A 144,179-nucleotide genomic window follows, 5' to 3' on the forward strand; every position below is an offset into this window, starting at 1 on the left:
ATTTTGCACGCCATTTACCGTGCGAGATCAGTAATGTGATTAATTAATAGCTTGGGCGATTACGGACGCAGCGATAGCAAACATGTTTATTTATTTATTTATTTGTTTATTTTTATTTATAACATGGGAAAAGGAGGGTGATTCTGACTTTTATTAGGGGAGGGGGCTTTTTACTTATAACAATACTTTTATTTTTACTTTTACACATATACTAGAAGCCCCCCTGGGGGACTTCTAGTATATGCACTCAGATCTCTCATTGAGATCTTTGCTGTATAAGTATACAGAAGATCAATGAGATCGGTACTTGTTTGCCTTCGGCTGCTGCAGCAGCCGAAAACAAACGAGTGCCGAGTCGGGGATGGCGCCATCTTGGAGCGGTCCCCGGCCGGCAGCAGGTACAGAGATCGCTCCTCCGGGACAACTCTATACCAAGACCGATCATCTGCAGCCGGTAATCGGAGGCAGCTGTCATCTTTGACAGCTGCCTCCGATTACCTGATTAGCAGGCACCACGATCACACCGTGCCCGCTAATAGCCGCAATCCCGGGCTACATGCGGCACCCGGGATCGTGGCGTTTCAGAGCGCGGCAGCCGCGCAGCCCCGCTCTGAACGTGGGGAGGCGGCCCTGGACGTATGGGTACGTCCAGGGTCGCCTAAAGGGTAATAAAAACACTTTTTTAGTTGTTTTTTTTTACATTAACTAAAAGTCCCCCTGGGGTACTTGTATATACACAGCACTGATCTCTCATAGAGATCAATGCTGTGTATATACACAACAAAGATCCATTAGATCGGTGATACATTGCTTTGGCCTGCTGCAGGCCAAAGCAATGTATTGTCGAGTCGGGATCAGCGTCATTGCGACGCTGAGGCCTGGTCCGGCCAGAAGAACAGATCTCCCCTCCGCGATCTCATTGCGCGGGGGAGATCTGTCCCACTAGACACCAGGGAAATGTGGAGCAGGTTTGACAGCTGCATTTAGATGCTTAATTAGCTGGCGAGGCAACGGGACCTGCATTGGCTAATAGGGGCGCTCCCCGACTACAGATAGCAGTCGGGAGCGGTGCCGTTCAGAGTGGTGTCCGGCGGGACCCCTCTCTGAACTCCCCTTGGGCTGCCATGACGTACCAGGTATGTCATCATTGGCGAAGGGGTTAAACAGTACTAGAAATCGTCAAACATCACGCATCATCTGCCAATGGGTGACCAGAAAATAGCAATTCTGTGTGAACCTGCCAGAATGTGTGACAAGGAAGTCAGAAACTGACGATATTTGTTGGTAGATCAGCCGATGTTGTTGCAGTCCACTATTGTGTATCCAACACAATAGTGGACTGCAACAACATCGGCTGATCTACCATGTGCCAGTGCCATGGAATTCCTCCCTCCACAAATTGGATCGGCTGTACCAACAAATATCGTCAGTTTCTGACTTCCTTGTCACACATTCTGGCAGGTTCACACAGAATTGCTATTTTCTGGTCACCCATTGGCAGAGGGTGTTATGTCCCATAAATGAGAGGGTGAAAAGGGTGCAAAGTTTACTCACCATCTTCAGGACATCCTTCAGTCCTAAGAAAGACAGCCTGACATTTAATTAGTTATATTGGTTAACACTTTATAGTAATGTGTTTTTTATAGTAGTGCATATAGTTCATTAATATTTTATGGTTAATAGTAGTTAAAATTTTGGGGGAATATATTATAAATATAGATATTATAGGCTGTAAATAGTTAGGAATGAGTGTGGGGATGGATTGGTTTTACCCTTATCTTATGGTGTGTTTCATTATGTTTTGTTAATTTTTATGTTGTTAACCCCTTAATGATTGAGCCAATTTTAATTTTTGTAATTTCATTTTCACCTCCTTGTGTTTAAAGGGCCATATTGCTTCAATTTTTTCACCCACTTGAGCCCTTATTTTTTGCGACACCAATTATACTTTGCAATTACAAAGTGCTATATTACTCTAGGCTGCTGCAGTTCAGATCTACAGATTGCGATGCTAAGGCCTAGGCCGGTAAGGTAAAGGGATCTCCCCTCCGCACATCACCCCACTTGACACCAGGGATGGGGGACACCAACTATATAGATGTAACTGTCAGCTTTAACAGCTGCATTTAAATAGCTAATTAGCCGGTAGCTGCAATTCGCTATACCGACTAATACACACAGTCCCGGGCTGCACATAGCAGCCGGGGACTGTGCACTGCAGAGAAGGCCTTCACCATGAGCCCTTTCTGCCCTTTCGGCTTCCCGCAGGATGAGTGTGCTTGTCCTGCCGCCGTTAAGAGGGTAAGACATGGTATGTTTATTTTTGTATTTTTATATATTTAAAATTTGAATACAAGAAACACAGGTCAATCAACTTAGCCAGTTGTCCATTTAACATCTTTGCCGTAGGGTTGGTGGTGGCCTAGTGTTGTCTTGGCTTCCGACAGCAACTCTTTTCTTAGCAGTGGCAGTGTTTTCCTTCTGGTCCAGATGCAGAGGTAGATGTGAGAAATCAATTGCTTCCAACCAAGGCTGCGAAATCCTGACTGGTATGGTAGCTGCAGCTGTTGTTGTTTATAGACAAGAAGTATTGTTGGGGTTACGGTTCTTCCAGGCAATGCTAGACTGTTGTTAAGTCCTTCCACTACCTTGGGGTACCCCTTGAGTGCCTGTGCCTTCCTGGACACCAGTCTGGCAACAAGCTGATGCTGTACACCTCCTTTTTTACTTCTTGACTGAAAAGCTGTGGATGGAACCTGACGCTGGAGCAGTGAAGCAAATACGTCTTAATTCCGTGTTAATTATGATGAAGCGATCATTCCATGTGGGGTCTGCGACAATATTATCATAGTCTGAAACAAAGTTTTCCTCTCCTAAAATCTTCTTCCAGTGGCATGCGGTACTATCCCACACTTTGGTCATACGCTTCCTCTCCCTTGCTCTCATGACTGCTTTATTGCCTAGAACCCCCTGGAGTCTCAATGCTTCCTCCCAATCACTAACTGCCCTGACATTCCTCCAAAAGATCTTCAGAGTACAGCGACTGAGACTCTGGGGAAGAGTGCTAGGCTTGACAGAAGCTTTCTTGCTGGAGGTCCTCCAAAGCTGAACTAAGGCTGATGAAAAGTACTGCCCTTGGCACAGATTAGTGTTGGAACTGCTTTATAAGGTCCCTTCTAATGATTGCTGGCTCCGGGATTGACTACTGACTGCCATGGACCTTGAATTTTGAATGATTAACATTCCACAATAGCAGCCTGGCTGGTGTTCACCTGAACACTGGGTGCTACTTAGAGCTTCAACCTTTGCCCAAGCCTGTTAGGATCGCCACTGCTACTGGCCATACCCTGAAAGGGGCCAGGCTTTTTCGAACACTTTGACATCCTTACAGAGAATAATTCAACCAGAAGAACTTGTTTATTTTAATTAAACTAATGTCGGCAAGGCTGGCGGCATGACGTAATGCCGCACACTTTGACACTCATGAGGCACTCCGTGTGAGAAGTGGGATGTTCAGGGCGAGATACTTACTTCCCCCCCCCCCCCCTCCTTATCTCCCCTCCATTTTACAGAGACTGGATTTTTCTGCCCTGCAACCTGTTCAGAGCTCTGCAGATCAAACACTGGATATTGTTTGAGCTATCAGAGGGAAAGTGCCGGTATGTGTATTAATAATAACTAAACCACTTCATGGAGACTTTAAAGGGGTTGTCCAGCGAAAATCTTTTTCTTTCAAATGAACTGGTGGCTGAAAGTTATATAGATTTGTGATTTACTTCTATTAAAAAATCTCAAGTCTTCCCATACTTATTATTTTCTTTATGTCATGCAGGAAATGTTTTATTTTCAGCCTGACACTGTGCTCTCTGCTGACATCTCTGGCCGAGACAGGAACTGTCCAGGGCAGGGGTGGTTTCCTATGGGGATTCATAGAAAACCGAGACAGAGTCTCGGCCAGAGATGTCAGCAGAGAGCACTGTGTCAGACTGAAAACATTTCCTGCATGACATACAGGAGCTAATAAGTATAGGAAGACTTGAGGTTTTTTAATAGAAGTAAATTACAAATCTATATAACTTTTTGATACCAGTTGATTTGAAAGAAAAAGTTTTTCGCTTGACAATCCCTTTAAAATTTATATATTATTGTTATTATGCGCAAACTCTGGGAGTAGACGGAGGACTGTGAAATATTTTTTTTGTCTCTGATAATGTGACCAGGCATGGATGGACTACTATTACTATCTGCAAATCAAGGGAGCAGCAGGTTGAACTCTGATATCTATATTTATTATACTGACAATGCGGCCAAGCACTGATGGATTCCTGATGAACCTCTAACAGTTGATAATGATCCTGTAATGCTATGGAATGATGTAATATATATGATGTCACTTGAGGCACACCAAGTGAGAGGTGGGATATGTGGGCCGAGATACTTACTTGCTTCCCTTTCTTGTCTTCCTCCCCCACCCCTCCATATTACAGAGAGTAGATTTTTCTGTCCCGGCAACCTGTTCAGAACTCTGCAGACTAAACATTGAACACTGTTTGAGAAATTCATGGGAAAGTGCTGGTATGTGTATTAATAACAACTGAACCATCTTATGGAGACTTTAAAATGAGAAATATTAATTCTACTATGCGCAAATTCGAGGAGTGGCTGGATGATTATGAAATGTGTCTTTGCGTCTCTGAAAATGTGACCAGACGTGGATGGATTCCTATTGCCATTTGCAAATTTAGGGAGCTGCAGGTTGAACTGTGATATCTATATTTATTATACTGATAATGTGGCCAAGCACTGATGGTCTCTTGCTGAACTTCTTACAGAGAATAATTCAAATAGAAGTTTATTTTAATTAAATTAAAAGTGACACTTGTATTGTTGTTAAACTAACAAGGAAGGCTCACAAGGAGATGTTACAGGTACTTAAAGGGGGATTTGAACATGTTAAATGGTTTAGAAAGTTTATAGATACTATGCCACTGATTCACCAATGTCCACTGCTGTCCAGGGCGAAAATTGACATTTTTTAAAATATTTTTCACTATTGCAGCTACAATGGTTTGGCTCTTTTATTGACTTGAAAATAGAAGAATCTTGAGAGTGCACTCACCATAAAAAGCTTTTCTTTATTGATTCCTTAAAATCGCACACTTAGCAGACGACGGCGCAACACGCCAGCACCCTCCACTGATCGTTACAGCTGTTTCGTGCTAATCACAGCACTTCGAGCACTGCTGTGATTAGCACGAAACAGCTGTAACGATCAGTGGAGGGTGCTGGCGTGTTGCGCCGTCGTCTGCTAAGTGTGCGATTTTAAGGAATCAATAAAGAAAAGCTTTTTATGGTGAGTGCACTCTCAAGATTCTTCTATTTTCAAGTGTTTTATGGACCTATATTTCCGAGATGCTTGCACCTCCAGAGCAGTGTTCACTATCCGGTTCCCCTTAGCCTGCTATAACCCCGTCCCAGGTGTCTTGTAGTGCCAACCGCTTTAGCCTTCACATACACATTTTCTGCTCTTTTATTGAGATTCATTTTCATTCAGTCTGCTGTTGTCAGCACGTTCACTGCTTCTTCGCTGTGCTGCTCACAGTGGCCATCTTGGTCCAGCTCTGTCACTTTGAAGAACTTTGGAGGTCTCTGTGGACTCTTCTTCTTGTTCTTTTTGTTCCCCATTGTGATTTTCAACATCCAGGGGATATCAGGTACACGCTGGGGTATAAATTGTTGGGAATGGGTACTCAGATCAGCTGTAAGTGCCGGTTTTAGGCTGCTTTGCACAGGAGCTCCTTTCTCAAGCCTCCTTCTCCATCAGCAGCAGCTATTGAGATTCATTTTCATGAGATTTGCAAATAATCACAAATCTGACAAAATTTTTGACTACTTCGCTCATCTCTAGCCCAGAAAAGCCCAGAAGGCTTTGCACTGATGATATTAAATAAAAGAGTGTCAAATTTTCCAACAACCTTAAGTTGGAGAAGATTATCCCATTATAGTGGAAATAAATTATAGTGGAAATAATATGGGAGACTTATCAAAGGGTGTAAAAAATAGACTGGTGTTAACTGCCCACAGCAACCAATCACAGCTCAGCTTTCATTTTACCAGTGCTAAAGCTTGTGTTTGGCTGCTGTGGGCAGTTAACACCAGTCTATATTTTACACCCTTTGATAAATCTCCCCACATGTGTTCAAAAACCTTGCTGAATATGACCCTCAGGCTTTTTTCAAGACATGCATACATATCAATGATTTAACAAAGTGCGAGATGTAACCCATGCATGCATCTCTTGGAATGTTTAAGATGTTTTCAGATTAAATTAACAGGGAAGAGGGAAAAGGGATGATGGGGTATGAGAGTGATCCTCCCCCTCTTGCTTTGGTCACCCCCAAAACAACTAACCCTAACAGTGCATTCACAAGTCGCTCCAGGGCTGCTGCATAAAAACATCAGTGGATCATATGCCAGTCAGTACTATATAAACGTTGGGGAAGTTTTACTGTTGAATTGGAAATTTACACACTAAACTTTGTCGTATCCACTCACCCCATAGTACTGTAAGGTGGCTGAAATACATCTGTGCATCTGCTGAGGGTTTTAGGCAGCAGAAACCAAAAAGCAACCATATACGGATAAATGCACTAGAAACAAGGCTAGATAACCTACCTTTCAGCAACAGATAGCTGCTGGTAGCAGCTTTAGAGGTTTCTTATATCACATGTAGAGGAGCTTAGCAGTTGGGTCAGGGAACCTAATAATTAAACTTAGGTAGAGAGTTCCCACAGTCCTAGGCTTTTTTAGAATAAATAAACAAAGTGGAGGGACTGTGGTGAAAATGCTATAATACGTCTTATAGCATGTATTTATTAACCCTTTAAGGACATGGCCCATTTTCGTTTTTACGTTTTCGGTTTTTCCTCCTTGTGTTTAAAAGGTCATAGCACTTGCATTTTTCCACCTAGAAACCCACATGACCCCTTATTTTTTGCTTCACTAATTGTACTTTGCAATTACAGGCTGAATTTTTGCATAAAGTACACTGCGAAACCAGAAAAAAATTCAAAGTGTGGTGAAATTGAAAAAAAAAAACGCATTTCTTTTATTTGGGGGAAATGTGTTTTTACGCCATTCGCCCTGGGGTAAAACTGACTTGTTATGCATGTTCCTCAAGTCGTTACGATTAAAACGATATATAACATGTATACCTTATATTGTATCTGATGGCCTGTAAAAAATTCAAACCGTTGTTAACCAATATACGTTCCTTAAAATCGCTCCATTCCCAGGCTTATAGCGCTTTTATCCTTTGGTCTATGGGGCTTTGCGAGGTGTCATTTTTTGCGCCATGATTTGATCTTTCTATCGGTACCTTGATTGCCCATATACGTCTTTTTGATCGCTTTTTATTACATTTTTTCTGGATTTGATGCGACCAAAAATGCGCAATTTTGCACTTTGGGATTTTTTTGCGCTGACGCCGTTTACCGTACGAGATCAGGAATGTGATTAATTAATAGTTCGGGCGATTACGCACGCGGCGATAGCAAACATGTTTATTTATTTATTTATTTGTTTACTTTTATTTAAAACCTGGGAAAAGGGGGGTGATTCAGACTTTTATTAGGGGAGGGGGCTTTTTACTATTAACAACACTTTTTTTTATTTTTTTACACATAAACTAGAAGCCCCCATGGGGGACTTCTAGTATATACACTTGGATCTCTCATTGAGATCTCTGCAGCATAGATATGCTGCAGAGATCCATGAGATCGGCACTCGTTTGCTTTCGGCTGCTGCAGCCGAAAACGAACGAGTGCCGAGCCGAGGACGGCGCCATCTTGGACGCGTCCCCGGCCGGCATCAGTAACGGAGATCGCTCCTCCGGGACAAGGTCCCGGAGGAGTGATCTCCCCCACTAGACACCAGGGAAACGTTGCCTCCGGTAATCGGAGGCAGCTGTCAACTTTGACAGCTGCCTCCGATTAGCTAATTAGCGGGCACGGCGATCAGGCCGCGCGGCCCCGCTTTGAAGTGCAAGTGAGGACATAGAACGTACCGGTACGTCCTATGTCCTTAAGAGGTTAATATGTACATTAAACACAAACATGAAAAACAGGTTTTATAATAGGTGATTATAGGTAAAGGTATAAGGGGTAAGGGGTAAAGGTACGAGATGGGCAGGGCCGTTTCTAGCACCGTGCAGGCCGGGCCACTGCACAGGGCGATGACAGCTAGGGGGCGCCCTCCCCCTCCTCACTCAGCAGCAGTGACATTCTGCACACAGGCAGCAGGCTCGGACTTCAGAGCGCCCACACACACAGTACCTGGCTCCTGGGGGCTCCTTTGTGGCCTGTGTACAGGGAAGAGGATAGAGGAGGCAGCAGGGTCTTCCCCACGTTCCCCTGCGGCTCTACTGATCATCCAGCACACAGGCAGCAGCTACTGTGTGACAGCGTCTCCTCCCCCGACCCGGCCTGCACACAGCTGAAGAGAACGTCTGTGTAAGTGCTGCTGCTGCTGCTGCTGCAGGGGGAGAGGGGGGTCACTGAGGGGGATCAGCAGTGTTGGGGTGTATGTAATTGTGGGGTGGGGGGTGATGGGCAGCTTTATACCCACAGTCTATACTTTCTCATCTTCCTCATCCTTTCCACCTTAGCTCAGGACCCTTTGCAGCTTCAGTCAGGAGGAGGGGGTGGGGGAGGGTTATTAGTATAGGACCTCAGCCTGATGATTTAACCCTTCCTAGACTGCACCCAGCTACAAAAAGTTAAGAGTTCAATGTGAAAGGCATGTATATGTATGTATGGTATGTATAGTGTGATGTTAATATTCTATGTATGTGTGATGTCCTATGGTATGTATAGTGTGATGCTAATATTCTATGTATGTGTGATGTCCTATAGTATATATAGTGTGATGCTAATATTCTATGTATGTGTGATGTCCTATGGTATGTATAGTGTGATGTTAATATTCTATGTGTGATGTCCTATAGTATATATAGCGTGATGCTAATATTCTATGTATGTGTGATGTCCATACTGTGTAGTATACTAGTGTGTGTGTGTGTATATATATATATATATATATATATATATATATATATGTTAGTACTTATATATTGATCTGTCTGTATATATACTAGCTTCACATGTACCGGATTCGCAGCGGATTTCAGGCTGTGAGTTTGGTAGTGTGATTTTCAATAGGGTTACATATCCACAGCAGAATTTACATTCCGCTGCGAATATGTAACTCGGCCCCTTTAACCCCTACTGCCCGCAGCATACATTACCTCGGTCAGTCCCGCTCAGCCAATCAGTGCACAGCCGCGCTGCAGTCACTGATTGGCTGAGCAGGACTGATGGGAGCATCACATGCAGCCGCGGCACAGAGCGGGTAATGTATGCGGGGGGGGGGGGGGGGTTTAAAGGAGCCGGGTTACATACTTGCAGCATGTAAATTCTGCTGCGGATTTGTAACCCCATTGAAAATCATGCTACCAGGATTCGCAGCGGATTTTGCTGCTAACTCACAGCGTGAAATCCACTGTGAATGCAGTAAGTGTGCAGCTACCTTTACAGTAAGTGCCAGAACCAGACCCGCATGGTGCAGCTTTTGATTAAGGCAGCCTGGAAAAAAAAAAAGATACAGCTGCAACATCCGGTTCTGGTTCTGGAACTTACCATAGGTTTATAAGGGTACATCCACACACACCACATGTGCAGTAGGTTTCACAGTGAAATCTGCTGCAATACTGATTTCTATTACAGTGTATGGCGCTCCATTCTTGAGGCGGATTTTCATTCTGCTGGAAGAATGTATAGTGCCATAGACTTGTAAAAGATAAAGCAAACCATTAACTTAGATTTTCCCGGTAACGCTACTAGCGGTGCCCGGAAGATGCCAAAACGCTCCCTTGCTTTGTGTTCTCTGTCTTCTGTAGAACATTTAGCTGCTGAAATGAAGTCTATTATTTTGGCACATGAAACAAGCAGAGAGCCGGGAACTGGTCATCTGGGCTGTGACTAGTCACTGCTCTCTGCCTGTCAGGGAGCTCTGCAGGATGACTGACAGGAAAAGAGGTCACTTAGAAGCCTCTTTTCCTGTCAATCATCTCAGAACGCATCCTTTTTTTAACGTACACAAAAATTTAGTCTACCATGTTTTTGTGCATATTAAAAAAACAGATGCGTTTTTTTTAATAATGGAAGTCAATAGAAAAACAAATCAAAATAAATGCACACAAGTGCAAAAACGTAGTGTAAACCCAGCTTTAGTAAATTCAGTGTGAACTGTGCCCGCTCCAGAGGTGGTGTAGGGGGGGGCGCTTATTTTAGAATCGCCATGTTGCCAAAATGGCCTAGAAACTGCCCTGGAGATGGGTTACCCCTGGTTTAACCCTGCCTATTGCTGAAGTGGGGCCCCCTGGTTTAGGCGTCCCCAAACAACAGGAGGGACTGACCCTGTGCTAGGGTTGTGTAGGTCTTTCCCGTCACAGATGTCAGTTGTCACTGTGTCTGGTAATACGGTAATATACAAAGTGTGTAGCATATAAAAGGCAGGTGTCGATGTTTTTAGTCGTGGTTCTGATATCCCTTCTTCCGTTTATCCAACGTGTTTCCCTTATTCTATGGCGACAAGTTCCTCAGGGAGTAGGAAGAGTGTTGGAGTATCAATGGGATATGCCTTGATACATGTCTCAGTCTGATCCAGGAAAAATTTAATTTACAGATGAATATTGTGGGTGCTCCCAAGTCTGTTGTAGGGGATCACTGTTGTATGTATAGAGATACGTCTGGTGGACAAGTTGTGGTCACTTTATCGAGATTTGTGTCTGGTCTTGTGTGTTAGTTGTTTTCTGCCTTTACAGTATGATCAACTGTATAGTATTAATACGAGCTGTAGTAGATAAGTAACCAGCAATCTCAGTTCCCAGATGGTGTTAGTAAACAGATGTAGTTAGTTTGATACAGATAGTTTTTCTCCTGCAGAGTGATGCGCTGTGGAGCGTGCACTGAGTCTGCTGTGAGGTCTCAGAGATGCTGAGACATCTACCCTCTGTGCGAGGGTGCCTGATGGAGGCGCGTCCTCGTGTGCTGGCTACTGCTGGACTCCAGCACTCTTCCTACTCCCTGAGGAACTTGTCGCCATAGAACAAGGGAAACGCGTTGGATATACGGAAGAAGGGATATCAGAACCACGACTAAAAAACATCTACACCTGCCTTTTATATGCTACACACTTTGTATATTACCGTATTACCAGACACAGTGACAACTGACATCTGTGACGGGAAAGACCTACACAACCCTAGCACAGGGTCAGTCCCTCCTGTTGTTTGGGGATGCCTAAACCAGGGGGTCCCACTTCAGCAATAGGCAGGGTTAAACCAGGGGTAACCCATCTCGTACCTTTACCCCTTACCCCTTATACCTTTACCTATAATCACCTATTATAAAACCTGTTTTTCATGTTTGTGTTTAATGTACATATTAATAAATACATGCTATAAGACGTATTATAGCATTTTCACCACAGTCCCTCCACTTTGTTTATTTATCACATGTAGAGGAAATCATCCTCTGTGATATATACCCCATCAATAACCCTTCCTATAGCTTGAAACCACTTAACCCCTTCAAGACTAAGCCTATTTGGGCCTTAATGACCAGGCTCATTTTTCAGAATCTGACCTGTCTCACTTTTTGCGCTTATAGCTCAGTGATGCTTTAACGTATGCTAGCGATTCTGAGACCGTTTTCGTAATATATGGTACTTAATCAATGAAAAGGAGATCCAGCTCACCACACCTGCAATCCTTTCACCTGTCCTGTGCACGGCAGTGCAAGTTTCACCCAGAAATAGTTGTAGAAAGCCAGCAATCCAGGATATCATCCACAAAAATTTTATTGAAGGCTTCACATAAAAACTGATTTAACAGCAGTAGCTGACATGTTTCGCCCACCAGGCCTTACTCATAGCTAAATAAACACATGCAGAGCAAATCTTTTATACACGCCCCTCCAGAAGCCAATATATAGGCATGTACAGAATAAATTACGTCACATATGTAAATATTTACAAGGTTACCCATTACAAAAATTTGTACAAAAAAGTCACAATAAATATATACAAAAGCACACAGATAAATGTCATAAATTAGACTGGTGTGTACACTGTCACATGGAGAAGGATTGCTGAAGAAAACACTACACCGTCACTGCACCACCAGTATCTATAATGGATATACATATGTAATCATGTTCATAAAGTTATGTGGTTGCATATGTATATGTATACATACACATATCTACACACATACATACACATACATATATACAAATATATATATACATATACGTACATATGTACACACACATGCATACAAATACGTAAGGGAGGGAAGACTAGAAATGCTACAAGCTAGTACTGGTACATTAAATCCTGCCTTAAATTCAGGCCATCCAGAGCACGAGTCCCAAGTCTGAATATTCAATACGCCTCCCAACTTAGGAGGAGGCTCCTTCTGTCTCCTCCCCTGGTGGGATTGCTTACTTGTTCTATGCCCATACACTTGTGGCTAGACAGATTCCCTTGGTGGCATGTGCGGAAGTGTTTCGAGACGGCTGAAATGTTCACCGCATGACTGTTCACACTGTCCGATAAATGTCGTCGGATCCGGACCTTCAAAGGGCAGGTGGTGCAACCTACGTATTGGATTGGACTAAATCACATTACCAATATGTCCTCTTTATTCTGGCATAATTTAGGAAACATATTTAACTTTTTTAGGCTTAGAAATTTATTAGCAAATTATCACATTTTGTAAAAGTTTCCAGAACTGATTTTTTTAGGGACCAGTTCTTTTTTTAAATGGATTTAGAAGTCTGGTATCCTGAAAACCCTCATAAGTGACCCCATTTAGGAAAATAGACACCTTAACCCTTTGAGGACCAGGCCCAAAATGACCCAGTGGACCGCGCAAATTTTGATCTTAGTGTTTCCGTTTTTCCCTCCTCCCCTTCTAAGAGCTCCAGCACTTTCAGTTTTTTATCTACAGGCCATGTAAGGGCTTATTTGTTACAGGAATAGTTGTACTGTGTAATGGCGTCATTCATTTTACCATAACATGTATGATGGAATCCCAAATATATTATTTATGAAGATATAAATAGGTGAAATCGCAAAAAAGAATGCAATATGGTAACGTTTGGGGGGTTCCTGTGTCTACGTAATGCACTATATGGTAACAGCGACATGATACAATTATTCTATAGGTCAGTCTGAACACAACCATATGCAGGTTACACAGATTCTCTAATGTTATATATTTTTTTTTAATGAAATCCTTTTTTTTGGCAATTAATTATAAATAAAATGGGCCTATTGTGACGCTTAAAACGTTTTTATTTTTTCACCTATGGGGCTGTATGGGGTGTCATTTTTTCCGCCATGATCTCTAGTTTTTATTAATACCATTTTTGTGAAGATCAGACGTTTTGATCACTTTTTATTAATTTTTTTATATATATAATGTAACATAAAATCGGTAATCCGCGCATTTTTTCCCTCTTTTCGTGTACGCCGTTTACCATTCGCAATGACGCTTGTTATATTTTAATATATCGGACAATTACGCACGCTACGGTATATTATATGTTTATCTATTTATTTATTTTTATATGTTTTATTTATATAATGGGAAAGGGGGGTGATTTCAACTTTTATTGGGGGAGGGGTTTTGGGGTTGTGTGTTAGTGTTTTTAACTTTTTTTTTTTTACACATTTGAAGTCCCTTTGGGGGACTTGTACATACATTAGTCTGATTTCTACACTGATGATTGCTATGCCATAGGCATAGCATTGATCAGTGTTATCGGCGATCTGCTCATTGAGCCTGCCTGTGCAGGCTTAGAGTAGCAGATCGCCGATCGGACCGCATGGAGGCAGGTGAGAGACCTCCTGCAGTCCGTTTTACCGATCGGGACCCCCGCAGTCACACTGCGGGGGTCCCGATCGGTAAGTGACAGGGGAATCCCCCTGACACTTACACTTAAACGCCGCGGTCGCGCCGCGATCGCGGCGTTTAAGGGGTTAATGACACGCGGCAGCGCGATCGCTGCAGCGTGTCATTTCCGGTGAGGTCCCGGCTGCTCACTGCAGCCGGCCCCCATCTGCTATGAAGCGCGCTTTGCTCCGGAGCACGCTTCATAGCGGGAGAAACACCCAGGGCGTACAGTTACGCCCTAGGTCGTCTGGGGACAGACTTCCATGGCGTAACTATACGCCCTGGGTCGTCTAGGGGTTAAAGAATTAATCTAGGGTTATAATGAGCATTTTAACCCTACAGGGGCTGGAGGAAAGTTTTCACAATTAGGCCGTAAAAAAAAATCGAAAATTTAAATTTTCAAATAATATATACGTTAAGTTTCTCATTTTCAAAAGGAACATGAGAAAAAAAGCATGCCAAAATCTGTAACGCAGGTTCTCCTGAATACAATGGTACCCCATATGTGGGTGTAAACCACTGTATGGGCACAGAGCCGGACTCAGAAGGGAAGGAGCGCCAATTAGCTTTTTTAATGCAGATTTTGCTGAAGAAATTTCTGAACCCCAGGTGCGTTTGCAGAGCTCCTGTAGTGTCCGCAGAACAGAATCCCCCCAAAAGTCACCCCATTTTCGAAAGTACACCCCTCAAAGAATTCATCTTTGGGTAGGATGAGCATTTTGACCCCACAGGTATTAGAGTAAGTATTCAAAATTAGACAGTAAAAATGAAAAACACAAATTTTTCCAATAATATAATTTCTCAATTTCACGAGGAACAAGAGAAAAAAAGTACTGCAAAATTTGTAATGCAGGTTCTCCTGAATACAACGGTACCCCATATGTGGGCATAAACCACTGTATGGGCACACAGCAGGGCTCAGTGTAGCGTAGTGTCCGCAGAAGAGAACTCCCCCAAACGTCACCCCATTTTGGAAAGTGCTCCCCTCAAAGAATTCATCTTGGGGTGTGGTGACCATTTTGACCCCACAGGTATTAGAGGAAAGTATTTAAAATTAGACAGTAAAAATGAAAAACTCAAATTTTTCCAATAATATGTTCGTTTAGTTTGAAATTTCTCAATTTCACAAGGAACATGAGAGAATCAGCCCCCCAAAATTTGAGTACAACGGTACCCAATATGTGGGCATAAACCACTGTATGGGCACACAGCCGGGCTGAGAAGGAAGGAAGCGCCAATTTGCTGGAGCAAAACCGCAGCTAGTAATAGTTATTAGAATAGCGCAGTTACTAAAATACAATAAAAAATGAGATTACAGGTAATGTGGGGTGGTCATGGGCAACCTGGGGTGGTCACGGGCAACCTGGGGTGGTTACGGGCAACCTGGGGTGGTTACGGGTAACTTGGGGTGGTTACAGACCATCTGGGATAGTTACAGGCAACGTGGGGTGGTAACGGGCCACGTGGGGTGGTTACGGATAAACTGAAGTGCTTATAGGTAATCTGGGATGGGTACCTGTAATTTGGGGTGGTTACAGGCAATCTGGCATGGTTACGGGCAATCTGGAGAGGGTCACTGGCAATTTGGGGTGGTCGGAGGCAACGTGCGGTGGTCGGGGGCAATGTGCGGTGGTCGGGGGCAACGTGTGGTGGTCAGAGGCAATCTGGGGGGAATTACGTGTGATTAGGGGCAACCTGGGGGGGTACAGACAATCTGCGGTGGTTACGGGCAACATGGGGTGGTTACAGACAATCTGTGGTGGTTATGGGCAACATGGGGTGGTTACAGACAATCTGTGGTGGTTATGGGCAACATGGGGTGGTTACAGACAATCTGGGGTGGTTACGGATAAACTGAAGTGCTTATAGGTAATCAGGGGTGGGTACATGTAATTTTGGGTGGTAACGGCAATCTGGTGTGGTTACGGGCAATCTGGAGGGGGTCACTGGCAACGTGTGTGAGTTAGAGGCAACATGCGGTGGTTAGAGGCAGCCAGCAATCTGGGGGGTTACGGGCAAACGGGGCTGATTACAGATCATCTGGATGGGGTCACTGGCAGTTCGGGGTGGTTACGGTCAACATGTGGTGGTTACAGGCAACGTGCGGTGGTTACGGGCAATGTGCGGTGGTTATAGGCAACGTGCGGTGGTTATGGCCAATGTGCGGTGGTTATAGGTAACGTGCGGTGGTTATGGGCAAGGTGCGGTGGTTTTGGGCAACGTGCGGAGGTTATAGGCAAAGTGCGGTGGTTATGGGCAACGTGCGGTGGTTATGGGCAAAGTGCGGTGGTTATGGGCAACGTGCGGTGGTTATGGGCAACGTGCGGTGGTTATGGGTAATGTGTGGTGTTATAGGCAACGTGCGGTGGTTATGGGCAACGTGCGGTGGTTATGGGCAATGTGCGGGGGTTATGGGCAACTTGCGGTAGTTATGGGAAACGTGCGGTGGTTATGGGCAACGTGCGGTGGTTATGGGCAGCGTGCAGTGGTTATGGGCAACGTGCGGTGGTTATGGGCAACGTGCAGTGGTTATGGGCAACGTGCAGTGATTACGTGCGATCTGGCGTGATTACGGGCAACCTGAGGCGGATAAAGGCAACCTGCGGTTGTTACGGGCAACCTGGGGGGGTTAGGGGTAATCTGGGAGTAAACTGCAATTATTACTATAATAAAAAGTGTGTGTTTTATTTTTTTGTATGTTTTTCACTTTTTGTACTTTATACATTCATTTTCACTATATTACTATGATTAATGTGATATTTTCTATCACAGTAATCATAGTTCAGTGACAGAGACCAAATTGGTCTCTGTCATTTTAAATTTTCCGAGATAACTGATTCTGGAGCGCATGCGCACCAGGATCAGGTAATGTATATGGGGAAGGGGGGTGACTGGGGGACGGGGGTGACTGGGGGGTTGGGGGGCGACTTGGGGGGGCGACACTGTATCACTTTTTATCCCCTGTCACCAATGATTTATGGTGACAGGGGATAAAAAGTGCTTTTTTGCACTGGGAACAGGAGATCAGCGGTATATAGTATATACCACTGATCGCCTGCTCCGGGACCACACGGGGGGGGTCCCCGATCACTGCCCCATGCATGGCGGAGGGCATGGGGCTTTGAACATTTATTCATTTCCATCCCTGCGAACAAACATCGTTAGTTCGCAGGGATGGGGGCGGCCATCTTGGATGTGATGGCCGCCTGGGGAGGGATAGTGATCGCCCACTAGGGGGGCTGATCTGGGGTCTGGGGGATCGCCGCTATAACGGTAATGGTAATAGCGGCGATCCGGCGGTATCGGAGGACGAGGGGAGGGGGTCGGGGGACACACGGGGGCAACGTTCTGCAGCCTCCCCCCGCCGCCCGATCGGCGGGAGGCCACGGGATTTCCCCATAGACGCTGCGGTCGCATTGACGTGGCGTTTATGGGGTTAACTGCCCGGGGGGATCACGGCTCCCCTCCGGGCAGAGGCAGCAGGAGGAGGCTGTGTCACACAGCTCTCTTGTTGCTCGATCTTAGATAGGGTCAGCGGGGGAAGGCAGGGAAGCCATGACGCCAGGGACGTCATGATGCGTTCTGCCACTGCTTTTCATGACGTCCCTGGACGTCATATAGGGGAAAGGGGCTAGACACAACTATTCAAGGGTCATAATTTCCTCTATATAAGCCTCATGCTAATTCTGGGCCATTTCTTTAATGCTTCAACCAGTTTTAGTTTTTGTGCTTTCATTTTTTCCCCTTCTCGTCTTTAAAAGGCCATAGCACTTGCATTTTTTCACCTACAGACCCACATCAAACCTTATATTTTGCAACATCAATTGTACTTTGCAAAGCTTAATTTTTCCATAAAACATGCAGAAAAAAAATGTGCAAAATGAGATGTTATCTATGTTCAGCATGATTACAACAATAGGCAACTTATATTTTATTTGACTGCTTTTAAAAAATTAAAAGCTTTTTTTTTAAATAAAAAGTATTCTTAAAATTCTAAAAAATCTTTGTAACATGTGTATCTTATGGTCTATGGGGCTGTGTGAAGTGTAATTTTTTGTGACTATATGTAGCTTTTGATAGCTTTTTATTACAATTTTCTGTATTTGATGTATCACTCGTGGCAAATATATATATATATATATATATATATATATATATATATATATATATATATTTATTTATTTTTTTCTTTTTCATTTATTTTTATTTATAAAATGGGAAAAGTGTAGCCCTTCTCCCATAGACTTCTACAATATATATAGACTTCTACAATAACTTCAATGATCTTTACATATGTACTGCATTGATCAATGAGATCAGTGCTTGATTACTATGGGCTGCGGATCAGCGTCATTGCTGTGCTGAGGTCCTTCCCGTGCATTGGCATCGTATTGTATGCCAATACACATGTATAGCATGTGTGTTAATTCAGATCAATTACTTATACAGACATAAGAAAAACACATTTCTACCACCTTGTTGTTGCAGTAAGCAGCACAGAAGGAAAGGTAGTTGAACGCTAATTTTGCACCTATTTTGGATGCACAAATAATTTGTACGCCATAAGACAGTTGTTAGAAATGACCTTCTGTTACCTCTTTCCTATTACATAGGTTTGTAAAAAGGTTCTGTAAGAGGTCCTGAGCATTCTTTTCTGGGTAGAACAGTGTGGAGAGAGAAGAGGGGAGTAAAAAATTAAGAAATATCTTCCTTTGTAATAATTTTCCATGCGTACCTTCCTTGGTCAATAACCCCTTTAAGGACACAGGGGGACATTCACTTACAAGGACAAGGTTACAGTATATATCATTGTCAATTAATAAAGTATAAGAACACATTGCATCACCAGCAAAAAGAGAAAAAAAAAATCTCTTTTTATGTATGATCAATATATGTAACTGTGTATGCAGAGAATACTAGCTTTCAGTCACAGATTGGGCAACAGATATTACGGTAATTCTAATGTATTACGGCAATCTGACAAAATGACTTCGAAATTCTCCCCCATATTGCATTAGCAAAGAATAGCTCAGTGAGTTTCCTCTTTGTGATATATCTGGATTTCCATAGCCTGCAGATTGTTAAATGGTTTCCGACTAAGAACAGAGAAAATGGAAGAGCACTATGTGAAGAATGTCAGTAAATGTAATGGCTGCCTAATAATAAATCATCCCATGTGCTAGGATAACATGAGCCATTACCAGGGTGTAGCTAAAGGCTCATGGGCCTGGTACAAAGGCTTAGCTTACATGTCACCACCAAATCTGTTATACCAAGGCCAATATTACAAGTAATACCAGCAGACAAGAGATAAACACAAAAACCTTATAATTCCACTACATAATGTAAGAATACTGTCATACTTAACAAATCCTAGTACGCCAAGAAAAATATTACCTACAATACCAGCATGCAAAGGACAAATAATACTCCATACTGTTACTTAAAGGGGTACTCCAGCAAAAAATGAACTGGTGTCAGAAACTTACATGCATTTGTAACTTACTTTTATTTAAAAAAAAAAAATCTTCCAGTACTTATCAGCTGCCATATGTCCTGCAGGAAGTGGTGTATTCTTTCCAGTCTGACACGGTGCTCCCTGCTGCCACCTCTGTCTGTATCAGGAATTGTCCAAAGCAGTAAAAAATTCCCATAGAAAACCTTTCCTGTTTTGGACAGATGGATAAGCAGAGAGAACTGTGTAAGATTAGAAAGAATACATTACTTCCTGCAGGGACATACAGCAGCTGGTAAGTACTGGAAGACTTAAGATTTTTAAATTGAAGTAAATTACAATTCTATAATACTTTCTGATACCAGTTGATTTGAAATATATATATATATTTTTTTGTTTGATTTTAGTTAAAGAAAAAAATAATTTAGAGACTAAATTAATCTCATACACTGTCCTCAAAGTGGTAGATACAAATTCTCTAAAGGTGCTGCAGACCATATGAGTATATGTTTAAATACAAGTAACAAATAAAGGTCTGTAACACACTGCAATGTGCGCATCAAAACAACACTTTCAGACAGGCCGCTTCAAAGCTGCAGTGCACGGCTCTGGGACACAGACAAATCACAGGAGAAGACCAGGAGTGCAAACGGGTAAAGTATTAACTGTTTGGGTAATTGTCCGCCATCGGCCGTGCTTCGCTATTACACGTAGTGATGAGCAGTCGGCAGCCGATGGTTTTAGGTCTGGGCCTAAAGAAATGATCAGCCAATTATTGTCTCTATTACATGGAGCAATTATCGGCTAAATTGGATTATTGCTCCATGTAATAGGGCCCGACATGGGGAATTGGAAGCTTATGGTGCGTTTATACAGGCAGATTTATCTGACAGATTTTTTAAGCCAAAGCCAGAAACAGACCTTAAACTGGGAACGGGTCATAAAAGATATACTGAGATTTCTTCTCTTTTCAAATCCATTCCAGGTTTTGGCTTCCAAAATCTGTCAGATAAATCTGCCTGTGTAAACGCACCATTAGGAAAAGATTTATTAAAGCGTGTAAAATCTATGCTGCCCAGAGCAACCAATCACAGCACAGCTTTTTGTTAATTTTTATACTTTACACATTTTGATAAACCTGGCATTAGCGGCTAGACCTTTTTTTTTTTTTTATTTGATGAAGCTTGTCAGGGAAGGAGGCTGGTATTATAATGTCCAGGTTACAGAACAGTAACCCAAGTAAGAGATATTACATATTTAAAAGGGTTAGCGAGCAAAAATCTTTTTCTTTCAAATCAATGGTTTCAGAAGGTTATATAGATTTGTAATTTACTTCTATTTAAAAATCTCCATTCTTTCGATACTTATCAGCTGCTGTATGTCCTGCAGGAAATGTTTTCTTTTTAACCTGACACAGTGCTCTCTGCTGACATCTCTGTCCAAGACAGGAACTGTCAAGAGCAGTAGTAAATCCACATAGAAAACCTCTCCTGCTCTGGACAGTTCCTGTCTTGGATAGAGATGTCAGCAGAGAGCAAAGTGTCAGATTGAAAAGAAAACATTTCCTGCAGGACATATAGCAGCTGATAAGTATGGGAAGATTTGAGATTTTCAAACAGAATGAAATTAAAGATCTATATAACTTTCTGACACCAGTGGATTTGAAAGAAAAATATTCTCACCGGACAACCCCTCTAATAACTAATATAAACCTTGTTTTTTAATCCAAAAAGAAAAAAATTAAGCTGTCTTAAAATAGAGTAATAAATGGTAACATAATAGGTAACGCATATTATTGATTAATTAAATGCAATCATTTTTAGAAATGCATTAGTGTTTCAAAAGTGTAGCTTTCTTTAGAGCCATGCTTCTCAAACCTTTTCTACTGGAGCCTCACCCAACAGAGCAAAGTGATGCCTGGGAATCACCAGACTGACCAAGAGGATGCCGGGGCCTTACCATCTGTGGTGGAAGTCCATGTAAAAATAAAAATTATTGCTCAGTTTACCCTTTATGTGTAACATAAAAATAGGAACAATATTGAGTCAATAATGTTTGTAAACTAGAGATTATTGCAGCCAGTGAAAGGACTGTGCAGGTTATAGGCACTTATGTTAAAACTTCCTGCTCAGCTGTGCCTCACCAGAAAGCAGAGGACACCCAGGGCCATATTTCCCACTAGGCACCTGTGGTCCGTTGCCTAGGACAGCACCTTGCAGGGGGATATCACCCGGGAGCGGGGGGGAGGAAAAAACTTTTTTTTTTTTAGTCTCCCACTTCCAATTCAGACTTGCCAGTAAATCAAGTTTTTTTTTGTTTTTTTTTTGAGGAGGGGTGTGTGTGTGGTGGTATTGGTCAGGTCTGGTGTGGTGGGGTTATCAGGTTGCAGTGTGGTGGTATTGGTCAGGTCTGGCAGTGTTATCTAATCGCAGTTTGGTGTTATTGGTCAGTTCTGTTGTGGCGGTTTTATCCAGTCACAATATGGTGGTATTGGTAAGGTCTGGTGTGGAGGTGTTATTCAGTCACAGTATGGTGTTATTGTTAAGGTCTGTTATGGTGGTGTTATCCAGTCACAGTGTGGTGGTATTGGTCAGGTCTGATGTGGCTGGGTTATCCAGTCGCAGTATGGTGGTATTGGTCAGGTCTGGCGGTGTTATCCAATCGCAGTATGGTGTTTTTGGTCAGGTCTGTTGTGGCGGTTTTATCCAGTCACAGTTTGGTGGTATTGGTAAGGTCTGGTGTGGAGGTGTTATCCAGTCACAGTATGGTGTTATTGGTAAGTTCTGGTGTGGAGGTGTTATCCAGTCACAGTATGGCGGTATTGGTAAGGTCTGGTGTGGAGGTGTTATCCAATTGCAGTATGGTGTTATTGGTGAGGTCTGGTATGGCGGTGTTATCCAGTCACAGTATGGTGGTATAGCTCAGGCCTGGTGTGGCGGTGGTAAATGTGACGCCTGGAGCTATTACCTACCAATCTACCAATCCTGTGGTGAGAATTCCCTCAGAAACTAGAAAATCATGATGATAATTGGTGAGTGAAGATGGGGCGGCTTCAGGTTTAGTGCCTAGGGCAGCAGCAGTTCTTAATACAGCCCTGGGGACACCTCAACGTTTGAGAAGCACTGCTTTAGAGAATGCTTGTTCTCTACCTTTTATCCCTCTTTTTTGTGTATTCTGCATCAACTATGGTTACAGCCACTCTAGCCACCATTGTTAGACCAATAATTACACGTGTAATATGTAAAATAGTTCTTGGATTAAGTTCACACTTTCAATATCTCTGCAATGGCTTTTATTTATTTTGCAGGATCTGAGCAGACATAAAATGCTGCAAGCAGTAATTTTTTTGTCCACTGAAATCCTGCAAAATAAAGAAACCACACTGAAACACAATTGAAGTCAGTGGAATCTCTGTTTGCATTAGTTTACATGTGTGGTTAAACTGATGCTGTGGCTCAGTTTTGATGCTCTGAATGGACCCTATGATGGAGGCTTTAAGCGGAGCCCCAGTGGAAGTGTGTGTGAACCTAGCCTTAATGACATAAGCTGCATGGTTGGGCTCTTTGTCCTGATACAGATCCAATTACATGCCTTCCTCAAGATCTATACAAAAAGTTTTACACAAAAATGTTTGTGCAGTAGTGTGCCTCTCCCGGTCCCTCTATACACATGTGTTCTGAATGGAAGGAGGAGTATTCCTGATATTCCTCCCCCCAGACATCATCTGTTGAGCATAGTTGAGAAGCCTCCACACACAATAAACTGTGGTCCATTAAAACAAGTTAGTCACAACATCATATGGATGACCTGTGACACTAGAGGGAACATATTGCCCACAATTCATGTACGCACAGAAAACAAGAAGCAACTAAGAGAAGGTTGGAAACTCATAACTAGAAGTCTAATAGTGCACTTAAGCACAGACGGGCAAAAATATAAAAGAAGCCTGAGATGACAACAACCCATTAATTACAAGAGAGTCGATTCTTGTTATGCATTGAAATTTTATTTGTCATCCTACTGCTATTATATATTTCTGCTAGCTATAATGCTGTTTAAATTTCAGTTCAAGCTATTTAAAAATAAAAAGTCAGATGCCAAGGCCTTTCCTTGCCCCCTACCCCCCACCCCCTTGGTTACTATCACATTGGAACAGCCGCAAATGTGCTGAAGCATCTTTAACACTGTTCTTAAAAATAGGTCATTTAGCAATGAGCAGAAATGCTTATATCAATTACAACCTCTATAAGTGTTCAGAAATGGAAAAAGCATAGCATTTCAACATTAAAAGAATGACTTAGAGGCTATTTACATGGAGCGTAAAAAATGCATTCAGCCTTGAACTTGTCATAATTAGCTGTGCCAATTCATCAAGCCAGACCGTTCCAGCTTGTGAAAGTTGGTGAGGATCTGTGAAACATTTTGTATTTTAATTTTTTACATGGAGGATAAATAAGAATGTTTAACTCATGAGCTATATGGACATATTTTTGCATTTGTAAGAGGGATGCAGGTTCCAGCCTGACCGTAAGTTTCTTCATCCAGACTGAGCCTGTATTATTTCAGCAGGAATCGGTTTAAAGTGAAACGTTTCCTCCCCTAGTCACTATGTTTCCTCCCCTAGTCGCTATGTTACTTGTATATGACATTTTGTATCCCCTTTGTATTCCCTTTGTGTTATAACTTTCAAAATCTAAATAAACAGGGGGCATAAAATAAATCAAGTTTGCAATTAACATTAATTAATGTATTTTAGTCTTGTGGTGGTTGAAAAAAAGAGACTAAACACAGCAAGTCCTGGTCGTTTGCGCTCACAGAGAAGGCAGTCATGTGAGTGATGGACGCATTGAGCCCTGACACTCTGTACTGTTATAACTTCCTGTGTTTTGTCTCTTTTTTTCAACTTGCACAAGACTAAAAAGCTGCCTTCAGGGGACTGCACCTGGAACAAGTAGGTATAGCTTTTGTTTTAAAGCATGCTAACTAAAAAAAAATAAAAAATAAATGAATATTGCAAACATGCTTTATATCGTATCCCATGTTGATTTAGAAAATTATGACAGTGACACCTTAATGTGCATGTAGAAATATAGATTCTATTCACTCATCCCTTCCCATGATTCAACCCCTCTAGTTTGAACTTGAAATATATTTTTTTAAACCTTATTATGTAACTTAGAATTTATACTACTCAATAATCCATATCCATGGTAATAGCTTATGAGCCCTGATGCAAAAGTTCAACCTGCACCCCCCCCCCCCTACACACACACACACACACACAGTCCCACCCCATAAAGTGTCAAATTATCAAATGGATATAACTACTAAATTTGAGTAAACGGCACTGGGGATATCCAAGAGCTTTACCTTTGTCTAGAGTTGTCTAACATGCTGAAAGTTTCCCTTAAAAGTAAAAGTTATCTAACATGCTGCTGCAGTGAATCATAGATGGATGTAATTTGGGAGCCTGCCCCTGGTTCGGAAAGCATGAAGCTGATGAAATGTTCTAGTGAAGGGGTAAAGCAGTTGTTCCACAATCATTTTTCACCTGTCTACAGAATAAATAAAGGGTGAGGAACCTTTTTACCATCAGGGGCCATTTTGATATTCAGGCTGTTCAAAAGGTACATTCATCAATGTAGGAAGCGTTTAGAAAGCCTCACACAGCCTTACAACCCCCACAATGCAATGAAATTTAATGCAGCATGATGAGGGTTGTAACACATATGAGACAGTACATAATAGTGTACCTTTTGAATAGTCTCACATGGATTACAACCCCTAACATGCTGCATTAAATTTATACATGATGGGGTTTATAATTTATGCATACTAACTGGGAAACTCTCCTGTGTGTCTGCATCCCCCTCCATATCATCGCTGCACCAAAGGATCACAGGCCATACCTTCCCCTCTGCTGGAATAGATAATATATGTATGGTCATGGGGGCCCATAGATTTAATGTGAGTCCTGCTGCAACTGAATCTATGGGACAGATGGAGATAGCGCACATTTGTGACACATGAGCCCTGTGTCTATGATTCAAACTCTGGATCTGGGGCTCAGAAGGACAATTCTAGTGACTGTGGGGGTCCCTTCCTAGTGCCTCCTACGTACTGTGTCTCTCATTGACTTTGCAATAACTGCATACAGCACATCTCTCACAGCAGCACCTGACCATGTAATCTGTCTTGCAGGTATATGAAATTTAGTGCATCATGACTCCAGTGTATCCAGTAACTTTCATATACCTGCAGGGCATAACAGTATACTTTCAAACTATAGTTTGAAATTATACTAATATGATACTTGTACTGTCTTCTCTGTGTGGGTAGTCTGACGTCATAACACAGGTGGGAACTGCGTGGGTGATGCCCCCTGGCCTTAGGGGAGCTTCGACTTCAATGCGATAGCCATGATTAAGGGTGCTTGCTGCACTTGAAACACGTTGGTGTTCTGTGGGGACCAGGTTGTACAGTATGCACTTTGTTGGTGAGCTACAATAAACTTTGGATTTTATTTCACTGCACGCTGGACTCAAGTCTACTTTCCTGTTACATGACAGCTGCAGGCAGAAGAATGGACCTTTGCTCTGTCATTCCCCTGTTATTACTTTTGAACGCTATCAATTACTTGCTGATAAAAACTTCCTTTTCAAAACCATGAATTAAATAGAAAATTTCCAAAATAAAACAGCACACAATATAAATGTAAAGTATTAAACTGACAACATGTTCATTGGTTTCTGATAATCTCATTCAAGGATTACTAAAAAAAAAAAAAAGTCAATGTGAACATATAGTAGTTTTAATATTTCATGCCGATTTCCAGTATGGCCTAAAGAAATATTTTATCAAAGGATCTTTTAAAAAGACTTTTTTTTGTGAAAGTCTTTACAACTGGCATTTCCGCTATATGGAAATTACATGGAAAAAAAAACTGTACTTTAGAAATGAGTGCTGCAGTATTCCCATTCATGCATGAATTATGGCTTGGCATAGAGTGATATCAAAATGAGCATCCATTTTCCTAATTGTTCTCTTCTTCCTTCTGACCGTGCAGTCATTTAAAAAGTTAGTTCTGTTGCATCTGACCAATACATTAGCAGAAATAGAAGAAGGAGACAAAATTGCTGATTATTGTAACAGGAAAAAGCTTGAGAGCGTAAAATACCATATAATAAGACATGTATTTGTATTATAATCACTGAATTAACTAGATGGTTTGTTCAGCACAATAAAGAAGCTAAGTGCATTTGATCTCGCAGGAACCACTATAGACTGTGTTCCCGCAATTGGAAAATTGCACTAGACTTTTGTATGTTTCAGGAGACAAAAATGTCAGGCCTAAAAGCACCAGCTCTGAATTAAGGTATTCATCTTCCTTCTGAATAAAATAGAAATATGTTGAATTGTGTAGTAATAATCAAAATAATTCATATCCACAAAGACAGCCAATATCCTACGTAAGTCATGTCCTGTGCAACAGAGAGTTTTGTTCCATTCATGTAAAATGGAGAAATTAAAAATAGAGAAACTTAAAAAAAAGGTTGTGTATAAAACAATATATTCTCCTGTAGATATTGATTAAATGAAAAATTAAACAACAATTTATCATAAAGAGATGTCAATATTCTGCCTGAACAAATACTGCACTTTGTGTTTCTGAACATGTTAATCATCATATTTTGGTATTGTGCTTATTCAAAATCCAATTTTATAAATATAGAAAAGAAAAATAGTGAAGCAGCACTACTCCCTGAGTAGGTTGGTGCCTGCAGATTGCTCCTGCCACGAGCCTCCTTCAATATATATACAAAAGTCCGCAGCACTCGTAGATACGTGGAAAAAACTCAGTAATTTATTCAATCACAACTCCATGTGAACAAGTGGGTAACAGGTGCGGCAAAAAAACATGTGAATGCGACGTTTCGATAGCCTCCCGCTATCTTTTTCAAGCATAGTGAAGTGAAACACAATCAAGCTTTATATACAATGTGAAAATTCAACAAACACATATCATTGGTGGTCAAATTCGGGGTTAATTAATCAACACTTGTGCCGAGGTTGCACGTGATTTAACCCTGTGAATGTCTCTGCTGTTAGAATCAGCTGTGCATCAGATCCTCTGTATTCAGAAGAAAATTTTCCAAGTGTGAGTGTCCAGTGATAGAAACTTGAAAAAGTCCCAGGATGACTAATCCAGAGTCATCATACGTACATTCCACTCAATATATGTAGATACAAATAAACATATAAATAATCGCTTCATATTCCAGACCTTAGAACCCACCGCTGTGAGAGGTTCGCTGTTAATATAAGACTTGCAGAATAATGTACGGAGTGTTATCTCCAAGTGTTGTCATTTAGCTGGCAGCTGCCCGACCTGTGAAACTAAATATGTATTGCTCCGGCTCGGGGGGACAAGGAGTTACCGCTCACCGTACGGATCATTGCCTAGCTCCTACCCCGGGTTCCAGACGTCCCGATACCTTCTGATAGTACCGATCTGTATGTCCCCGGTTGTGGCAATCTCCCGTCTCCGCCGGATGGCCACTCCAGGCCGTGTTTATAGTATGCAATGTGCTGTTCCTTCCAGGTTTCATGATCTCCATGTAAGTCAGTAGCGCCTCTCTCATTGCTGGTGAGTTCTTGATCTGTACATACTAGAATAAAGTAAAAAACAATTGTAAGTCATAGGAATAAAGAAGATGCAAAAAATTTTGTTTCACTCATTCATCATCAATGCTGTTGTCGTACACCATCACAACTACATAAAGGAGCCGCCGCTATCTATACATACCCCTGCTGGTCTTATACTCCACATTTAAACCATTTGGAGTTAATGTATTTAATTTATATATCCATTGGAGCTCTCTTCTTTTTAGAACTACCTGTCTATCCCCACCATATTTTAATGGAGGGATTCTGTCGATTACCATAAATTTAAGGTCTTTTTCCTTGTGGCCAGCCTCTGAGAAGTGTTTGGGAATCGGTAAATCGGGTTTATTTGCTCTTATTGTATATCTGTGTTGATTAATTCTTGTACGAATATCATATGTCGTTTCCCCCACGTAAAGTTTTTTACAGGGACACCATAATGTGTAAACGACCCAATCTGAGTCACAGGTAAGTAAATGTGTAGGGTGAATAAAGTGTGTTCCTTTACACATGTACTTGCAATTTACACATCTACAGCAGGGAAAGGATCCTTTTTTAGGTGTTGCAAGATACGTTTGTGTGTCGGTAACAGGACGTGCTATATCCGTCTTTACTATTTTATCTCTCAGATTGTAACTGCGTCTATAGGAGAGAAGCGGTGGTACCTGAAATTCTGGGATATCCCTGATGGTATTCCCAATTACATGCCAGTGTTTTCTAATCGCCCGTCCTATCTTATCTGAGTGATGTGTGTATGTGGTAACGAATGGTATCCTTTCTGTACTAAATGCTTTAGTGCGTCAAATTAACAAGTCTGACCGTTGGATGCTTTTAATATGTTGCTCACAGTCTTTAGCAATTTGGGGGGATAACCCCGATCCATGAAGTCCCTACTTTATATATATAAATAGATATATAATCTATCTTAAAAACAGAAAAGACGAGACAACAACAACAACAAAAAAATACGGGAGCAGAACACCCACCATTTTGACAGATGTTCTGCTTCTTACAGTATGCAGCATCTGTACGGATATCTGCTCATAGTCTGACACCCAAGGGGTCAACCCTCTCGGGGTCAGTCTGTGATCAATAGACTGTGCTGAGAGAACTGCACCTGTCCCAGCAAAGTAAAGTAACTTAATTCCTTACTTGCTGGGGTGGGCATGGATAGCCCAGTCCAGCAAGTAGAGAACAGTATGGCTCTAAGGCTGTTGGGTGAGGATACTATGCCTCTCCACTTAACTCCCTGGAGGAAAGACTGATCTCGCACTGCACCCGCATCAGCAAGGAAGCCCATCAGTGCACTAAACTTGTTGTGTGCTGGGCTCCAGCTCCTGCAGTGTTTGAAGCCATTGATTGGCTTAGCAGACACTGCATGAGAGCCAACCCGGCACACAGCAAGCTCAGTGTGCCGGATCTGATGAAGACATCAAATGGTGATATGAAAATTGAAACCCCCCTCCCCCCGCATTGTGCTTGTTCCAGCAAAGATGGGGGTCACCCCTCCCCCCCTTTGCTGGCACTGGTGTGTTCTGGTCCAAATGCCAACCCAAAAATGGACAGTGATGAAGTCCCTGTTTGGGTCTGGGGACACAGGCATTCCGGGGACAAAGGCATTGGGGCACAGACCCAAACTTTGCAGTTCTGGTCCACAAATCTTTAATTGCAATTAATCTCTTTTCAGTTTAGTGGAACTGAGCTGCAAAACCAAACTCAAAGGCGTTAACCAGTGTTACAAAAACATGGCCACTTTCTTTCACAGACAACACAACTCTTGTCTACAGCTCAGGTTGCATCCGCAACCCAGAGTCCTCTTTCATGTCCTTGTGCCTTTAGTCTGCTCAGAAAATTACTGACTGAGGCTCCGGCTGGGATCTCATAGAACAAGAGGCAATGTTCCACACTGCATAAAGTACGGCTGTTGTTGCCAATGGCAACAACGGCCGTACTTTTACGTAGTATGAACATAGCCTTAGTGTGGTTTGCTAAAGTTCAGTTAAAAAAATTTATGCTATACTAAGGTTCAGTTAAAAAATTTATGCTATACATTTGCGAACCTGGCAAATGAAATTTTTCAAAACTTTTCTCATCTATAATTATAATTTTAAGTACTTTCACTACCTCATTTATTGCAGAACAGTTGTCCTGATTTAGCCCTCAATTTCCCTTCCATTTTTGGCCCTCTACCCCACCCTACATACATTTTACAGCCTTTTTGGGGCCCATGAATTCAGGTCCTCAATCATTTCTATTTGGTTTGGTTTCAAGTCCAGGTCTCCAACTTTTTTTGTTTTTCAAGTTCGGCTGTACTTGGCGAACCTGAATTTCAAAGGGTCTGTTCAACACTTTTGTGTACACCACAAAGTCACCGCAGGATGAGTCTTTATTGCCTCTCTCTCCAATATGCCACTCCTTTTTAGAACTCCTTTTTATTAATGTACATAGAATAGCATGAATATCTTCTTTTAGATGATGATCTTTCTTTTATTATCAGCTTTTAAGCAGTTAAAATGGTGATTACGTTTTCCTCCAACTGCTAGTGTCAAAATATATCTCATCAGTACATACTAGAAATGAATTCCCACTGAGAACATGACACCAAATTACCCCCTGCTTGGCAATCCATTTATTAAACTACTCCCAGAATGCTTTGTTTTCAAGCTAGCATTTTCACTTCTGTTAAAAATTTAGAAAAACAATTGTAACAGTAGCTGTGATTACTGAATTTTAACATTTATCTTCTTTCCGGAGTCATTTATTATCAGGCTCCGTCTAATCCAAAAATTTACAGTAATTATCAAATCGAATCTTTCAGATCTTGTAAGTTCTCCTGTCACAAATTTTTTTTCATCGTTCTCTTTTTCATGATAGAACTGTCTAATTAATCTAAAAGAATTCATGTAAACTTATTCTGGCAAAAAAAAAAAAAAAAAAAAAGAGACTTAATTGTTAATTGTTCGGACAGGGAGTATAACCTAAATACATCTCAACATAAATAAACTATAGCCACAAAAAAAAAAAAAAAAAAAAAAAGACCATGTTGTAGACTACAATAAACAAAAAATGTAATATAGATAGATAGATAGATTTAATATATAGAAAGACAATACATTAGATGTAAAATTGCGCTTTGCACCAAGCATTACTAAAGCCCAAGTGGTTTTATTATCAGAATCTTTACTGAGCTGACACATAACTCCAACACCAGCACCTTGTGGCTATCTTCACAGACAGTAAAATAAGAGCAAATACAACAGTAAAATAGGTACGTGGCAATATTTTAAATCTAATAATATGCTTCATTAAAGGGGTTATCCAGTAAAGGGGTATACAAAAACATGGCCACTTTTCCCCCTACTGTTGTCTCCAGTTCAGGTGCAGTTTGCAATTAAGCTCCATTTACTTCAATGGAACTGAGTTTTAAAACCCCACCCAAACTGTAGACAACAGTAGGGGGAAAGTGGCCATGTTTTTGTAGAGCTGGAAAACCCCTTTAAAGTCTATAGTAAAATGTCAGTCAGTGTACACATTAAAGAAAAATAAAATAAACTACATTGTGAAGTAGCCTGCACTGTTAGGCCCTGTTCAAAAAATGTATTATTTCAATAACGAATGGCCGTTGTTGCAGTTTGCAACACCGGCCTCTATTTATTGAAAGTGTCAAATGACATTGTGTTCTATGGAATCCTGGCCAGAATGTATACACTCTGTATACACTCCGGCCAGGATTCCATGCGGCTGCACTAAAAACTGACATGTCAATTTTGTGTGGTCGCTATTCATTGTCGCTCCGGCCGTACTCTACATTGTCTGCCATGGTTAAATGGAACTTGGGCACACCCAAATGTGCCTGCATTCCAAGTCGAAAGAAATTATGTTCATCTGGCCATTACTGACATAAGTGTCAGCCGGGGTGAACTTCACAGACATCAGCCGTTCTGTGACATGGCTGCATCACACAACAGTGTGTAGATGAGGCTTTATATTGCAATACATTATAAGTAAAGAAGAAGTTATTGGTATTGGCAGTAGGCATGTTAAAATTTAGACCACCCAAAGTCTCAGTCATGAAATGCATCACAAAATGTTCAACATCTCTAAAGTTTGAACATTTTGTAAAATTTGGGCCAAAAAAATGGGTTATATTTCAGGTGCTATAGGAGGACCCACTCATCTTCATCTTCCCAAGCCGAACCAATAGAATGAAAAGCCAAAAGCTTCTTGTGTTTTTTTTAAGCCTAAGACGACCCATGAGTTACATCATGAATGTCTGTCACCTGACGACCCTTGAGGTAACTGTACATCATGGGTCTCTAAAGTGCTATATAGCACGCTCCGGATGACCGATCATGCTGCAGCCTGTCATTAACCCCTTAAACACTGCAATAGTTTAAGTGTAAGTGTAAGAGCAGCTCCTGTCAATTAGCGATCGGGGCAAACCCAGTGTGACTGCGGATGTCCTGATTGCTTTAACAGACCACCGGAGGTCTCTTACCTTCCTCAGTGTGGTCTGATCTGCTGATCTGCGCTCTGCTTATTGAGTCTGCCACAGGCAGACTCAATGAGCAGAGCACCTATTACACTAATCAATGCTATGCCTATGGCATAGATGAAACCCCCCCCTATTCCATTAACCCCTAGGCAACCCTGGACTTACCCGTATGCGTAGCCTGGGACTGCGGCTATTAGCGGGCATGGTCCGATCGCTGTGCCTGCTAATAAAGTAATCAGATGCAGCTGTCAAAGTAGACAGCTGCATCCGATTACTTGATGCAGCCAATCCGCCATTCGCCCTGGGGTAAAACTGACTTGTTATGCATGTTCCTCAAGGTGTTATGATTACAACGATATGTAACATGTATAACTTTCATTGTGTCTGATGGCCTGCAAAAATTCAAACCATTGTTAACAAATATATGTTCCAAAAAATCGCTCCATTCCCAGGCTTATAGCGCTTTTATCCTTCGGTCTATGGGGTTGTGTCAGGTGTCATTTTTTTGCGTAATGATATGTTCTTTCTATCGGTACCTTGATTGCACATATGCAACTTTTTGATCGCTTTTAAGTACAATTTTTCTGGATTTGATGCAACCAAAAATGCGCAATCTTGCACTTTGGTTTTTTTTTCCGCTTACGCCATTTACCGTGCTTGATCAGGAATGGGATAAATTAATAGTTCGGGCGATTACGCACGCGATGATACCAAACATGTTTGTTCATTTATTTATTTGTTCATTTTTATTTATAACATGGGAAAAGGGGGGTGATTCTGACTTTTATTAGGGGAAGGGGCTTTTTTTATTATTAATGACACTTTTATTTGTACTTTTATACTTATACTGGAAGCCCCCCTGCCGCTGTGCCAGGACTTTATATTCAAATTATGATTTCTGTAGATGAGAACAGTATTTTCTGTAATATATAGGACTTGTGTGTGTATGTATGTATATATATATATATATATATATATATATATATATATATATATATATATTGTGGGAGGATTTGCTCGGTAGAGTGCAGGATTGCAGTGTAAACAGCAGTCAACAGGCTCAAACAAATAAGTCCAAGTACAGGCTTTGCCTGCGTTTATTATCCCATGCAAGAAAGCAAATAAACAGTCTTGGCTTTAGGCATAACACAAAATAAACTCTGCTTCTCCAGCACTAACTAAACAGAAGACGGCCCTGTCTATACGCTACGACTAGCTGCAGTCGCACGAACATAACATATTATATACAGTCCAGTGTTTTACCTTGGGCAGGTAGTGAGACATGAACTTCCCTCAGTCCTAGTAGGTGTAATAGCTGAATACAGGTGAAACATAGCGACCATCCAGGATTAACCCCTTCAGTGTCTCACAATATATATATATATATATATATATATATATATATATGTATATATGACTTTTAATATATAGGACAGCTATAGAAATTGTCTATATACATATATATATATATATATATATATATATATATATATACACATCATTTTTTTAAGATATAATGCTATACTCCTGAACCAGGTATTTTAGTTTCTCAGGATAAGACGGAAGTGATATACACACTTTCAATCAGAAGGGTCCAAGTATAGAAAGTGGATATAAAGCACTTTTTTTTAAGATACAATGCTATACACCTGAACCAGGTATTTTTGTCTCTCAGGATAAGACAGATGTGATATAAACACTATCAGAAGTATAGGACTTGTATATCTGTACTGCACGTTTTGGTCCTGTGCACCCTTTTCTGTCCAATGCCTAATCTATCTATATTTTCACCCTCTCTATATTTCTCTCTCAATCACTAGATGTTTCTCCTCTCCGCTTTCCTAATCTTTCCTTTCCTTTCCCACAATATCTTCTCAGTAGTTTGTAGTACACAACAGCAGCTTACTTCCTCTCTCTCTCCCTCTCTCTCTCTCTCTCTCTCTCTCCCTCTACACACTGTGTGCTGTGGTCATGTGACCGCTCCTTTAAAAGCAATACCGATGTCACACAGGGGGTGGGCTAGTACAAGCTCCCTGCTGATTGGATGTGTTCCGGGCATCATGGGAAAGCACTTTTCCCGCCCGAAACACTTCCTGCTTTCTAGAATGGCGGGGGGGGGGGGGGGGGGGGGGGGGGGGGGGGGGGGGGGGGGGGAATGGAAAGAAAAAAAAAATCTGAGCGGATTTCCAAAAATCCGAATCCGATGGGACTCGGATTTTTGGGAAAAACCGAACCGGATCCCATACCGGGCGAACCGGTTTGCTCATCTCTAGTCATTACAAACTACACCTATTCCTGAAAAAAAAATAAACAAGCCCTTGCATTGGTCTGTTGAAAGAAAAGTGAGAGTGCTAGAGCTCTTAGAAGGGCAGGAGGAAAAAAACGAAATTGCAAAAGTGAAAATTGGTGCAGTCCACTGGGTTATTTGGGGATTGGTCCTCAAAGGGCTACAACCAGTGAATGATCCTTTATGAGATATTTTCTTTGCAATTTACAATGGACCATGGTAAGGTGGCGATTATTGTTTCATACCTCTCTGGTAAGGCCTTGGCCTGACCAATGCCTTTATATCAGTGATAATTTTAAGTCTCCAGGCCTTGCTCACTTTCTGTGCAAGTATTTGAATAATACTTTCCATTATGGCTGCACCAGGGTACCAGCACAATGTGTCATTCACCTCGGCATCCGTGTTAACCTGGAATAATGAAGTTCTGTCAGCTACCTCTCAGTTTGCATCAAGGATGAGCTCACTGACCCACCTCTCTGAATACATCCATGTAATTGGACAAACTAAGGGTATGTTCGCACAATGCAAAACAAAGGTAAAATATGGCTGTAATGTTGAGGCAAAAATACAGCTGTATTCTCATTATAATAATGTGCTCAGTTGGAAACTGGACAGCAGTGGACCGACACCTCAGTAGTAACTCATCAGTCGTAAGTAGAAAACACTGTGAGTCTTATCTCTCTTATCAGAGACATTGATCACATGATCTCTGTCCTGATAAAGGGCCTTGGTGACCGGGAGACATTTGATGAATTTGTGAATATTTTAAATACCAATGAGATAGGGATGCTATTTACCTCGGAGTTTCAGGAGAAATGTATTAATTTTTTGGACCTTACCATTAGGATAGATGATGACCTGACTGTTCAGACTGACATCTTTCGTAAGCCCACATCGACCAACAGTCTCCTTCATTGGGAAAGCTGGCACCCGACACCTCTGTGGAGAAGTATCCCTATTGGACAATACTTAAGGGGCAAACGAAATTGTTCCAATATGTCAGATTTTAAAAAAGAATGTGACAATCTCCAATGTAGATTCCGTGAACGAGGATATCCCAACAAGCCCCTTAAAAAATCTTACAAACGGGCACGCGAAAGCGATCGGAATACACTTCTTTGTGAGAGTGACAAAATAGGGAATAACATTGATTCCCAAATACGATGTATAGGTACATATGATGTACAAAGTGAAGCTGTGAGAAGTATCCTACAAAGACACTGGAGACTGATAACTATGGATGAGGACATCAGAGAAGCTGTGGGACCACGTCCTGCGATAACCTTTCGCAGGGGCCCGAATTTAAAGGACCTCTTGGTGCACAGCCATCAACCCCACATATTGAGACAGGAGACCACTATACAGAATGAGTGTGGCTCGTTTCCATGTGGAAATTGCTCCTTCTGTAAACTATTACCCCCAACCACGGAGTTTAATAACCCGGTGGATGGAAAAATATATCAGATTAGACAAAGAATAACATGTAGAACTAAAAGCATCATTTACTGTATACTAAATTGTATGTAGGAAAAACATCACAGGAATTCAGGAGGAGAATATCCAAACATTTAAGTGCAATTCGCACAGGACAGGAGACCCCAATAGCACGTCACATTAGGTATGAGCATGCAGGCGCATGGGAACACTTACGTTTCTGAGGCATTTGCCACATGAGTCTAGGTGAACGGAAGGGAGATATAGATAAGAAGCTGCTACGTGAGGAAGCTAGATGGATATTTAGACTTTCTACATTGAGCCCTAAGGGCTTAAATGAAGGTTTCTCCTTCGCAGCATTCTTATAATACTTGATTTCGCTAATTTGACTGTCAGCTCTTCTTATATCTACTTTATCTTACATTCTCTATAGATATATGTTAGGGCTATGCTGCTATGGTCTGTATTAGCAACTTACCTGTATGGAGCTGGGGAGAGCCAGTCTTTGGGGATTTGTGATGTGCCCGGGTGGTTGGGATTGGACCCACTAAAGCCGAAATAGAGTATAAGCCTGTACAGTCAGTTTGAGATATTATTTATAGCACAATTGGGCTTTACTTACCTGTGTGGAGAGGACGTACGATTCCTTGATGCCCGGTGGTGATGGAGACACTGAAAGAGTGATATAATTTGACAATATAATGGAGTTCTGACAATACTGAGTCAAACAATTAGAGATATGTCCTGCCACTGTAATATACTGTACTACATTAGATGGGTAGTGAATAAGAGCTCTCTGGGACTGCAGCCTCTACACATGCGCTACTCTGTTTATATGACGGCACCTGTAGAGAACATGGGCCCATAACACATTCATGTAATATTTATATTAGTAGAGAGAACGTAGGATCTAGTGTAGTGTGTAAGTGTGACACAGATTAGAGCTCACCAAACCACCTTTTTAAACTGGCAGCTAGTGATTGCGCTATTTGGGTGCTTATGTGCAGTGTAGGATTGATGGTATGAGATATCCTATGTCAGTATTGTCATATGAGCACTGTAGTGAGTACGAACTTCAGGGCATGATAGCGTCTGCGCATGTACCACTCCATTTGCGCAAGACATCCGGAGAGTACGTAAGTGTAGAAATGGGATATAAGAGACATTCACGCCATAGTACTCACACACGCGCACTTGTATTAACAAGCGCTCACTGAATTGCATCCACGTGTCTACCGGAGGCGGGACACTATTTGTAAACAAAGAGAGATCCAAGTGCCACACAGGTATACGTATATATTATGATGTTTAGCAGTGATCGCTTTGTCCGTACAATTACATAGTTTGGTTGTGACCCGATCTATGGTGTCACATGGAGGACTATATATTGACACACATAATAAATATATTAAGTAGAATCCTAATTGATGTAAGATCGTTTGGCCCGCCCAGTGGATGACGTACAGACTTATGATTGGTTGATAATCGGCACACCTTCCCCGTGCCGTAGCGTACTGACCATATAAAACAGCTAGCTCACGCAGGACACACCGCCACTTGCCCTGTGCCTGAAGACGCCCGTGTTAGGGCGAAACTAGTCGCGGCGGCAGAGTGTGTCAGTTTTTTAACCACAGTGACTGTAGTGACTTATAGCATTAACTTGATACATGGTCTCTGTTGGGTGAGCTCTAGCCTCCTTTGTGCGTGTCTCAGTTCAACAGCGATATTGGGTAGTGACCCCAGGAGGCCTGCGGGCCCCACAGTCACTCCAGATTAGCTGGGTTTCTATCGCTGTTGATATCAGCTGTGAACGTTGAGGACATAATAGGCTACCCACAGAGTGTATGCGGAAATTTAAATACAGTAAATACTGAATAGTTACTACTAGTCGCTGTGTTTTTAAAAATCACATATATTTTTGGAGTTATTATTATTCATCATTAAAAGTTAAATTTTAAGATTACTCAATATTATTGGCAACCCCATCAACAGGAGGGGACACTATAAGATAGAGGGGGCCCTTTTGGGCTTATGTCCTATGTGTGTTTGGATTTTATCTCTCTTATCAGAGACATTGATCACATGATCTCTGTCCTGATAAAGGGCCTTGGCTCAATTTTACAACTCCATGTGACAAAGAGCACATATTACACAGCAATAAAACAGGGATAAAGGTGTTTGTGTCACTGCCTAGGACCACACCATCTAGGGACCCTTCTTTAAATTGTTGATAACTAACAGGAATGTCTGTCTTTGGTTTTGATTTCAGTACAGAGTAACTGGCCATTCTACATTATCATGCAGCCATTTTCTTAGGTTGACCTGCAGAACACAAAAGACCAAGCTAACTGTGGGAAACTGTTAGTACAATTTAATTATCCGAAGTTCTAAAATGGTAAAAAGGTGGTTACAAAAGAACGCTCATTTACTGTGGTGAAAAATTAAACTGATTAATTAATATGATGAATAATTTGTTAGATTCCATTCTCTGTCTTTATTTCTAACAGTCTGTAATTGTGAACTTGTTGCCCTGCTTTACTATTAGAAACAGTAGGAATTAGTAATCACTTTATTGTTAATGAGTTAATTTGCCTCTTAACAGTTTCTTACTGGGATGTATTTTAATCTAACAAAAAAGAACCTTGCACAATACACACATGGTAATGATGGTTTTTAGTTTCATTGAAAATACATGTTGTTATTTTGCTGAACAAATATATAAAGTAGTGTGGAAATTATTATTGCTGGGCTAAAGTAGATGCTGCATATGAACTATGAAAGATATTAAAGAAGTAATGTCTAATAAAGTGAGTGCATTTTTTTGTCTGCAATCATTCCAGCCTGTCCACATTTTGAGGTAAATATACAGGGAGCCAAAGGCCTCAGGACATCCTTGAAATGAAAGGGAAAATAACATATTTAAATTCTCCGGCAAGTAATGGATGAGGGGACCTATCTTTTTGGCCATGTCCAGAAGATGGCTTCCATCTTGAAAGTTGTCATATTGAGTCAAGAGCAAGTTTTTCCAATGAGAAGGTGATCATGTAGCATATTAGAGAGGACCAGAATTTTCTGAGAAATTGATTGCAATCAGATTTGCAATATTTCTTTTGGTATCAATACAGAAAAATGCAACAACAACTTGAAATGTTACCTTCGATGCACAGCAGTGTGCTCAATGTGTTGTCCATGGTAACAGAGAACACAAAATAAAAGGTGTAGCTAACCAGTAAGGGATAAGTATGCCAGGGTTAACCTGCCCCACACGTTGCACAATGTTTCAAAAGAAAAAAGGAGGAAAAATTATCAGTAGGAAAAATCTAAGGTATAAAAGTTTTAATGTAAAGTTTAAAATAATAAAAGTAAAACACAATGACAAATCAGTAAAATATGTAAAAATATAAAACTGGTGAAACAGAGGGTAATAAATGAATGACATAAAACCATAAGACACAATAATCACTGAGCTCAGGGAGATCAGTGGAAAAAAAAATACAATTGAGAACTTAAGAGTCTCCACTGATTGCCCCCTACAAAATTTGAATATGCAAAGAAGGAGTCTGTGGAGCCTCAGTTGCGAGTCTCAAAGCACGGGAATAGCCAGATATCCCTCTTTTCAGAGAAGGAAGCCTGTTAGGTCCCCGTAGGTCCCGATCAGTGCACAGCCCCGATACAGTCACTGATTGGCTGGGTTGGACCTAAGGTAGCTGGGAGCCTTAGATGCAGCCAGAGTGGCAACGGAAGAAAAAGGGGGCCGGCATTTACATACTTGCAATTGAAAATGACAATTGAAAATGAGAGTTTGGGATCTTTAGTGGATTTCTCTGCGAGATCGCAGCATGAAATCTGCTGTGGATCCATTGTGTGTGAATCTAGCCTAAAGCTCTTTTAATCTTTTAGGCCAGGGTCACACTTAGTATGAAACCAGTCATTCTGTGACACAGCCATGTCACAAAACGGCCGGTGTCAGTGAAGTTTATCCCGGCCAGTACTGCAGTAACGGCCGGATGAACATCATTTATCTTTCATTGGCATGTGTGCGCATGCGGGTGTACATTTCAATTTACATTGTCTGCACTGTCAGGTTTCGGTGCAGCCGCAAGGAGACCCAACCAGAGTGTTTACAGAGTGTATACACTCCGGACGGCATTCCATAGTAAATAAGGCAATCTACAATTTCAATAAATAATGGTCGTTGTTGTAAACCTGCAACTATGGCCGTTGTTTAATGAAGTTATACGTAGTGTGAACTTAACCTTAGACGGCTTTCACACGTACCGCATTCTCAGCAAAATTCGCTGCGATATACGGTACAGTTATGCACTATGGGTTTACATTCTCACAGCAGATTTTTAATACACTGTGAGAATATAGCTACAACGTACTTAACAAATCATCTACAGGCAGGTAAAGCATTATCTTGTTTAAAGGCCCTGAAGATTAGTTAAATATATAAGTGGCCCCTACAAGAAATATTGGGAAAAGATGTTCCAGGTAAAACCCCCTCAAAGGACTAGGGGGCATTGCCTCCGCCTGGAGAAAAAAAGGTTCAACGTCCGGAGGCGACAAGCCTTCTTTACAATGAGAACTGTAAATCTGTGGAACAGTCTACCACAGGATCTGGTCACAGCAAAAACAGTAGAGGGCTTCAAAACCGGCCTAGACAAGTTCTTAGACCAAAATAATATAAATGCATATGTATAGAACCTATCACCCCTCCCCCTTCCCTGTATCCATCCCCTCCTTGGTTGAACTTGATGGACATGTGTCTTTTTTCAACCGTATTAACTATGTAACTATGTAAGTAGGACGTGGCTACATTCTCGCAGCGTATTGAAAATCCGCTGCAAGAATGTAGAGCCATAGGGCATAACTGTACAGCATATTGCAGCATGAAATACCCTGTGAATGCGATTCATGTGAATACAGCCTTAATATCAATTATATAAGTATAAGTTAAAATAATAAATATAATACAATACACAAAAATACACATTTGAAATTCATAATTCCAAAACATTTACATGTACCAGTGCTGAAAGAGTTAATATACCTGAAAAATTCTACTTAATATAAAAAAAGTTTTATATTTGTACCTACAGTAAAGGTGTTTTAGAAAGCAGAACACGTTATTCATCTAGAAAGTACAGAACAGTGGTTACATCAGAATAACTTTACATCAGACACTTCTAGTGCCCAGAACATGACAACACTACCTAGTGCCAGAGGGGAAAGCAATGCATGAGGGCACTCTCAAAGTGCAATAAATTATGCAACATAATTACTCTATATTCATAGAGAGAAGACATTTTTCTAAAACATTGCTGGCACATTTTTTGTAATGGGGACTTACTATTTTAGTAGTCAGATGTGTTTCAGGAAAATAACTAAAAAAATTAACAATAAAATAATCATTGAAGGTGAAAGTTAACGTGTATTTTCAGTTTTGTTGTTGTTCTTTTTGTTTTAAAATTGTGCTTTAACCCATAGCTGCACCAGGATGTTACTAAACATCCTGGTGCTGCCAGGGGAGTTCAGAGGGGGTTTGCACGGTGACCCTGCCCTGAACGGCCATGATCCTGGGTGCTATATGCAGCCCGGGACCGTGGCTATAAACGAGCATGGTCCGATTGCTGTGCCCGCTAATTAAGTATTTAGATGCAGCTGCATCTAAATACATACTGTCCCCCTTCCCTGGTGGTCTAGTGGGGGATCCGCCCGCGATGCGATCGCGGAGCGGCGATCCCCGCATCTGGTCCCGGCCAGGGTCTGCTCCGTAATGGCGTTGATCCCGACTCGGCACTCTATTGCTTTCGGCTGCAGCAGCCGAAAGCAATAGAGTGCCTATCTCATGGATCTATGCAGTATATCTATACTGCATAGATCTCTATGAGAGATCAGAGCAAAAAAGTAAATAGTAAAGTCAGAGCTAGGTCATTATTGCGCGACCTAGCTACACTGGATCCGGACCGCCGCATGGTCTCTCCCTGGTTCCATTGTCCGGCCCTCACCATCCCCGACTCTGCTCGGACCTCAGCCACCCCCGGACCTCCTGTTACCAATGAGCTGACCTCCATTACTCCGCTACCCACATACTGCAACAACTAACACAGACCCCTGATAAAGGTGTCACCACCAAAACATCGGAATTAATGTCTGTGACTACACTTTATGCCAAAATAAAATTGTGCACAAGAGCACTTGCATCAAACATCACGATCACTTCTTCTATGATCATTGTCTACTCAGTGGATAATTTTCTGAGAAGAATACCTCTACTTTCCACTTGGTATAATCAGACTGAGTGTTACTCCTTACGCCTATACTATAGAAAAAAGATAGCATGTCAGTTTTACTGTAAAGTGCATTATGTAAACAGGGACTCCCACACACACACACTCATACACATACACACACACTCACACACACACACACACACACACACACACACACACACACACACACACACTTTGCAGAATTGTATATTCTTTCCAAATTTCACCCCATAAATGAAATTTTGGGGGTTCGATCTTACATGGTATGGTAGATCAAAAGGCGCCTTTACAAAGTACACCTGTTCCTGAAAAAAACAAGTCCTTACATGGCTCTGTAGATGGAAAAATAAAAGAGTTATAGCTCTTAGAAGGCAAGGAGGAAAAAATGAAAACGCTAACTTGAAAATTGCCCCGGTCCTTAAGGCCATTTTGGGCTGTGTCCTTAAAGGGTCAATAATGTCCAGTCTACTAAAGGAAGCTGTTTAGTCCTGTGCTGGTAAAAAAAAAAAGAGACCAAACATAGGAATTCCATTTTTTTATTCTAATTTGTGTATATTTTGTTTCTTTAAGGGATGTTTAACCCCTTAACAGCATCGGCGTAAGCCTGGTACTTAACGCACCAGGGCGTAAATTTACGCCCGATGTTTCCCCGCTCGCTGTGTGTTCACACACAGCGATCGGGGAAGATGGCCTGCTATAATGTATAGCAGGCCATCTCTGCTCATCGGCACGGGGGGTGATTACCCCCCCCCCCCGTGCCGACGATCGCTGCTTTCAGCTGATCAATACAGTTTAGCCGATAGCAGCTGAATACAGCTTTCCAGGTCATTGGTGACCCGGTGACCCAGAAAGCAATGGCGATTGGTGCTGTCCGGGACAACACCAATCGCCATTAGTGTCCCCAACAAAGATGGCGCCGGTGCCACCCCCACGATCGCCGTGATAGGCCGGCCAGTACCGGCCGGCCCATCACGGCGATCTAACAGTTAAAAAGTGTCCGGCCGAGTTCTGCACCCCTCAGCTAGGTAGCTGAGGGGTGCAGAACAGGTGTGTGTGGTGCAGGTGTACCATACTCACCTGATCCTGGCCTCTGGAACGAAGATTTGCGGTCCCGCGCGTCCTCGTCGCCGCCACTTCCGGGTTCGTTCAGTCTTCGTTCGGTCTTCGTCGGGAATCTTCGGCTCTTCGGGCTTTTCCGTCGCCCCCATCTTCGGCCATCTCCGCCAGCTCCATTCTACTGCCCCCTAGCGGCTGATCAGTGTATATTATACACTAATCATTTGCTTTGGGGTAAAAAGGTTTTTTTTTTCCAATTTTTTTTTTTCTTTTGATTCGCCCTAACGCCGCTGAGTGCTGATCAGCATCGCACGTAAGTGCGCCGCTGATCAGCAACTCCTCCTTTTTGGCGTAGGGGCGTTTTTCCCCCCTATATCCTACCGCCACTGTCTGCTGATAACTGCCGCACATAAGTGCGGCATTTATCAGCAGCTTCTTTTTTGGCGTAGGTATATTTTTTCTTACTGTAAAAAAAAACGTAAAAAAACACTACATTACACCACACTACACAAAATAAAGTTTTACACTACACCAGAACACATTTACATACCCCATATACCAATCCCCTTATAAAGATGGCCCCCAGGGTGTTTTCGGAGTCAGAGGCATACGTTATTATTGCCTCAGATACCGAAACAGCCAGTGAGGATGAAATGGGGGGATCCTTTGTTCCTCCATTCATCCTCATCATCATCCAGTGACGTGTCTGGGGGGTAGCGTAGCGTACGCTGCCCCCCAGACACGTCTTTTCCGCCAGTACCGTCCCAATAAGAGATGACGGTATGGCGTGAAATTCTACACACTCTGTGAGAGTACCTCAGGGTACACTTACAGATTTAGGGTATGTGCACACTGCGGAATGGCGAAGGATAACCCTTTGTGCATTCCGCAGCTGGCACCCACCGGCAGACCGATGCAGACGTGTGTCTCCACCCATGTCATAGACTCCATTCTATGCACGGGCGGATTCCATCGTCCATCCGCCCGTGCATAGAATGAAGTCCATGACACGGACGGAGACGCACGCCTGCATCAGTCTGCCGGTGGGTGCCAGCTGCGGAATGCGTGAAGGGATATATGACGCGATTCCGCAGTGTGCACGTACCCTTAGAGTGTATGTAGGAAGAGACACCCGAATCCTGCATACCCCCCCCATCCTCGGAGTAAGTGGGAAGATCGTTTGGGAACTGATCTTCCCACTGCTGGATAAAGGTCACCACCTGTACGGGGATAACTCTTATACCAGCATCCCCCCCCCCCCCTCTTCCGTTCCCTCGCTGCCTGAGCTACTGTAGCTTGCGGCACGATCCGAAAATATCAAAGGCAGTAATTAGAGCCCTAATATTTAGCAGCAATGGAGCGGACCCAGCGCTTCTGGATATGAAGGACCCCGTATCGCACCAGGAAAACATTTTCCAGGTGACGTCCCCCACACTGGAGAACGGGAGACCCCAGAAGAAGTGCAGAGTGTGGCGTAACAGGGGGATCAGGAAGGACACCATTTTCCAGTGTGACACCTGTCCTGATCACCCCGGCCTCTGCATACTGGATCGCTTCAAGGCGTACCACACGTCATTGGGGTTCTACATTATCTAAATTCTGTCCCTTATTCCTATTTTAGGGGTCACGTTGATCCGGGGATTATTCTGATCGCCATTATGGAGTCGGGAAGGAATTTTTTCCCAGTGATGAGGCTACTGTTGTCTACCTCACAAGGGTTTTTTGCCTTCCTCTGGATCAACACAGGTTGAATTTGATGGACACCTGTCATTTTCAACCTTATAAACTAATAATTGGCCTAATACCCCCAAATAAATTAGAATTGTCCCTTTTCCCCAGCTAAATAGGTATGGCCGCCATTCCAATTAGAGGATGCCATGATGCAATTACAAAGCCTCTGTGGGACCAGGACAGTAGAAACCCCCCACAAGTGTCCCCATTCTGGAAACTACACCCCATAAGTAATCTAACAAGGGGGCAGCAGGGATATGGCCCCCTGGTGACGGCCACATTTGTGCCGTAAAAATGAAAAAAAAAATGGTATTTTTTATTTTCCTGGCACAAATTTGCCCATCACCAGTGGGGTCCATATGCTCACTGCACTCCTAGTTAGATTCCTTATGGGGTGTAGTTTCCAGAATGGGGTCACTTGTGGGGGGTTTCTACTGTTTTGGCAGCACAGGAGCTTTGTAATTGCGACATGGCCTCCATCCTCCATTCCAGCCTCTAAATGGCGCTCTGTCCCTTTGGTGACTTGCCCTGTGCCCATATGGCACATTATGCCCACATGTGGGGTATTTTCGCACTCAGGGGAAATTACTCTACACGTTTTGTGTTCATTTTCTTTTTTAACTTCTTGTGGAAATGGGAAAAATCAAGGCTAGACCAACATTTAGAGGAAAAAATGCTTAATTTTTACACTAAATCATTGATCTTGTCTTGATTTTTTCATTTTCACAAGGGATTAAAAGATGAAAAAAAACACAAAATGTGTAGAGCAATTTTCCCTGAGTACGAAAATACCCCACATGTGGACATAAAGCGCCATGCGGGTGCAGGGTAAGCCTCCAAAGGGAAGGAGCACCATTTGGTTTTTGGAGGCTGGATTTGGAATGGAATGGATTTCGAGGGCCATGTTGCATTTAAAAGGCCCATGTGTTGCCAAGACCATTGAAACACCCCACAAGTGACCCCATTATGGAAACTACACCCCTTAGGTAATGTAACAAGGGGTGTAGTGAGCATATGGACAATGTGGCGTGAAAATGAAATATTACATTTTTTACAATATAATGTTGGTTTAGCCTTAAATTTTTCATTTTCACTAGGGGTTAAAAGAGAAAAAAAAACACACAAAATGTGTAGAGCAATTTCCCCAGAGTCCGTAAATACCCCACATATGGACATAAAGCGCAATGTGGGTGCAGGGCAAGCCTCCGAAGGGAAGGAGCGCCATTTGGATTTTGGAGGCTGGATTAGGCCCGAATGGATGATGAACGCCATGTCACATTTACTGAGCCCTCGTGCTGCCAAAACACTGGAAACCCCCCACAAGTGACCCCATTCTGGAAACTTCACCCCTCAAGGAATATAACAAGGTGTGCAGTGAGGATATGGACCCCTTGATGACGGCCACATTTGTGCCGTGAAAGTGAAAAAATGAAAGATTTCCCTTTTTACGTAACATTGTTCCACATTTGTGCCTGTCACCAGTGGGGTTCATATGCTCACTGCACCCCTTGTTAGATTCCTTAATGGGTGTAGTTTCCAGAATGGGGTCACTTGTGGGGGGTTTCAAGTGTCTTGGTAGCACGAGGGCTCTGTAAATGCGACATGGCCCTTTCCAGTAAAATCCAGCTTGCAAAGGCCAATTGGCGCTCCTTCCCTTTGGAGGCTCGTCCTGCGCCCGCTTGGCACTTTATGTCCACATGTGGGGTATTTCTGTACTCGGGAGAGACTGCGCTACATGCTTTGTGTTTTTTTTTTTCTTTTTATCCCATTGTGAAAATGAAAAATTGAAGGCTAGAACAACGTTATAGTGTAAAAAATACATTTTTCTTTTTTCATGCCACATTGTTCTGAAAATCTGTGAAGCACCTGTGGGGTCCAGATACTCACTGCACTCCTTGTTACATTCCTTGAGGGGTCTAGTTTTCTAAATGGTGTCCCTTTAGGGATGCTTTTTAGGTTTTGGCACCCCAGAGCCTCTGCCAACCTGAAGTGGTACAGTCAGAAATGACCAAATATAACGGAGCCATTGAAATTCACTAGGCGCTCCTTTGTATCTGAGGCTTGTGGTTGTGTCAAACAGCGCAATAGGGCCACATATGGGGTATTTCTATAAACTGCAGAAAGGGGTCAATCAATATTGGGGGGAATTTCTCTGGTAATACGTTTATAAATATGAAAAATATTGGATTACAATAAAATCTCTGCACAGAAAATTAAAATTTTCAAATTTCTTACACACTTAGCTTTTATTTCTTTGACTCCCCTAAAGGGTTAAAACACTTTCTGGATGTGCTTTTGCAGAGTTTGGGGGCTGCAGTTTCTGAAATGGGGTGCTTTGTGTGGCTTTCTAACATACAGGCCCCTCAAATACACTTTAAACCTGAATAGGTCCCTAAAAATATCTGATTTTGAAATTTTACTGAAAATTTGGAAAATTGCTGCTAATGTTTTAAGCTTTCTATTGTCTAAAAAAAATGAAAGATTGTTTAATAAATGCCTCCACCATAAAGTAGACATGTTGCTAATGCTATTTAATATATAATTTATGTGGTATATCCACTTTCTGTATAAGCAAAAAAGTTTCAAAGTTGGAAAAATGCATTTTTTCAAAATTTTTCACGTTATTTGGGTTTTTTCATAAATATTCATTATAAATATCGACTCCAATTTACCAGAAATGTAACGTACAATATGTCACGAGAAAACAATCTCAGAATCAGGCGGATAGGTAAAAGCATCCCGAAGTTATTAATGACTAAACTGACACAGGTCATTTTCATAAAATTTGTCTCTGTCATTAAGGCCATTTCAGGCTCTGTCCTTAAGGGGTTAAACAGAAATAAAAAACAAACAAAAAATGCACTGTTGGAGGCAGATGCAACCAGTGGGGAAGCTGGGGCAGCTAGAGCAGGTAAGCATTGGCTCATTTTCATTTTTGTTTTCATTTTCATTACGAACTTTGCAAAAATTTTGATCTGGGAGCTAATCATTTTTTTTTTTTTTTTAAGTTTGTATTAACCCAATCCAAAGTGGAAGCCATACATTACATTACAGCAATAATCTGCAAGTGTACAGCCATATTCCCCCCCCACACACACACACACCGTTTGCCTGGGCATAACATCACACAGGAAAAGAGAATGAGAGAATGCGAGGATGGTTTTTGCTGGTTTCCATCTGTCAAGCTCAGGACCTCAAGCGTGTCAACCAGGGATTATTTTGATGCAGGGGATATTCTTCGCCCCCACTCTCTGACTGCAGTGGGACAGAAGAAGTCTCCCTTGGCAACACACTCAGCCAGGTGATTGCCACAGCCCACCATCTTCACGGCACTTGCATGGAGGTATATTCCACTTCCTCACTGAGTTCAAGATTATGCATGAACTCAGGGAGGTAGTCCCTTTTTATGGAGCTCCTGTTCACAAACAAGGTATGACTATGAAGGATGTCCTTAAGAAAGCCATAACCTTTCATCTTGTCAAATTCCCATATGGTTGTCTTTCTGCACTCAAGACATGCTTTACCTCGGTCAGGATGCTCAAGACATCTTCTGACATACCACTCATGGGGTCTCCTGTCCTGGTACAATTTCCCATAATACAAAAAGGGTGATAATGCTGGGGCAGGATCACCTCCCCTCTAAGAGTTCTCTGAGGGGGCTCAAGTCGTCATGACAGCCTTAGGAGTATTTTTCCACTCTGAGGAAAACCTGATGGTCTCAGTGGTAATGCTTCACCTTGGTTACCAAAAATTGCTCCAAGAAGAAGGCGTTTCTCCGATTGAAATCGATAGGACATTAAAAATCATTTTTGCCTTGAAAAAGTGTGTGTTGTGTGAGTGTTCTCTTTTTACTGCAAAGAGCCCTAATAGTCCCACTAGTGTATCTGCCATAGATTAGCTGTTTTAGAGCAGTTTGTTTAAGGTTCGGTTAAAACTAACCCACATTTTACAACTAAATTTGTCGAACCTGCCAATCTGAACTTTTGAAAAGTCTGCTCATCTCTAGTTAAAAGGGGTTGTCCATCAGAGGGGTCTTTTTGAAATATGCAAGGGGATGGGTTGCTTGACAAAAATAAAGTACACTGACCTCAATAGCTCCTGTGCCATAGCTGGTATCTTACCGCTCTGCTCCCACTGTGTGGCCACTTTTGGGTTCTGGGGTCATCAGGTTGCAGACCCGCCCATCCAATTAGCAACTGCCTCTGAAAATACAGTATATAATGCATAGTCACTTGTAGTGTTTATTATTGGAAGTTTGTTGATAAATTTATGATACTATGGGGTAGATTTATTAAGATGTAAGAGACTGGTATAAACTGCCCATAGCAGCCAATGTCAGATCAGCTTTCAGCTCTGGTAAAATTACAGAGGAGCTGTGATTAGTTTGCTGTGGGCAGTTTAAATCAGTGTTTATTTTACACCCTTTGATAAATCATGGCCTATGTAGTAAACTGGCACATATGCTGTGTCCCACCTTTATTATACAAAGTGTATTGTATTGTTACACTTTGTAGAAGAATAACAGGAATAATGATAAATGGAATTGATACAGCACAGATCCCTGGCTCACATAATATAGCTATATTATATGTATGTTGCTGTATTGTCATGTTAAAGCATCAAAATATCCTAAAGAGGCTTATGCATAGTGTATGATTAAAATGACATTTTTGGCCTTTCTATTTTCTGTCTTCTACACAATATATAGCAATGCTTCTGAAACCAATGATTAATATGAGCACAGAAGATCAGTTTTTTTTTTTTGCTGTTGATTATTCATGTTTGAGAGATTTATGTTCAAAATACTTGTTTCTTTTATTAAGGCAAACTTGCAATTCTATGCAGAAATCTGAATTGATTGGTAAATGTAACAAAGTAATGTTTGGCTCTGACAGCTTTTAAATTAAGGTAGCAAGAAAGACTTTAATTCATGTTCTTCTGAGACAGATAATCTGAGTGTAAAAGAAATAGCATGACTGTCTTTCTGGCTTTCTAGTAAAACATTTGCAACATCAGTTATATTAACAAGTAAAAAGCGCTGTATTTGACCAGTTAATTAAGACCTGTGATAACTTTTTGCAATTGTGAATTGTCGAGTCATGTACAGTCCCTATGGGTCTGTACTATGTAGTTGTAGGCTTTCTATGCATGCCTATATATTGGTTTCCATAAAATGTTTACAGATCAGTCTCCCTTTGAAGCAATGCTAGGGAAGAATTACTTTGTAATATGGCATCCAACAAACCTTTTTTTGCCATATAAAATCTCCATACCATGCAAGTGCCAGCTGTAATTTAAAAGCAGAACCTTATTCAGGTATGTTCACAAATACTTAGTGAATGTACCATCAAGTATATTGCAGCTGGTTTTTTTTTTTTTTTTTGCTTTAATCGAACAGCACCAGTGTGGGGATAGTGAATGGTTTGGTCCTTTTTTTTAATTGCCACCTGGATCCCGTACTCGGTGGTGCCCCCCCCCCCCCCCCCAGTGTGGCAATGCAAACTTACAAACTTTGATTCTAATGAAGCTGCATTACAGAGGTTAGGGGGTTTCATCACACTCGGGGGTGGCGGGTCTGCCCCCAGTGCTCTGGGGTGAGCCGGTGCTTGGAAAAAAATCAGAGCCGAGAATTGGAATGGTGAAGCAATTCAAAAAATGGACCACGCCACCCCCATCCTGACTCCCATCTCCATGGGTACATAGTTACATATTTTCTGGTTAGTATGATTTATAAAAGAAATATATCCATATATTCAGCCAAGGAGGAGTTGGATGAAGGGAAGGAGGATGGATGATGGGTACATTCTATACATATGAATTAATGTCTATGCCTGTTTTGAAGCCCTTTACTATTTTTGCTGTGACCAGATCCTGGGGTAGACTGTTCAACTATAATAACTGTTCTCATGAGTCTATCATGTATAAAAGCTGTTTAGGTCCTTCCAGAGGAAATACCGGAAAAGCTGCTAGTAGGCATAAGCCTGGATTCATACACTGGGGCACATTTACTATAGATACACTCCTTGGTGTACACCACAGAGAAGGCACAGATTCTGGCCTTCTGTGGCGTACGCCTGCCGTAACCCTCGCTCACCTGATGGATGGGCAGGAACAAATTGGCAAGGTGAGGCCTCCACCCACACCTCACTTATTTAGTTACATAGTTACATAGATAGCACAGTTTAAAAAAGACACATGTCCATCAAGTTCAACCAAGGGATGGAGGGAAGAGGATATTTATGCCTGCTATGCCTCTGGAGCACGAGTAAGTTTTCATGCAATTCCTGTGCGAAGTGCAGATCCCGCTAGACTTGCTAAGAGGCATGTGCCTCCTGGTGAATCAAGCATAGTAATTAGGGCCTAATTTAAGACCAACGTACTTACACTCACCGGCCACTTTATTAGATACACCTGTCCAACTGCACGTTACCACTTAATTTCTAATCAGCCAATCACATGGCGGCAACTAAGTGCATGTAGGCATGTAGACATGGTCAAGACAATCTCCTGCAGTTCAAACCGAGCATCAGTATGGGGAAGAAAGGTGATTTGAGTGCCTTTGAACGTGGCATGGTTGTTGGTGCCAGAAGGGCTGGTCTGAGTATTTCAGAAACTGCTGATCTACTGGGATTTTCACGCACAACCATCTCTAGGGTTTACAGAGAATGGTCCGAAAAAGAAAAAACATCCAGTGAGCGGCAGTTCTGTGGGCGGAAATGCCTTGTTGATGCCAGAGGTCAGAGGAGAATGGGCAGACTGGTTCGAGCTGATAGAAAGGCAACAGTGACTCAAATAGCCAACCGTTACAACCAAGGTAGGCAGAAGAGCATCTCTGAACGCACAGTACGTCGAACTTTGAGGCAGATGGGCTACAGCAGCAGAAGACCACACCGGGTGCCACTCCTTTCAGCTAAGAACAGGAAACTGAGGCTACAATTTGCACAAGCTCATCGAAATTGGACAGTAGAAGATTGGAAAAATGTTGCCTGGTCTGATGAGCCTCGATTTCTGCTGCAACATTCGGATGGTAGGGTCAGAATTTGGCGTCAACAACATGATAGCATGGATCCATCCTGCCCAGGCTGGTGGTGGTGGTGTCATGGTGTGGGGAATATTTTCTTGCCACTCTTTGGGCCCCTTGGTACCAATTGAGCATCGTTGCAACGCCACAGCCTACCTGAGTATTGTTGCTGACCATGTCCATCCCTTTATGACCACAATGTACCCAACATCTGATGGCTACTTTTTTGGGGGGATGTGGTGGAACGGGAGATTTGCATCATGGATGTGCAGCCGACAAATCTGCGGCAACTGTGTGATGCCATCATGTCAATATGGACCAAAATCTCTGAGGAATGCTTCCAGCACCTTGTTGAATCTCTGCCACGAAGAATTGAGGCAGTTCTGAAGGCAAAAGGGGGTCCAACCCGTTACTAGCATGGTGTACCTAATAAAGTGGCCGGTGAGTGTATATTCTTAATAAATCCCCCCCCCCCCCCCCCTAGTATTTTGTTCTGTATTTGTTCTTTATTTTACAGTGCATTTTGCACAGCATTTTAGCCAAAAGACAGAAAAAATTATATATATTTCAATATTTTTTTTCTTTCTGTGTTTGAAATGTCCACTTCAGCCTCACATTGATAGGCATAGAAAATTATAATACAAACATATTGAAATGTATTTTAAAAGTGATCAAATCATTTCAGGATCCAGTTTTTATAGTGTGAAAAGAAGCTTAAAAAAAAAAAAAAAAGCTCAATAAAACTAATCATCCTTAATGGACTTGTCCTCTCCCTTTTCCATAAATGATGTCATGTGGGCCAGCCATATGTAGCTTTTTTTTTGGTGGCACATACAATGTGGGAGAAAAAGCCACCCATCTATGTATGTGCTTTCATTGTCAAATTGTCCTATATGACTGACATGGGGTTATTTTTAAACATATAAAATAAAAGTTATATTTTAATGCTGACAACCCTTTTCTGAATCTATATATAAGTATAAGAGATGAGCGAGTACTACTCGATCGAGTAGGTTTTCGATCGAATAGTACACTATTTAGAATATGCAATGGAGAGAAAGGAATCCGCACTCACCGGTCAGCAGAAACAGGGGTTTATTGATCCATACACTGGAGGCTGGAGCTGGGAGGGGGAAGGTGTTACGCAGGTGTGCTCTTAGCAGCTACAATTGTTTCTCGCCTGCTAGGCGCTTCGTCTGGCTGTGAGCAACGTCAGAGGAAGGGGGAGGTGCATTATATACAAATACAGATACAGGTGAAAACATAAATGTGAATCAACACAGGATCTAAATTATAACAATGTATTCATGTCATTACGCTCGTTCAGACCACAAGGGCCTGTAGCGTCTAACTTTAAGATCCACTGGGTCTCGCGTTTCAAAAGGAGCTTAAGCCTATCGGAGCCGTCCGTGGTAGGGTTAACCCTTTCCAAACCAAAAAATTGCAAGAGCTTGGTGTTAGACTGGTGTGTAGTCCTAACATGCTCAATTAATCGTGGTACACCTTTGCCCGTGCGCACAGAATAAAGGTGCTCTTTGAATCGCGTCCAGAGAGGGCGCTTAGTTTTACCGATGTAAAATCTGTGGCAGGGGCAGAGGATGGCATAAACCACGTGGGTTGTACGACATGTGATTAAATCACGGACTAGGCAGTCATGGCCTGCCAAATTAAGAAAAGACGTGTTGTACATTTGTGAGCAGTAGGAGCAAGACCCGCAGCGTTTGTTGCCTTCCGGTCTGCCCTGTTGGAGCCAATTCAGATTACGTTTGGGTGTACCGCTGTTAAGTGAGTCGCCTATAGTAACATTTTTTCTAAAAGTGATAAGAGGTTTTCTGTCGGCTATTACGGCTAAATCTGAGTCTTGTTGTAGGAGGAACCAATGTTTTTTAATAATGTTACAGAGAGTATTATTGATCTGAGTGTTTTGAAGCACGAACGAGAATCTTTTAAGATCTGAACCATAAGAAGAGTAAGTATTGGATTTTTGCTTGGGACAGTGTAATGTAGCCTTGTCTATCATAGAGGCTCTATTATAAGCGCTGTCTATGATCGATTGGGGATATCCCCTATCAAAGAGACGTGACTTTAATTCATTAGCTTGTCGCTGGAACCCGATTTCAGTGTCATTAATGCGTTTGATACGCAACATCTGTCCATAAGGGATAGAGTCACGTACCTGACACTGAAATCGGGTTCCAGCGACAAGCTAATGAATTAAAGTCACGTCTCCTTGATAGGGGATATCCCCAATCGATCATAGACAGCGCTTATATTAGAGCCTCTATGATAGACAAGGCTACATTACACTGTCCCAAGCAAAAATCCAATACTTACTCTTCTTATGGTTCAGATCTTAAAAGATTCTCGTTCGTGCTTCAAAACACTCAGATCAATAATACTCTCTGTAACATTATTAAAAAACATTGGTTCCTCCTACAACAAGACTCAGATTTAGCCGTAATAGCCGACAGAAAACCTCTTATCACTTTTAGAAAAAATGTTACTATAGGCGACTCACTTAACAGCGGTACACCCAAACGTAATCTGAATTGGCTCCAACAGGGCAGACCGGAAGGCAACAAACGCTGCGGGTCTTGCTCCTACTGCTCACAAATGTACAACACGTCTTTTCTTAATTTGGCAGGCCATGACTGCCTAGTCCGTGATTTAATCACATGTCGTACAACCCACGTGGTTTATGCCATCCTCTGCCCCTGCCACAGATTTTACATCGGTAAAACTAAGCGCCCTCTCTGGACGCGATTCAAAGAGCACCTTTATTCTGTGCGCACGGGCAAAGGTGTACCACGATTAATTGAGCATGTTAGGACTACACACCAGTCTAACACCAAGCTCTTGCAATTTTTTGGTTTGGAAAGGGTTAACCCTACCACGGACGGCTCCGATAGGCTTAAGCTCCTTTTGAAACGCGAGACCCAGTGGATCTTAAAGTTAGACGCTACAGGCCCTTGTGGTCTGAACGAGCGTAATGACATGAATACATTGTTATAATTTAGATCCTGTGTTGATTCACATTTATGTTTTCACCTGTATCTGTATTTGTATATAATGCACCTCCCCCTTCCTCTGACGTTGCTCACAGCCAGACGAAGCGCCTAGCAGGCGAGAAACAATTGTAGCTGCTAAGAGCACACCTGCGTAACACCTTCCCCCTCCCAGCTCCAGCCTCCAGTGTATGGATCAATAAACCCCTGTTTCTGCTGACCGGTGAGTGCGGATTCCTTTCTCTCCATTGCATATTACATTGTCTCGCCTGTTTCCTGCACCCGGATCATTTGTGGTTTACCTGCACTGAACTTTGCTGTGTACTTCCCAGCCCTCGGTCCCATAGTTGTGTTGCCATCGGCTGGTGCCGGCTGAATCTCTCTCACCCGTATTACACTATTTAGAATACTCGATTGCAAACCCCAGTAAAAATGTGATTCCCCTCCCACCTTCTCTGGCATTTTTTTTAAACCAATAACTATGCAGGGGGTGTGGGACAGGCACTAGGAGCCCACAGGAAGTGAAAAAATTCACCTACATTTATTGGCTGGCTAAACCATGTGACCTTCACAATAATCGAATAATGGATTTAAAATTCGTTTTCAGATGAGACTTGGAACTAGACAGAGAGACAGTGTGTAGCAGAAACAGTCAGGTATTAGGTGATTTAGGCAGGAGAGACCCCCAAAAGACCTTGTTAGGGCTAAAACTATAAAAGAAACACATTTATCTATAGATAAACAGCTAATAAACCGGCTAGCAGCACATAGGTCACAGAGGTGTGTTCAGACAGGCAGCTGGAGTGTATTCACTGCGAGGAATAGGCTGCAGTGAATCTGTCTGTGTAGGGTATACGGCTGTATACTCCCTGTGTGCCAAGGCCAAAAATATAAGAGTGGTGCTACTGTTCTGCATGCTGTGCGCCCCATTATAAAGTTGAATGCCTGTTGCCTGCTTTAAAACATTCTTATTATACATCAGAGAGGGTATACGGCTGTATACTCCTTATGTGCCAAGGCAAAAAATAAAAGCCTGGTAATAATCTTCTACGTGCATTCTATTATGTCATAGAAAGGGTATGAGGCTGTATACTCCTTGTGTGCCATGAGACCCACACTTTCTTATCTGTAATAAGGGCATATGGAAGTGGCAGATGACTTTGAAAATTTAAAGAGAACGTGTCTGATCGCATCACACACACAAACACAGTGAAATGTGGCTTTCTGCCCATACTACTGTAAAGGAAAGAAGGTTTCCATGTATTTTTTCCACTTTACAAAGGTTATCTTGTGTTTGGAGTCTATAGTTGATAGGCTCTGATAGTGGCGTAATAATGCAACTTTGGCGTGTTAGATACACCCAGGCATGCTTCCCCTGCTGTCCCATATGCATTCCAGTGGTGTTGGTATAATGTCACCTCCAAGTGGTCGAATTTTGATTTCAAAGTGTCATGTCATTTTTTCCTATAGACTTTAATGGGATTTGATATTTGATCGAATAGTCGAGTATTGGGGTCTACTCGACTCGATATTAGAAAATTCTAATATTTCACTACTCGCTCATCTCTCTATATAAGTATAGGTGGTAATCCTGTCTCAATATTAAAATCCTAGGAACTGTGAATACTTGCCAGTAGCAACCAACTGCATGCTACTGCTCTGCAGCTGCATTAAGCCAGTTCCACACCTGTGTGACTACCATAGTACAGACTCCTATTGACTGCAGCAAGCAGAGATCTTAAAAGCAAGTAATTGTTACAGTACATATGTTGAAACATGTTGTAAAAATCTGAACATAAAAAGGCATAAAATTAAAAAAAGCAACCCTTGCAAAGAAGGAGCACACAATACAACTGTCACTATGTACAATTGTTTCCACTAGACAATACTGTGTTATACCTTTAAAGGGGTACTCCAGCAAAAAGCTTTTTCCCTGTAAATGAAACACATTACAAAGTTATATAGCTTTGTAATATGCTTCAATCACCTATCTGCCCCCCTTCCCTATCCCCCTCCAACCCCCCACCAGGAAGTGAAGTAAACTCATTCTTACCTAATGACTGTTGACACCAGGCTGCTCTGTGGAAGCCATTTTGTGGCAATGACATTATCAAAAGGGAGGCGGGTCTAAGCCCTGTTAAGCCAGCCTCCCTTTGTCAGATGACTCAGCTCTGATTGGCTGAAAAAGATGTAAGCCATCTAACAGTTTTACAGAGTCAGTTAGACATCGCAGGAGACAAAGTGCATCATGGGAAACCCCAAACCAGGAAGTAAAAGAAAAATGAAGCCACCAACTGGAGCTTCAGGGACCTGCAGACAGGGAGAAGTTCAAATGGAGACAGACTAAGGAGGGAAGGTTAATGTAAAAACTATGTTTATGATTAATTGTTTTTTTTTTTTTTTTTTTTTTATCAGCGCCGGAGTATCCCTTTAAGCATTTCATATCATCAACCTTACTTCATTCATTAGTTTTCCTTAACAGCAAGACTACAATATGTAAGTAGAGTACAGTGTTATATCTGTTTCTAATCTAATCCTTTTACTAGTATTTTGCTTCAGCACTCAACATAAATGAAAGCTTCATGCAATCTAGTCACCACACAATATAGGGGGAGAAAATCCCACTTAACAATGATAAGTAATACAATAAAAAGCAAAGGTCCTACTGAAAATAAGCTGTTGAATGGAAGCACATTATTGATACCAGCAACATTTTATTTCTTAGTACAGATAATCTCAACACAAATACAATAGGGAATATAGATGTTGTATTAGAAAAAAAAATATTTATATAACAGGTGATGTCTTGTGTGATGTCTAAAGTGCTAATAAAGACCATTTTGTATATGTTATATACCTTTCTGGGTTCACACTACGTATATTTCAGTCAGTATTGTGGTCCTCCTATTGCAACCAAAACCAGGAGTGGATTAAAAACACAGAAAGGCTCTGTTCACACAATGTTGAAATTGAGTGGATGGCCGCCATTTAATGGCAAATATTTGCTGTTATTTTAAAACAACGGCTGTTATATTGAAATAATGGCAATTATTTACTGTTATATGGCGGCCATCCACTCAATTTCAACATTGTGTGAACAGATCCTTTCTGTGTTTTTAATCCATTTCTGGTTTTGGTTGCAATATGATGACCACAATACTGACTGAAATATACGTAGTGTGAACCCAGCCTTAGTAATAATGTAACCAGATGAGAAAGAATATCCTGCCTCCCCCCAAAAAAACATATAGCATACCTTACACAGTATCATACAGTATATAGTAATGTATATGTTTAGCTTCATATGAAGCACAGAATATTATGAGCTAGGATAGTGTACCAGAGCTGCTCTTTCTCTTATAGCAGTCGAGAGGAAGTTGCAATCTAAGATGGCCTCTTCAGAAGCTGAAATGTCATCAAACAGTTATTCAGTCTGTGTGTCTCGACCTTGTGTATTGTACTTCTGGGGTAGACGACAATGGTCGGATTAGTATACAGGCCTCTCGCTGGGAAGGAAGGAAGGATTAAATATGAACACACACTGCAATGTCAAGTATAATTATTCTCTCATCTGAATAGGTTGTACAATAGAGGTTCACAATAGATTGTACCCTATGCCACAACTATATAGTGCACCAGGAACACACGTTACCATTACACATTGACACATAAACCACACTATTAGTGAACATAACACATTGGGAAAATACAACAAAGCTTGTTAAGAAATTAATGTTTGCTGTGATTGGCTACTACAGGGAAATAATAATAAGGTTTTATTTCCCCATTGGGCCTTGTTTATTAAAACTGTCTAACAGTAAAACAGCAGCTCTGCACAGGCTCTGATGGCCACAGCCGGCATTACTGCACCGGAACAAAGGAGCAGGTAAAGTATAAGATACAGACTGCATTTGCAGTCTGTATCTTCATAAATAGACAAAATAGACATCTTGATGACGGCACGCTGGAACGCACCGCTGGAACACACGTGACGTCATCAAGATGGCGGAGGCCGACATTCAGCATCGGAACAAAAGAGCAGGTAAAGTATAAGACACACTGTACAGGCTGGGTTCACACTATGTATATTTCAGTCAGTATTGTGGTCCTCATACTGCAACCAAAACCAGAAGTGGATTGAAAACACAGAAAGGCTCTGTTCACACAATGTTGAAATTTAGTGGATGGCCACCATATAACAGTAAATAACTGCCATTATTTCAATACAACAGCCGTTGTTTTAAAATAACAGCAAATATTTGCCATTAAATGGCGGCCATCCACTCAATTTCAACATTGTGTGAACAGATCCTTTCTGTGTTTTCAATCCACTTCTGGTTTTGGTTGCAATATGAGGACCACAATACTGACTGAAATATACGTAGTGTGAAATGCAAATGCAGTCTGTATCTTCATAAATAAACTTCATAAAGATACAGGCTGCAAAGGCAGTCTGTATCTTATACTTTACCTGCTCCTTTGTTCCGGTGCATTAATACCGGCCGCCGCCATCTTGATGACGTCACTTGCGTTCCAGCGGTGCGTTCCAGCGTGATGTCATCAAGATGGCGGTGTAATGCCTGGAGTAGTGGATCCACTGGACCATCACCAGCGATGGCACTAACCTCACCAGGGAGCGGAGTCTAAGGGGCCGCTGGTTTTCACCAGAGCCCACCGCAAGGCGGGATGGACTTGCTGCGGCAGGCGACCCCAAGGTCGCTACCGCTGGCTTGGTTGCTAGTGACGGCAGGCGAGGCGTGGCAGGAGCAGTAGGCAGGAGATAGTGCAGTCTGAGGATAGTATACGTGCTTGCAAGTGGCGGACAGGACTCAGAAACAAAGGGAAGGCAGCGGGCAAGGACTAGGGACTAGGACTGAAGACAGGAACAAGGGACAAGGACTAAGGTCAAGGAAAACAGGGAGCTGGGCCAAACACTATGGGAAGCATATAGAGGCTCCAACACCTGTAGTGGGGCAGGGCTGGAATTTATAGGGAGTGATTGACACATGGACCAATTAGGTCCTAGGAGGCGGGGACGCGCACGCCGGCCGGCACAGTGAGAGACAGGAGCGGAGGAGAGGTGAGGCGCCCCCAGGGGCCGAACTAGCAGCAGCGCCGGGTCCTTGCACAAGGACCCCGGCGGCTGCATGGGGCAGGAGGAGGAGGTCGCGGCGGCGGCCCTGAACAAGGGACGCCACCGCGGCCGTGACAGTACCCCCCCCCACCCCTTTGGCCTCCCCCTCTTTCTTGCCTGCAGATGGAGGCATCAGGCAAGTCTTGGTATTCCGCCGGTAGGCCGGACAAAGGCTTGGCGGGCTCGGGTGACAACATAGAGTACTTGGGCTGAGGTGACCTCAGACACTGGTTGGAACAGTCCTGATCCCAACTAAGAATCTTCCCGGTTCTCCAGTCCAGCTTAGGGGCATGTAATTGCAGCCAAGGGAGTCCCAGGAGGATGGTGGAAGAAGAATGGGGCAGGACGTAGAAGGAGATCTTTTCCAGATGTGAAGTGCCCACCTGGAGGACTAGAGGTGCAGTCTGGTAGTGCACATGGTCGGTAAGAATCTCGCCCGTGACCGAGGAGATAGTCAGGGGTCTGGCTAGTGGGGTCACGGGTAGCCGCCATCTCTGGACCAATGTAGCTGCAATAAAATTGCCTGCTGACCCAGTATCGAGAAAGGCAGTAGTCTGGTGAGTTTGTCCTGAGGGTGTCTGGATGGAGACTGGCACATACAACTTTGGAGAGGTGGCATTCACACTTAGGGAGACCTCTCCCACCAGACCTAGGTGCTGGCGTTTCCTGGACGCTTGAGGACGTTGGGGACATCTCAGCCGAAAGTGATCCGAACCACCGCAGTAGAGGCAGAGATTCAGCTCCAGACAACGAATTCTTTCATCAGGCGTCAGGTGAGCCCGTTCCACCTGCATAGGAATCTCAGGAGTCGACTGGGAGGACACTGTAACGTCAGGATTCTGGAAGACCAGCGCCAGCTGGTGATGGCGACGGGACAGGCCTAGTCGCCGTTCATGCCAGACCTCCTCCTCTCTCTCAGAAAAACGAGTATCGACCCTGGTGGCCAGTAGGATGAGTTTGTTCAAAGAGGTAGGCAGGTCTTGGGCAGCGAGCACATCCTTCACTTGACTGGACAGGCCCTTTTTAAAGGTGGCAATTAGAGCAGCCTCATTCCAGTCTAGTTCCGCAGCCAGGGTGCGGAACTGGATGGCGTAATCACCCACGGAGGAAGTTCCTTGGGATAAATTGAGGAGAGCAGTCTCAGCCGAAGACGCACGGGCAGGTTCCTCAAAGACAGAGCGGAACTCGTCCAGGAAGATTCGGAGATTGGCAGCAACCGGATCATTACGGTCCCATAGTGGTGTGGCCCAGGCCAGAGCTCTACCCTCCAATAGGCTGATAATAAAAGCCACTTTAGAGCGCTCGGTGGCAAACTGACTGCTTAGAAGTTCGATATACATAGTGCATTGGGTCAGGAATCCTCTGCACAACTTGGGGTCACCTCCATATTTACTTGGGAGAGCCAGTCGTAGTTTTGAAGAGGCTGCAGGAGGTGATGACTGCTGAGCTGTGGTATGCTGCTGTATGGCTGCAGTCAGTTGTTGGATCTGCTGTGACTGTTGCTGGATCTGTTGAGCCTGTAGGGCGACCACTCGGGCTACTTCGCGGATATCAGGCACCTCGCCGGGATCCATGGTTGGAGCCTACTGTAACGCCTGGAGTAGTGGATCCACTGGACCGTCACCAGCGATGGCACTAACCTCACCAGGGAGCGGAGTCTAAGGGGCCGCTGGTTTTCACCAGAGCCCGCCGCAAGGCGGGATGGACTTGCTGCGGCAGGCGACCCCCAGGTCGCTACCCCTGGCTTGGTTGCTAGTGATGGCAGGCGAGGCGTGGAAGGAGCAGTAGGCAGGAGATAGTGCAGGCTGAGGATAGTATACGTGCTTGCAGGTGGCGGACAGGACTCAGGAACAAAGGGAAGGCAGCGGGCAAGGACTAGGGACTAGGACTGAAGACAGGAACAAGGGACAAGGACTAAGGTCAAGGACAACAGGGAGCTGGGCCAAACGCTATGGGAAGCATATAGAGGCTCCAACAACTGTAGTGGGGCAGGGCTGGAATTTATAGGGAGTGATTGACACATGGACCAATTAGGAGCGCACTGCCCCTTTAAATCTGAGACAGCCGGCGCGCGCGCCCTAGGAGGCGGGGATGCGCGCGCCGGCCGGAACAGTGAGAGACAGGAGCGGAGGAGAGGTGAGGCGCCCCCAGGGGCCGAACTAGCAGCAGCGCCGGGTCCCTGCACAAGGCCCCCGGCGGCTGCATGGGGCAGGAGGAGGAGGTCGCGGCGGCGGCCCGGAACACGGGACGCCGCCGCACCCGTGACAGGAGGCACCCGACCTTCCAGCACCGAATAAGAGGAATTAGGTAAAGAATAAGATACAGGCTGCAAAGGCAGTCTGTATCTTCATAGATAGACTTAGGGAGAGATTACCTTTGATAATAGGGATAGTGAATTTTAGGTAATAGGTTCTCTTTAAGGAGAAAGATATTGCCGCAACCTTTGGACAATTTTCAGAGTTGTGTATCACAGAGCTTCATCTTTCCAGAATGAGCAAAACACTGTGCAGTATTTGTTACGATTTTGTAATAAATTTGTGATAAATGTGCTCAGACTCAGGGAAGGGTCCAGAAAAGAGTTCCTGGGAGCATAGTGGTGGTGGTGGTGGATCTGAATCCCTTCTTTCCCTGGAGGGACCAGGCTGTGGGGAAGGAGGCTGAGCTGCTGGAGCAAGGGTTCCACTTCCTTGGGTAGCATGGGTGGACTGCGTGGAAGACTGGGTGGTGGATAAGTTACTGCACACATTATCTGCTATCCACGTGATCACCTGTTCACACTGGTGCGGTTTCAATGGCCAACATCTGCGGTTTGCCACTGCTCCCTCCATAACAGTTGCTGCTGTGTCACCCTGCTCTGATCCTCGCCCTCTGCCAACTGCATCACTTGGAACCCCACGCCCACTTCCTCGTCCTCGACCCTTACCCCTGGGGTTCACCATTTTATGGACACTGCACAGTATGGAGCTTAGATAGACCTTGTGTATGAAATACAGAAATCAGGAAAAATACTTGTGGTCCCACTAGTTTTGGGGGTCTGTGGGATACAATCCAGTAGTGGCTGCACCTATACACACTCTGTGACACCACCTTTAGGCTGGGTTCACACTACGTATATTTCAGTCAGTATTGTGGTCCTCATATTGCAACCAAAACCAAGAGTGGATTAAAAACACAGAAAGGATCTGTTCACACAATGGTGAAATTGAGTGGATGGCCGCCAATATATTTCAATATAACAGCCGTTGTTTTAAAATAACAGCAAATATTTGCCATTAAATGGCGGCCATCCACTCAATTTCAACATTGTGTGAACAAATCCTTTCTGTGTTTTTAATCCACTCCTGGTTTTGGTTGAAATATGAGGACCACAATACTGACTGAAATATACGTAGTGTGAACCCAGGCTAGGCTGCGTTCACACTACGTATATTTCAGTCAGTATATGTATATTTCAGTCAGTATTGCAACCAAAACCAGGAGTGGATTAAAAACACAGAAAGGATCTGTTCACACAATGTTGAAATTGAGTGGATGGCCGCCATATAACAGTAAATAACTGCCATTATTTCAATATAACAGCCATTATAAAATATTTGCCATTAAATGGCGGCCATCCACTCAATTTCAATATTGTGTGAACAGATTCTTTCTGTTTTTTTAATCCACTCCTGGTTTTGGTTGCAATACTGACTGAAATATACTGACTGAAATAAACATATACTGACTGAAATATACATAGTGTGAACGCAGCCTTACTCTGTGCAAGCAGTTGTGAACTTAGATAGGCCTTGCATATGAAATACAGAAATCAGTAAAAATACTTGTGGTCCCACTAGTTTTGGGGGGCTATGGGATATAATCCGGTAGTGGCTGCACCTATACACACTCTGTGACACACCCTTACAATGAGCAGTTAAGTTCTATGCAGGTGTACTACAAATCTCAGCAATACAATATAGTACAGCAGCAACACCATCCACAAAAACCTAAAAGACTACTAAGTACTTCTTAGGGGTCTTTATGCAACACCTAATGTTCCCTTTCTGCCAGCAGCCGATCACCACAGTGTGCTGCTGAAATCGTGGTAGCAGCACTGCAAGTCCCAGCCAGCAGTCTGTAGTAATACTATTAAAAGAGATTTGAAGCCCTAAAAGGGCTGTTTGTATTGCTAGTATTCCCTGCCTACTGGAACTCTAAATCCTACACTGACACTCTCCCTGACCAGCAGCAGCTCTGTCCCTAATCTCTTCCAGCACACGTCTGAAGTGAGCACTACCGGCCGCGCTTTTTATATGGCAGTGTCATCTGATCTGGCCAACCAATCACTGCTATCGACATGTATGGGTCCCACGTGATCGCAGGATGTACCAAAGAGTCTCCTGCATGTTTATTGGCTGAGAAATAACGCCCAAACTTACAGGAAACGGATTATGAGATTTTCTCGAGTATCGCAAGATGCTTGTCCGAGTAAGGAGTACCATCGAGTACCCTAATACTCGATCAAGTACCAAGCTCGGACGGGCATGCTCGCTCATCACTAGTCACAGTCCATACTTCTGGCATGTGTATTGGGACAGCTTATGTTATAATGAGAGTAATATCTAATTTGTTGTGGTTTTGGATACTTTAACTGCTTTTATGCAGCTTTCTCATATATCTCTCATATAAGAGAAGGAACATAAACTAAAATACATTGTTACATGGGAGAAAAGCTTAATTTTTCATTTACCATTTGAATAAATACATTCCAGCGAACTCTCTAAATTCACACAAACCCAGGTAAGTTAATTTCAGTTTTTGTCAATATATTCCAAAACTCCACAAATGTTGTTTAAAATGGGTCTGTATGAGTCTGTTATCGCTGGATGTATGCTGAAGGTCAGGGAAACAGCATATCTTTAGGACTTTTCCTTTAACAACCCATCTCTGAGTAACTGTATAGGAAAAAAATTGAAGAAATATACAGTTCTGCCTATGTAGTTAACCATGGCGTACAAAACATCACCATTCGTTGTCCCCAAGTCTAAAATAAACTAAACATGTCAAAAGGAAGAATAGGTGAACTGAGCATCTAAAATAAAATAAAAATAGGATATAAGAAAATATAAGCAAATAAGAATAAAAATAAGATTTAAGAAAGTGTTGTTTCAGTGTCCAAGAATCCATGTGTAAGCTGCTGTATCAATATTTATGTGCAGGGCGGCACTAGCATAAAGTTTATTCAAAAGCCTAAGAGTAATATTCACTGTATTCCAAGCACATGCTGAAGGTACACTATAGGTTGTGTACAGGGGCGTAACTAGAAATGGCTGGGCCCCATAGCAAACTTTTGATTGGGGCCCCCCCCGCCCCACCCCCTCTCGATCGACCACTATGCCATCAACACACTCAGCTCTACACAGGTTCTGTACACCATATAAATTACAGTACAGTTACATCAGGTGACTTACAGGAGACGTCTTCTCTGATCGGAGTTCTTCCCTTTTCATTTTCTTTTCCATCTGCCCTGGGCCGTTATGAGAACTTCTCTGGGCCACGAATCCACAGAATCTGCCAGACAGACATATTAGGCTCCACACTCTGTCACCATCCTCATCTCTACCAACTGCACATCTGTATTGGCCCCTTTACATCCACATTTAGCGGGTAGGCTGACTCTATGTGATCCCATTTTAGTATATGGCCCTCCTCTCTGTCACCCCTCCTTATAGATAGCTTCCTTATGTTGTCCCCCCCCCGCTGCCCCCCTTATAGATGCCCCCCCATGTTGTCCCCTTATAGATGGTCCCCTATGTTGCCCCCCCTATAGATGGCCCCCTCTTCCCTTATATTGTCCCCTTATAGATGGCCCCCTTTCCCCCAATGTTGTACGTTTATATCCCCCTCTCCCCCTATGGTGTCCCCCCTTATAGATGGCCCTCCCCCCCCCTTATAGATGCCCCCTTCCTTATAGATGGTCCCTCTCTCCCCCCTCCCTTATAGATGCCCCCCTCATCCCCCCTTCCTTATAGATGTCCCCCTCCCCCCCTTCCTTATAGATGCCCCCCTTCTCTTCTCCCCCCATTCCTTATAGATGCCCCCTTCTCTTCTCCCCCCTTCCTTATAGATGCCCCCTTCTCTTCCCCCCCTTCCTTATAGATGCCCCCTTCTCCCCCCCCCTTTCCTTATAGATGCCCCCCTCTCTTCCCCCTTCCTTATAGATGCCCCCTTCTCTTCTCCCCCCCTTCCTTATAGATGCCCCCTTCTCTTCTCCCCCCCTTCCTTATAGATGCCCCCTTCTCTTCCCCCCCTTCCTTATAGATGCCCCTTCTCTTCCCCCCCTTCCTTATAGATGCCCCCTTCTCTTCCCCCCCTTCCTTATAGATGCCCCATTCTCTTCCCCCCCTTCCTTATAGATGCCCCCTTCCTTATAGATGCCCCCTTCTCCCCCCTTCCTTATAGATGCCCGCTTCCCCCCCTTCCTTATAGATGCCCCCTTCTCCCCCCCTTCCTTATAGATGCCCCTTCTCTTCCCCCCCTTCCTTATAGATGCCCCTTCTCTTCCCCCCCTTCCTTATAGATGCCCCCTTCTCTTCCCCCCCTTCCTTATAGATGCCCCATTCTCTTCCCCCCTTTCTTATAGATACCCCCTTCCTTATAGATGCCCCCTTCTCCCCCCTTCCTTATAGATGCCCCCTTCCCCCCTTCCTTATAGATGCCCCCTTCTCCCCCCCTTCCTTATAGATACCCCCTTCTCTTCCCCCCTTTCCTTATAGATGCCCCCTTCTCCCCCCCTTCCTTATAGATGCCCCCTTCTCCCCCCCCTTCCTTATAGATGCCCCCTTCTCTTCCCCCCCTTCCTTATAGATGCCCCCTTCTCTTCTCCCCCCCTTCCTTATAGATGCCCCCTTCTCCCCCCCTTCCTTATAGATGCCCCCTTCTCTTCTCCCCCCCTTCTCCCCCCCCCTTCCTTATAGATGCCCCCTTCTCCCCCCCCTTCCTTATAGATGCCTCCTTCTCCCCCCCCTTCCTTATAGATGCCCCCCTATAGATGCCCCCTTCTCCCCCCTATAGATGCCCCCTTCTCCCCCCTATAGATGCCCCCTTCTCCCCCCCCCTTCCTTATAGATGCCCCCCTATAGATGCCCCCTTCCCCCCCTTCCTTATAGATGCCCCCCTATAGATGCCCCCTTCTCCCCCCCTTCCTTAAAGATGCCCCCCCTATAGATGCCCCCTTCTCCCCACCCGACCCCCCAACGAGGAAAGCAAGTTTAAAAAAAAGAAAGAAAACTCACCTAACAACACGCTCCCCCATCGAGCCTTTTTCCTGTCACCCCGTCTGATGCGCGGCTGCCGTCTGATGCCGCGTCCTAGCCCCGGCAGCGCGCGTATCATAGAGTTCTGTGTGGGCCTGTGGCCGCAGCACAAGCCCACACAGAACTCTATGATACGTGCGCTGCCGGGGCTAGGACGCGGCATCAGACGGCAGCCACGCATCAGACGGTGGGTGACAGGAGCGCTGTGGACCGGTCCCGTGCTCCTCCTGGCCCAGTGACTCCTTTTCCCTATGGTTGGGGAAAGGAGTCTCAGTGCTGCAGGATATGTCAGCTCCAGGGGTCCGCGTCACGGGCTGCTACGGCGGTAGTTCCGCCAGTGGTTGTGTATGTGACTAACAGCATATTTTCTTTATCTGAAACCTCCCCTGGGCCTATCACAGTCCTCCTAAAAATCTCCTCATCTCTTCTGTCCAATCCCATGTCAAGTTACCTCAGGCTCCTCTCCCCTGGAGTCTGTAAGTAAGGGTGAAGAAGGGGTCATCTTCTACAAGTGATCCAAGGCAATGCGATCTGAGTATTTCAGTTTCCAGGCAGAGGTTGGAGTAGTGCTTCTAACCTGTGTGCCTCTGCGTACCACTCTGCACAGCCCCACCGGACATGGGTAGGAGTCAGCTCCTACCAGTGTTCCACCTAATGTCTGTACTCCCGGATGTGCCATTCTGCAAACTTATCTCAGTTTGATTGATCTCTCTACTGTGAGTAGTGGTTCCTTCTCAAGTTGTCTAAGTAAGGGCCCTATTCCATTCTGCCCGATTCGGCCGATTATCGCTCGGTGAAATAGAGAGAGCGATCAGCCGATGATCGTGTCATCGGCTGATCGTTCATTTAGGGCCAGAGCTAAAATCATTGTTCCCCCACCGCGCATCGCTGCGGTTAAATAGCGGTGCACGGCAGACGACCGACGTTTTGAGAAGCAGCAGCAGCATACATTACCTGTCAGGTCTTCTCCTCCGCTCTGTCTTCCTCCCCGGGTCCCGCGCGCTCTAGCTTCAGAATGGCTGTCAGCTGACGGAGCGCTCAGCCAATCACAGGCCGGGACCCTCACAGCCTGTGATTGGCTGAGTGGCCTGTCAAACACGAACTGGAGAGAGTGGAACGGCTGCACATCCCATCTATGGCTAATACTAATGCCGCTAGGCCTATATTAAAAATCAACACCAGAGTGTCTGTATATGAATTGATCAAGCCATATTGCCCCGTGTACCACCGCGCAGGTCCTCTGGTCCACACAGCCTGTCAGCTGACAGCCATTCTGAAGCTAGAGCGCGCGGGACCCAGGGAAGAAGAGGGAGCGGAGCAGAAGACCTGACAGGTAAGGTATGCTGCAAGGGCTGCAAGGACATCGGTAACGGTGTCCCTGCAGCCCTCACTCAACGATCATCGGGCCGTGGAATAGGCCCAGTAAACGAGCGGCGATCATTGATCGGGCCCTCCTCGGCCCGGGAAATAGTACCCTAACAGCTAGGGATGAGCAAAGTGAATCTGGCAAAACCAGATTCACAGCGAGTCCGGGGATAAATTTGATTTTGATGTCAATAAAAATTATGTTTCCTCAGTACTAGAGATGAGTGAACTTTTGAAAAGTATGAACCGAACCTTAAACGAATAGTGGGAGTCTAATAGGGCAGTGATTTTCAACCTTTTTTGAGCCACGGCACACTTTTTATACTTAAAAAATCACCACAAACCAAAATGGCACAAAATGACAATAAAACAGTACATATTATACATATAGTTCACGGAGTTCACTCTTGGGGGGTTTAAATCAGCTTATCACCACAAGAGCTGCTTTTTAAGCCCTTAAGAGTAAAATATGCCTGGCAGAGGTCCTTTCAATAAATTATTTATTTTAAAAAAGTGAAATAAAAAAGGATAACCCCCTCATATATACAATCCCATGTAACCTCATACATACAGTCCCATGTATTCCCAAATATATATATGTATATATATATATATATATATATATATATATATATATATATATATATATATATGTGTGTGTACAGTCCCATGTAAACTCTTACATACAGTCCCACGTATATGAACACATAATTATCACCACCATATACTGTGGTGATGTGCACTGTATAGCGCCACAGTATATGGTGCTGATAATTATGTGGCTCATATACTGCAATATAAAGGGGTACAATGAGAAGTACTATGGCCATGAGGCCAGAGTACAAGTGCCCCCTGCTTTTCCCTCATACAGTTATATATATACACTTGCAGTATGCCCCCCCTATAATAATAATGCCCCATGCAGTATGCCCCCATATAATATAATGCCCCCTGCAGTATGTCCCCATATAAAAATAATGACCCCTGCAGTATGGCCCCATATAATAATAATGCCCCCTTCAGTATGCCCCCATATAATAATAATAATGCCCCCTGCAGTATGCCCCCATATATTTAATGCCCCCTGCAGCATGCCCCCATATATTAATAATGCCCCCTGCAGTATGCCCCCATATATTAATAATGCCCCCTGCAGTATGCCCCCATATATTAATAATGCCCCCTGCAGTATGCCCCCATATAATAATAATGCCCCTGCAGTATACCCCCATATAATAATCATGCCCCTTGAAGTATGCCCCCATATAATAATCATGCCCCCTGCAGTATGCCCCCATAAGATAATAATGCCCCCTGCAGTATGCCCCCATATATTAATGCCCCCTGCAATATGCCCCCATATAATAATAATGCCCCCTGCAGTATGCCCTCATATATTAATAATACTCCCTGCAGTATGCCCCATATAATAATAATGCCCCCTGCAGTATGCCCCCATATAATAATAATGCCCCTGCATTATGCCCCCATATAATAATAATGCCCCCTGCAGTATGCCCCCATAAAATAATAATGCCCCCTGCAGTATGCCCCCATATATTAATGCCCCCTGCAATATGCCCCCATATAATAATAATTCCCCCTGCAGTATGCCCTCATATATTAATAATACTCCCTGCAGTATGCCCCCATATAATAATAATGCCCCCTGCAGTATGCCCCCATATAATAATAATGCCCCCTGCAGTATGCCCCCATATAATAATAATGCCCCCCGCAGTATGACCAATATATTAATGCCCCCTGCAGTATGCCCCCATATATTAATAATGCCCCATGCAGTATACCAATATGCACCAATAGTTTAAAAAAAAATCATACTCACCTAATCCGCGCTGTGTGGCTGCAGGCCGCAGCTCTCCCTCCTCTTCAGGCTCCATCCTGTGAGCCGCGGGGACTGAACCTCTGGCAGACGTGATGACGTCACTACATCACGCCTGCCGGAGAGGTCACGTCTCGGCGTCCCATAGGCTGCTGGCATGAAGTGCCACGGCCTATTTGAGTGAATGTCAGAGCAGGACGCTGACAGGTCCTGCTCCGACATTCTGCTTGATTGAATGTTTCGCCCGCTCACTGTGTGAGTGGGTGGAACATCAAACCGATCGGCATATCCCTAGAAGCTGCGCGGCCGCAGCTTCTAGGGATATTTAAGGGACAGTGTTGCATTTCCCACCGGGATCCCGCGGCACCCCTGGCGGGTTCTCACGGCACACCAGTGTGTCGCGGCACCCCTGGTTGGGAAACGCTGTGATAGGGTATAGTTTTGTTTAGTTGCAGTTGCTATTACAATGAAAAAAGTGGAAAAAATGAAAAAAAAAAAAACTTAGCCAAGGTGTAAGTGATAACACGGGACATAGGACACATAGTTCCTTGGATCCAGTAGGGTGGAAAACAGACATTTTACAGTGGAACCAGTAGCAGTTATAGTACTTTAATGAACCCAGTGTGGTGGAGAACAGACAATTGACGGAGGAGGAGGAGGCGGCACCACTTGATTGCATCCAGCCCAGTATCATTGAGAACAGACTATTTGAGGAGGAGCAGGAGGCAGTACCTGATTGCACCCAGGCCGGTATGACTGAGAACAGGCTATTCATGGAGGAGGAGGAGGATGTTCAGCCTTGGAGAGGTGGCCTGGGAATCCTCGCTGATGATGTTGTTCACCGCACTTGGGTTTATCACATGTGCCATACAAGGTGTATGACTCAGCCCTCCTTGCTGCACTGCAGAGAAAAGGTTCCTCCCTTTGTGGGCTACAACACTTCCCACCGTTAGTTGACCTTGGGTCAGCCATTCATATATCTCCTTCCTGATGGTCCGGAGGAGCTCCTGCCCACTGTGGCTCCGTTCACCTAGGCTCACAAAATGGAGGACAGCCGGAGAGCGCCGGGCCTGACATCGTTGATAAGACACCAGGGCATGTTGGACTGCAGTCAAAGTGGTGAATGGTAGCAAGCTGGTGGAGGAAGAACTTTTGCAGAACTGGCCCCCTAAAGCACTGGGGAGGTGACAGTGGTAAGAAAGGGCTAACTTTTTGGTGGTCTTCTGGGGGAATGTTGACCCAATGGGCAGTAACAGACATGTACTGCCCTTACCCATAATTAAAGGACCAGACATCAGCACTGGAGTGCACGGTCTTGGACACCAAGAATCCCAATGAGTCGCCAACATTTTTCTTCAAAACTGTGCAGTGATGGGACAGCTGATGGGACTTTTTTTTTCTGGGCCAGTGATGGGACTTTTTAAAAAAAAAAAATTTTTGTTGCTGCTAAACAGGGTTCTCCTATTTTTTTGAACCAGAGTTGTAAAGATATGAACTGAGATTTTCCCTTAATAAATTCCATAAGCTTGAACACTGAAGTTGCTTTCATGTGTCTTGGTTGATACTCAAAGACAGCTGTCATATTACATTTTTGATTAGGCAGCACCCAGGAATATCTGAGGAGACTAATTTAAGGTCTCACCCTAACAGGGGTGACGGCACACATCTTGATATTCACAGAAAACCAGGATACAAGGGATTATAGGAGTAATAATCCCTTGTATCCTGGTCTATTCTGTAAAAAAAAATACAATTTTGCATTGCCGTTGTTATTTTTACCAGATTCAGAACAAACGTTCTCAAAGTTCGTAACAAATCTGGTTGGTAATGGTTCGGTTCGCTAATCCCTACTCAGTACATCCACATAAAAGTTAGGCTTTCTTTGTGCAATAAAGTAGTTAGGTCCCTATGTGCTTCCATATAGTAGTTATGCCTGTCAGTCTCTTTATATTATACTTTTGCCTGTGCCTCCAAATAGTACAGATGCACACTACACATGCTAAGATATATGCATACTATTATTTTTCTTATAAGACAACCCCTGAGTTTTAAGAAGAGTTCACCTTATACGCCAGAAAATGTTAACCCCTGCCTGACCGCAGCCCTGCTGCGGTCAGGCAGGCATAAACTGCAGCTAAGTTAAAAAAATCAAACAAACATTTAACTCACCTGGGGCCCGTTCCTGGCATCAGCGCGCCTCCCGTACCATTCCCGGAACAGGCAGCATGACATACACTGCCTCCCCAAACCTCTCCCGGGCAGCCGAGCATCTCATTGGAGAAACTCTGAGACACTCGACTGCAGGGAGAGCTTCAGGAGAATGTGAGAGGCTTTGGGAACTTCCATTGCCTCTCTCATTCTCCCAAGCCTCTCCTGGCAGCGTCTCCAAGCCTCTCCGATGAGACACTTGGATGCCCGGGAGAGTTTCCAGGTCAACGTCTCCAGAGCAGGCAGTGTACGTCACACTACCTGCGTCGGGAACGGTATGGGAGGAGCACCAATGCCGTGAACGGGCCCCAGGTGAGTTAAATATTTTTTTTTATTTTTTTTTTATAGTGGTCACCTCATATGGTGGGGATGAAGACATTTTTTAGCCCCCCACCGTATGGGGTGACCATACCCGATGTATAAGACGACCCCTGACTTCTAAGAAGAATTTTCGGGGTTAAAGAGTCGTCTTATGCGCCAGAAAATACAATATTTATTGTCCTAATAGGGCACCTTAATAAGTAATCTATTTATATACAGTGTTTTATATGTTTTAATGTTGCATGTTACATAGACATAGCTGATCAGACTCTGATTCATGCCACAGCAGGCAGACTGGAGGGACCTCTTGTATATATAATTAGCCAAATATATACAAACTCCAGCCTTATATATTGGATCTTTTTTAGTGGATTCTTTAATATGCTGAAGACTTATATGATATTATAAGTTGATATATTTATTTCTGGTTGGTGAAAATACTTTTTTTTCTTTCGAGAATAAAATTGAAGGAATAACTGTTTAGCAGAACAATTTTGACTATAAGGAGTGGTATCAGAACACAGTCAAAAAGTGTTCAAACTATGTGCTACATCTGTCTTTGGCTATTCACAATAAATGTTTCCTTTCTGAAGGTGGCATGAAATAGTTAATATTTATAGTGGAGAATAATCTCAAATGTGTTCTGATTTTCTCCACATTAAGATTTGGAGAGATGATTTCCTCATTAGAACTTCCTGATGTTAACAGAATCATCAAATGCAAACCTGCCTTTTCTTCTCTGTGTGACATCTATGTTTATAAAATAACCTTATCTTTATATCAGACTGGTTTTAGCTGTATTTTAGGTATAATAAGAGAAAAAACTAATAATGCTGCTAATGTCTATTTATCTATTAGAAAAACTAATTATTTCTTGTTTTTATTCATATTTATATTTTTCCAATAATATTCCTCTATAGCCCTCATCTTATTTGAAGACTCACATAATGTTATTAAAATCAAGCTTACAGCTCTTTATATTGAATTTATGGTTAATAATTAACACCATACTGATTTGCAGCGGAAAAATCATAGTAGAAGTTGTAGTTAACAGTATGCAGCTTCTTACACAACCTTTTAATAGCCCTTTTTTCAGAAAAAGAAAGCAACTGTGGAAAATGAAAGGGATAGTGGAAAAGCAATAGAGATGAGCGAACCTCGAGCATGCTCGAGTCCATCCGAACCCGAACTTTCGTTATTTGATTAGCGGTGGCTGCTGAACTTGGATAAAGCTCTAAGGCTATGTGGATACATGGATATAGTCATTGGCTGTATCCATGTTTTCCAGACAACCTTAGAGCTTTATCCAAGTTCAGCAGCCCTAGCTAATCAAATGCCAATCGTTCAGGTTCAGATGGACTCGAACCCGAATCCATTTTGCTTATTTTTAAAAAGCAATTAAACTTAAGACCCTGAGGAGCCATGAAGAGCAAAACTGGACTCTTTGAACCTCCCTAGCTTGTTTCCAGGTAAGCATAGGGCTTTCCTGATATTCCAATATTCAACCTGTTTTTGCCTGATGATTTGGACTTTACATTGTGCTCCTGATAATGACCCAGCCTGTATGACCTACTTTCTGTCTCTTTTTGGTTTTGACCATTTTGCATGTTTTTCAGGGTTTTTTTTTTTATGTTGTGAACTTGGCTGTCTGACGTCTCTCCCAATCCTTTCAACGTATTCCAGTGTAGGTGCCATACCAGTTGGGAGAAGCCTTTAAAGGTAGGGTCAATGGCATAGGTGACAGCATGGCAACATTGATCCCTTTAATCTGTTCATCCCCCAAGCAACACTTACATGATCAGGGGTAAAGAAAAAACTATTATAATATCTATGATGAACAAAATGTCAACAATAAAAACTATTATTAGACTATACTGTTGATTAAATTACACAAACAAAACAATCCCTCACTGTCACCCTCCATAAAACACATTTATTTGCCTAAAAGAATGGATTAAGGGACCACACACAGTAGATGGCTATGATTATAATTGTATCTTGCACTAGATTATAACATCCTTATCCTCCAGTAGTACTATATCCTTATTTAGTCCACACTCCATTATTTCATCCTTGCATGGTTTGGTATCAAATCACCTGGGGGAATGGCAATTATTGTGCGAAGCCCAGGATCCCCCTGCCCAACGACCCGCAAATGCAAGAAATTTGCAAGCATACCTGTCATCAGTTGCGTAGCTACAGCAGTCGCAGTTACGACTACCAGAACAAACTTATAAGGGCCAAAAGCCCAAATCACATCCAGTAAAACCTACCACTGAATAAAACATAACTTTTAATGGCCTTCAAATAAAAAATAATAAGTATAAAGTTGTGCTCATTAAAATCACAGAGCTTCCATAGCCTTCCAGAGTGGATTATATCTATATTTGTATAGTCATAGTAGCTGCAGACTACTGACTTACTAGTAGTAATACGATCTAACTGGGCTATGAGAGCAATGAACTTAAAATCAACCGCACAGCCCCTCAACTAGTTTCACCCATACATGGGCTTCATCGCATAAGCCCTACTCCTGATGAAGCCCATGTATGGGTGAAACTAGTTGAGGGGCTGTGTGGTTGATTTTAAGTTCATTGCTCTCATAGCCCAGTTAGATCGTATTACTACTAGTTAGTCAGTAGTCTGCAGCTACTATGACTATACAAATATAGATATAATCCACTCTGGAAGGCTATGGAAGCTCTGTGATTTTAACCCCTTCAAGACCAAGCCTATTTGCACCTAAAAGACCAGGCTCATTTTTCAAAATCTGACCTGTCTCACTTTATGCTCTTATAGCTCAGTGATGCTTTAACGTATGCTAGCTATTCTGAGATAGTTTTTTTGTCACATATGGCACTTTATATTAGTGGCAAAATTTGGTCAATACTTTGTGTGTTTTTTGTGAAAAACATCAAAATATCATGAAAAATTGAAAAAATTTGCATTTTATGAACTTTGAAATTCTCTGCTTCTAAAAAAAGAAAAGTCGTATCACATAAATTAGTTACTAAGTCACATTACCGATATGTCCTCTTTATTCTGGCTTCATTTCATAAACATATTTTACTTTTTTAGGGTGTTACGGGGCTTAAAAAATTTATCAGCAAATTACCACATTTTCGTGAAAGTTTCCAAAACTGATTTTTTTAGGGACCAGTTCTTTTTTTAAGTTGATTTAGGAGGTTTGTATACTGGAAACCCCCATAAGTGACCCCATTTTGGAAACTAGACACCTTAAAGAATTAATCTAGGGGAATAATGAGCATTTTAACCCTACAGGGGCGGGAGGAAAGTATTCACCATTAGGCCATAAAAAAATGAAAAATTAAAATTTTCCAATAATATATACGTTTAGATTAAAGTTTCTCATTTTCAAAAGGAAGATGAGAGAAAAAGTACCCCAAAATTTGTAACGCAGGTTCTCTTGAGTACTACGGAACCCCATATGTGGACGTAAACCACTGTATGGGCACACAGCGGGGCTCAGAAGGAAGGGAGTGCCAATTAGCTTTTCCATTGCAGATTTTGCTGAAGAAGTTTCCGAGCGCCAGGTGCATTTGCAGAGCCCCTGTAGTGTCAGCAGAGAGAAAAAAAACCATAAGTCACCTCATTTTGGAAAGTACACCCCTCAAAGAATTCATCTTGGGGTAGGATGAGCATTTTGACCCCACAGGTGTAAGAGGAAAGTATTCAAAATTAGACAGTAAAAATGAAAAACTCGAATTTTTCCAATAATATGTTTGTTTAGTGTGAAATTTCTCAAATTCACGAGGAACAAGAGAAGAAAAGTACCCCAAAATTTGTATCACAGGTTCTCCTGAGTAGAACGGTACCTCATATGTGGGCATAAACCACTGCATGGGCACACAGCAGGGCTCAGAAGGAAAGGATATGTTGGTTTAGTTTGAAATTTATAAATTTCACAAGGAACAGGAGAAAAAATGTACCCCAAAATCTGTATCGCAGGTTCTCCTGAGTACAACTGTACCCCATATGTGGGCATAAACCACTGTATGGGCACACAGCAGGGCTCAGAAGGGAAGGAGCGCCAATTATCTGGAGCAAAACCGATGCTAGTAATAGTTATTAGAATAGCGCAGTTACTTCAATAAAATAAAAAATTAGATTACAGGTAATGTGGGTTGGTTACGGACAGTCTGGGGTGGTTCCGGGTAATCTGGAGGTGGTTACGGGCAGTCTGAGGTGGTAACGGGTAATCTGTGTTGGTTACGGGTAATCTAGGGTGGTTATGGGTAATCTGGGGTGGATACGGTCAACATTGGGTGGATACGGACAACCTGCTGTGGTTACAGACAATCTGGGGTGGTTACAAGCAACCTGCTGTGGTTAGAGGCAACGTGGGGTGGTTACAGACGATCTGGGGCGGTTACAGACAATCTGGGGTGGTTACAGGCAAACTGCTGTGGTTTCGGCAACCTGGGGTGGTTACAGGCAACCTGGGGTGGTTACAGGCAACCTGGGGTGGTTACGGGCAACATGGGGTGAATACGGACAACCTGCTGTGGTTACAGACAATCTAGGGTGGTTACAGGCAACCTGCTGTGGTTACGGGCAATGTGGGGTGGTTACAGACAATCTGGGGTGGTTACGGACAATCTGGGGTGGTTACGGACAATCTGGGGTGGTTGCAGACAATCTGGGGTGGTTACAGACAATCTGGGGTGGTTATAGACAATCTGGGGTGGTTACAGGCAACCTGCTGTAGTTGCGGATAAACTGAAGTGCTAATAGGTAATCTGAGGTGAGTACCTGTAATCTGGCGTGGTTATGGGCAATCTGGAGGGGGTCACTGGCAATTTGGGGTGGTTAGAGGCAAGGTGCAGATCATGGCAGAAGTGTAGCCAGGAGACAGTATTATAATCCACTACTGCTAGTGATGATTATATTTCTATTTTTGTTCCTCGGCTTACAAAGTTCTGACAAACTAAATCTACTTACTCCTACAAAGCAGGTTCACTGGCCATGATACAATTGCATCTAGGGGGTCACATGATTCTTTTGAGAAACAAAATAACAAATGTATCATTTTTTTTGTTCCTGTGTGTATATGCCAAGGTTATTTCTGCATTTTGTGTATGTTCACATCTGAAGAGTGAAAGGAATTCACTCAATTACCTTATTTAGAACTGTGAAGGCAAATCGATGGAGGCAGATATGGTTATCGATAAATCACTCATCGACATTTATGGACTAATCTTAGAAGTGAGTATTTGATAACGCCTTGCCATTAATGAGTTAATAAATGTTGACATAGGTGGAGTTCTAACAGCTTACCGCTTTTTGGCTTATCATTGTGAGTCTGAGAAGCGAAGTGTGTGACAGTCACTTGATGTATTTTTTAGAGTTAGTGTCAAAATTAAATGTACAGGTCTGGTCTTCGAATATATCAGATATCTGTTCTCAATAATGCTTACATTCTGTCCCGGTACTTTACATTGCTTCATTTTATATATGTGTTGTTAAAGGCTCTTTCCTTCCTAATTTCTCAATTACAAGTTAGTCATAAATGATCTTTATTTATGACGAAGCTAAATGTTTATTATGGATTTTTGCCCCCACCCATTGCCCTGTGTGACTACATTGGTCACCATACATTGCTGATAGTAGTTCACGTCCCTACTAATGTGTGTATTTCCTATGGCTTGCCCATAAGGGTTAGCTCTAAATCGCACTATACATTTATATTTGTTAGGGTACAAACACACACACCGTATACTCAGCAGATACGCAGCAAATACGCAGCAGATCTGCAGCAGATTTGGTGCAGATTTGATGCTGTGTTCAGTTATTTAGATCTAATCTGCTGCGTATTTGTTGCGTATTTGCTGTGTATCGCAGTAGTAAATAGGCTGCATATACGGTGTGTGTGTGTTTGTACCCTTAGGCTATGTGTCTGTGTGAAACATAATGCAATGTATTTCCAATGGTAGCCAATGTGCCGCTAATTATGTTTGATTCGCTATGTTTGTGTAATATCTCTTCCAGGAATTTTCTTTGTTTGATCACATGTTGCTGAGAAACGAGGGTGTGACTTATGGTTTGTGTTAGCGAGCTGCCCGTGCTGCTAACTCACTCCCCCCTCCCCATCCCCCCTCCGGATTGTGGTGTCGAATTCACTATTACGTTATGTTTGAAATATTTGAGGCTTACACTATGACCACATGATGGGAGTAGTTGTGTACTGTGTATATGATATGGGCCGGCAGCAGACATCATGGAGGGAGAGGGAGGAGGGAGGGAGTTAGCAGCACGGGAAGCTCCATAACCCACCCCCATAAGTGACGTCATATTTAGTCAGCAACATTGCCTCTAAGGGTACAAACACACGCACCGTATACGCAGCCTATTTACTGCTGCGATACGCAGCAAATCTGCTGCAGATCTGCTGCGTATTTGCTGCGTATCTGCTGTGTATACGGTGTGTGTGTTTGTACCCTAACAAGGAAAAAGCCTCAACTAGCTATTACCTTACCAAGCAAGCATTGTTTGCAAGAGGTTTATATTATTTATTTATCTTTTTATTAAGGTCCATGCTCGGCCACTGCTATGGGACGGCCCTGCGCCTGGGTACACAAGCCGGCTAAGGCGGAGTGCCGCATGGAGGGAGGTTGCCCGGATTGTGTACCCAGATTGTGACAAGCATAGTAGATTACAGAAGTTGATCATTGGTAAGTTATTTACCCACTATGTCAAACAAGAAACTCTACTGTTATGGTCACCTGACGCTCATATATTACTAATTTCTGTACGTTTTTTGCTTTCAGCCAAACATGTGGAGACCAGGTGGTCCAGTGTGAGGGACAGATTCATCAGGGAGCGACGGCAGCTGATGAGGCGTGGGGCCTCACAAGAAGAACTCGGCTCTTTGCGTTTTGCCCCAATGCTGTGTTTCATTTTGAATGCCAGCAGACGGCGCCAGTAAGTGTGTGTCTTAATTGCATCTGTCCATGCTAGGATCAGATGATGTCAGTATTAGTTCAGTCTGTTATGTGTGCAGACATGTAGACATGTGTTACGTAGACAGAGATTATATACATCGAGCTTCCTGCAGGGGGACCTATATATTTCTGGAACTGGATAATAATAAAGTTACTAACAATAATGCTCCCCCTGCTGTACACTCAATATTCTTTATAAATGCAGCGTGCCCTAACTGGATATAAAAAATTGTTTAATAAGTCGATGATGTAAGACCTAACTGGAGTTCGATTTAGCTACAGAGCACGGACAGGATAAATGGCGACAAATGTGCCCCAATGATTACATATGACTTAACAATGTCCCACTCATTTCTCAAGTGAAATTTTTAGGGAGCCAAGGGCTAATTAGCGCAAGATGTGAGAATAAATTACTATTTCTTTGCATCATTGCTGGGGAGCAGTGTGAGAATGTTGATCAAGTCTAGATTATGCGCAAAGGTAAGGCTAACACCAGGGGCGTAACTAGACATGGCTAGGCCCCATAGCAAACTTTTGATTGGGCCCCCCCCCCCCCCCCCCGACTGACCACTAAACGGTCAAGTGAAGTCATAACTACATAACTGCTAGCTCTGGTCAGGAGTGCTTGCAGTTAAAGGGACATTTGCAAAACCAAAACCCAGGAGACGAGCAGGGCCACCCAGTGCTGCAAATGATGACGGCTCAAGCGGCCCAGTGTATTGCAGGGGCAGGCCATGGGGCCCCCTGATGCGGCGGGCCCCATAGCAGCCGCTATGGCTGCTATAGTGGTAGTTACGCCCCTGGCACATTGGACATACTGGATAAAAAAGGACACAAAAAGCCTAAGTAAAACCCTGCATTGGATGCATATTGGTTCTTGAGAATTGTTACAATGTTGCTAACATGTTTGTAATAACAGATTTTGTCCACTGTTCATTTGTCAGCAGAGATGAAGAAGCTCAACAAACAGCAGAGGCCTCATCGGATGAAGAGAATGAAGAACCTCATCTGACGGAGGCACGCACCATGACTCCACCACCAAGAGGCCAAGAGGGCCCTGTTGAGCCTGGGCAGGGAGACAAACATCTGGCTTGACGTTAAAGAATAAATTGTGGGCGTCCTGCTTTCCCTCTTATACTAAGGTTGTTGTTGGCATAAATGATTGTGATTAGTGGTCACACAGCCTCTGCCCCCCCCCCCCCTCAACCACTATCCTGTGCTTTATACTATTTCGAGCAGGTAATAAAGATATTTTGTGATATATCGGTGTTTGACTATTTTCTGGATATCACAAATTTTTTACTTCCTATCTCTGCCTATCTCTCCCTCTCTCTACCTCCCTGTAAATATCTACTTGTTTGCCTATCTATGTGCTTTCCCTCCCTAACTAGCACGAAGCTTCTCTCTCTCTGCAGTCTATACACACAATGAGAAAGAGCATGGACGCTCATTTGTGGTGACAGGGGATAAAAAGTGCCTGGAGCACAAGGTACAAGCTATCAGCGGTATATAGTATATACCGCTGATCGCTTGTACCGGGACCCCACAGGGGGGTCACCGATCACTGCCCCATGCTCTCTGCTACCTCCAGTGGCGGAGAGCATAGGTGTTTCATTCATTTTTACATAAAGATCACTGTGAACAGATATACACTGTTCACAGTGATGGCGGCGGCCATCTTGGATCTGATGGCCGCCGCGGGGAGGGGAGTTAGTGATCGGGGCACTAGGGGGGCTGATCTGGGGTCTGATTTTACTTATTTTATCTCCCCCCACCGTGGATTCACGGTGGGGGGGGGGGATGAAATACAGCGGCGGCATAGGCCCATTAGTGACCACCGTTTCGGCGGTCACTAAGGGGTTAATGGGGGTCAGCTGCAGGATCGCAGCTGATTCTCATTATCTCCGGTGCTGTACACAGATGAGAGCGGGATCGCATCACAAACCCCCGTCAAAGCAGGAACGTATATATACATTCCTACTGAACGTGGCATGTGTAATAGGAACGTATATATACAGATTGATGACGTGAAGGGGTTAATGAGCACAACTTTATACTTATTCTTTTCTATTTGAAGGCCATTAAAAGTTACGTTTTATTCAGTGGTAGGTTTTACTGGATGTGATTTGGGCTTTTTGCCCTTATAAGTTTGTTCTGGTATTGATACCATCCAGATTACCTACCTTTAAGGCACATTATTTTTGTTTGTAGTTACGACTAGGCCCCCCCAGTATATTATGCGGAGAGGAGACTTGTTATTGGAGATTTGCTATTTTACACCAGTACTGTGAGTATCGAGTACCTCCAAACACTCCAATGCATTCCTAAATAAGTACCCTGGTAGAGATGCTAAAATACAGTTTAAGGCTCGGTTCACACGTTGTAAGAGTGCGGCTGTATGTGCGGCTGTAATTGTGCGGCGGTATTTTTGATGGTTCGTGTGTATGCTGGGAAGTATAGGATATGCGGCTGCACAGTGCACACTATCTCTGAATCTACGGCCCTATCGTAAACGGACCCGTAAAAAATGAACAAGACCATTGTTTGCGGCTGAACATGCGGCCGTGGATTGACAGGCGGTCCGTACGGAGTACTTCAAAAATAGCCGGCAATGATGCCGAATGCCGATGCCTCTAATAGTTAATATATTAAATTAATCAAAGACATTTTATTTGTAATGAAGACACTTTCGTTGATCAATAATTTATTTCTAACGAATCCATCATTTTGCAATTAAATATACTGTTAAATAAATAGATATATAAATAAATGTATATTTATCTATATATTTATTTTTTGACAGTATATTGAATTGCACAATGATGGATTCGTTAGAATTAAATTATTGACCAACGAAACTGAATTTATTTCCAAGAAAATGTGTTTTATTCATTAAATATTAATTAGTACAGGAAGCTCTATAAGCCGTGAATTCATATGCCGGCAATAGAGCATTCTGTACTAATAATCACTTTACTTTAATGAAAACATCAAATGTTTCTTCTAATTATGTTATGACAATAACATTATTAGAAGAAACATTTAGAATTATATGTGCGCTCAGCTGATTGGCTGTTCGGCTGAGCGCACATATAATAAGCCGGTCCGCAGTACAGTCACTTCATTGTGCTGCGGACCAGCGAAGAGGACACATCGGGGTGAGTATAGAGCTCTCCCCACCCCCTCCCCAGCACTGCACCCCTCCCAGCAAGGAAGGGGGGGTCAGTTAACCCCTTCCTTGCTGGGATGGGTGCAGTCTGACATCAGTCTGGCCCCCCGGGGGTTAAGGGGGATGCAATACATCCTCCCTTAACCCCTTGGGGGCCAGACTGTAAGCAGCGATCTGTAAAGATGCTGCATACTGTAAGGAGCACAACACCGCTCACAATGATGGGTGTTGTGCTCCTGTTTGTGTTTTTTTTTGTGTGTTTCTCCCTTTTTGTTTTTCAGATATCGGTATCCTGGGGATTACGTCGGATTCCATGGACTACGTCGATGACCAGCGGTTGTTCTTTGAATTTTTTAAATAAAATGGTCAATGAGGGGTGTGGGGGTGTTTTTCTTTGAATAAAAATTTTTTTAAACTTGTGTCTTGTCTTTATTTCTTTACTTTTTAGACTTAGTAGTGGAAGCCGTCTAATAGACGGAATCCATTACTAAGTTGGGGCCTAGTGTTAGCCGGTATAAAATGGCTAACACTAACCCCCCTATTATTACCCCAGTACCCAATGCCACCAGGGGTACTGGGAAGAGCCGGGTGCCAGTGGTCCCGGAGCGTCAAAATTGGCGCTCCTGGACCGGGCGGCAGCAGGCTGGTAAGATTTAGGCTGGGGAGGGCCTAAAACAATGGCTCTTCCCACCCTGGTGTTACCAGGCTGCTGTCGTTTGGTTTTTAACCCGGCTGGTTATAAAAATAGGGGGGACCCTATGCGTTTTTTTTTAATTATTTATTTATTTTAAAAAAAAAAAACGCATAGGGTCCCCCCTATTTTTATAACCAGCCGGGTTAAAAACCAAATGACAGCAGCCTGGTAACACCAGGGTGGGAAGAGCCATTGTTTTAGGCCCTCCCCAGCCTAAATCTTACCAGCCTGCTGCCGCCCGTTCCAGGAGCGCCAATTTTGACGCTCCGGGACCACTGGCACCCGGCTCTTCCCAGTACCCCTGGTGGCATTGGGTACTGGGGTAATAATAGGGGGTTAGTGTTAGCCATTTTATACCGGCTAACACTAGGCCCCAACTTAGTAATGGATTCCGTCTATTAGACGGCTTCCACTACTAAGTCTAAAAAGTAAAGAAATAAAGACAAGACACAAGTTTAAAATTTTTTTTATTCAAATAAAAACACCCCACACCCCTCATTGACCATTTTATTTAAAAAATTCAAAGAACAACCGCTGGTCATCGACGTAGTCCACGGAATCCGACGTAATCCCCAGGATACCGATATCTGAAAAACAAAAAGGGAGAAACACACAAAAAACACACAAACAGGAGCACAACACCCATCATTGTGAGCGGTGTTGTGCTCCTTACAGTATGCAGCATCTTTACAGATCGCTGCTTACAGTCTGACCCCCAAGGGGTTAAGGGAGGATGTATTGCATCCCCCTTAACCCCCGGGGGGCCAGACTGATGTCAGACTGCACCCATCCCAGCGAGGAAGGGGTTAACTGACCCCCCCTTCCTTGCTGGGAGGGGTGCAGTGCCGGGGAGGGGGTGGGGAGAGCTCTATACTCACCCCGATGTGTCCTCTTCGCTGGTCCGCAGCACAATGAAGTGACTGTACTGCGGACCGGCTTATTATCAGCCGAACAGCCAATCAGCTGAGCGCACATATAATTCTAAATGTTTCTTCTAATAATGTTATTGTCATAACATAATTAGAAGAAACATTTGATGTTTTCATTAAAGTAAAGTGATGATTAGTACAGAATGCTCTATTGCCGGCATATGAATTCACGGCTTATAGAGCTTCCTGTACTAATTAATATTTAATGAATAAAATTCAGTTTCGTTGGTCAATAATTTAATTCTAACGAATCCATCATTGTGCAATTCAATATACTGTCAAAAAATAAATATATAGATAAATATACATTTATTTATATATCTATTTTTTTTAACAGTATATTTAATTGCAAAATGATGGATTCGTTAGAAATAAATTATTGATCAACGAAAGTGTCTTGATTACAAATAAAATGTCTTTGATTAATTTAATATATTAACTATTAGAGGCATCGGCATTCGGCATCATTGCCGGCTATTTTTGAAGTACTCCGTACGGACCGCCTGTCAATCCACGGCCGCATGTCCAGCCGCAAACAATGGTCTTGTTCATTTTTTACGGGTCCGTTTACGATAGGGCCGTAGATTCAGAGATAGTGTGCACTGTGCAGCGGCATATCCTATACTTCCCAGCATACACACGAACCATCAAAAATACCGCCGCACAATTACAGCCGCACATACAGCCGCACTCTTACAACGTGTGAACCGAGCCCCCGGCTATGTTCACACTACGCACTTTATGTGCCTGTGAACACTGCCTATTGATCTATAGAATCCCGGACGGAGGGTATATACACATGGTATACACTCCGGCCGGGATCTCGTACGCCGCCGCAAATAACTGTAATGTGAACATATTCTCACAATAATTATTATTGTATTTTTTAAAAGGGGTAATCACATCTGAAACATTTATAGCATACCTATTGGGTGTGCTGTAAAACCTCATGTGTGGACCCACATCTGTTAGGGAAAAAAGAGACTGCATGTTACTATACCACCAATCTGATAACAGGTGACAGCAGTTGTATCCAGTTGCAGTCTGAATAGAATACACAACTCTCTCCATTGGAGAATTGATGAATTATGCAGAGGTGTAGCTAGGCTCTCCTGCACCCGCTGCAAAGATTCAATTACCCCCCCCCCCCCCGCAGTAAGCACAGGGGGGGCCATGTTGTCCTTTCACTGCTGGTATATAACATATTCATATAAATATATATATATATATATATATATTTTTTTTTTTATGAAGTTTAGATAAGCGATTGTTCAGATGAGCGATCCGCTCATCTTTACTGGCAGTACTAGTGTGGTTTTCACAATATGGGATACATAATGTCATATTTACTGTGTACCTGAAATGTTTTTATGAAGATTGATTATCAGGCAGCTCTGGGCTCAATCATCATTTTTTAAATACTTTTTTAAATCCATTTTTCCCATTTAAAATTTGGTCCCTAAGTAACTTAACGGAGGTGACGTTGTCTCCGCTCCCTGCTGTCTGTACCTGTGAATTAGGAAGCAAAGCTTCCTGATCTATCTCCAGTGTGACACCCAGTGTAATGTGATTTTATGGGGCCGTCTCCTAATGCACAGGTACGCTCAGCAGTAGAGTTGATCGAACCTCTGGAAATCCTAGGTTCGATAGAATTTGAACATTCATGAACCTGCCGCATTTGATTGCTGATGCCTTACCGGTCCGTGGGGAAGGAGGAGAGTGCCCGGGTACAGCTTGCAAGGCCGGATTAAGGAGGGGGCACCAGGGGCACGTGCCCCGGGGCCCCCACCACAGGGGGCCTCCACCAGCCCGAACCCGGAAGCAGGTTTCCGGGTTCAGACTGGTTTATCTATAGCAGGGTTTCTCAACCTGCGGAACGCGTACCCCGGGGGGTACACGCCGCAGGTTGAGGGGGTACGCAGGGAGGTTGGGGCGGGAATAAACTTTTTCCTTGGGTGTCGCCGTGACGGGACCAATCACGGCGGCAGTCCTCTCCTTCCTTCCCTCAACAGCGTTCTGTGGGGGAATTGGCTTGGTGAGGCTGCTGGGGGAAGGATGGAGTCACAGGACACTGAGCAACAGCTGCAGCTTCACATGCACGCTCTTCCCCCGCGTGGTTAGACAGAGAAGAGATGCAGCGGCAGGCTGATGTTCGCGCAGGTGGCGGCGGCGAGGGGGTCGCGGTGCACGGGGCTTCTGAAGCTTTGAGTTGTGGACCGGGAGATGTGGCGCCTCCCCTCGTGTTCACCAACTGCCATCGCCGCTTCTCCTCTCTTCCTGCGCGGGTCATGCTGGGGAAGAGCGTGCACCGGAAGCTGCTGCTGCTTTGTGTCACGCCTCTCAGCATCCCCGAGAAGAGGCGGCGGCAGCCGGTGGGCGTGGGGGCCCCATCTCCCGGTCCACAATACACTGCTGCAGGTAGCCCCGTGCACCACAACCTTCTCGCTGATGTGGTTTCCTATCCGGGAGCTGGTCAGACCCCCCCCCCCCAAATAGCACATGTTTCTCCCACATCGCCTGCTCTCTCCCACCTCCACCTCCTCTCTGCCATCATCTCCTCTCTATCACCTCCTCTCTGCCCCCTCCACCTCCTCTCTGCCATCACCTCCTCCTCTCTGCCATCACCTCCTCCTCTCTGCCATCACTTCCTCCTCTCTGCCCCCTCCACCTCCTCTCTGCCATCATCTCCTCTCTATCACCTCCTCTCTGCCCCCTCCACCTCTCTGCCATCACCTCCTCCTCTCTGCCATCACCTCCTCCTCTCTGCCCCCTCCACCTCCTCTCTGCCATCACCTCCTCCTCTCTGCCATCACTTCCTCCTCTCTGCCCCCTCCACCTCCTCTCTGCCATCATCTCCTCTCTATCACCTCCTCTCTGCCCCCTCCACCTCTCTGCCATCACCTCCTCCTCTCTGCCCCCTCCACCTCCTCTCTGCCATCACCTCCTCCTCTCTGCCCCCTCCACCTCCTCTCTGCCATAACCTCCTCCTCTCTGCCCCCTCCACATCTCTCTTCCTCTCCCCCCTCACCTCCTCTCTCTTCATCTCCCCCTTACCTACCCTCTCTCCATCACCTCTTTTCCTCCTCCTCTCTCCCCCCTTTACCTCCCCTCTCTTCACCCTCACCCCTCTCTCCTCCTCTCTCTCCCCCATGACCTCATCTATCCCTCTCTCCTCCTCTCTCTTCCTCTCACCTCTCTTGTGTCCTCTCTACCATCACCTCCTATTTCACTCTTCCCTCTCCCCCTCACCCTCTCTCTTGTCCTCTCCCCATCACCTCCTCTTTCCCTCCTCTCCCCCCTCACCCCCTAAACCTCTTTTCTCTTCATCTCCCCTTTACATCCTCTCACCCCCTTTACCTCCTCTCTCTTCCTCTCCCCCTTACCCCCTCTCTCCTCCTTTCCCCTATTACCTTCTCTTTCCTACCCCCCTTTTTACCTCCTCTCTCTTCCTTTCCCCCTTCACTTCCTCTCCCCCCCCCTCTTCCCCCCTCTTCCCCCCTCTTTCCTTCTCTGCCCCCTCTGTCCCCCTCTGACCTCACTCTGCAGCGCCTTGCTTGGACGTGATTTTTCCTGTGGCTCAGAGGCTAGAGAAGAGAGGAAGACCTGCTCCATGCCCAGATTAGGTGAGTATGACTTTTCTTTGTGTTTGAGTGGGGGGAGTGGAATGGTGGGCTTTGCTATGGGGCATAGGGGGGCAGTATTATGGGGGCACAGCAGAGCAGGGGGCATTTACTATGGGAACATAGCAGGTGAGAGCAGAGCAGGGGTCATTATTACTATATGGAGGCAAAGTAGGGGGTATTACTACTATATGGGTTATATGGGGGCTCTCTGACGGCCTGCTCAGTGAACTGTCCTCCTGCAGCCATTGATTGGATGAGCAGGCTGTCAATGACCCGCGAGACTGAGAAGCAGGTAGGAGTGCGGACTGGTAAGCATGAGCTGTTCAAGGCCTGGCAGCTAACTAGTTAAATAGGCAGTGGCCATAACAGTACAGAGTGTCACAGTGGATTTCGTTATCCAGAGTGCCATCTGAAATTGTGTTTACTGACTTTACTAGACATAACACCAAAAAGTTAAATTACTACTATTTGGAACCTTATGGGTGGGAAAAAGGAAAGGAAGTTGCTGAAAATTTGTGGAGCCTAAAATGTTTGTCTGGCAGGTTCCGTAGAGATGAATTGTAGCTGCAAGAAATCATCACAGTGGTCTGGGCCCAAGGAAGATAAAAAGGAAAGTGATGCTTCAGACCAAAAAAGACGTCCCCTGTGAGTCACTGAATGACGTTTTTTTTTTTATTTTGTAGGTAGGGGTGTATTATTTGGTAGGGGTGCCCCAAGGTAAAAAAAAAAAAAAAAAAAAAGGTTTGCCAATACTGCTCTAAGCCATAATACTGTACACCCACTGCTTCTTCCTAGCAAAATCCATTCCCCCCTAGATGCACAGGCTGAGTAAGGGTCCATTTACAAAGAAAGATTATCTGCCAAAGGTTTGAAGCCAAAGCCAGGAATGGATTTAAAAAGAGGAGAAATCTCAGGCTTTCCTTTATGACCTGATCTCTGTTTATAGTCTGTTCCTGGCTTTGGCTTTAAATCTTTGGCAGATAATCTGTCAGATAATCTTTATGTTTAAATGGACCCTTAGGGTCTTATTACATGGGCCGATGATGGCCCGATCAATAATGTAAACGAGTGCTAATTTGCTAGATTGGCACTCATTTACTGAGCCTATAAGGGTCCATTTACACAGAAATATTATCTGACAGATTATCTGCCAAAGATTAAAAGCCAAAGCCAGGAATGGATTTGAAAAGAGGAGAAATTTCAGGCTTTCCTTTTAGTACCTGATCTCTGTTTATAGTTTGTTCCTGGCTTTGGCTTCAAATCTTTGGTAGATAATCTGTCAGATAATCTTTCTGTGTAAATGGACCCTTACACAGCTTGATAATCGTTTAGCAAGGGCTGGATTTTACACAGCCTTTAAGTACTCTGTGGGTGCTCTTTCCTGCTTCAGCTAGTGTATATGGTTAGTAACTGCAGATGGGACCTAGAATAGCAAGTCTAGATTCAGCCTGCGATTTAAAACTGCATATGCTAGCTGTAGTGGCTAAGGGCCCTTTTATATGGAGCCATTATCTGCTGATTTTGGCAGATATCGCTCTGTGTAGTAAAGACAACAATCAGCCAAGAAACTGATGTCTTTCAATGTGTTCAAAATTCATTGGCCACCGGCCGTGCATCGCTACGTGTAATAGTGATGTGCGACCGCTGGCTGATGTCTGTGCAGCAAGATAATCATGTCTTATAATAGGCTCTGTAAGCGAGCGCCAATCTAGCAGAATGACGCCACTTACCCAGGATATCAGGCTGTGTAATATGGCCCAAATACAGTGGGTAAGAGCACACAGAAAGTGCTATGTTCTCACATAGAGTTAATAACACAAACACAATGTGAGAACACACTCTTATACTCAGACCTTCCAGCTCCTGTCTCTAAGCTTGGCATCTTCCTCCAGTGACCATCACATGCAGAACAGAGGAGGATGCTGAGCCATATAGCCAGGAGCGAGGAGGGCTACCTACTGTACGCAATCATTTTTATAGATCGCTGTATACACCTTGTCGCCCAGGGCCTCCGCCAACCTTAATCCGGCCCTGACCGCTTGGAATTCCGGGATACAGCCTATTACCTAGGCTATTACCTAGGATGAATCCCAGAATTCCAGGCAGTACTCGGGCATTCTCCTCCTTCACCACAGACCAGGCAGGCATCAGCAACCAAATGCGGCAGGTTCATGAATGTTCAAGTTCGATTGAACCTAGGATTTCCCAAGGTTCGATCAACTCGACTCAGCAGCGGAGACAACAACAGCAATACCTACAGTAAGGTATTCCATCACCAAATTCAAAATAGAAATAATTTTAAAAAATTACACTTGTATTATGGTCGCTGTATATACAGATACAGGTGCTTTATAGATTGGCGTAGGGAACCTTGCCTCCCCAGCTGTTGCAAAACTACAACTCCCATCATACATGGACAGTCAAAGCTAAAACTTTGGCTGTCCAGACATGATGGGAGTTGTAGTTCTGCAACAACTCGAGAGCCAAGGTTCCCTATGCCTGCAGATAGTAGGTGAGGTTTATATAAATGTGATATATATTTGGAGAGGGCAGTTATTAAGGGGTTAAGTATATAATAATGTACAACCAGACCAGACCCCTAAATAGACACTGGACACTCTCTTGTGTGTCTCCCCCCATCCCAGACTGGTGTCACCCTGTACCCCCTGCCCACCTCCCCACTTCAGACTGGGCACCCCTCACCCCCCTCCCCAGACTGTGCACCCCTAATTGTCCTCCCCTTCCCACACCCCTGTATCTTCTTTCTTCCTCCTCCATAGTGCAGTGTACATACAGGACCTGCGGTAACATCATAGTCACATGTCAAGGTCCTTCACCATCTACAGTAACTTTGCTGTACTGTCTCCTGACTGCTGTTTAGCCCTGATTTGTGCAAAATCTCGGTAAAAATGCAGCAATTTTGCGCAAATTATAGCTAAACAGCAGCCAGGAGACAGTACAGTATGGGAAATACCTATTTTGATCAAGTTAAAATCGTCTCCTGTCTCCCAACACTGACAGAGGGCAGGACACTTCCAGGCTGCCTCATCCAATGTGATCCTTCTCTCTCTGCTCCCTGTGATGGTGCCCCCCCCCCCTGGTCTCTGCGCCTGGGGCAGATGCCCCCCGTGCCCCTCCCCCTCCCTACAGCCCTGAATTATGATGGTTATAGTAGTCGAGCCATAAGTGAAGCTCCCAGAAAGATATTTATGAGTTATTCTGTGTAATTATTTATAATACAGACACACAAAGATAGATAGATAGATAGATAGATAGATAGATAGATAGATAGATAGATAGATCTACTTAATGGATTTGCTGAAGGTGTTTTGCTTAGGATATGATAATAAATTAGAGTGCACTCTTAAATACAGTCATTTAACAGCATATTTTACTTCTACAGTAGTTTCACATTCCTAAACTATCTTGGTTATTTTAAAATATCACTTCAGCTATTATAATTATCTTTCAACCCACTGAGCATGACTGTAAGAAATTATGCATAATATAGAGACAAGAAAAGAGGTTCACAGGGTGTAATCTGCATCCCTGACTGCCAGATGACAGATGATTATCCTGTAACGCAGGCCATGTAAAAGATGCAGATGTCATGCCTTAATAAAACAAGCACTGCACAAAGAAACCACCTGGTGTTTATGAACTGGGAATAAAAGTGGTATTTATGACATCTTTCCAGCATGATCCTGGCTGAGACTTGCTGGTCAGTAATTTCCTGTCATAAAAGTGACATCACAGACCTGTGCCTTATATATTAATGGCCCTTTTCTCCAATCAATGTCATAAATGGACAAAAACTAGTATAAGTGTATAATTTATGGAGCAATCACATGCAAGCACATCCAGTTTGAGCTTGGAAAATATCTTCAATGCAGGAAAAAGTCTACAGCTTAAGTTCCTGTACCTTTAAAGAAATAATACCTATTGTCAATTTTAATCAGGGTAAAAGGAAGCTTAATATGGGCTTTTACTGAGTTTCAAGTGTGTCAGAACTGATATTACTTGTTATCATTCACATCAAAGATAGTGCATGTCTAGACAGCTAAATTGTATACTATATCTAGAGCTTTTGAGTTCAGATCAAGTAACTGTATCCAATAGTATACATATTTGCTATTGAGCTAATTATGATTGAATGCCTAGGTATTTTATGTTATTTCATTGTACAAAAACATTTTCAATTTGTATGGAAACTGGTGCATTAAGAAAATATAGAATGGCAATAATTTTGAAATGGACATGAATCCTAAAAAAATCTGTAACACAGATTGTTCTCTGGTATACTTAAAATAACGGACGTCATTTGGCAGCCTGGCCTCCCCTTAGTGCAATGACTGGTGTTTGTACATTATTCTAGCTTGGGGTTACTAATAGGACTTTGGGTGTGGCTTAATTGAAAAGTCCATTCAGTTTAATAGTAAAAACGGAGAAAGAACAGTGACAAAAGAAAAACTGTGTGAACAACTAATAAAAAAAAGTCAGCTGTTGGCAAAAGACGTCAGAAAATAATGATCATTTTCATTATTTTGACGTTCACAGTAAAAACGTCCATTATTCAATGCATTGTGTGCATTGGACGTCCGTCTTCCCATTGACTTCAATGCATTGCCATTGCAGTCAGTTAAATCGTGGCAAAAATGGACGTTCTTTTAAATATCAAAATCGGGCACTCAATTTTTGACGTTGTGTGAACATAGCCATACAATAAATGAAAGATTAGGCTATGAACAGTTGATCAATGGATTATTAAATCTGTTGTGGATCTGCTGTGGATCATGTAGGTGGTTAAGTCACATACTCACAGCGGGATGTCAATCCTGTTGCGAGTATGTGCTCTCATAGGCATGAATGGCACTAGATCTGCAGCGGATGTCGCTGCGAATCCGCAGCATGAAGGCACCCTTAAAGTAAATGTATCATCTATACCTTTTTACCACATGTATCATCCGGCGAACGGATGATTTTTGGCGGAAAGTGCCGATTTGCGTATTTTTTAAAACGCAAATGGCCGATTTGCGAATAAAATATTCGCAAATCGGCACTCTCCGCCGAGTACGCCAGGGGGCGGAAAGGGGGCGGAAAAGGGGCGGAAAGTGGGCGGAACGGAGGGCGCGGACTCAGAGTCCGCGCGATTTATCATCCGTTCCGCCAAAATGTACGCCGAAAACCTACTCCAGTCCTCAGCTGGCGTAGGTTTTCGGCGGTGTGCAGCGGCGCGCACAGGATTTATGTAGAGGCAGTCCGCCTCTACATAAATCTCCGTAGCGCCGGAGTTGTGGGGGCATTTTTACGTCTGGCGTAAAAAATGCTGGACTTAATAAATGCCTCCCAATCTATTTTCTTTTAGCAGTATTTACATATATGCTTTATAGCAAGTCCAGACAGTATTAATCTCTTTAAGAGAGGTTTCTGGGTATGCTCGGTGATCTGTGCAGATGTTATTTTATAGGAAAGGGGAGGTTTAACCCTGAGCTTCAGCTATTGCAAATGGTATCTTATCTATGTACTATTATTCCCATTACTGTAATCCCACCCATGATGAAAATTGATCTCTACAAAACTGGTAAATTTCAGGAATATTTTATCATAGACATAGTTTTGTGGAAATTTAAAAGGAAAAAAAATATATATATTTTTTTAACATACAAACTTAATTCAAGAAAAGGATCATTTTCTCTTAACACAGTCCCTTTCAAACAGCCCATCTTCTTAATGTTGTGCAGGGAAAACAAACATGTCTTATATATATCCCATTCACAGACCAGTTGAACATAACTGTCTCTCTTAGCCTGAGATGGATATTTACAAATATGTTTGTAAATGGTTCAACATGAATTTAGTTGGGGTTCGAACTTCCAAATGTATATAATGTTTGTAGCCCTAAGAAAGTCAACAGGCAAGGGATGTTTGAATTTGTGAGGTTTAACTTTACTGTATTTGACTTTTTAATATTTATTCTAATTATTATTCTTCCTTTTTTTTTTTTTCTTTTTTTCTTTAGTGATTTAGATGTTAAGGATTTATATCACCAATCCTGCAGAGTCTCTTAGAAGTTTTAGTACTACCATTATGATATGTGAATGTTGACCTTCTGCTAAAATTAGGAAACATAACTATAGCTGTTCTCATTGATTTATTTTTATTGACAAGTGCTTATACACACACACACACGCGTATACTACAGATCACAACCTCTCAATTGTTTAGAGCCATAAAACAGCACCATAAAGATCATACAGTATCACAAGTAATGCCTCGGGCTGCATGAGCTGCAGAAACGCAGTATTATTATACAACCTCTGTGAAAACAACACTGAACATGACATGTTATAATTCTTCTATGCCGTAATATCTTTATTTTCTCTAAAAGGGGTAAAATTATATTAATGTCAAGTAAAATAAAATTAATTACATTTTTAGATTTGATCAAGTCAAAGCTTAGGAATACAATACTATTTGTGGTTGATGTAGTTAACCCCTAGACGACCTAGGACGTACCAGTACGTCCTGAAAGTCTGTGCCCAGACGACCCTGGACGTACCAGTACGTCCTGAGCTATGAGGTTCGCTCCGGAGCGGAGCGCGCTTCATAGCAGGTGGGGGCCAGCTGCAATCAGCAGCCAACACCTCACCGTTAATAACACGCTGCAGCGATCGCGCTGCAGTGTGCCATTAACTTTTTAAACGGCGCGGCCGCAGCGTTTAGGTGTAAGTGGCAGGGAGAGTCCCCTGTCACTTACCGATCAGGACCCCCGCAGTGTGACTGCGGGGGTCCCGATCATTAAAACGGACCGCCGGAGGTCTCTCGCCTGCCTCCGTGTGGTCCGATCGGCGCTCTGGTCACTGAGCGTGCACAGGCAGGCTCAATGAGCAGAGCGCCGATAACACTGATCAATGCTATGCTTATGGCATAGCAAAGATCAGTGTAAAAAAGGAAAGTAATGAATGTACAAGTCCCCCAAAGGGACTTAAAATGTATAAAAAAAAAGTTAAAATCACTAACACACTACCCCAAAACCCCTCCCCCAATAAAAGTTTAAATCACCCCCCTTTCCCATTATATAAATAAAACATATAAAAATAAATAAATAAACATAATATCCTGTAGCGTGCATAATTGTCCGTTCTATTAAAATATATCAAGCATAATTGCGAACGGCGTAGATGAAAAGAGAGGGGGGGGGAGTGCGCGGATTACCGATTTAATGTTACATTATATATAAAAAAAATTAATAAAAAGTGACCAAAACGTCCGATCTTCACAAATATGATATTAATAAAAACTAGAGATCATGGCGGAAAAATGACACCCCATACAGCCCCAAAGGTGAAAAATTAAAACTGTTATAAGCGTCACAATAGGCCCATTTTATTAATAATTAATTGCCAAAAAAAGGATTTCATTAACAAAATATATATAACATTAGAGAATCTGTGTAAACCTGCATATGGTTGTGTTCGGACTGACCTATAGAGTAATAATATCATGGCACTTTTACCATATAGTGCATTACGTCGACACAGAAAACCCCCAAACGTTACCATATTGCATTCTTTTTTATGATTTCACCTATTTATATCCTCATCTATATCATAAAAATCAAAGTCTGTCTGTCTGTCTGTCCTTCTGTCTGTCTGTCTGTCCTCTATAGACTTCCAAACGCCTGAACCGTTTGACCCCAAATTTGGCACACAGATACATTGGGTGCCCGGGAAGGTTATTGAGAAGGTCCCGTCCCCGCCAGATGTACAGGAGGGGAGGGGGAGGGGAAAGAGAGGCGCCCCATAGAGATGAATGGGAAAATCTCCTCACTGCACACACAGGTGATATAATTAGCTGCAGCAGACACGGCAGTTGGAGCCTTAGCAACCAATAGGATTACTGCTTTCATTTTCACAGGGAGCAATGGTTGCTAGGGAAGCTGCCTCACAACATCCACAGTAATAACTGGTAGACCCCCTACTCCATCTATACAGTACATGTATATACAGGACCCCCTACTCCAACTATACAGTACATGTATATACAGGACCCCCTACTCCATCTATACAGTACATGTATATACAGGACCCCCTACTCCATCTATACAGTACATGTTTACAGCACCCCCTACTCCATCTATACAGTACATGTATACAGGACCCCCTACTCCATCTATACAGTACATGTATATACAGGACCCCCTACTCCATCTATACAGTACATGTATATACAGGGCCCCCTACTCCATCTATACAGTACATGTATATACAGGGCACAACAGGTATAACAAACTGTGACTGGGTAACACTGCTACACCAGACCTGACCAATACCGCCATACTGTGCTGGATAACACTGTCATACCAGACCTGACCAATACTGCCATACTGTAACTGGATAACACCTCCATACCAGACCTGACCAATACCGCCATACTGTGACTGGGTAACACCGCCACACCAGACCTGACCAATACCGCCATACTGTGACTGGATAACACTGCCACACCAGACCTGCCCAATACCGCTATACTGTGCTGGATAACACTGTCATACCAGACCTGACCAATACCGCCATACTGTGACTGGATAACACTGCCATACCAGACCTGACCAATACCGCCATACTGTGCTGGATAACACTGTCATACCAAACCTGACCAATACCGCCATACTGTGACTGGATAACACTGCCATACACAGACCTGACCAATACCGGCAAACTGTGACTGGGTAACACCGCCACACCAGTCCTGACCAATACCACCATACTGTGACTGGATAACACCATCATATCAGACCTGACCAATACTGCCATACTGTGACTGAATAACACCACTATACCAGACCTGACCAATACCACCATACCGTGACTGGATAACACCGCCACACCAGATCTGACCAATACCCCCATACTGTGACTGGATAACACCCCCATACCAGACATGACCAATACCGACACACTGTGACTGAGTAACACTGCCATATGGGTAAATACAACCCTGCAGGTATACAGGACACTACAGGTATACAGGACCCCAAAACTATACACTACAAGTGCACGGGACCTCCACAAAACTATATACTACAGGTATACAGAACCCCAAACTTTACACTACAGGTATACAGGACCCCAAAACTATATACTACAGGTATACAGGACCTCCACCAACTATATACTTCAGGTATACAGGACCTCCACCAACTATATACTACAGGTATACAGGACCCCAAACTATACACTACAGGTATACAGGACCCCAAAACTATACACTACAGGTATATAGGAACTCCACCAACTATATATTACAGGTATATAGGTTCCCAAACTATACACTACAGGTATACAGGACCTCAAAACCATACACTACAGGTATACAGGATCTACATCAACTCTATAATACAGGTATACAGCACCTTCACCAACTCTATACTACAAGTATACAGGACCCCAAATATACTACAGGTATACAGGAACTCCACCAGCTATATACTACAGGTATATAGGACCCCAAACTATACACTACAGGTATACAGGACCTCCACCAACTCTATACTATAGTTATACAGGACCCTTAAACTATTTACTACAGGTATATAGGACCCCCGAACTATATACTACAGGTATACAAGACCTCCACCAATTATACACTACAGGTATCCAGGACCCTCAAACTATAAACTACAGGTATACAAGACCTCCACCAACTATACATTACAGGTATATAGCACCAACTATATACTACAGGTATACAGGACCCCCAAACTATACAGTACAGGTATACAGGACCTTCACCAACTGTACACTGCAGGTATACAGGACCTCCCTCAACTATACACTATAGGTATACAGCCCCCCCAACTATGCACTACAGATATGCGAGACCCCTAAAAACTATACATTGTGGGTATACAGAACCCCTCCAACTATGCACTACAGGTATACACTAATTCCACTGATTAAATCAGATGAAACAATACCTTTAGCTTGGCCTCCTGGGCACCTTAGAACAAATCTAATTAACATACTGACACTTTATACCCGGGCAGTGCCGGGTACATTTTCTAGTAAATAATATATTTGGGGTTCTATCATACATGATATGGTAAAATGAAAGACGCCATTACAAAGTACAACTATTCCTGTAACAAACAAGCCATTACATGGCCTTATAGATAGAAAACTGAAAGTGCTAGAGCTCTTGGAAGGGGGGGAGGGAAAAACGAAAGCGGAAACATCAAAATTTGCCCGGTCCACTCGGTTATTTTGGGCCTGGTCCTAAAAGGGTTAAAGAGGACCAGTGACCTCTCCAGACTTGACTGTTTAGTACTTTTTAGTAACACTTGTATTCTTCATGAAATTTCAATTCTGTTACATCTTTTCTTACAAACTCTCTATTGTGCTCTGACTATGTAATTCCTTATAGAAACATAGGAATTAATTGACAATTTGGTGTTTATAAAAGTGAGAGTGTCTCACTGTTTAACTAATGGTGTCCACTGTGCAGGGACACTTGCAATGGTAATGGTATCATCAAGTTGACAATTATGCAGGGGAAATAAAAGGGGAACACACAATGAAGAAAAGATGATTAAGAATTTTTATTCCATGGAAAATACAGTTATTTATTTATTCCTTTTAAAGATATATTAGGAGTGGTGACCGGTCATCTGTAATTAGGGATGGTCAGAACCGAGTTCTGTACGATTCCGAACCCTCGGTAATGATTCCCGCTGTCTGCCCGCTCTGTGGAGCGGGCAGATCTAGCGGGAGGACCGCCTGGAAAACTGGGATACAGCCATAGTCATAGGCTGTATCCCAGTTTTCCAGGCGTTCCTCCCACTGTATCCGCCCTCTCCACGGAGCGGGCAGACAGCGGGAATCTGCTGCCGAGCGTTCGGGTTCATACAAACTCGAACCTTGGCAGGTTCGGACCATCCCTATCTGTAATCCCATTGCAATACTTCTGATCTGCTGCCAAACAGCAAAACCTGCAATATATGTAGAGCACAGGAATACAGCAGATTCAGGAACTCAACTAATTCCATCCACATTGTTAGCCAGCTACATATCACAACCGACACTTTGCTGTAACAGCTGTGTTAGAGATAACCCCTATCCCAACCATATAACCCCTAGATGTCACAGGCAAAAATAATGGAAGAGACTTCCTCATAAAATAAAATATTAACTCCTAAATGACTGAGCCAATTTTTATTTTTGTGCCTTAATTTTTTCCCTTTGTTTTAAAGGCCATAGCCATAGTGCATTTTTCCTCCTACAGACCCACATGAGCCCTATTTTTTTTTTTTTATGACACCAATTTCACCACATAGGTGAAAAAATTTAATTGTTATAGGAGTCACAATAGGGTCATTTTAATCATACGTATTTGGGGGGGGGGGGAAGTTTTACCGTTAAAAAAACAATAAAGTACTGGAAAAGCTCTATAAACTGCATATCACTGCATATTGCTGTCATAATAGGGCCATTATAATCTTATGTATTTGCAAAAAAAAAGTTTTACTGTTAAAAAAAAACAATAAAACATTGGAAAAGCTATCTAAACCGCATATCACTGTATTTACTTAACGACAGATGAATTTAGTGGGAGGCAGCACCGCCACACCGATCTGATTTGCCACCATCCCAACTGCTATCTGCACCCCGGGACCGCGGCTATTAGCGGGCATGGCCAATTGCCACTCCCGCTAATTAAAGAGAACCTATCATCTAAATTTCACTGTCCCTAATATTAAAGTATATCTTTCCCTAAGTCTATCTATGAAGATACAGACTGCCTTTGCAGTCTGTATCTCATGCCTTACCTACTCTTTCGTATCTGTGTAAGCAAGGCCGGGCGCCGCCATCTTGATGACGTCATTTGCGTTCCACCGTTGGAACGCAAGTTGCGTCATCAAGATGGCGGCGCCTGGCCTTGCTTGCACAGAAACAGAGGATTAGGTAAAGTAGAAGATACAGACTGTAAAGGCAGTCTGTATCTTCATGAAGTCTATTTATGAAGATACAGACTGCCTTTGCAGTCTGTATCTTATGCCTTACCTACTACTCTGTGCCGGTGCAGCAGGGCCAGCGCCGCCATCTTGATTACGTCTTTGCGTTCCACCGCTGGAACGCAAGTTACGTCAACAAGATGGCGGCGCCGGCCTTGCTGCACAGAACAGAGTAAGTAAAGTAGAAGATACAGACTGTAAAGGCAGTCTGTATCTTCATGAAGTCTATTTATGAAGATACAGACTGTCTTTACAGTCTGTATCTTCTACTTTACCTAATCCTCTGTTCTGTGCAGCAAGGCCGGCGCCGCCATCTTGATGACGTAACTTGCGTTCCAGCGGTGGAACGCAAAAACGTAATCAAGATGGCGGCGCCGGCCCTGCTGCACCGGCACAGAGTAGTAGGTAAGGCATAAGATACAGACTGCAAAGGCAGTCTTTAGCTTCATAAATAGACTTCATGAAGATACAGACTGCCTTTACAGTCTTATACTTTACCTAATCCGCTTGTTTGGTGTGGGCGCCATCTTGAAGACGTGACTTGCGTTCCAGCGGTGGAACGCAAGTGACGTCATCAAGATGGCGGGCCCCCACCGGCCTTGCTGCCGCTCTGCATGACGGGAGTTTCCTGTCTCGCGACGGCTCTTTTGAAAAGAGCCGGCGCGAGGCAGTAAAGTAAAACAGAAATATTTAAAAAACGCAGCTTTAAAATTAATTATATTTACAAATATTGTTAAAATTAGGATTTACCTCTTATTAGGGAATAAAAAAAATTCATTTTCGCCCGTGATTGGTTCTCTTTAAGACGGTTAAATGTGATGTGATCGCAGATGGGGATCCCTTCTGCTTATCGGCCTGGGACTCAGCATCGAAATGATGCTGATCCCGGCTCGGTATTCTATTGATCTGGTCTGCAGCAGATCAGACCAATAGAGCACCGATCTCATTGATTGGTGCTGTATAATGCATACTACACTGATCTCTATGAAAGATCAGTGTAGTTGTATTAGAAGTCCCCAAGGGGATATGTTAAGGTTTTTTTAACCCCTTAACAACAGATAGGGGAGTTCAGAGGGGGGGGGGGCCGTGACCCCACATTGAACTGCCGCAATCTCACCTGCAATCTGCAGCCCAGGACGGCAGCTGCATTTAAAAGTCATCATTGGTGGTCTAGTGCTGGATCCCCCCGTGCATGATGCGATTGCAGAGTTGGGATTCCTTAATCTTACCAGCCTTGGCCTCAACGTCAGAATAACGCTGATTCCTACTCGGTATTGCATTGATCTTGGCTGCTGTGTCTACGGGGTGGTGTGGCCCTGGCCCTGGGGGCTTGGTCCTGCGACATTGAGGTTGCTGGACCTTTGAGTTGCCCCCTGCCCCTGTCCCTGTGGGCACCATCCACTGTGCAACTGTTAGAGTAGAACGACAAGTCCCAGAAGCACCATAAAAAATGAAAAGTGGATGCTAATCTCAATGGACTGGACCCAGGTACGTTTATTAATCCAAAGAAGCAATATTGAGAGACCACATCTAAGGAACTTCACTTTTAATCACACCAGTGCAACATTTAGGTTCATAGGGGGACATTTATGAAGTCTGGTGTTTTTCACGCCAGGCTTACAAATGTCCCCGCAGCTCCAGAGCTCAGGGGATTTATGTATGCATAAATCCCGATCGCACGGAGCCCCTCCATGCAGAAATTTTGAAATATATGCCAGCTTAGAGCTGGTGTAGGTTTCAGTATAATTTTTCCACCGGAAAAATAATAAATGCAGCGCACGGAGGGTCCGCGCCCCCTCTGCATTCTACCGCACCCCCGTAACACCCCGTCTCCGCCCCACTGGCGAAGGTGGCACAGATGGGGAAGATACGAAAAAAAAATATTTGCAAAAATACCATTTGCAAATATTTCTACGCGATGTGCCCCATCTGTGCCTAAAAAGGCATTTACGCCTTTTCATACATGTCCCCAATAGTGTAGCCTTTCTTAAGCACTGCCTCAGATAAGCTACACTTTGAGACAAAATGTTGCACTGGTGTGATTAAAAGTGAAGTTCCTTGCATGTTATGTCTCATCATTGCATCTTTGTATTGTTAGAGTAGGAACTCATATATATCAGAAGACCTGCACGTGGTACATGAGGCAATATTGTTCGATCAAATTATATGCCAATTTCTGATGTTGGTTTTTAATGTAGCTAAGAAGCTGTAGTATCAAACATGTGTGAGAGGTGCAGCCATTTTCTTATTCTCCAAGCTTGATGATTTATGACAGTAATCTGCCGTAACTTAAAGGGGTACTCCAGGCAAAATGTATTTTTAAATATGTTATTACATAAAGAAAGTTATACAAATCTCAAATTTTCACTAATTATGGGAAATGCACATATAGTGCTATTTCCCTCAGATCAGTAGATCAGGCAGACTTACTTCCTCAAAAAAAAAAAAAAAAAGTGACGTCACATCTCAAGGTTATTCACCAGCAGGGGGCGCATGTAGAAGTACAGAAATAGATAAGACGTCTATTCTCCCTCTCTGTCCAACCCCCCCTGTCCAACCCCCCCTTTCTGGTCCTATTACAGCTGCTGCTGCAGCAGGGTGAGCGCTCCTTATCTGATGCTCACCCCAACTAGCCACCCGTCTATCCCCTACCCCGTCCCATGCAGAGCACTCACCCGCCGCCCGGCCCCATGCAGGGCACTCACCCGATCCTGGTGCGGTGAGTGCTCGTTCATCTTCTCCTTCTACGGTGAGTGCTCTGCATGGGGCCGGGCGGCGGGTGAGTGCTCTGCATGGGGCTGGGCGGCAGGTGAGAGCAAGAGCGCTCACCCCGCTGGGACGGGGCTGAAGGTGAGCACTCGTGCACAGAACCGGGCAGCCGGCTTACATCAGGGGCGGCAAGTTGGGGAGCGGTGCAGAAGCAATAACCCCTCTGGCACTGGACTGAGGGTGAGCGCTCCTACACGGGAGCGTTTTTTTTATTTTTAGGAAGTCTACCTGATCTACTGAATTGAGGGAAATAGCACTATATGTGCATTTCCCATAATTAATTTATATTAGGGATTTCTACAACTTTTTTTAAATGTAATAACATATTTAAAAATACATTTTGGCCGGAGTACACCTTTAACCCCTTAAGGACAGAGCCTGAAATGGCCTTAATGACAGAGACAAATTTTATGAATATGACCAGTGTCACTTTATTCATTAATAACTTCGGGATGCTTTTACCTATCCGGCTGATTCTGAGATTGTTTTCTCGTGACATATTGTACTTTACATTTCTGGTAAATTGGAGTCGATACTCATAACAAATCTTTATGAAAAAAACCCAAATAATGTGGAAAAAATGTGAAAAAATGCATTTTTCCAACTTTGAAACTTTTTTGCGTATACAGAAAGTGGTTATACCACATAAATTATATATTAAATAGCATTAGCAACATGTCTACTTTATGTTGGCGGCATTTATTAAACTATTTTTCATTTTTTTTAGACGATAGGAAGCTTAAAACATTAGCAGCAAATTTCCAAATTTTCAGTAAAATTTCAAAATCAGATTTTTTTAGGGACCTGTTCAGGTTTAAAGTGTATTTGAGGGGCCTGTATGTTAGAAAGCCCCACAAAGCACCCCATTTCAGAAACTGCACCCCCCAAACTCTGCAAAAGCATATCCAGAAAGTGTTTTAACCCTTTAGGGGAGTCACAGAAATAAAAGCTAAGTGTGTAAGGAATTTGAAAATTTTAATTTTCTGTGCAGAGATTTTATTGTAATCCAATATTTTTCATAATTATAAACCTATTACCAGAGAAATGCACCCCAATAATTATTGTCCCGTTTCTGCAGTTTATAGAAATACCCCATATGTGACCCTATTGCGCTATTTGACGCAACCACAAGCCTCAGATATAAAGGAGCGCCTAGTGAATTTCAACGCCTCCGTTATATTTGGTCATTTTTGACTGTACCACTTCAAGTTGGCAGAGGCTCTGGGGTGCCAAAACCTAAAAAACACCCCTAAAGGGACACCATTTAGAAAACTACACCCCTCAAGGAATGTAACAAGGGGTGCGGTGAGCATCTGGACCCCACAGGTGCCTCACAGATTTTCCGAACAATATGGCGTGAAAAAAGAAAAATTTATTTTTTACACTAAAACGTTGTTCTAGCCTTCATTTTCTTAAAGGGATAAGAGGCAAAAAAAGACAAAAAATGTGTAGCGCAGTTTCTCCCGAGTACGGAAATACCCCACATGTGGCGATAGAGTGCCAAGGGGGCGCAGGACGAGCCTCCAAAGGGAAGGAGCGCCAATTGGCTTTTGGAAGCTGAATTTCACTGAAAAGGATTTCAAGGGCCATGTCGCATTTACAGAGCCCTCGTGCTGCCAAGACACTGGAAACCCCCCACAAGTGACCCCATTCTGGAAACTACACCCCTCAAGGAATCTAACAAGCGGTTCAGTGAGCATATGGACCCCACTGGTGACGGGCACAAATGTGGAACAATGTGATGTGAAAGGGAAAAATTTCATTTTTTCACTTTCATGGCACAAATGTGCCCGTCATCAAGGGGTCCATATCCTCACTGCACCCCTTGTTAGATTCCTTAAGGGGTGCAGTTTCCAGAATGGGGTCACTTGTGGGGGGTTTCCAGTGTTTTGGCAGCACGAGGGCTCTGTAAATGCGACATGGCGTTTATCATCCATTCTAGCCAAATCCAACCTCCAAAATCCAAATGGCGCTCCTTCCCTTCGGAGGCTTGCCGCTTTATGTCCACATGTGGGGTATTTACGGACTCGGGGGAAATTGCTCTACACATATTGTGTGTTTTTTTTCTCTTTTAACCCCTTGTGAAAATGATAAATTCAAGGCTAAACCAACATTATAGTGTAAAAAATGTAATATTTCATTTTCACGCCACATTGTTCCACATTTGTGCCTGTCACCAGTGGGGTCCATATGCTCACTACACCCCTTGTTACATTCCTTGAGGGGTGCAGTTTCCATAATGGGGTCACTTGTGGGGGGTTTCAACTGTCTTGGCAACACAGGGGCCTTTTGAATGCACATGGCCCCTCGAAATCCATTCCATCCAAATCCAGCCTTCAAAAACCAAATGGCGCTCCTTCCCTTCGGAGGCTTACCCTGCACCCGCATGGCGCTTTATGTCCACATGTGGGGTATTTCCGTACTCAGGGGAAATTGCTCTACACATTAAATGTTTTTTTTTATCTTTTAACCCCTTGTGAAAATGAAAAAATCATGACAAGATTAATGATTTAGAGTAAAAATTTTACAAAAATTACACTAAATGTTGGTCTAGCCTTGATTTTTTTCCATTTCCACAAGGGGTTAAAAAAGAATGAACACAAAACGTGTAGGGTAGTATCTCCTGAGTACGAAAATACCCCACATGTGGGCATAATGTGCCATATGGGCACAGGGCAAGTCACCAAAGGGACAGAGCACCATTTAGAGGCTGGAATGGAGGATGGAGGCCTTGTCGCAATTACAAAGCTCCTGTGCTGCCAGGTCAGTAGAAAACCCCGACAAGTGACCCCATTCTGGAAACTACACCCCATAAGGAATCTAACAAGGGGTGCAATGAGCATATGGACCCCACTGGTGACGGCTACTTACGTAGAACATGTGCCGAGAAAATAAAAAATACAATTTTTTTCATTTTCACGTCCCAAATGTGGCCGTCACCAGGGGGCCATATCCCCGCTGCCCCCCTTGTTAGATTCCTTAAGGGGTGTAGTTTCCAGAATGGGGTCACTTGTGGGGGATTTCTACTGTCCTGGCCGCACAGAGGCTTTGTAATTGCATCATGGCATCCTCTAATGGGAATGGCGGCCATACCTATTTAGCTGGGAAAAAGGGACCATTCTAATTTATTTGGGGGTATTAGGCCAATTATTAGTTTATAAGGTTGAAAATGACAGGTGTCCATCAAACTCAACCTGTGTTGATCCAGAGGAAGGCAAAAACCCCTCGTGAGGCAGACGACAGTAGCCTCATCACTGGGAAAAATTCCTTCCCGACTCCATAATGGCGATCAGAATAATCCCCGGATCAACGTGACCCCTGAAATAGGAATAAGGGACAGAATTTAGATAATGTAGAACCCCAGTGACGTGTGGTGCGCCTTGAAGCGATCCAGTATGCAGAGGCCGGGGGGATCAGGACAGGCGTCACACTGGAAAATGGCGTCCTTCCTGATCCCCCTGTTACGCCACACTCTGCACTTCTGGGGTCTCCCGATCTCCAGTGTGGGGGACGTCACCTGGAAAATGTTGTCCTGGTGCGATACGGGGTCCTTCATATCCAGAAGCGCTGGGTCCGCTCCATGGCTGCTAAATATTAGGGCTCTATTACTACTTCTGATATGTTCGGATCGTGCCGCAAGCTAAAGGGCAGCGAGGGACCGGAAGAGGGGGTGCTGGTATAAAAGTTATCCCCGTACAGGTGGTGGTGACCTTTATCCAGCAGTGGGAAGATCAGTTCCCGGACGATCTCCCCACTAACTCGGAGGATTGGGGGGGAGGGGGCATCTGGGGCTGGATTCGGGTGTCCCTTCCTACATACACTCTAAGGGTACGTGCACACTGCGGAGTCGCGACAGATAACCCTTCGTGCATTCCACAGCTGGCACCCACCGGCAGAGTGATGCAGGCACACGTCTCCGTCCGTGTCATGGACTCCATTCTATGCACGGGCGGATTCCGCTCTCCGTCCTCCGTCATCTCTTATTGGGACGGTACTGGCGGAAAAGACGTGTCTGGGGGGCACTGTACGCTACGCTACCTCCAGACACGTCACTGGATGATGAGGATGAGGATGATGAGGATAAATGGAGGAAAGAAGGATCCCCCCCATTCATCCTCACTGGCTGTTTCGGTGTCGGAGGCAATAACGTATGCGTCCGACACCGAAAACACTCTGGGGGCCATCTTTATACGGGGATTGGTATATGGGGTATGTAGTGGTGTAGTGTCAAACTTTATTCAATGTAGTGTGGTGTAATGTAGTGTTTTTTACGTGTTTTTTTACAGTAAGTATAAAAAAAAAAACCTACGCCAACAAAGGAGTTGCTGATAAATGCCGCACTTATGTGCGGCACTTATCAGCAGACCGTGGCAGTAGAATATAGAAAAAAAACACCCTACGCCAAAAAGGAGGAGTTGCTGATTAGCAGCGCACTTTCGTGCGATGCTGATCAACACTCAGCGGCGATAGGGTGCGGAAAATAGAAAAAAAAAAATTTGAAAAAAAAAAAAAAAAAATTCTACATTCTGAACATCCCTGTAGCTGCTGATAAGTGTATTACACATATCAGCCGCTAGAGGGCAGCAGAGCACAAAATACGGAAAAAGCCGACGCTGGAGCCGAAAATAGCCGAGAGAAGCCGAACGTGACGTCACGGAAGAAGCCGAAGACCCGAACGAAGACGAGGACGCCGCGAACCCGGAAGACGCCGATCAGGAGCCCGGGACAAGTGAGTAATGTACAAATACCTGCTCTGGACCCCTCGGCTACCTAGCTGAGGGGTCCAGGGCAGGTATTTACTATTTTGGGGGACTCTGATCGCCGTGCCACCGGCCCGATCGCCGTGAACGACCGGCCGGCCGTTCAAGGCGATCGGGTCGGTGGCACGGCGATCACCATTACTTTTTACAGTAATGGCGGTCGGTGCCGTCCTCGGACAGCACCGACCGCCATTTTTTTCCGGGTCATCGGGTCACCGATGACCCGGAAAGGTTCCGATCGCCGCTATTGGCTGATCTGAATTGATCAGCCTATAGCGGCGATCGTAAGCACGGGGGGGTGTTAACCACCCCCCGTGCCGTGAAGCTAAGATGGCCTGCTATGATTTATAGCAGGCCATCTTCCCCGACCGCTGTGTGTGAACACGCAGCGATCGGGGAAACATCGGGCGTAAATTTACGCCCTGATGCGCCAAGTACCAGGGCGCAAGGGCGTAAGTTTACGCCCGATGTCGTTAAGGGGTTAAGGCCATGTTCACACAACCTATGTTTTGCATAACTCACGGCCACTGTTGCAATTTGCAACAATGGCCGTGATTTATACAAAACATACGTTGTTTATGTATGAATGGATAGCCGGCCGGAGCGTATACACTTAGTTTTGTGCGGCCGCTGTTCATTGAATAGCGGCCGCGCAAAACATGTCAGTTCACACAATGGAACATGCGGCTCTGGCCACATGCTCCATTGTGTACAGCAATGAATTGGGATGCGGGCGCACACTGATGTGCCCCCATCCTAATTCATCAGAAATGAAGATCCGGCCAGGATGATCTTTAATAACACCGGCCGCTCTGTGACCCGGCTGGGTCACAGAACAGTCAGTGTTTTGCAATGTGTGAACATGGCTTAAATTTGTTATCTTTTAACATCAAACTTGTTATTTAATTTGTCAACAAAAGAATTTTACTTATTTTTATTTATTTATTTATTTTTTATTTATTTATTTTGTTTTACAAAAAGATATGGCCCAAAACTGCAAACTTTGCTTCTCGTTTATATATATATATTTTTTTTTTGTCCTTGGTTTTTGTTTTTCAAAAAGCTGTTTTTCTGTAGCATTTTTTTTTTTTTTACCGACTAGCAAAAGACACCATACATTTATATTAGTGTTTCTTTCTGTGGCTTTTTTCAATTCAGTTATGTTATACTTATGAAAAAACATGCCATAATACAAAAGTTTCAATAAAATATAGTAAAAATTGTGCCTTTCCTTAAGAATATGCAAGATATTTTAGTTTTTATCTGTTGCACAATGGGAGTTTTATTGTAGTATATTTTTTCTTGACATTCATTTTAATGCTGCATTGCTTCCGGGGTTTCAACCAAATAAATTATACCAAAAAACTAACACGATCATAAATTTGTTTTAACCATACATGGAGCTGATTCATGGAGTCTGTAAATTGTTTTAAAATTAATTAAATCTTTTTGTTTTTCCATTTAAAGCAGGATAACAAGACAATCCATATATATATATATATATATATATATATATATATATATATATATATATATTTATATATATCTTCAACAAAGTCATTTAATTAGGTTTGTTACTATGCTGCCTTACATGGTTCTAATAAAGTCTAACTTATAGAAACAGTAATATAAAATAATGGCATATGCTTAAAGTCAAGAGCAATAAATACACTAATAAATAAAGACACAATCATTAATGAGTTCTACTCTTGCCTTCTGTGACACTAAACCAAGAACAGTAGGAAGAAAAGCAGTTTTAATGCATTTTAGTAACAGCTGGGAATAATGTAAATGCACAAGCTGAGGATAAACAGTACCAAATTGATAACCTAAAATGTGGTTAATTTATTTCTAGAATGCACTTACAGAATCCTCAGCATTGGGACATGTTATTTAGTTTAGAAAAGCTGACATAAAACATAATGCTATTAGTTTTAGGTTGGGTTCTAACTTTATTTCAGAACTTTTATTTCTGAATTACCAATACAATATAAGTAAATAGTGTTAAAATAATAATAATAAAAATAAACAGTAAGTAAGTAAAAAAGATTCCAAAAAGGTTATAGATTTAACAAGACTTTAAAGGAGTTGTCTAGGCTTCCTTCAGACGGGACAGTGTCAAATGCTTTAGCAAAATCCAGGAACGCTATATCTACAGCCACCCCTATCAAGGCTTTTACTCACCTCTTGATGTCAACATATTCACCCCTTAGGGACCAAGCCTATTTGGGCCTTAATGACCAGGCTCATTTTTCAAAATCTGACCTGTCTCACTTTATGCACTTATAGCTCAGTGATGCTTTTACGTATGCTCTCGATTCTGAGATAGTTTTTTCGTAACATATGGTACTTTATATTAGTGGCAAAATTTGGTCACTGTCTTGTGTGTTTTTTGAGAAAAACATCAAAATATGAAAAATTTAAAAAAATTTGCACTTTACAAACATTGAAATTCTTTGCTTCTAAAAAAGAAAGTCACTTGACAAAAATTAGTTAGTAAGTCACATTATCAATATGTCCTCTTTATTCTGATTTTATTTCGTAAACATATTTCACTTTTTTATGGTGTTACGGGGTTTAGAAATGTATCAGCAAATTATCAAATTTTTTATGAAATTTCCAAAACTTATTTTTTTTTAGGGACCAGTTCTTTTTTTAAGTTGATTTAGGAGGCTTGTATACAGGAAACTACACACCCTAAGGAATTAATCTAGGGGTATAATGAGCATTTTGACCCTGCAGGGGCTTGAAGAAAGTATTCACAATTAGGCAGTAAAAAATGGAAAATAGAAATTTTCCAATAATATATTTGTTGAGATTAAAGTATCATTTTCATAATAAACATGAGAGAAAATGCACTGCAAATTTTGTAATGCAGGTTCTACTGAGTACAATGGTACCCCATATGTGGGCATAAACCACACACAGAGGGGCTCAGAAGGGAAGGAGTGCCTATTAGCATTTCCAGTTCAAATTTTGCTGAAGAAGTTTCTGAGCGCCAGGTGCGTTTGCAGTGCCCCTGTAGTGTCAGCAGAATAGAACCCCCTGAAAAGTCCCCATTTTCGGAAAGAACACCCCTCAAAGAATTCATATTGCGGTGTGGTGACCATTTTGACCCCACAAGTATTAGAGGAAAGTATTCAATAAAGACAGTAAAAATGAAAAAATAGAATTTCTCCAATAATATGTTTGTTTAGTTTGAAATCTCTTAATTGCACGAGGAACAGGGGAGAAAACTCACCCCAATATATGTAACACAGGTTCTCCTGAGTAGAACGGTACCCAATATGTGGGCACAAACTACTGTATGGGCATACAGCTGGCCTTAGAAGATGGAGTGTCATTTTAGTTACAGGCAATATGTGGGTGTTTACTTGCTATCTGGGGTGGTAATGGACAATCTCTGGGTGTTTACTGGCTATCTGAGGTGGTGACAGGCAATATGGTGTGGTTATGGGCAATCTTAGGTGGTTGCAAGCAATCTGGGGTGGTTACACGCAATTTGGGGTAGTTACAGACAGTCTGTGGCAATCTGTAGTGGTTACGGGCAATCTGTGGTGGTTACGGGCTGTCTGGGATGGTTACAGGCTATCTGGGGGGTTACAAGCTATCGGGGGGGTTACAGGCAATCTGGGGTGGTTACAGGTAATCTGGGGTGCTGATCGGAAAACTGGGGTGCTGATCGGAAAACTGGGGTGGTTACAGGTAATCTGGGGTGGTTATGAGTAATATGGGGAGATTATAGGTAATCCGGGTGGTTACGGGTAATCCGGGGCACTTGACTTTGGTGACAGGGGTAAAAAAGTGCTGGCACCATTTGGAACAAGCGATCATAGTATATATATAGTATATACCACTGATCGCTTGTACTGGGACCACACCTGGTGGTCCCCGATCATTGCCCCATACTCTCCGCCACCTCCGGTGGTGGAGAGAATAAAGCTTTGATCATTTTTAAGAATTCATCACTGTGAACAGAGTCTGTTCACAGTGATGGCGGCAGCCATTTTGGATCAGATGAACACCAAGGGAGGGGAGGGTCAGTGACCAGGTCACTAGGGTTAATTCTGGGGACGGGGGGGACATGTTTTCACCTCCTTTTACCGTGGATTAACGGTGAGAAGAGATGAAAGCGTTCAGCTGCGCTGGCAATACCCGTTACCGGTGGCAATCGCCGGTGAGGGGACTGGCCGGGACTGACCCCACATTCTTCCCCAACCCCTCAGCTACCTCCGATAGCTGAGAGGAGGGGGCTGCGGGTCTTACCATCGCCGCTGTACTATTCTGCGCCATCACCATAAAGAACTGATGGCAGCAGAATAGAGCCCATTAGTGATCGCAGTAAAAATCCCTATCGGCGGTCACTAATAACATGATACATGTATTCTCTGGGTCTCTACGGTTACAGCAATACCACATTTGTATAGGTTTTTTTTAACTATTACCTCTTTGGTGCAATAGAAACTATCTTCCTTCAAAAATCCACAATGTTGCCACATTGAAAGATCCATAGCGTTCTTATATTTTGCGTAACAGAGCTCGTTTTGGGCTTATTTTTTGCGGGAAGATCTGTAGTTTCTATTAATACCAAGTTTTCTATGTATATGACTTTTTGTTCTCTTTTATGACCTATTTTCTAAAGTGGATTGATGAAATACATCTATTCTGGTACTGTTTAAAAAAAAAAAATGTACAACGTGTGTCTTGCGGTATAATTTTTGATATATTATTATAGATTGGGTCATTACGGATGTGGCAATACCAAATATGTGTAGGATTTGTGTTTTTGATCACTTTTATCTAACGTTTTATAGTGTATGGGGAATGTAATGCATTTTTATTATTGGGGGGGGGGCTGGGGGGGTGTTTTGTGTGTTTGGTGCACTTTTTATTTTATTTTTACACTAGTGTACATTACTGTACACTAGTGTAATACTAATCAGTGATTATTGATACAATACATTGCATTACCGATGTAATGCAGTGTATTGTGTATACTTCCTGATAGGCATTTGCTTGGCCATACCTCCGTATGGCCAAGCAAAGGCATCTCCATGGTGATCTCCAAGGGATTACCATGGAGACCATCGGAGGAGCGGACGGCGCCGTGGGACATCACGATCATGTGAGTATGCCCCGCAGCCACCGTAACCTGTTAGATGCCTCTGTCATGCTTTGACAGCGGCATTTACCAAGTTAAAATGCCCGGAGCGGAGAATCCTCCTCTCCGGGAAGTTTCAGGGGGGGTCAGCTGTCACACTGACCATTGATCTCCCGCTGTGCTGCCGCCACCGGGCGGTAATTTATTCCAATGCATCCGCCGTTAAAAGGCGTACACATCGGAATAAAGTCCATTAGTGGCCGCCGTTAAAATACGTGCGGCGGTCACTAAAGGGTTAAGTTGGTTTGACAACTTCTATTCTTGGTTAAACCATTATGTTTATCACTTAAAATACTATTACTGCCTATATATTCCTGTATATAGTCCCACATAAGCCACTCAAATCGTTTTCTCACAATGGATTTAAAGTGACTCTGTACCCACAATCTGCCCCCCCCCTGCCCCAAGGGGTTAAGTTGGTTTGACAACTTCTATTCTTGGTTAAACCATTATGGTTATCACTTAAAATACTATTACCGCCTACATATTCCTGTATATAGTCCCATATAAGCCACTCAAATCGTTTTCCCACAATGGATTTAAAGTGACTCTGTACCCACAATCTGTCCCCCCCCCCAAACCACTTGTACCTTCGGACAGCTGCTTTTAATCCAAGATCTGTCCTGGGGTCCGTTCGGAAGATGATACAGTTATTGTCCTAAAAACAACTTTTAAACTTGCAGTCCCGTGCCCAACAGGAGTACCTGTGCCCTAACTTTGCACCACCCCTCTGTCCCTCCTCCCCACCCTCTTCATTATTAGGAATGCCACTGGAACATTTTCTCCTGTTGGAACATTGCACAGGTGCCTTAACAATCCAGCCCATGTGCCGGGCTGACACAGGTTCAACTGCTGCCCTGCAGTCAAAGGCTGGTCAGGAGACATTATGGGTGGATGTGCTGCAAGTGGTGAGCTGACCTATCTATTTCCTTTTCTGCTTGTGATATTTGTTGGTAGCGATCAAGTAAGCGATGGTAGCGATGAAGTAAGACGCACCAGGGAGTTGAGTCTAAGGGGCCGCTGGTCTTTACTAATTCCCACAGCAAGGCAGGATGGACTTGTTGCGGCAGGCGACCCCCTTTTCATTATGCAAGCAGGTAGGCAAGCAAGGTGGCAAGGTGGAACACCGGGATAGCAAGATGGAACCCGGGATAGCATTCACAGGCAGGAATCACAGATAGCAAGAACCATGGGCAGGAATCACTGGCAGAAATCATTATAGGAGAGGTCACTGGGTGCAGCACCCAATTAGGGATGTACTGTGCCTTTAAATCTAGAGTAGCCGGTGTGTGTATCCTAAAAGGTGGGGAAGTGCCAAGCTGCGACGTGGAGCTGGGAGCTGGAAAGGACAGTCACATAAATCTCTATGATTTTAGCTCACAAAAGGAAAATAGAATGTGTGTAGGAGAAGGGGAGAAGAGATTAGACATTTTTTATGCAAGTTTTAGCTGTATATAACTATAAGCTAACCTAGGTGTCACAAAAGCTGTTTCCATCAGTATTTTACTAATAAATCCTGTAAAGCCACTGAAGTATAGATGATTTATTTCCATGCCATCAAACATTCACTTATTTAAGATAATATCTTCTGTGACATTCTCTAAATGAACTCCTTATCTAAAAGCATTTCACATAAATGAAAATAAAAGACAGGATCATTTTATTTTACTTATGAACTCATTACCTACTACACGTAAAACTCTTATGAAGGATCAACCTGCTCTAAGTAGAAGCAATAGAAGTGAATGTTTGAGATAATCTATGATTAACCTTCAAAATTACAAACTTATTTATTTAAGGACAACTATTGCAAACATTTCTTTTCCAATTGAAAATGGCTAAAATAAAAGATAGAAGCACACCATAGGGTAAAATCTCCCAGCGTAAAAATGGTACAAACTTGAAAGGCTAATCTTTTTTAGTTGTGCTTAGAGCACAACACCTTAAAGTGTATATAGGTAGATATTTGAATGCAAGCCAAACTTTTAGAAGCTTCTGGATCCAAGGTCATGCAAATTCCAAGTGATGAAACGATAAGCGAGAGGTGTTTGGTTTAAGGTAGTAGCTACAATACCAGCACATGTATATATTTTTGACATGCTGTAAGGATAGAAAAATTAAAACAAAAACTGAACAAAGGAAATACATTAGCGGATCACGCAAGTAATAAGAATGCATTACATCAACTCCCCCACCCCCTTTTCCCCCTACCCTTCCTCCCCCTGCCTCCCTAGATTCTCTCATCTAACATCAGTAATAATATTTTGTCTTCTATTTATTTTGTTCCCTGTCTCATTCTTACTTGTTGTAGTCTGCCCATTTCTTCCAACTTAGTGCTATCAAATGTGGATTACTAAATCTATCTCCTATTAATCCTTCCATAATAATATTGTATTCCATAATTATATTGTATGCCATTCATAATTTCTTTTATTGTAGGGATTTGAGAGGTTGACCATGTCTTAGCAATGGCTGTATTTTCAATTATACGTGAATCTGACAGTATTTCCACACCATCATATCACACTCTGCTAGACTAAGGGTGCCTATAGATTGGCAACAAAATTTCTGGTTTTAGCTGATAGATAATGCTGTTAGTTTTTAAAGGGACATCTAAATCATAATTATAGGAGCTCTAAAGCTTGTGGGTAGAGATGAGCGAAGCAGGCGAAAAATCATTTTGCAAGTTTGCGAATGTTGGGCTAAACTCGTTAAGATTCACAAATCGCATTCTAACGTATTTTAATAAAACACCCAAACAATACTGAAACTATTACAGAATGACACATTTGTTAACACATTCTTGTAAAAGTGTAAAAAAAAATGTCAATCAGCAAGTCAGTCACTCACTCAATTTCAGCCATGGATAATAATCACCCACAATTAGCCCTTTTGTTCTGTTAGTCTTTCCCTATTCAGCTGTAACTGCATGCTGTGATCCTTCTCTCTCCTCTAAATACAGCCGACTGGCCACTTTCGGATATGAATCACCTTATATAGAGGGTGAGGTGCTGACATCACAGAGGGGCGTGCAGCTGTGGGTTAAAGGGATTATGGTTAATCCCTTTATCCTGCCCAGTGACACTCCCGATAGCTAACATGTGCTGCCGTCATTTTAATTTTTTATGCAAACTTTCTTTACAAATTAGCAGGAATTTGCAGAATGAAGCAAATTGACAGCCCAATTCGATGCAAATCTAGCTTCACTGGATTCGCTTCGATCATCTCTAGTTGTGGTCACTCAGGCTCTGAAGCTTTGGGGAGAGAGGTGGCAAAAATCTAACTGCCCTATATGAGGAGATAAGTACTAATTATTTTATATTGCCTCTGCAACACATTAACCGTTTATTAAAAATATAATGTTTAAAATAATGCTGGGGTTAATTTTTTCCTAGTTAATCTGTTAGGCATAGTGGAGCTCTTTATTAAAGAGGAGCTCCAGGTAGAGGTTAAAAAAAATTTAACTTCTGCAGAAGCATAAAGCATTGCTTACCTATCTATTCCATTTTTGAAACTACCAAAAATCCATTTTTTTTAGGGGTTTTGTTCTGTTCTGTGTTTCTGCACTTTCTGGTTTATCAGTTGTGCTCAGTACTACAGGTTCCAGAATGCAATGCTTTCCCTCAGCTGTTCATCACAGTCCTCCACCCTGCCTTTTCCCCACCCAAAGCTGTTGCAGAACATCTAGGCTGTGTTCACAAATTGCAGTTTCATTGTGTTACTGAATTATTTGCTGTAATTTATTCATTCATTGTGGTCCCACCCACATAGCGCACTGTATTATCTACCTGTAACATTACACAGCACTGTATTCTGTACCTGTTACGCTGATATTGGAATAAAGTAAAGAACTCCTTTTAGAATTTTTTTTTCTTTTCATTTCTACGCACATATTATGATCAAGCATCTGTTATCTTTGAAGTTGAGCCCCGCAATAGGGCTTTGATCCTCTCTGCAGTTTAGCATAATGTACTTGTCTTACTGCATCATTTTTGTGAATACGCTGCAGTACTGCAATGACACTCCAACATGTGTGAACACAGCCCTAATTTCACTGCACACTTCTACACAATTAGAGAAATCAGTGCAACACTTGTGGCTGGTCAGAGATGGTGAATCACTCAGGGGATTGGGGGATTTAGCCAAGCCTTTTGGGACATCACGCCCTGTCCCCTATCTGCATCATCAGCCTGATCTCAGCAAACACACACAATGTGAGACAGAGCCATGGAAGATTTGTCTCCTAAGGGGGGATAGCAGAAGGAGCAGGAGATAATGTGGATTTGCACAGGGGCCATTTTTCTTCACTTCCTGGATTTCTATCAGCTACCAGTGTGGCAGAACCGTACAGATACGGTAATACATTGTATAGACACATATATTTAACTTTTAATGTACTTTTATTAGAAAACAAGTTTTTCTTATCCAGAGTTCCCCTTTAACTCCTTAAAGCAAATATACTATTAGGTACATTCGCTTTAACCTGATGGTACATTTGCTTTTAAGGGGTATTCCACTTAATAAAATTTAGACCTGTTCAATCCCCACCCAACATCCAAGCTTTTTTGTAATATGTTTATATTACATGTATTAAACTGTTTGTATGCAGTACATCCTGATTTACACCCTGAAACTTTTGAAAATCTTCACTTCTTGGTCCACATGGTCTCCACTCCTCTGTTCCCCCTCCCTTCTGAGACGAAAGTCACATGAACTTGGTCTATTCTGTTGCCAGGCAAGCTGTAACACCTCATGTCTAACCCCACCCACCACTAACATCAAATCAATCAGTGAGCACCTGGCCAAGGAGCAAGGAAAAAAATGAACAGTGACATAGCAGTATAGGGGTAAGGAAACAATTTCATCTCTCTCTCTCTTTCTAATCTACATAGATTGATATGTGCCCTAGGGTAAGCTTGTCTGTCAAGGGCTAATTTATTACCATTGTTTGGCAGAGAAAAAGCCAGCACACAACATTGCTAGTTGGCCAGCAGTGAGAGAGTCAACAGCAATCAGGAAGGGAGTCCAGTTAATGATCTGTGAGGTAAAATGAAGCTCACCTGTGTGTATGAGGCAGAAACCTTTAATTTGAATGTTCACACTTTACATCTTTTAAAGAGTATCTAAGAGAAAGCAAATTTAAATTGAATTAGATGGAAAAACCTCCACCGACCTGATTGATCCTGCTTGCAAAACAGTGACCTTTTTGGACCTAAGAACAATAATTGATTTTGTGACCCTTGGGAGTATTCAATTTGCAAAACACAGCAATCACTGAGCTTAAGCATTACTATAACCATGCTGCATTTTCACTGTCTGTTCTTTTGATGTGATTTGAAAAGGAAGATTAAAAAAACAGCCCATAAAGTGGCCGTTACCAAGCTGCTGGTTTCTGCCTTTGAAAGAGCTAGAAAAGGAAATGAAGACAGATGACACCACTCAATGGGAGATATCCGGTTTAATTTTGACACCTATATGTAGAAGAAACTGTAATTATCCTCCAGAACAGTAAACTGTAAACATGGAAGAACTCATAGCCTAAAATTTGGCTTTAAGAACATACATCTAACAGATGAAGAGATTGAAAAAAGAGTAGATCTACAATTCAGACGGTCAAAAATGGGCTCTGTACCCACTCAAGATAAAATTAAACCACAAACTCCTCTGTAAGAAATATCGATACATCCAACAGATGAAAAGATTTTAGAAAAAAAGAGTGACAGTCTGCAACGCAGACTGTCAAAAATGGGCTCTATACCCACTCGGGTTAAAAGCAAGCCACAAACTCCTCTGTAAGAAACATCGATACATCCAACAGATGAAGAGATTTTAGAGAAAAAGAGTGACAGTCTGCAATGCAGACTGTCAAAAATGGGCTCTATACCCACTCAGAATAAAATTAAAACAAAAACTCCAGTGTTTGATGAGTTATTAACCACACTAGAGAAACATTATACTCAACTCTCTGACTTTCGAAAGGAAATTAATGAATAGGATAACTGTTACTATGTATACCTGAAATACAGAAGAAAACTGGGAGAATGTGAAGATGTTTTAACCCCTTAAGGTCAAAGCCAATTTTCGTTTTTGCGCTTTTGCTTTTTCCATTTTATGTTTAACCCCTTAAGGACAGAGCCAATTTCGATTTTTTCGTTTTAGTTTTTTCCTCCTTGTGCTTAAAAGGCCATAGCACTTGCATTTTTCCACCTAGAGACCCACATGAGCCCTTATTTTTTGCGTCACTAATTGTACTTTGCAATGACAGGCTGAATTTTTGCATAAAGTACACTGCGAAACCAGAAAAAAATTCAAAGTGTGGTGAAATTGAAAAAAAAAAAAGCATTTTGTTTATTTGGGGGAAACTTGTTTTTACGCCATTCACCCTGGGGTAAAACTGACTTGTTATATATGTTCCTCAAGTCGTTACGATTAAAACGATATGTAACATGTATAACTTATATTTTTTTTCCTTTTTTTTCTGTATAACTTATATTGTATCTGATGGCCTGTAAAAAATTTAAACCATTGTCAACAAATATACGTCACTTAAAATCGCTCCATTTCCAGGCTTATAGCGCTTTTATCCTTTGGCCTATGGGGCTGTGTGAGGTGTCATTGTTTGCGCCATGATGTGTTCTTTCTATTGGTACCTTGATTGTGCATATATGACTTTTTGATCGCTTTTTATTACAATTTTTCTGGATTTGATGCGACCAAAAATGCGCAATTTTGCACTTTGGGATTTTATGCGCTGACGCCATTTACCGTGCGAGATCAGGAATGTGATTAATTAATAGTTCAGGCGATTACGCACGCGGCGATAGCAAACATGTTTGTTTATTTATTTATTTATTTACTTTTATTTATAACCTGGTAAAAGGGGGTGATTAAGACTTTTATTAGGGGAGGGGGCTTTTTACTGTTAACAACATTTTTTTTTTAACTTTTACACTTATACTAGAAGCCCCCCTAGGGGACTTCTAGTATAAGTGCTTTGATCTCTCATAGAGATCTCTGCAGCATATCTATGCTGCAGAGATCCATGAGATAGGCACTCGTTTACTTCCGGCTGCTGCAGCCGGAAGCAAACGAGTGCCGAGCCGGGGACGGCGCCATCGTGGAGCGGTCCCCGGCCGGCATCAGAAACGGAGATCGCTCCTCCGGGATAACATCCCGGGGGAGCGATCTCTGCCACTAGACACCAGGGAACGGCTGAATCCGGTAATCGGATGCAGCTGTCATGTTTGACAGCTGCATCTGATTACTGTATTAGCGGGCACGGCGATCGGACCGTGCCCGCTAATACCTACGGTCCCGGGCTACAAGCGGCACCCGGGACCGCCGCGGTTCAGAGCGGGGTCGCCGCGCGGCCCCGCTCTGAACGTCCTTACCGGCATCAGGGCGTAAGTATACACCCGATGTCGTTAAGGGGTTAAAGGTCCATAGCGCTTGCATTTTTTCATCTAGAGACCTATATGAGCCCTTGTTGTTTGTGAAACAAATTGTACTTTGCAATGAAAGGCATTATTTTTCCATAAAATATGTTACGAAACCGGAAAAAAATCATTTGCGCTGTCAAATTGAAAAGAAAAACAAATTTGTTTTGATTTCGGGGAGTTTTGCATTTACGCCATTTGCCCTGGCGTAAAACTGACTTGTTATTCATGTTCCTCAAGTTGTTACGATTACAACGATATGTAACAAGTATAACTTTTATATTATCTGATGGCTTTTAAAAAATTCAAACCATTGTTAACAAATATATGTTCCTTAAAATCGCTCCATTCCCAGGCTTATATCGCTTTTATGGGGCTGTATGAGGTGTCAGGTTTCGCATATACGACTTTTTGATCACTTTTTATTACATTTTTTCTGGATTTGATGCGACCAAAAATGCGCAATTTTGCACTTTGGAATTTTTTTGCGCTGACGCCGTTTACCGTGCGAGATCAGTAATGTGATTAATTAATAATTCGGGCGATTACGTGCGCGGCGATACAAAATATGTTTATTCATTTGTTTATTTAATAATTTATATTTATAAAATGGGAAAAGGGGGGTGATTTGGACTTTTATTAGGGGAGGGGATTTTTTTATTAATAAAAACACTTTTTTACTTTTTTTTACATAAACTAGAAGCCCCCCTGGAGGACTTGTATATAAACAGCACTGATCTCTCATAGAGATCAATGCTGTGTATATTCACACCAAAGATCGATTAGATCGGTCATAGATTGCTATGGCCTGCTGCAGGCCATAGCAATCTATTGCCGAGCCGGGATCAGCGTCATTCCGACGCTGAGGCCCGGGCCGGCCAGAAGAACGGATCTCCCCCCCCACCCCCACCCCGCGATCACATCGCGGGGGGGAGATCCGTGCCACTAGACACCAGGGATGTGCAATACAAAGCACTTTAATGCAGCTGACAGCTGCATTGAAGTGCTTAATTAGCCGGGCGCCAACGGGACCTGCGCCGGCTAATAGAGGCACTGCATATTGCAGCCGGGAGCGGTGCCATTCAGAGCGGGGTCCCGGCGGGACCCCGCTCTGAACACCCCCCGCAGCACCATGACGTACCAGGTACGTCATGGGTCGCTAAGGGGTTAAAGCATCACTATGACCATGCTGCATTTTCACTGTCTGTTTCTTTGATTTGATATAGAAGATTAAAAAAACAGCCGATAAAGTGGCCTTTACCGAGCTGCTTCTGCCTTTGAAAGAGATAAAAAATGAAAGGAAGGCCGAGCACACCCCTCAATGGGAGATGGTCGGGTAATTTTGACACCTATAAGTAGGAGAAACTGTAATTATTCTCCAGAAGAGTAAAGTGTAAACATGAAAGAACTCAAAGCCTAAAATTTGTCTTTGAGAACATACATTTAACAGAGGATGAGATTATTATTATTATTATTATTATTTTTTTAAAGTGGATCTGCAATGCAGACTGTCAAAAATGGGCTCTGCACACACTCAGGATAAAATTAAACCACAACCTCCTCTGTAAGAAACATCGAAACATCTAACAGATGAAGAGATTATTTAAAAAAAAAAAAAGTGGATTTGCAATGCAGACTGTCGAAAATTTGCTCTGTACACACTCAGGATAAAATAAAACCACAACATCCTCTGTAAGAAACATTGATACGTCTAACAGATTGTCAAAAATTGGCTTTTTACCCACTGAGGATAAATTGGTACCATTGGTGGCAGCGAGAACAGCCCAGTGGGAAACACAGAGGTTGCGGTTTAACTAAATCAGGTAGCAGGGGAGAAAGAGGCATTTAAAAACATAACCATTTTGAGACCTACAAAGAGGATGAGGAGAAAGAGGATGTATGTAGTGCGCTTCACGTTCATCACTACTTCACATTCAACACTACTAGAAAGCATTTCATCATTGTCACCATTGATGTTTCTTTCTGTTGGAGTGTACTGTACTGTAAAAACCTGAAAAAATCCTGTTAAACTTCACTACAATGGAGCCTTCTAACCTTCATGAAGTGTGCTGTAGAGAGGATGGGGGAGATTTATTAAACATGGTGTAAAGTCAAACTTGCTCAGTTGTTCCTAGCAACCAATCACATTTCACTTTTCATTCTTGACAAACTGAAAAATGAAAGGTGGAATCTTATTAGTTGCTAGGGGCAACTGAGCCAGTTTCACTTTATTCCATGTTTGATAAATCTCCCCCAATATCCTGCTCCCTTTTGATTTACTTCACTTTTGTCCTCCATTACTCTACCTATTGTTGCCCTGATATACCTGATATTCGCCCGTCCTTTGTTGCTATACATTATCTTCGCTCCTATTACTGCACCCAATTGTTAAAAAAAAAAAAAAAAACGTTCCATTTGACTCTATTTAAAAATAAAAATCTATTTGTCCCATAATAATTTTTATTTTACAGAATATGTAACTGCAAGCATTATCACTTGGAGAAGCAAGCAGGTGACCACCCTGGAAGTCGTCAGCAAAATTTCCCTCATATTTTGTTTTTTAAGTTTTTTCCCTTTTTGTAGTTGTCTCCATATTTATTAGCCATCATATTTGGTTATTTAGTTAGTCTGCCATATATGTATCAGTTAATTTTTATTCATATCTCTTTGCTATTGCGACTTGATCCTATGCTGTAGTGTGGTGTATATGAGTAGGCAATCCTCACAAACAGCCCCCACTAGTAAAGTGTTTCTCTTTCTACAGTTTCTTAAGTGATTTTGCATGATAGAGAGACCCTATAAGTCAGGATAAGAGTAACTCTATCAGAGGAGCCTCCGTGATGAGCCAATGTTAATAGGAGTGCTGCTGTGGTTCATTGCCTATGTGAATGTCATTGTGGGAGTCGCACTGGCTCGTGGATCAGATCGGATTCTATGTGGTTCAGTGCTATCATTGTCATGGCATTACTATTACTCTTTTGCATATACAGCCCATTCTTGAGTTATCATTCATTGGCCAACTTTACACATGCAAAACTACCAACAACAAGGCTGGAAAAAATATGCTGCACCTCCCAAAGTTAGAAAAAATATCCACATTTTTATTAGATCACATAAACACAAGTGACAAACATTTAAAATCACTTAAAAATATATACTGCATATCTGTTCACTAGTTCTGATCAAACACAGCGAAAGCTGACCAATCATAGAAAAATACATAGAGCGTATACATAATAAAAAAAAAATGCATAAGACAAAGAAATATATATATATATATATATATATATATATATATATATATATATATAGAGAGAGAGAGAGAGAGAGAGAGAGAGACTTAAATTACCGACATCATAATTAGAGATGAGCTAGTAGTGAAATATTCGACTTTCGAGAATTCGAATCGAGTAGGCACCGAGATTCGACTATTTGAACGAATACTCAATCCCATTATAGTCTTTGGGGAAAAAATTCTCGGCACTTGGAAATCCAAATCCGACCACTTGGAGGTCACCAAGTCCCCCTTGAAACCTCCATAAACGATGCCAACACTTCTGCAAAGACACTGTGACATCAGGGGGAGCATGCCAGGGTGCACCCAAAACCCCAAAATCGCAGTATAATGCCACTGTCCACAGTTGCGAATGAAAAATATTTGCGAACACTTTACGAACGTTTACGGCAATGTACACACATTTCCTTTGTATTTCTTGTGCAGCGTTACATACATAATCCCAATGTGCATCCGTAGAGCGTCGTTATTCGCGCGTATCACACATTGCGCTGTACGAACGCTAGGTCGCAGCAGAGCACAGATTAGGAGAGAGAAAAATGTCCAGGAGATCGTCCCCATTTGGCGATGAAGAGCTGAAGCTCATGGTCAAAATCATGGATCAAATGGATTATGGGCTAGAACGTGTCCCTGTCACTAGCCCCAAAACACATAAAAGGCAGATAATAAGAAAGGTGGTTCGTGCCCTGCAGCAGGATGTCAACAAGAGAAGGACCCCCGCCCAAAACAAAAAAAAATGGTCGGACCTGAGTCCCTGGAAACTTGCAGCGACACGGCACAGTGAGTAATATGCTGTGAGCCTGATCATGGGATGTGTGGGATCCGAAAATACTTGTCCCTCCTGCTGGTAGGAGGCACCTCAGTGGTGGATGTTTTGCGCTGGGGTGCCATTAAATTGTCCAACATTTTGTCCAGTATTAGCTTGTTGCCCGTCGACCTCACAGATCCAGTTGAACTCTCCTCTCTTTCGCTAGTGATGGTGGGCGGGAAGATCTCCATCATCGTCTGCAGGAGTTCCAACTTGTATTGGTGTAGCTGCCAGGTCCTCTCCTGTAGGGGAATAAGAGAGAAAACCTCTACCATTGGTCTCTCAGCTTATTGTGCTTCTTTCTGCAAGAGACTTAAACCATTTCCAGAGACATTTGCACTCCCCCCATCCACCTGTACACTCTATAGTGCCACCACAGGGAGGGGCAGGACACTGCAGCCTGTGCAGCCTCATCCACCATTCAGCTCTCTTGGCTTCTCATATGTCCTTTATGTCAGCCTGAACTGTTATAATGGCCGTCATCTCTGGCACCTCTAAGGCTTAAATAGAAGAAATATAACTCTGCACTTTGGTTGGTTCACCCAAGGACTCAACAAAGTCTCTACTCTGCCAAATAGTCCCATAACTGTGGACAATCTCAAAATGTGTATCTGTACTCTGTATAGACATTTATAGTCTTCAGCCATCTTACACATCTCAGAGAGTACCTTCATCTCCACCGTCACATGGGAGTGGTTGGTGTGGTATCACTTCATTCTCCATGGTCACAGCATATCCTGTCTTGTATCATCCATCTTTATAAAACTGGAACAATCTAAAAGGCTCAATAATCTGCATTAGTAATGATTTTTCCACCATTATTAGCTAATTCATGTACTTTTAGCTTTGTATGGTTAACACATACATGATCTGGGGATAGCACACCTAATAAGACGGAGGTTCAGGTTGTTATGTATTCAAATATAAAAATGTATATATCATCCTTTTAGTATCTCAAATTATTGTTACCTAAATAAATGCAACCTATCAACATATCAAGTACACTGTGTGTACATACACCAAGAACATATGTCCATAGACAAGTCAGTCAGAGTTCTGTTTTGTTTCTATACAAGTAACGTCACACAGTCTCTGTTCAGGAGAGGTAAAGGGGCTGTCGCTCTCCCTTCCATGTCCCACCTTTCTCCTCCCACCTCTCTATATCACCGGCCCCTTTTCTGGGTAATTGTATAATGGTCTCCTGTCCAGTCACTTATTGACCATTGAAGTGTTGACTGGTCATCTTAGCTGCTGCTGAAGCTTATTACACAAAGATAAAACGATGCACGAGAACAAGAACAAGGCACACAAGGGCCCATCATATCAGATAAATGCACACAAAAAAATAACACATATATAGAGCTCATTAAAAAAAATTAAGTCACAATGCGCATTATTATACTCAAAATGTGTCGTTTACCTAACCAAAATTTTTTATCAATTATAAAGTTATACCATATTCTATTTTCCTGGCCAAATTTTCTTTTTTCTTATTCCTAAGATATAAGCAGATAGTTAATGGCATTTCTCCACACAAGGCTTTCTCAATGTCATATAACTGTAATAAAAAACAAGACTCATTATTGTTTGATTAGAAATATTCAATTGTTTTTTTTTTTTTTTAACCCAAATAACGTGTATACACTTAATACCACCTGAATTTCTTTTGATATAAACCAATTTAAAAGAATCTTAAGAAACATGAAGCTTCAGTCATCTACCCAAAACAAACCATCACTGCTAACAAACAAACACCACCACAACTTTCCCAAGTGGAGAACAGGACACCAGCACATTCCATCCATACCATACTGAGTATCTGGTTCCAATCCTCCCCACATCAGCAGAAACACACATCCCTCTCATCCATCACCATCACTACAATCCCCACAGTGCATTCTGCAAACTCTCACTGAGCACAAAGCACTTCTTTCCATTACCATCACTAAACTTCTTGCTCAGTTCGATTTCTAACATCTTTCTTTTTGGTATCTTTCCAAGATCTTCTACTGTCCATTCTCCAATTTCCTTCCTTACTACCTCAGCCACAGTCAAACCCCCATCCTTTCTTAAGGATGACCTGTCCATATTGGACACCTGTGGAATTATGAGCGCTCATAGTTAACTACCAAGAGGTTGATCAAGCCCCTTAAAATCCCGTAACCTCCCTTGTAAAACTTAAGTATTATCACGTAACTTTACGTTGAGGCTACCCCCGCAACCATATAAGGCTACGTACCCCAAAGCTAATGCTTTGCCCCCGCTAAGACCCGCGGTTTCTAGTTCTTCTTATAAATATCCCGACTGTGCTGACCTTCTATCCCTCCCCAACCCAATGGGTTGTGAACTTTTACCAAACTTCTTTATATACTATCTACCGTACCAATAATTTCCAACCAAGAGTCCTTCTATCATCTACTCCTTCTTACAGCATCCACTTTTACAGCATCCACTTTTACAGCATCCACTTATACTTATCAACCACTATACAGCATTAACTTATACTTATCAACCACTATTCATACAAAACTGCACAAACAAAGGTATTTTCATATCCCAAAGCAGAACAAAAAGACAATACCTGGAACTATGATATGAACAAGCGGGAAAAGCACATCGTAAGATTTCAAAGGATCTTACCTACCACCTTTTATGCTGCTCCCGGTTGTCTTATATCAGTGCTCCGTCTGCGATCGTCTTCAGGTACGCTATTGGAATATCCGGGTGCCCTCCAAAATTTAGAGCAATTTCGACTGAGACCTCAAAATGGATCTCCCAGGTTACTTTGTCTGTGAGCTTCAAATTGCGAACTTCCCTGGTATGGAGGAAGGGAAGAATGTCTGGCTAGAATGAGTAGACAGTCATACACCAGTGGTATGCAAATGCCTCACTCCATGGTGGAGTGAGTCCACTTTATTTATAGCAAAGCTTGACCAACTCTCTGAGCATGTTCCAATGAGTTGACCAATAACATTGAACATATACATAGATAGGTTAGAAGAAGACAAGGTATGGTAATGCCTAAAATGGTAGCCAAGAAATCGTACATAGTAATGGGTTTTAGCTCATGGCATAGTATATCTTTAGCCTAAGACATATGCTGATTCTAGTGAGAAAGCTGGTGTGTGCATACTGTAACCAAGACCCCCTCCCCATGCTGTCTTATATCAGATGTACTAGTGAAATTATTGGTTAACCATATATAGATGTTTCATAGATAAATTACTCCATCATATTCGATCGAATACCTACTCGATTGAATCATATTCTATCTCTAATCATAATACATAACCCATTTGTGTGTAAACTAAGATTATTTTGTGTTTTCACACTAAAGAACGTATAGGTTCAATTGACGCCAGCGTTTTCATGATAAAAACGCATAGTGGTGGAAATATAACCTAAGCAACACACATATATACAATATCATGGGAGATGGATCCTTTTTATAACAACCATAATTAACCCCTTAAGGACAGAGCCTGAAATGGCCTTAATGACAGACAAATTTTATGAATATGACCAGTGTCACTTTATTCATTAATAACTTTGGGATGCTTTTACCTATCCGGCTGATTCTGAGATTGTTTTCTCGAGACATATTGTACTTTACATTTCTGGTAAATTGGAGTCGATAATCATAACAAATCTTTAAGAAAAAAACCCAAATAATGTGAAAAAATGTGAAAAACTGCATTTTTCCAACTTTGAAACTTCTTTGCGTATACAGAAAGTGGTTATACCACATAAATTATATATTAAATAGCATAAGCAACATGTCTACTTTATGTTGGCGGCATTTATTAAACGATCTTTAATTTTTTTTAGACATAAGGAAGCTTAAAACATAAGCAGCAAATTTCCAAATTTTCAGTAAAATTTCAAAATCAGATATTTTTAGGGACCTGTTCAGGTTTAAAGTGTATTTGAGGGGCCTGTATGTTAGAAAGCCCCACAAAGCACCCCATTTCAGAAACTGCACCCCCCACACTCTGCAAAAGCATATCCAGAAAGTGTTTTAACCCTTTAGGGGAGTCACAGAAATAAAAGCTAAGTGTGTAAGAAATTTGAAAATTTTAATTTTCTGTGCAGAGATTTTATTGTAATCCAATATTTTTCATAATTATAAACCTATTACCAGAGAAATGCACCCCAATAATTATTGCCCCGTTTCTGCAGTTTATAGAAATACCCCATATGTGGCCCTATTGCGCTATTTGACGCAACCACAAGCCTCAGATACAAAGGAGCGCCTAGTGAATTTCAACGCCTCCGTTATATTTGGTCATTTCTGACTGTACCACTTCAGGTTGGCAGAGGCTCTGGGGTACCAAAACCTAAAAAACACCCCTAAAGGGACACCATTTAGAAAACTACACCCCTCAAGGAATGTAACAAGGGGTGCGGTGAGCACTTGGACCCCACAGGTGCTTCACAGATTTTCCGAACAATATGGCGTGAAAAAAGAAAAATTTATTTTTTACACTAAAACGTTGTTCTAGCCTTCAATTTTTCATTTTCTTAAAGGGATAAGAGGAAAAAAAAGACACAAAATGTGTAGCGCAGTTTCTCCCGAGTACAGAAATACCCCACATGTGGCGATAAAGTGCCAAGCGGGCGCAGGACGAGCCTCCAAAGGGAAGGAGCGCCAATTGGCTTTTGGAAGCTGAATTTCACTGGAAAGGATTTCAAGGGCCATGTCGCATTTACAGAGCCCTTGTGCTGCCAAGACACTGGAAACCCCCCACAAGTGACCCCATTCTGGAAACTACACCCCTCAAGGAATCTAACAAGGGGCACAGTGAGCATATGGACCCCACTGGTGACGGGCACAAATGTGAAACAATGTGACGTAAAAGTAAAAAATTTCATTTTTTCACTTTCATGGCACAAATGTGCCTGTCATCAAGGGGTCCATATCCTCACTGCACCCCTTGTTAGATTCCTTGAGGGGTGCAGTTTCCATAATGGGGTCACTTGTGGGGGGTTTCCAGTGTTTTGGCAGCACGAGGGCTCTGTAAATGCGACATGGCGTTCATCATCCATTCTAGCCAAATCCAACCTCCAAAATCCAAATGGCACTCCTTCCCTTCGGAGGCTTGCCCTGCGCCCACATGGCGCTTTATGTCCACATGTGGGGTATTTACGGACTCGGGGGAAATTGCTCTACACATATTGTGTGTTTTTTTCTCTTTTAACCCCTTGTGAAAATGATAAATTCAAGGCTAAACCAACATTATAGTGTAAAAAATGTAATATTTCATTTTCACGCCACATTGTTCCACATTTGTGCCTGTCACCAGTGGGGTCCATATGCTGACTACACCCCTTGTTACATTCCTTGAGGGGTGTAGTTTCCATAATGGGGTCACTTGTGGGGGGTTTCAACTGTCTTGGAAACACAGAGGCCTTTTGAATGCAACATGGCCCCTTAAAATCCATTCCATCCAAATCCAGCCTTCAAAAACGAAATGGCACTCCTTCCCTTCGGAGGCTTACCCTGCACCCGCATGGCGCTTTATGTCCACATGTGGGGTATTTCCATACTCAGGGGAAATTGCTCTACACATTTAGTGTTTTTTTTTATCTTTTAGCCCCTTGTGAAAATGAAAAAATCATGACAAGATTAATGATTTAGAGTAAAAATTTTACAAAAATTACACTAAATGTTGGTCTAGCCTTGATTTTTTCCATTTCCACAAGGGGTTAAAAAAGAAAATTAACACAAAACGTGTAGGGTAGTTTCCCCATATTACGAAAATACCCCACATGTGGATATAATGTGCCATATGGGCACAGGGCAAGCCACCAAAGGGACAGAGCGCCATTTAGAGGCTGGAATGGAGGATGGAGGCCATGTCGCAATTACAAAGCTCCTGTGCTGCCAGGTCAGTAGAAACCCCCGACAAGTGACCCCATTCTGGAAACTACACCCCATAAGGAATCTAACAAGGGGTGCAGTGAGGATATGGACCCCACTGGTGACAGGCACTTACGTAGAACATGTGCCGAGAAAATAAAAAATAATTTTTTTTTCATTTTCACGTCCCAAATGTGGCCGTCACCAGGGGGCCATATCCCCGCTGCCCCCCTTGTTAGATTCCTTATGGGGTGTAGTTTCCAGAATGGGGTCACTTGTGGGGGGTTTCTACTGTCCTGGCCGCACAGAGGCTTTGTAATTGCATCATGGCATCCTCTAATGGGAATGGCGGCCATACCTACTTAGCTGGGGAAAAGGGACAATTCTAATTTATTTGGGGGTATTAGGCCAATTATTAGTTTATAAGGTTGAAAATGACAGGTGTCCATCAAATTCAACCTGTGTTGATCCAGAGGAAGGCAAAAAACCCTTGTGAGGCAGACGACAGTAGCCTCATCACAGGGGAAAAATTCCTTCCCGACTCCATAATGGCGATCAGAATAATCCCTGGATCAACGTGACCCCTGAAATAGGAATAAGGGACAGAATTAAGATAATGTAGAACCCCAGTGACGTGTGGTGCGCCTTGGAGCGATCCAGTATGCAGAGGGCGGGGGGATCAGGACAGGTGGCACACTGGAAAATGGTGTCCTTCCTGATCCCCCTGTTACGCCACACTCCGCACTTCTTCTGGGGTCTCCTGTTCTCCAGTGTGGGGGACGTCACCTGGAAAATGTCCTGGTGCGATACGGGGTCCTTCATATCCAGAAGCGCTGGGTCCGCTCCATGGCTGCTAAACATTAGGGCCCTATTACGGCTTCTGATATTTTCGGATCGTGCCGCAAGCTACAGTAGCTCGGGCAGCGAGGGACCAGAAGAGGGGGTGCTGGTATAAAAGTTATCCCCGTACAGGTGGTAACCTTTATCCAGCAGTGGGAAGATTAGTTCCCGGACGATCTTCCCACTTGTTCCGAGGATGGGGGGGGAGGGGGCATCTGGGGGCTGCATTCGGGTGTCCCTTCCTACATACACTCTAAGGGTACGTGCACACTGCGGAATCGCGACAGATAACCCTTCGTGCATTCCGCAGTTGGCACCCACCGGCGGACTGATGCAGGCGCACGTCTCCGTCCGTGTCATAGACTCCATTCTATGCACGGGCGGATTCCGCTCTCCGTCCAACGTGTTCATTCTTTGGACGGACGACGGATTCCGCCCGTGCATAGAATGGAGTCTATGACACGGGTGGAGACATGCGCCCGCATCAGTCCGCTGGCGGGTGCCAGCTGCGGAATACACAAAGGGTTATCCTTCGCCATTCCGCAGTGTGCACGTACCCTAAATCTGTAAGTGTACCCTGAGGTACTCTCACAGAGTTTGTAGAATTTCACACCATACCGTGATCTCTTATTGGGACGGTACTGGCGGAAAAGACGTGTCTGGGAGGCAGCGTACGCTACGCTACCGCCCAGACATGTCACTGGATGATGAGGATGATGAGGATGAATGGAGGAAAGAAGGATCCCCCCATTCATCCTCACTGGCTGTTTCGGGGTCGGGGGCAATAATAACGTATCCCTCTGACACCGAAAACACCCTGGGGGCCATCTTTATACGGGGACTAGTATATGGGGTATGTAGTGGTGTAGTGTAAAACTTTATTCAATGTAGTGTGGTGTAATGTAGTGTTTTTTACGTGTTTTTTTTACAGTAAGTATAAAAAAAAAAACCTACGCCAACAAAGGAGTTGCTGATAAATGCCGCACTTATGTGCAGCACTTATCAGCAGACCGTGGCAGTAGGATATAGAAAAAAAACACCCTACGCCAAAAAGGAGGAGTTGCTGATTAGCAGCGCACTTTCGTGCGATGCTGATCAACACTCAGCGGCGATACGGTGCGGAAAATAGAAGAAAAAAAAATTTGGAAAAAAAAAAAAAACTTTTCCTATATTCTGAATATCCCTGTAGCTGCTGATAAGTGTATTACACATATCAGCCGCTAGAGGGCAGCAGAGCGCAAAATCCGGAAAATGACGAGGCTGGAGCCGAAAATAGCCGAAAGAAGACGACGGGGAACGGCGGAAAGACCCGAAGACCTAACGGAATGACGGAGGACGCCGCGAACCCAGAAGACGCCGATCAGGAGCCCGGGACAGGTGAATAATGTACAAATACCTGCTCTGGACCCCTCCGCTACCTAGCTGAGGGGTCCAGGGCAGGTATTTATTATTTTGCTGGACTCTGATCGCCGTGCCACCGGCCCGATCGCCGTGATCGGCCGGCCGTTCACGGCGATCGGGCCGGTGGCACGGTGACCACCATTACTTTTTACAGTAATGGCAGTCGGTGCCGTCCTCGGACAGCACCGACCGCCATTTTTTTCCGGGTCATCGGGTCACCGATGACCCGGAAAGGTTCTGATCGCCGCTATTGGCTGATCTGAATTGATCAGCCTATAGCGGCGATCGTAAGCACGGGGGGTGTTAACCACCCCCCGTGCCGAGAAGCTATGATGGCCTGCTATGATTTATAGCAGGCCATCTTCCCCGACCGCTGTGTGTGAACACACAGCGATAGGGGAAACATCGGGCGTAAATTTACGCCCTGATGCGCTAAGTACCAGGGCGCGAGGGCGTAAGTTTACGCCCGATGTCGTTAAGGGGTTAATATCCACTCCAAGCCAAGCAACATAGAGGCTCCTATCAAACATAGCTTGGTACTCGTTCGAGTATTAGGGTACTCGATAGTACTCGTTATTCGGACGAGCATCTTGCGACACTCGAGAAAATCTCATCATGCGTTTCCTGTAAGTTTGGGTGCTATTTCTCAGCCAATAAACATGCAGGAGACTGGTACATCCTGTGATCATGTGGGACCCATACATGTCGATAGCAGCGATTGGTTGGCCAGATCAGATGCCCCTGCCATATAAAATGCGTGGCCGGAAAGGCTCGGCTCACATGTATACTGGAAGAGATTAACCCTTTAAGGACCGTGCTAACTTTCGTTTTTGTGTTTTCGTTTTTTCCTCCATGTGCTTAAAAGGCCATAGCACTTGCATTTTACACCTACAGACCCACATGAGCCCTTATTTTTTGCGTCACTAATTGTACTTCGCAATGACAGGCTGAATTTTTCCATAAAATATGCTGCAAAACCAGAAAAAAATTATATGCGCAGTGAAATTGAAAAAAAAAAACGCAATTATTTTTCTTTGGGGGTGCTTCATTTTTACGCCGTGTGTCCTATGGAAAAACTTAGGTGTTATAAATGTTCCTCAAGTCATTACAATTAAAACGATATGTAACATGTATAACTTTTATTGTATCTGATGGCCTGTAAAAAATTAAAACCATTGTTAACAAATATACGTTCCTTAAAATCGCTCTATTCCCAGGCTTATAGCGCTTTTATCCTTTGGTCTATGGGGCTGTGTCCGGTGTCATTTTTTGCGCCATGATGTGTTCTTTCTATCGGTACCTTGATTGCGCATATGCGATTTTTTGATTGCTTTATATTACATTTTTTCTGGATTTGATGCGACCAAAAATGCGCAATTTTGCACTTTGGGATTTTTTTGGCGCTTACGCCGTTTACCGTGTGCGATCAGGAATGTGATTAATTAATAGTTCGGGCGATTACGCACGCAGCGATACCAAACATGTTTATTTATTTATTTATTTTTATTTGTAAAATGGGAAAAGGGGGGTGATTCAGACTTTTATTAGTGGAGGGGATTTTTTTATTAATAAAAACACTTTTTTTTAACTTTCCCTTACAGTAATATGAAGCCCCCTGGGGGACTTTTATATACACAGAACTGATCTCCCATTGAGATCAATCCTGTGTATATAATAGAGCAATGATCCATCAGATCGGTGCTCTATTATAATGGTCTGCTGAATAGATTGCCGAGCCGGGATCAGCGTCATTCCGACGCTGAGCCCCGGCCTGCTCATTAGAACGGATCTCCCCTCCGCGATCGCATCGCGGGGGGGAGATCCCCCACTGGACACCAGGGAGAGGGGGCACAGCTGCTATTCAAATGCAGCTGTCAGCTTTGACAGCGGCATTTGAATAGTTAATTAGCCGGCCGCAGCGATCGGCCGCGCCGGCTAATACACGCGGTCCCTGGCTGCACAGAGCAACCGGGGACCGCGCGCTGCAGAGAGGGCTCACGCCGGGAGCCCTCTCTGTTTACTCTTAACGGCCTCATGACGGGTATACCCGTCATGCGTCGTTAAGAGGTTAAGGACAGAGCTGCTGTTGGTCAGGGAGTGTGAAGGGTGCGGAACGGAGGGTGCGGACTCAGAATCTGCGCGATTTACCATCCGTTACGCCAAAAGATAAGCCGAAAACCTACTCCAGTCCTCAGCTGGCATAGGTTTTCGGCCGTGCGCACCAGAGCGCATGGGATTTATGTAGAGGCAGTCCGCCTCTACATAAATCCCCGTAGCGCCGGAGATGCGGGGACATTTATAAGTCCGGCGTAAAAAAACGCCAGACTTAATAAATGTCCCCCTATATTAACAGAACGCTAAAATTTTATAGTGTGCAAACTACCTGCAGATTTCTTATGAACTTAAAAAAAAAAAAAAAAACACACATCTACCAGTTGGATAACTCGCTTCCTAGAAAACCCCTAGGAGACACTGACTAGTCCCTCAAGTATAATCATAAGTAGAGATGAGCGAAACAAATCATTTTGCGATGCGAATTCCACTCGATTTGTCAACAAATTCTCTAAACATGTCGGCCGTGATTGCAGACACACATTTAGTTACAGTGCTGTCACTTGGTTGGGAGCAAAAAATGTTCCATAATTTCTTGCAGCCATCTAATTACCTGCAAGCCCCATTATGATGTCAGCACCTCACCCTGTATATAGTGTGATCTACTTCCTGGAGGTGGGCAGTCGGCTATGTGTGCAGAGGAGAGAAGGATCACAGCAGGCATTTAGGGCAAAGCATTAAGATAAATAGAGATAGGGAGAGAGAGGAGAAGATAGTAAAGTCCATTGACGATGGGTGTCTGTGGGTCAAACTCCCAGTGTGTGGGAGAAGTGGTAAGTGTCCATTAAATCCAGTCAATGGGTTCTATGAAGCTAGTACCCGTTCAAAACTGTCTGTGGGTGCTGTGAAGCCAGTGTCCATTCAAACCAATCTGTGAGTGATGTGAAGTCAGTCTCCACTAATTCCATTTTGTGGGTGATGTAAAGCCAGTGTCCATTTCAACCAGTATGTGGGTTCTGTAAAGCCAGTGTTCATTCAAACCAGTCTGCCAGTGCTGTAAAGCAAGTGTCCATTTCAACCAGTGTGGTGGTGCTGTACACCCAATTTTTATTTTAACTAGTCTGTGGTTGCTGTAAAGCTGGTGCCCATTTCAACCAGTGTGTGAGTGCTGTAAAGCCAGTGTCCATTCAAATCAGTCTGTGGTTGTTATAAAGTCAATGTCCATTCAAACCAGTCTGTGAAGCCAGTGTGCATTAAAACCAGTTTGTGAGTGCAGTGAAGCCAGTCTCCAGTGAATTCAGTCTGTGGGTGCTGTGAAGCCAGTGTCGATTTAATCGGTGTGGGTGCTGTAAAGCTAGTGTCCATTCAAACCAGTCTGTGGGTGCTATAAAGCCAGTGCCCATTCAAACCAGTGGGTGCTGTGAGTGAAATTAACTTAGTGTTTCTGCTCAGTGTAGTTCCTGCTTAGTCAGATTACTATATAGTCTGTAGATGTAAACCTTTAATGTACGGTACCGCACTAAACTGTAAAACACATGTGACAAAAATATTTTAAAACACATTTAAATCCCCATTAAACCCCTTCCAACCCATGTACAATAACGTATTCAACCCATTCCATTCCCAGTGACACACTCCCCCCCCCCCAATTAGGTTACATCTGTGGCTTGTCCCATCTATTGAATCACCAGTATAAGAAGTATCCCCCCATATTTATGTATTTGGTTCCCTCAAACAATCACGTGAATGCACACAATATCATGCAAGGTAACCTGCTTTTCAGAAACATATCGCTGCTGGAAGTAACTTCCAAGATTGTTATATTACAATTACCTTGTTTCCCCAAAAATAAGACAGTGTTTTATATAAATTTTTACTCCAAAACAGGCACTATGTCTTATTTTAAGGGTATGTCTTATCTCTCTCCCACCAGCCGAGGGGAAATAAGACATCCCCCCGGACCTCGCCGGAATACTCACTTGCTTGTGGGACGGGTGCAGCGGCGGGTCCTTGTGGCGGGGTTGTGCGGAGGGTCATTGCAGCGGCACTGTGCATCAGGACAGGGAACGTGCAGCATTATGCGTTGGGACATGCAGTGGTGTTGAAACGCGAGGAGGACGTTGGGGGGCCATGGAGTATTGCCTATCATGACCTGACTTTTTTGTGCCATTTTCTGTTACCTAGTCTAGAGATGACAGCTGTTGGTGTTTGGAACCCTGACCCATATAACTCATCATCTTCCTCCTCCACCACCATTTCATCCTTCTCTGGGATCAGGTTCACACAGTAGACTGTAGCACTGTTACCCTCAGTGAGGGTGTTCCTCAATTCAGCCTCCCTGATGTGAAGCAGAGAATGATGTAAGTTACACTGTATTTTTGGAGCTTACTAACAGAGTAAATACCTCAATAAATACATGCAATAACAGTCATAAAATAAAAGGGAGAAATAGGCAAAGACTTACAATAGTTATTGCCTTCCCATGGGGTAGGAGAAATCATGGATCGCAGCTCAGTCAGACTGACCCCCTACACTGCCACACGGTTTTGCTGTTGTTGCCATTTTTATACCATCAAAACTCAGCTTAGATTTCCAAGCCGCCCATCAGGTGATTAGAATAATTGGTGAAAATGGGGAAGGACCAGGGACACCTCATTGCATATGTCCTGTAATTGAATCATTGCCCTATGGTTGGGGGGTGTTGTGCTTGAGTGGGTCTATCCATTCTTTGAAGTAGATAAGAACTCCAGGTTTCCTGAGACCTTGTTGGAGTTTATTTGCAGTATTGCAACGTCTTCACAGAAATAATGCAGTAAAAATTAATTAATGCTAAACGGCACAGAGGATCAGAGCTGGCACTGCCAATCTTACATGGACAAAAAAATGTGGTGTAAACAATATATCCTATGTAAGATAATATCGGCCAAAGTCCTTATTGTGGGGCTCAAGGTCAAAGATAAAATATGCTTGATCATAATATGTGCGTGGAGATGAGAGGAAAAAAAATCAATTAAATTCCAAAAGTTCTTTACAGGTTAGTAACAGGTAGTAACAGTGTGCTATGTGGGTGGGAAGTACAGCCACAAAATACAGAATAAGGACCCCAAAAACAAACAGAATTTTGGTAATTGGTAATTTGGTAAAACTGGGTTAGACAGGTAAGCAATGCTACAGTATATGCTTCTGCAGCAGGGTTTGTTTGTTTTTAGTTACCTCAACCTTTGGTTCCCTTTCAGGTTAGAGGGTTTTATTTTTTTAATAGAAGTCATTTACAAGTTTGTATAACTTTCTGACAATCAGTTAATTTAAAAATATATATTTTTCCCCTCTGAAGTACCCCTTTAAATATTAAGTGTTTAACTCTTAAGCCTGTCATCAGGCTGCACCACTTGCAGGAAAGGATTGTCTTCATGTTGTAGTTTGAATCATTCCCCATGTAAGCTGAAAATATTAGTATTTTCTGGAATTACACATGATCTTAAAATCTTAACCCAAGTATCTCTACACTAGTAGAACACTTTAGTTTAGAATTTGTTACACTGATAGTGAATGCATCTTGAAACAATAGGGGGATGTTTTAAGCCTTATGACCATTGAAACTTGAATTTTCATTCAATAGATGGAAAGCATAAAAAAGAAAAAAATTTCTGCGCAAGATGGAACAGCAGAAATTCACACAAATGCTGCAACAATATCAACACTTATTACCATGATTCCAGAACTGATTAAAAACAAGTACAGATACGTCTGGGTTTACACAAGTTCTGTACTTTGTTATTAGACTCCCTACCACTCAGAGGAGATTGGGATGTCAGGCGACAAAATTTTTAAACAGGAAAGCACAGCATGAAGATGATAACCTTTGTTTTGTGCTTGCAGGGGCTTGGTTTCCTAAAACAAGAAATACCATGCAGGAAATGCCATTCAAGATCAATGAATAAGAATAAATAAGATGTTAACCGTCTACAAGATGTGATTTAATCCGGGAATGAGACCAAGTAATGAGCAATAGTCAAGATACAAACCTAATGAATGGTGAGGAGTCAATTTAATTAGCAGGTCTTCTTATCTTGGTTGGAGCACTACTGCATAAATAAAGTGCACATAAAATAACACATTGCTTGCAAGTTCTTTACTGTTTTTGTTTTAATAATTTTAACCCCTTAAGGACCGGGGCAATTTTGATTTTTGCGTTTTCGTTTTTTCCTCCTTGTGCATAAAAGGCCATAGCACTTGCATTTTTTCACCTAGAAACCCACATGAGCCCTTATTTTTTGCGCCACTAATTGTACTTTGCAATGACAGGCTGAATTTTTGCATAAAATACACTGCAAAAGCAGGAAAAAATTCAATGTGTGGTGAAATTGAAAAAGAAAACACATTTTGTGAATTTAGTGGATATGTGTTTTTACGCCGTTCGCTGTTATATATGTTCCACAAATCGTTACGATTAACATGATATATAACATGTATAACTTTTATATTATGTGATGGCCTGTAAAAAATTAAAACCATTGTTTACAAATATGTGTTACTTAAAACCGCTCCATTCCCAGGCTTATAACGCTTTTATCCTTTGGTCTATGGGGCTGTGTGAGGTGTAATTTTTTGCGCCATGATGTGTTCTTTCTATCCGTACCTTGATTGCGCATATACAACTATTTGATCGCTTTTTATGAACATTTTTCTGGATTTGATGCGACCAAAAATGCCAATTTTGCACTTTGGTTTTTTTTGGCGCTTACGCAGTTTACCGTGCGAGATCAGGAATGTGATTAATTAATAGTTCGGGCGATTACGCACGCGGCGATAGCAAACATGTTTATTTATTTACTTTTATTAATAACCTGGGAAAAGGGGGGTGATTCAGACTTTTATTAGGGGAGGGGTCTTTTTATTAATAACAACACTTTTTTTTTTACTTTTACACTTATACTAGAAGCCCCCCTAGGGGACTTCTAGTATAAGTGCACTGATCTCTCATAGAGATCTCTGCAGCATAGATATGCTGCAGAGATCCATGAGATAGGCACTTGTTTACTTCCTGCTGCTGCAGCCGGAAGTAAACGAGTGCCCCTCAGGGACGGCGCCATCTTGGAGCGGTCCCCGGCCGGCTTCAATAACGGAGATCGCTCCTTCGCGACAACGTCCCGGAGGAGCGATCTCCCCACTAGACACCAGGGATGATGCTGCAAACGGTAATCGGATGCAGCTGTCAACTTTGACAGCTGTATTCGATTACTGTATTAGCGATCGGACCGTGCCCGCTAATACCTGCGGTCCCGGGCTACAAGCGGCGCCGCAGGGCATAAATATACGCCCGCGGTCGTTAAGGGGTTAAAAAGTAACCTAAGTAAACTCCTATATATTAGGAGCCAAAACATTTATGACCACTGTAAGCAATGTGTGTCCCACTTTTTTATATGAGAATACATCCCATAGGGAAAAAAAAAAAGCTCTGAGGCTACCCTCTATTTTTTGCTGCATAACGTAAGTGTGTTGCATGCCGTCACGTGTAGGTATTGAGTACTTTACTGGAAGTAGTGAAGAAAAGGACTTGGTCGGAGGCTGGTTGCTCAGGACATTGGTGGGGAAGCGAGCCAAGTAAATATACAGCTTTCAATATTATTTTCAATGTAATCCATATAGAAGTAAAAAAAAAAAGAAAAACCTGGCCAGATAACCTTTTACTTGTTTGGTAACCTTTCGTAAACCTCCAATTATTACAAATATTTTTCATGTTTGGACATCTAGAATTTTTTTATTTTTTTCACTTTAAAGCATGCAATCAATATATTGCATATACTGATCATAGCATAGCATAGATTAGTGTTATCGGTGATCTATGCATAGAGCCTGCCTGAGAGCATGGATGGCCGATCCGACAGGACAGAGGTAAGTGGATTACCCCCGCCAATCGGTACAAGTCATTGGGATTCCTGCAGCATGGCTGTGGGGGTCCTGATCACTCAGTGACAGGAGCTTGTCCTGTCACTGAGTACCTTAAACGCCACAATCGCTATAGATTGCGGCATTTAAGGGATTAATGAGAGGCAGCTGCAGAATCGCAGCTGCCTCTCATTATTCTCAGCTCCCGGGACACCATTCTCACTGCAGCGGTCCAGCACACATCAAACCCCTTTACAGTCAGGAACGTATATGTACATTCCTACTACACGAGGTATGTGCAATAGGAACATATATAACAGGCTTTTTAGACAGCACTTTCTCCTATCTTTAATGAGCTGAAACAAGAGGTATGTAATGTGAAAGGCTGCAAAGAGGATTTAGACTTGAGATTTAAATTTGCTGCGTTTTGCAAAGCGAATTTCCGCCCATTCATTAAGGAAATTCGCAAAAACAAAAAACAAAATGATGGCCGCACATGCTGTCTGGAGTTTCACTAGGTGGGAGAAAGGGATTAACCATAATCTCTAACACCCGTTCAATCAGCTGTAGGCCCTTCTGTGATGACAGCACCTCCCCCTCTATATAATGCGGTTCGAGCAGAGCAGGGAGTGACTAACAGGGCGATTTAGGGACAGAGAGCAGAGGAGGAGATAGGATAGGAGGGCTTATTATGTGTAATTGTTTGTTGTAGCTGCCAACCAAGTGTCCAATGTATCAAGTAACTGGGTGCCTATAGGAATTCATTGAGACCAGTAAAGACACAGTCCATATTATTCACTCACTGGGCACTAGGCACTGTAAACTTTTGAAAACTCCTGTAAACTCCTGTTGAGTTATACCAGTTCACTGGGATTAATGAATTAAGCACGCACCTTACATAATCAGTGGTGGCACTCCACTCCTACTGTATAAAATAAATTTGGTTTCATTACTGAACTGAGTGTGTGCTTTACTTAATCAGTGGTTGCACTCCACTCTTGTCCTGGGGAAGAAAATAATATTACGCTGCTGATCTACCAAGGTCCCTTGCTGTCCATGGTGAAAATTGGTTGACTGGCTGATTGACTTTTTTTAAATTGTGATTTTCCAATTTTTGACACTTTTACAACAACATGTTTAACAAATTTGCCCTTCTGTAATAGTCCCAGTATTGTAGCTACTATAGTTTTGGCTGTTTTAATGAAATTCGTTAAGCTTTGATTTGCAAATCTTAATGAGTTTGAGCCAAAATTCACAAAGCTCGCAAAAATAATTTCTGGCTGCTTCACTCATCTCTAGTGGAAAGCATCTGTGATGCTGAATCCCACAAGCTGCTGCAGCATGAAACACATTTAAATAAGGCTTGCCTCCTTCTGGAGGATCAAGGCATACTTGAGACATATGCAGCAGAAGCGGTCCCAAGTGTAGCTAAGCAGATCCTTGCGTCCCTATTGGGAGAGGGGAGTGCTGAGGGGATTGTAATAGAGAGAAAGAAAGCCTTATGTCCTAAGCCAAAGCTTAATGAGCCCACAAGGGATGTGGTGTGCAGTCTCTTAAGTTTAGGACACTGAAGCCAATCTTCATGCTAACAGGGAACATTCTGGCCCTTACTTTGAGATACAGTAATCCTTGCTGTACCAGTTTGGATCGGCTATATTTAAAGATGGTCATCGACTGCTGATCCATAGTCCTGAGAACTTACAGAACATCTGGGAGCAGCTGGACATACCACCCGTGGACATACCTGCATGGCTTTCGCGTCTGCCCAAGCTGCCAAGGTTGCCACAATGGTTTCGAGTATTAAAACCCAAATCTTCCAAGAACAAGAAAGCACATATGAAGGCTCACCAGGATCCTGACACTTGAACATTTCTGGACCCCTAGTGCTTCATTCACTCTTAGATCCCTGCTTTGGATGAACCTGGTGATCCGATCTTACTGTTGTTGGGTACACTGCCTGAGGTTCTCTTTTTTGTACTGTTATCTATTGGTCCTAGATTACTATCCCCTCTTTTGGTTTCTACTTCAGTCTCTATTTCCTCTTCTGTTATCTCTCACATAGCTTAGCAGCAGTATGGTTATATGGTATATGCCCTTATATAGTTGCTGACCTCTTCCTTCCCCATCTCCTCCCCCCTTCTCCCCCTTCCTCCTAGAGATAAGGCTTCTATTGTCTTTTTCCAGGAGACACATTTTAAAACACACCAGATTCCATCTAATTACTTTTCTTTTTGGTTCCATAGTACTGGTTACTGCGCGGCATCTAGATGTGTCTCAATTGTGATACAGAAAGATTTCACCATTATTCACATGACAACACAGAGCTCTGAAGATGGCAGATCATTATTTGTGAAAGGTAAAATTGCTTATGTCACATACACTCTAGTGCGCTTATTTGCACATGTCACATGCTTATTTGCACATTTGCACATGTCACATGTCGGGGGAAATTATGAACATTTGCTGAGGGCTTGATTATATTGGGTGGAGATCTCAACTATCTCATTAGGGACTGCTTCTTTTACACGCTCTGCACTCAAGAGGTTTAAAACAGCTTTAGAGAACTAGGCCTCATATATACATGGAGGCTTATGAATCCTACCTCCTTCAACTACACCTTTTTCTCTGCACCTCAGAGTTCACACCAGAAACTGGATTGCCTTTTCTAACAGCCTCCAGCCTCACAGCCTCCAATATAAACCCCCACACTTTGTCTGACCACTCTTCAGCTCTCTCACATCCCTGGACTTGGTGTCTCATTGAGACGCTATTAGCAAACTCATCTCATGTCCAATACATCACATCCCAATTGCAGTCATATTTTAAAATTAATACTAGTGATGAACGAGCATGCCCGTCTGAGCTTGGTACTCATTCGAGCAATAGGGTACTCAATGGTACTCGTTACT

This window comes from Dendropsophus ebraccatus, chromosome 8 (genome assembly GCF_027789765.1).
Source record: "Dendropsophus ebraccatus isolate aDenEbr1 chromosome 8, aDenEbr1.pat, whole genome shotgun sequence".
In the NCBI taxonomy this organism is placed as follows: Eukaryota; Metazoa; Chordata; class Amphibia; order Anura; family Hylidae; genus Dendropsophus; species Dendropsophus ebraccatus.